The sequence below is a fragment of the Podarcis raffonei genome, chromosome 8, assembly GCF_027172205.1.
Source record: "Podarcis raffonei isolate rPodRaf1 chromosome 8, rPodRaf1.pri, whole genome shotgun sequence".
Taxonomy (NCBI): domain Eukaryota; kingdom Metazoa; phylum Chordata; class Lepidosauria; order Squamata; family Lacertidae; genus Podarcis; species Podarcis raffonei.
The window spans coordinates 836,004-974,817 of NC_070609.1; the positions used below are offsets into that span (position 1 = coordinate 836,004).

The following is a 138,814-nucleotide window of genomic DNA, read 5'->3' on the forward strand; positions in this document are numbered from 1 at the left end:
TCCGGCTTCTTCCCGGCCAGGCGCCCCCCTCCCAGGCCCCCCTCTTGCTGGGACACGGCTCTCTGCCCCCCCAGACCCGCCCAGGAGCCCCCAAGAGAGACACCCCCGGGCCCCCCACCTGGCCCCCCCAAGACCCCCCTGGAAGGCTCCCCCGCCCAGACGCCCCAGGCCGAGAGAGGGGCTCCTCCTCCGGGACACGGGTTCCCCCTTCCCACGCACACGCGCCCAGTCCGGCTTCTTCCCGGCCAGGCGCCCCCCTCCCAGGCCCCCCTCTTGCTGGGACACGGCTCTCTGCCCCCCAGGAGCCCCCTAGAGAGACACCCCCGGGCCCCCCACCTGGCCCCCCCAAGACCCCCCTGGAAGGCTCTCCGCTCCCCCGCCCAGACGCCCCAGGCCGAGAGAGGGGCTCCTCCTCCGGGACACGGGTTCCCCCTTCCCACGCACACGCGCCCAGTCCGGCTTCTTCCCGGCCAGGCGCCCCCCTCCCAGGCCCCCCTCTTGCTGGGACACGGCTCTCTGCCCCCCAGGAGCCCCCAAGAGAGACACCCCCGGGCCCCCCACCTGGCCCCCCCAAGACCCCCCTGGAAGGCTCCCCCGCTCCAGGCCGAGAGAGGGGCTCCTCCTCCGGGACACGGGTTCCCCCTTCCCACGCACACGCGCCCAGTCCGGCTTCTTCCCGGCCAGGCGCCCCCCTCCCAGGCCCCCCTCTTGCTGGGACACGGCTCTCTGCCCCCCCAGACCCGCCCAGGAGCCCCCAAAAGAGACACCCCGGGCCCCCCACCTGGCCCCCCAAGACCCCCCTGGAAGGCTCCCCCGCCCAGACGCCCCAGGCAGAGAGAGGGGCTCCTCCTCCGGGACACGGGTTCCCCCTTCCCACGCACCCGCGCCCAGTCCGGCTTCTTCCCGGCCAGGCGCCCCCTCCCAGGCCCCCCTCTTGCTGGGACACGGCTCTCTGCCCCCCCAGACCCGCCCAGGAGCCCCCAAGAGAGACACCCCCGGAACCCCCAAGACCCCCCTGGAAGGCTCCTCGCTCCCCCGCCCAGACGCCCCAGGCCGAGAGAGGGGCTCCTCCTCCGGGACACGGGTTCCCCCTTCCCACGCACACGCGCCCAGTCCGGCTTCTTCCCGGCCAGGCGCCCCCCTCCCAGGCCCCCCTCTTGCTGGGACACGGCTCTCTGCCCCCCCAGACCCGCCCAGGAGCCCCCCAGAGAGACACCCCCGGGCCCCCCACCTGGCCCCTGGGCCCCCCCTGGAAGGCTCCCCCGCCCAGACGCCCCAGGCCGAGAGAGGGGCTCCTCCTCCGGGACACGGGTTCCCCCTTCCCACGCACACGCGCCCACTCCGGCTTCTTCCCGGCCAGGCGCCCCCCGGGCAGGCCCCCCTCTTGTTGGGACACGGCTCTCTGCCCCCCAGGAGCCCCCTAGAGAGACACCCCCGGGCCCCCCACCTGGCACCCCCAAGACCCCCCTGGAAGGCTCTCCGCTCCCCCGCCCAGACGCCCCAGGCCGAGAGAGGGGCTCCTCCTCCGGGACACGGGTTCCCCCTTCCCACGCACACGCGCCCAGTCCGGCTTCTTCCCGGCCAGGCACCCCCCTCCCAGGCCCCCCTCTTGCTGGGACACGGCTCTCTGCCCCCCCAGACCCGCCCAGGAGCCCCCAAGAGAGACACCCCGGGCCCCCCACCTGCCCCCCCAAGACCCCCCTGGAAGGCTCCCCCGCCCAGACGCCCCAGGCAGAGAGAGGGGCTCCTCCTCCGGGACACGGGTTCCCCCTTCCCACGCACACGCGCCCAGTCCGGCTTCTTCCCGGCCAGGCGCCCCCCGGGCAGGCCCCCCTCTTGCTGGGACACGGCTCTCTGCCCCCCCAGACCCGCCCAGGAGCCCCCAAGAGAGACACCCCGGGCCCCCCACCTGGCCCCCCCAAGACCCCCCTGGAAGGCTCCCCCGCCCAGACGCCCCAGGCCGAGAGAGGGGCTCCTCCTCCGGGACACGGGTTCCCCCTTCCCACGCACACGCGCCCAGTCCGGCTTCTTCCCGGCCAGGCGCCCCCTCCCAGGCCCCCCTCTTGCTGGGACACGGCTCTCTGCCCCCCCCAGACCCGCCCAGGAGCCCCCAAGAGAGACACCCCCGGGCCCCCCACCTGGCCCCCCCAAGACCCCCCTGGAAGGCTCCCCCGCCCAGACGCCCCAGGCCGAGAGAGGGGCTCCTCCTCCGGGACACGGGTTCCCCCTTCCCACGCACACGCGCCCAGTCTGGCTTCTTCCCGGCCAGGCGCCCCCCTCCCAGGTCCCCCTCTTGCTGGGACACGGCTCTCTGCCCCGCAGCCCCCCAGGAGCCCCCAAGGGAGACACCCCCGGGCCCCCCATAGACCCCCCTGGAAGGCTCCCCCGCCCAGACGCCCCTTGGCAGCCCCAGGCCGAGAGAGGGGCTCCTCCTCCGGGACACGGGTTCCCCCTTCCCACGCACACGCGCCCAGTCCGGCTTCTTCCCGGCCAGGCGACCCCCTCCCAGGCCCCCCTCTTGCTGGGACACGGCTCTCTGCCCCCCCAGACCCGCCCAGGAGCCCCCAAGAGAGACACCGCCGGGCCCCCCACCTGGCACCCCCAAGACCCCCCTGGAAGGCTCCCCCGCCCAGACGCCCCTTGGCAGCCCCAGGCCGAGAGAGGGGCTCCTCCTCCGGGACACGGGTTCCCCCTTCCCACGCACACGCGCCCAGTCCGGCTTCTTCCCGGCCAGGCGCCCCCCTCCCAGGCCCCCCTCTTGCTGGGACACGGCTCTCTGCCCCCCCAGACCCGCCCAGGACACACCCGGGCCCCCCACCTGGCCCCCCCAAGACCCCCCTGGAAGGCTCCCCCGCCCAGACGCCCCAGGCCGAGAGAGGGGCTCCTCCTCCGGGACACGGGTTCCCCCTTCCCACGCACACGCGCCCAGTCCGGCTTCTTCCCGGCCAGGCGCCCCCCTCCCAGGCCCCCCTCTTGCTGGGACACGGCTCTCTGCCCCCCAGACCCGCCCAGGAGCCCCCAAGAGAGACACCCCGGGCCCCCCACCTGGCCCCTGGGCCCCCCCTGGAAGGCTCCCCCGCCCAGACGCCCCAGGCCGAGAGAGGGGCTCCTCCTCCGGGACACGGGTTCCCCCTTCCCACGCACACGCGCCCACTCCGGCTTCTTCCCGGCCAGGCGCCCCCCGGGCAGGCCCCCCTCTTGCTGGGACACGGCTCTCTGCCCCCCAGGAGCCCCCTAGAGAGACACCCCCGGGCCCCCCACCTGGCACCCCCAAGACCCCCCTGGAAGGCTCTCCGCTCCCCCGCCCAGACGCCCCAGGCCGAGAGAGGGGCTCCTCCTCCGGGACACGGGTTCCCCCTTCCCACGCACACGCGCCCAGTCCGGCTTCTTCCCGGCCAGGCACCCCCCTCCCAGGCCCCCCTCTTGCTGGGACACGGCTCTCTGCCCCCCCAGACCCGCCCAGGAGCCCCCAAGAGAGACACCCCGGGCCCCCCACCTGCCCCCCCAAGACCCCCCTGGAAGGCTCCCCCGCCCAGACGCCCCAGGCAGAGAGAGGGGCTCCTCCTCCGGGACACGGGTTCCCCCTTCCCACGCACACGCGCCCAGTCCGGCTTCTTCCCGGCCAGGCGCCCCCCGGGCAGGCCCCCCTCTTGCTGGGACACGGCTCTCTGCCCCCCCAGACCCGCCCAGGAGCCCCCAAGAGAGACACCCCGGGCCCCCCACCTGGCCCCCCCAAGACCCCCCTGGAAGGCTCCCCCGCCCAGACGCCCCAGGCCGAGAGAGGGGCTCCTCCTCCGGGACACGGGTTCCCCCTTCCCACGCACACGCGCCCAGTCCGGCTTCTTCCCGGCCAGGCGCCCCCTCCCAGGCCCCCCTCTTGCTGGGACACGGCTCTCTGCCCCCCCCCAGACCCGCCCAGGAGCCCCCAAGAGAGACACCCCCGGGCCCCCCACCTGGCCCCCCCAAGACCCCCCTGGAAGGCTCCCCCGCCCAGACGCCCCAGGCCGAGAGAGGGGCTCCTCCTCCGGGACACGGGTTCCCCCTTCCCACGCACACGCGCCCAGTCTGGCTTCTTCCCGGCCAGGCGCCCCCCTCCCAGGTCCCCCTCTTGCTGGGACACGGCTCTCTGCCCCGCAGCCCCCCAGGAGCCCCCAAGGGAGACACCCCCGGGCCCCCCATAGACCCCCCTGGAAGGCTCCCCCGCCCAGACGCCCCTTGGCAGCCCCAGGCCGAGAGAGGGGCTCCTCCTCCGGGACACGGGTTCCCCCTTCCCACGCACACGCGCCCAGTCCGGCTTCTTCCCGGCCAGGCGACCCCCTCCCAGGCCCCCCTCTTGCTGGGACACGGCTCTCTGCCCCCCCAGACCCGCCCAGGAGCCCCCAAGAGAGACACCGCCGGGCCCCCCACCTGGCACCCCCAAGACCCCCCTGGAAGGCTCCCCCGCCCAGACGCCCCTTGGCAGCCCCAGGCCGAGAGAGGGGCTCCTCCTCCGGGACACGGGTTCCCCCTTCCCACGCACACGCGCCCAGTCCGGCTTCTTCCCGGCCAGGCGCCCCCCTCCCAGGCCCCCCTCTTGCTGGGACACGGCTCTCTGCCCCCCCAGACCCGCCCAGGACACACCCGGGCCCCCCACCTGGCCCCCCCAAGACCCCCCTGGAAGGCTCCCCCGCCCAGACGCCCCAGGCCGAGAGAGGGGCTCCTCCTCCGGGACACGGGTTCCCCCTTCCCACGCACACGCGCCCAGTCCGGCTTCTTCCCGGCCAGGCGCCCCCCTCCCAGGCCCCCCTCTTGCTGGGACACGGCTCTCTGCCCCCCAGACCCGCCCAGGAGCCCCCAAGAGAGACACCCCGGGCCCCCCACCTGGCCCCTGGGCCCCCCCTGGAAGGCTCCCCCGCCCAGACGCCCCAGGCCGAGAGAGGGGCTCCTCCTCCGGGACACGGGTTCCCCCTTCCCACGCACACGCGCCCACTCCGGCTTCTTCCCGGCCAGGCGCCCCCCGGGCAGGCCCCCCTCTTGCTGGGACACGGCTCTCTGCCCCCCAGGAGCCCCCTAGAGAGACACCCCCGGGCCCCCCACCTGGCACCCCCAAGACCCCCCTGGAAGGCTCTCCGCTCCCCCGCCCAGACGCCCCAGGCCGAGAGAGGGGCTCCTCCTCCGGGACACGGGTTCCCCCTTCCCACGCACACGCGCCCAGTCCGGCTTCTTCCCGGCCAGGCACCCCCCTCCCAGGCCCCCCTCTTGCTGGGACACGGCTCTCTGCCCCCCCAGACCCGCCCAGGAGCCCCCAAGAGAGACACCCCGGGCCCCCCACCTGCCCCCCCAAGACCCCCCTGGAAGGCTCCCCCGCCCAGACGCCCCAGGCAGAGAGAGGGGCTCCTCCTCCGGGACACGGGTTCCCCCTTCCCACGCACACGCGCCCAGTCCGGCTTCTTCCCGGCCAGGCGCCCCCCGGGCAGGCCCCCCTCTTGCTGGGACACGGCTCTCTGCCCCCCCAGACCCGCCCAGGAGCCCCCAAGAGAGACACCCCGGGCCCCCCACCTGGCCCCCCCAAGACCCCCCTGGAAGGCTCCCCCGCCCAGACGCCCCAGGCCGAGAGAGGGGCTCCTCCTCCGGGACACGGGTTCCCCCTTCCCACGCACACGCGCCCAGTCTGGCTTCTTCCCGGCCAGGCGCCCCCTCCCAGGCCCCCCTCTTGCTGGGACACGGCTCTCTGCCCCCCCCAGACCCGCCCAGGAGCCCCCAAGAGAGACACCCCGGGCCCCCCACCTGCCCCCCCAAGACCCCCCTGGAAGGCTCCCCCGCCCAGACGCCCCAGGCCGAGAGAGGGGCTCCTCCTCCGGGACACGGGTTCCCCCTTCCCACGCACACGCGCCCAGTCCGGCTTCTTCCCGGCCAGGCGCCCCCCGGGCAGGCCCCCCTCTTGCTGGGACACGGCTCTCTGCCCCCCCAGACCCGCCCAGGAGCCCCCAAGAGAGACACCCCGGGCCCCCCACCTGGCCCCCCAAGACCCCCCTGGAAGGCTCCCCCGCCCAGACGCCCCAGGCCGAGAGAGGGGCTCCTCCTCCGGGACACGGGTTCCCCCTTCCCACGCACACGCGCCCAGTCCGGCTTCTTCCCGGCCAGGCACCCCCCTCCCAGGCCCCCCTCTTGCTGGGACACGGCTCTCTGCCCCCCAGGAGCCCCCAAGAGAGACACCCCCGGGCCCCCCACCTGGCCCCCCCAAGACCCCCCTGGAAGGCTCTCCGCTCCCCCGCCCAGACGCCCCAGGCCGAGAGAGGGGCTCCTCCTCCGGGACACGGGTTCCCCCTTCCCACGCACACGCGCCCAGTCCGGCTTCTTCCCGGCCAGGCGCCCCCCTCCCAGGCCCCCCTCTTGCTGGGACACGGCTCTCTGCCCCCCAGGAGCCCCCTAGAGAGACACCCCCGGGCCCCCCACCTGGCCCCCCAAGACCCCCCTGGAAGGCTCCCCCGCCCAGACGCCCCTTGGCAGCCCCAGGCAGAGAGAGGGGCTCCTCCTCCGGGACACGGGTTCCCCCTTCCCACGCGCACGCGCCCAGTCCGGCTTCTTCCCGGCCAGGCACCCCCCTCCCAGGCCCCCCTCTTGCTGGGACACGGCTCTCTGCCCCCCCAGGAGCCCCCAAGAGAGACACCCCCGGGCCCCCCACCTGGCCCCTGGGCCCCCCCTGGAAGGCTCCCCGCTCCCCCGCCCCAGGCCGAGAGAGGGGCTCCTCCTCCGGGACACGGGTTCCCCCTTCCCACGCACACGCGCCCAGTCCGGCTTCTTCCCGGCCAGGCGCCCCCCGGGCAGGCCCCCCTCTTGCTGGGACACGGCTCTCTGCCCCCCCAGACCCACCCAGGAGCCCCCAAGAGAGACACCCCCGGGCCCCCCACCTGGCCCCTGGGCCCCCCCTGGAAGGCTCCCCGCTCCCCCGCCCCAGGCCGAGAGAGGGGCTCCTCCTCCGGGACACGGGTTCCCCCTTCCCACGCACACGCGCCCAGTCCGGCTTCTTCCCGGCCAGGCGCCCCCCTCCCAGGCCCCCCTCTTGCTGGGACACGGCTCTCTGCCCCCCAGGAGCCCCCTAGAGAGACACCCCCGGGCCCCCCACCTGGCCCCCCAAGACCCCCCTGGAAGGCTCCCCCGCCCAGACGCCCCTTGGCAGCCCCAGGCAGAGAGAGGGGCTCCTCCTCCGGGACACGGGTTCCCCCTTCCCACGCGCACGCGCCCAGTCCGGCTTCTTCCCGGCCAGGCACCCCCCTCCCAGGCCCCCCTCTTGCTGGGACACGGCTCTCTGCCCCCCCAGGAGCCCCCAAGAGAGACACCCCCGGGCCCCCCACCTGGCCCCTGGGCCCCCCCTGGAAGGCTCCCCGCTCCCCCGCCCCAGGCCGAGAGAGGGGCTCCTCCTCCGGGACACGGGTTCCCCCTTCCCACGCCCCTCCTCTCCCCCCTGGCGGGCCCAAGGGCGGCCTCTTCCCCTCCGAGGGAGCAGCTCTGCGCCTGCGCGACGCCCCGGACGGCTCCGCGGGAGAGAGAAGGGTTAAGGGGCGCCGAGCTGGCTTCCTAGAGAGGACAGGAAAGGAAGGAAGGAAGGCAGGCGGGCCGCTGCTCCCCCCTCCCCCTCTGACGTCCCTTCCGGCCTGGCCCTCGCCTGCCGGGCTCTGGTGGGTCTCCTCTGGGGAAGCCTGCGGAACTCCCTGCCCCGCGGCGCTGAGGTAAACTCCTGGCTCTCGGCGAGAGAGAGAGGCGGGGCGGAGCCTGCCAGGGGACCCGGGCAGGGCGGAGGGAGGGAGGGAGGGAGGGAGGGAGGGAGGGAGGGGGTGGGGGGCCCCCCTGCCGCCCAAGCTTCCCCGGGGGTCTCCGAGGGACTCTCGGCATCCTTCACAAACGACGCTTCTTTTCTCCCCCCTCATTTTCCTTCCTGGCAATAGATGTGGTTCATGTTTGAAAGGAGGTGGGCGAAAGTGGCGTCCAGTGCCCCGTATCTTTTGATCAAAGATAAAGCCAAGTAATCTAAATCAGCGCACAAACAGAAAGGAGGGTTATTCCTGCTTCTCTTTCCTTGGCATCTTGCAAGAACCTTAATTTTAACTTGACATTTTCCCTGCCATGAAAAATGAGATAAATATTTCGGCATCTCCCACCTTGACATATGCTTTAATTTCAGCACATAATTATTTTGAAACAACATAAACTGGTATTTGTCACAGTAACACACAAATATTTCCTTTTCTGTTTGAAACCCTGTTTCCGCCACCAAAACCTTCTGGTCTTCTCCTATCATATTCTTTGATAACCTTTTCCTTTTCTGGTGATTAATTTAAAGCCTGCGAACATATCAGATGCAACACAGATGGAGCCTGTGTGTGTGTGTGTTGTTTCCTCTTGTTTTTTGAATAACTTTTTATTGGGTTTTATAAAGAAGGATCATAGGTATAATAAAGAATAGAATTAAATAAAGCAAGTCTTCTCATGCCATTTGTATATCACAAAAGCAGCATAATAACTTTGCCACATCAGGTTCATTATCAGTGGTCAGCATATGACTTTTGGGTTAATGCATTGGTTTGAACGCGACCAAAAATAAAGGGGAAACAGAACAGAGCGAACAGAGAGCATTCCACATGGCAAAGCCCTTGTGGTTGTGCTTCGATTAAGGGTGAGTCATGGGCCTTTCTCCTCTTCCATTGCCAACTAAACAATATAAAGTCTTGCTCTGTTGATGAACTTAGGCCCAGAAATGAACTGGCAACCAATGCAGGTCTTTAAAACAGGAACTACATGTATTCCAAAGGATTTTCGTGGCTCTTCAGTGAGGAGGGGTAGATGCCACCTGTCAGGCTTCCGGGAATCCCATCCCTCCCCCAGTGGCCAGCCAAGAAGTAGACAACAAGAAGAGTTCCGGCCGAGTCCTTTATTCAATATTTACAGAGAGAGACTTTGAACAGTGCCTCTCCATCGCAGTAATGGCGATGTTCTGAGTAAAGTCCCACACCTCTCTCTCTCCTACGTCATCCCTGCGTCGGCTGATCTGTGCTTTCTGCCTCTGAGCTTCCTGTTCTCCTACTCTCAATGCACGCTGGATCCTGGGAGAAGGAGGGTCAGGAATGCTTTCTGAAGACACAGAGTCTGTCAGCTGTCTCTCCCCTGGTGCTGCTGCTTCTTCCTCCTGCTGCTCTCACAATATTTCCCAGCTTCTCCCCTCTGCAGCCTCTGAACTATGACCTTCTGCAAACCACTGTTGTAAATCTATACTGTCCTCCTCGGGAAGGTTCAGGAGGAGGGAAGGGGGTCTCCAGCATTCCTCTTGGGTCCAGTCCCGGACACCACCTGGAGCCTGTTGGAGAAAAGGTGGGATAGAAATGCCATTAGTAAAAGAGGGAACCCAGTTGAGAACCCAACCGCTGCATTTGAGTCCAGTTTCTGAGGCGTCGTCCAGGGCAGTTCCACCCAGAGGGCATTGCAACCTTCCCGTCGGATCCAGAGCAGGAAGTCCCATGGCCACATCCTGTCTGTGCCAAAGGGACGGTGGCTGGAGCTAGACATGAGCCCTGCTGCTCACCAAGCCACCCAAGCAGATATGGCTGGGTTGGGGTGAAGCTCTGGACTATGAAGTGGGGTTGGGAGGGACCCCCACTATTGCTCTGGCTCCAAATTACACGTCATACAAATGACTCACTTGTCATTCACAGTTATGACTTCATACACCTTGCATTAGTACCCACAGAACTTGGCAGAGGACCAAGGGGCTCCTTCCGATCTCTTGGAGACTTCTGGAGAGCCCAGATGGATGAGCAATTCTCAGCTGGCCCTGAAACAGGAAGAGGCCACGCCCTGGAAACTGGGAGCAGTGGGGGATTGTGTGAAAACTCCATGCAGAAGATCCTGGATGAGGAGGACACCCTTTGCTCAGCTGTGCAGAGCCAGCAGCTCAGGCAGTTCTGCTACCAGGAGGCCAAAGGACCCCGAGAGGTTTGCAGCCAATTCTACCACCTTGACCATCAGTGGCTGAAGCCAGAAAGGCACACAAAAGCTGAGATGCTGGACCTGGTGATCTTGGAGCAGTTCCTGGCTGTCCTTCCAGAAGAGATGGAGATCTGGGTGAGGGAATGCGGAGCGGAGACCACTTCCCAGGCGGTGGCCCTGGCCGAAGGTTTCCTCCTGAGTCAGGCAGAGGAGAGGAAGCAGGCAGAGCAGCAGGTGAGAGAGACTTTCCTCTGGATATTCCCAAGGGGCTCCAAAGAGGAAGGAGAATATTCCCAAATCATTTCCTAATGGCCCATCCTTTTTTGGAAAGCATCTAGGAACAGATATTATTATTATTTATGACACCCATGTGGCTGGGTGCCTTCCAGCACATATAAAAGCATAAGAAGACATCAGATGTCTTTTAAAAGTTATGCATTTTCTTATCTCCTTCTCACCTGATGGGAGGGCATTCCCCAGGGTGGGTGCCACTGTGGAGAAGGTCTTCTGCCTGGTTCCCTGTAACTTCACTTACCACAGTGAGGGAATCAGCAGAAGACCCTCCGAACTGGACCTCAGTTCATGGAGACGCTCCTTTGGGTATAGTGGGCCTTTGAGGCCGTTTAGGGCTTTAAGGTTCAGCACCAACACTTTGAATTGTGCTGGGAAACGTTCTGGGAGCCAGTGAAGATCCTTGAGGACCAATGTTTCATGGTCCTGGCAGCCAACCCCAGACACCAGTCTAGCAGAAGCAGGAAGCAGCTTTCACCTCTGTCCCCCGAAAGCGCTTGCCTCTGCCATTCCTTTTCTAACCCTTCTCCCCATTCTCTGTTTTGAATCCTTGTTGCTCTTTCAGAGGAAGGATCTTTTGGCAGAAATGGGTCTTGATTCTTCTGAGGCAGAGAAGACTCCGCTGGACGCCAGAGTGAGGCCTCTGGGTAAGGAGGAAAGAGTGTTTTCTCCCCCGTTTTGTCACATTCTCTTGGTTTTGAAACTAATCTCTGAGTTCTTTGCATCTTTTGGGGGAAGACACCTGGAGCCCAGAGCTCGGGGGGGGGGGAGATGTATTTTTGCACAACTATTATATGAAATGGGTTGTTGTTGTTGTTTAGTCGTTTAGTCGTGTCCGACTCTTCGTGACCCCATGGACCAGAGAACACTAGTGACCTCTGTCCTCCACTGCCTCCTGCAGTTTGGTCAAACTCATGCTGGTAACCTCGAAAACACTATCCAACCATCTCGTCCTCTGTCGTCCCCTTCTCCTTGTACCCTCCATCTTTCCCAACATCAGTGTCTTCTCCAGGGAGTCTTCTCTTCTCATGAGGTGGCCAAAGTACTGGAGCCTCAGCTTCAGGATCTGTCCTTCCAGTGAGCACTCAGGGCTGATTTCCTTAAGAATGGATGCGTTTGATCTTCTTGCAGTCCATGGGACTCTCAAGAGTCTTCTCCAGCACCAGAATTCAAAAGCATCAATTCTTCGGCGATCAGCCTTCTTTATGGTCCAGCTCTCACTTCCATACATCACTACTGGGAAAACCATGGCTTTAACTATACGGACCTTTGTTGTCAAGGTGACGTCTCTACTTCTCAAGATGCTATCTAGGCCTGTCATTGCCCTTCTCCCAAGAAGCAGGCGTCTTTTAATTTCGTGGCTGCTGTCACCATCTGCAGTGATCATGGAGCCCAAGAAAGTAAAATCTCTCACTGCCTCCATTTCTTCCCCTTCTATTTGCCAGGAGGTGATGGGACCAGTGGCCATGATCTTCGTTTTTTTGATGTTGAGCCTCAGACCATATTTTGCGCTCTCCTCTTTCACCCTCATTAAAAGGTTCTTTAATTCCTCCTCACTTTCTGCCATCAAGGTTGTGTCATCTGCATATCTGAGGTTGTTGATATTTCTTCTGGCAATCTTAATTCCAGCTTGGGATTCATCCAGCCCAGCCTTTCGCATGATGTATTCTGCATATAAATTAAATAAGCAGGGAGATAAAATACAGCCTTGCCGTACTCCTTTCCCAATTTTGAACCAAATGAAATGGGTACAAATGTCCAAATGTACTCAGCAGGGGAGACGTTTACGATAGTAATTTGATTAGTTTAAAATTACAGTTCATTAATGGCCTCATTATAACAATGCGAAATTACAATACAATTAGTAATACCAATCTTTAAGATATCAAATTATATAATATAGGTGCCCTCCCCCGCATGCTAAAACTGATGGTTTGATGATTTTCTTGATTTCTGCATTCCAAAATCTTATTATTTTCAATTACGCTCTGTAATGGTTCTAGGGGTTGCTCGTGCGTAAGTCGTCGCCACACCTGGCTAGGTTACCTGGGTGAACCTTTTCTTTTCTTTCTTTCTTTCTTTTTTTTTTTTTGCTTTCAACTCTTTATTGGCATTTCAGCAATTCAAAATCTCAAGCTTTGAACAATGGTTTAGAGGCAGTTCTTGCTTCAACCCATTCGCCCTCTGCTTTGCTATAAAATGCAGATCAAGCTCAACAGGTAGAAACCCCAAAGCCGGGTGGGTGGGAGAGAGAATCGCGCTATGTATAGCTTCATACCTTTGCAGAAAGATGGAAATTGCAAACACAGTATTTTACGGATGCAAATGAAACCCACCTTCTCCAACAATAATGAATGAGGATAGGAAGAAAGAGTAAAGAAACAGCCTTGCCATGTAAAACTCTAAACGAAGGAAGGATTCTGTTTTGCGGCACAGTCCTGAGGAGCGGGGCAAGGGGGAGCCTCCCACCACAAGCCTCAAACACCCTGACAGCACCTCAGCAGATGGCGTAACGGACCAGGCGCAAGCCACGGATCTCTCACAGTCTCTGGCAATGTCGCAAAATGGTCAGGATGCTGTGGAAACGCTTGTCTGCCTTGAGCTGTGTAAATTCTTCCACATCGGCCTCCACGATGAAGAAGTGGCCTTTTGTATTCTTTGTTTCCTCTTCCTTGAATCTGAAGAAGAGGTTCCTCACAGCGCCGGACATTGTCTTAGGGGACTGGTGCATGATCTTGTACTTGCTAACCACAGCCTTGTTGATTTCCTGAAGGACTGCATTGACTTGGTTGTACGTCAGGCGGCCTCGCATGTACGCAGGAATGCTTTCAAACTCCTCTTCCGTTAACAAGGCTGCTTGTTTGATGCATCTGGGCTCTTTCACTGGCTTCTTCCCACCGGCAACCTCAGCATCTTTGCACTGTGCTTCATCCTTCACCGTGATGCCCTGGGTGCTGCTTGGGATTCCTCTGGGCAGGTGAATAGGCATGTTTTCCTCAAGATGCTGAGCTTCATTGTAGTACCTCTCAATCGTTTCCTGGAGCTCCTTGAGTTGACTCTGCTGGTTCTCCTGATGGTTGACTTCTGTCTCCAGTTTATTGAGGATGTTGTTTAAAAGCGATACCTCATGAATTATCTTGCTAAGCACTGTCTTCAAAGATGGTTCCTGGTCTATTTTTCTCAGCTGAAGTGACTTTTTGATATTTGAAATCTTTGTGTTCATGTGAGAACATAAGTCGTTAAAATCTGAAGTCAAATTATATTTTTCGTCACTGAGCTCCAGAGGTGCCCCCTCCTTGCCCTCCATATCCAGGCCCGCAGCAGAGGTGAAGACCCTCCTTCCCGCAGCGCCGCTAGAGGCTCTCTCTGGGTGAACCTTTTCTGTCTGGACAGCCCTTCACTTCGTGGCTGTCTCAGTCGCTGGCAGAATCCGTCAGTGGGCGTTTCTTGAACTTCTTCCAGCAAAGAAGTTCTTTGACGCCTAGTCTCCTCCTACTCTCCCTGCGCGGAAGTCTTCTGCGCAGGGAGGGTGTGGGCAGCGGAGGACCCGTGCTCTCCCCGCTGGTCTCCGGCGAGGAGTCATGGAGCCTCCTCTCCGATTCCCCCATCTGCCCCCCTTCTCCACTGGTGCTATGCTGATTTCCTTCCCCAGCAGATGGGCTGCCTCTCTCCCTACTGGGACCCTCTCCGGCATCCCTCTGGAGCCTTCCCTCCGCCTCTGGCTCCGATGGCAGTTCCCTGACACCCTCCTGTCAAGATAAGAATCCTTTATACAAATAATATATAAAACTACAAGTGAGGCACTCCAGCGATATCCTTACTCTTCCCATGTGTGGCAATCTTCCTGTTCGTGATGTTTTTTTCCTGTCCTTGGAAAATATTTTATCTTTTCCTGGTTGTTGCTGTTCTCCACCATTCCTTGGGCGGAGCTAATATCCCCTTGTGGTTTCAGAAATTCTCCATTGCTCTGTCCTGTGCTTCGTTGTTTGGCAACTTTAACAGCAGCTGCAAAAATCACACTGTCCCAATAAATAATTAGTTTTCGCCATTTTTATTCTCTGCCTGGGAAAGAGAGGGATCGGTCAAACTGCAATTGACTCAGTAATTAGCCTTATCAGCTCCTACACAACTTTCAGATTCCTTACATCCCTCTGTCTGGCCTAAGATAAATGTGCATTTATCCAATTAGATTAAATTCCAAGTCCTTTTAGCATTAATCAGTTCAGTCTGTATATAATAAAGGACGGGGAAGAGTCAGCTCTAATTTTCCATCGTAAATATTTTGCAAAATAGAGCTTCCCTCCCTTTTTCCTTTTTGTTTTTACACACACAGTTCCATTTGATGTTATATTCCATATCTGCAATCCAGTTTCATCCCTGCTCACCTGTACATATATATTTTGAACTAGTATTCAATCGCAGGCTGCCAATTCATTAGTGTAGAGAATAAAGCTTTATATAAAGAATCTGTAGGCTCCCCTCCCCCACACCGTCTTTTGCACCAAATGAAGTCTTCTGTCAGATTCAAATCTTAAAGACCTTGCAGCTGGTTCAGTTCCGCAGTTTATGATCTCATCTCTTCCAGCAACGCCTGTACATTAGTCCAAATTGAGCTCTAATTGACAGGAGAACCTCTGCTTCTTAATGGCAGCGAAGGTGGGTTTTCGGCAGGCGAAGGGCTTTTGCACTCAGCGCCTCCCTGCCTCCCGCAATCCATGCCGGAGCCGGAACCTGGTACCAAGATGAACTGGGAGTGAAGCCCATTCCCCCCTGTCCCTGGGGGCAACTTGCAAGGAGAATTACCCTCAATCATCCTTGTTTTTCCTTTGCCAACGATCCTCCATTAAAGCAGAGCGGAACCGGAAGCTAGCAGGGGAGACTTGGACGAAGCCCCATCTGCACTTAGAGATGCACTGTTTCACCTCTGAGAGAAGCAGGCGCTCACGGTTTCCACTTACCTTTGTCTCTCCCAGCTGACGGAATGATGCCACCAAGACCTGCTCCTTCATCTTTTCATGGTGGTGGAGGGGCTGCAGCAGCTGTGGACCCAGATCAGGTAGGGAGAAGGAGCCTTGTGGGGAAGGAGCGCTGGGATGCAGACTGGCTGGACACAGTTGGATGCAGAGGAATGGTGGGAGGAGCCAGAGAAGAGGGAGCCGACTGGGAGGAGGAGGAGGAAGAGGAGGTGTCTGAAGCTGGAGAGGGAAGAGGGCTCAGGGAGCAGAGGGAGTCTGTGGCAGAGAGCAGCCCAGACTCCGAGGCAGAAGCTGCAGCAGGAGAGAGGGATGAGGAAGGCAGAGAGGGGTCTGGCCGCTGTAGAAAACAACAGAGACAAGTGAATGTTCTCTAAGAGGACAGCCTTTTTCCTTTTCTGTTAGGGTCCAGTGTGCTTTGAAGATGTGGCTGTCCATTTCACAGATGACGAGTGGGCGTTGCTGGATCCTGACCAGAGAGCTCTCCATAAGGAAGTCATGGAGGAGAATCGTGGGATCTTGGACTCTCTCGGTAAGGCTCCCTATTGGATCATCCTATCTGTTTTGTAATTCAAGACATCTCTCTATGTGACGAACCTCTGATATTTTGATGGGGCTCAACAGCGCCACCCACAGCACCTGGGATGTTAACACTCCCACAGCAAACCTTGCAGGGATGGCTATTGATTGTTTTCCCTGTGAATATTCTTCCTCCAGTTCTGTCATTTAAAACCATGATCAGGCTGTCTGAACTGCCCAGGCCTTCTTAAATGTAGGATTCAGAGTGATTTTTGACCAAAGAGTTGCTTGACAGATTCCACGACTGAACCTAACAAACTCCATCCCAAAACAGAGCCAGGCTTTTTGAATCTCAGGCAGTGAACCCTGTAGTAACAATAATGATAATTTTATTATTTTTACCCAACATCAAACATTAAAAACTTCCCAATACAGAGGTGCCTTCAGAAGTCCTCTAAAAGTTGCATCGTTATTTCCTTGACATCTGATGGGAGGGCGTTCCACAGGGTGACTTCCCCTATCGAGAAGGCCCCCCGCCTCGTCCTCTGTAACTTCTCACAAAAATGTAACATTTAAGTAAGGAAACTTTAATAATAATAATAATATTAATGCTGATATGACAAGTTTCTGCTGCATTCTGTGATGTCAAGAATTTATGAAAATTGGTTTAAGGTGATGCACATCATCATTAAATTATTAGCCACTAAAGAAATTGGCCATGTTTTAGATAATAATGAAAGCACATTTTATTTATGAAGATAGTACAGATGCATATTTAAATCTGAACAAAATGACGTTACCAGGTTAAGATGTACTTTTAAAAACTTGAGAGAGAAAACATCTAGTATTCAACTTGATTTGTATATAAAACTATACATAACAAAAGGAATAGTATAACATCTACATCCCTTCAGTTCTTTCTCTGTCACAAGCATTAATTAGCATTGTTTCATAATTTGGGGCTGCACTTCTTCCCGAGACTCTAATCCGTTTGCCTCTTAGTTTCAGGTGGTGATGAATTGGAAATGAAGAACAAGGGAGACCACAACGAAATCCACACAGTGGAGGAGCCATATCAGGATTCAGACTGTGGAGAGGGCTTCAGTCAGAGCTCCCATTCCACTTCCCATCAAAGAAATCCCCTTGAGAAGAAACCCTATCAGTGCTTGGAATGTGGAAAAAGCTTCACTTGGAAACAGAGTTTCGCTACCCATCAAAGAATTCATACAAAAGAGAAACCCTATCACTGCTTGGAGTGTGGAAAGAGCTTCAGTCAAAGCCACAACCTCACTTCCCATCGTAGAATTCATACAGGGGAGAAACCATATCACTGCGTGGAATGTGGAAAGAGCTTCAGTCAGAGGGCCAAGCTCACTTCCCATCGTAGAATTCATACAGGGGAGAAACCATATCACTGCGTGGAATGTGGAAAGAGCTTCACTTGGAAAAAGTGTTTCACTTCCCATCAAAGAATTCATACAGGGGAAAACCCCTATCAGTGCCTGGAATGTGGAAAGAGCTTCACCAGGAAAGAAAGTCTCACTGTCCATCAAAGAATTCATACAGGGGAGAAACCGTATCAGTGCTTGGAATGTGGAAAGAGCTTCACCTGGAAAATAAGTTTCACTTCCCATCAAAGAATTCATACAGGGGAAAACCCCTATCGGTGCCTGGAATGTGGAAAGAGCTTCGTTAACAGCGCCACACTCACTTACCATCAAAGAATTCATACAGGGGAGAAACCGTTTAAGTGCTTGGAATGTGGAAAGAGCTTCACCTGGAAAATAAGTTTGACTTCCCATCAAAGAATTCATACAGGGGAAAACCCCTATCGGTGCCTGGAATGTGGAAAGAGCTTCATTAACAGCGCCACACTCACTTACCATCAAAGAATTCATACAGGGGAAAACCGCTATCAGTGCTTGGAATGTGGAAAGAGCTTCAATCAGAGTGCCCATCTCGCTTCTCATCGTAGACTTCATACAGGGGAGAAACCATATCAGTGTGCGGAATGTGGAAAGAGCTTCATTAGAAAGCACAGTTTCACTTCCCATCAAAGAATTCATACAGGGGAGAAACCATATCAGTGCATGGAATGTGGAAAGAGCTTCAGTCAGAGGGCCAAGCTCACTTCCCATCAAAGGATTCATACAGGGGAGAAACCATATCAGTGTGCAGAATGTGGAAAGAGCTTCAAACAGAGTGCCCATCTCACTTCTCATCATAGACTTCATACAGGGGAGAAACCCTATCAGTGTGCGGAATGTGGAAAGAGCATCATTCCAAAGCACAGTTTCACTTCTCATCGTAGACTTCATACAGGGAAGAAAGCCTATCAGTGCATGGAGTGTGGAAAGAGCTTCATGAGAAAGAACAGTTTCATTTCTCATCAAAGAATTCATACAGGGGAGAAACCCTATCAGTGCTTGGAATGTGGAAAGAGCTTCAATCAGAGGGCCCATCTCACTTCTCATTGTAGACTTCATACAGGGGAGAAACCATATCAGTGTGCGGAATGTGGAAAGAGCTTCACCAGGAAAGAGAGTCTCACTGTCCATCAAAGAATTCATACAGGGGAGAAACCCTATCAGTGCTTGGAGTGTGGAAAGAGCTTCACCTGGAAAGAAAGTCTCATTGCCCATCAAAGAATTCATACAGGGGAGAAACCATATCAGTGCTTGGAATGTCGAAAGAGCTTCACCAGGAAAGTGTTACGATAATGAAGCAATGCTGCTGCAAAGTCCTAGCTTGAAAAGTAAACATGATGGGAATGTTGGGACTGCTGTGGGAACAGAGGGACTGTCATTTCACAGTGCGCAGCACCAGAATTACTTCAGAGTGTATTATGAGCTGTACAGGATGTACAGGAAGTTTTTGTTACAACACTGCTGGAGTTTGAAGAGAGCAGTCATGTTTTTTGTAACGCTCCAAAGACAGAAATAAAAGCATGTAAATACGTTTCTGTCTATCTCTTTCCCCTGCCTGGGGGAGGCAGGAAAGAGGGGTGTGTTCTTCTCATGTTTGAGAAGAATCGCCGATCGAGACCTTGCCTGCGCTTGCTGGGGAATGCAGCCAGGGAGGTCAACAGGGAATCAAGCCGGGTGCCTGGGACTGCTGCCAGCTTCTCATGAGAAGGGCTTGAATTTCCCAACAGAAAGAAAGTCTCACTTCCCATCAGAGAAATCTTACAGGGGAGAAGCCCTATCAGTGCCAAGAGTGTGATCGGAGGGATTTATGAAAGTCTGGTCTCATTTTTCAAGTTCTCTAAAAAAATACAGTTGGAGCTCTTAAAAGGACTTAGAACTGGCTGAAAAAGCTAAAATCAAGACAGACTTCGACAAGTTCGTTTCTCTTTGAAGGAAAAGGAGAATGTTAGCCGCTTTGAGACTCCTTAAAGGGAGTGAAAGGCCGGATATCAAATCCAAACTACTCCTCTTCTTCTTCTTGCAGGACCCCCTTTTCCTTCCTCTTTGCTCAGAGAGTCGGAAACAACTCTCTCTCAAGAGACCCTGGAGCCAAACGCTTGCAGAGTTTTCCTCTAGCTTCTGAAGCAAAGGGTGTACAGAAATCTGTTCCCCACGGAGGGAGAAGCTCGCCAGGCCCCCAAGGTCCCTGGATGAAGCAGCTCTGTGCCCTCACCACGCCCGGGGTGTTGGAAAAACGCCTGGGAAGGCCGCCACCTTCCCAAGACACCGAGACATCTCTCCGGTGGTCACCCTCTGGCTGTAAATCTTCCTCAGTCCCGAGAGACTGGTAATAAGCAACCCCTTCCTCCTGAGAGGAGCACACTCGTCTTCTGGCATCTCATTGCAGAAGAAAGAGACAATCAGTAGCTATAAACTACTTTATTCATTGTCTATACACAGAGAATCCACCAGCATGTCTGCTCTCTCTGAGCAGCAGAACAGAAGAGCGCACTTCACACAGAAGCGAAAGTAACTTTTCACAGTACTGAGACTGTGCTGAGACTTCCTGTCTCACACTCTCAGACACTCACATGATGTAAACAACCATTGAGCTGCTCTCTGAGCAGCTGGTGAGATAAAAATCCGCAGGGAAAGAGGACCAGCAAAAGGGTTAAGTGGCACCGAGCTGGCTTCCTAGAGAGGAATAAAGGGAGGAGGCTCCCCAGAGCACAAGCTCCGCCCCCATCTGGGCTTTTGTCTCTCTGCTCCGCAAGTGCTGCCTGGGGGCGCCTTCTGGGATCCGGTGAGTGGCCTTGGGGAGATGGGGGGTCCCAGGGCTGCAGGGGAGGGTCCCCCCCAAGAAGACCCCTCTGGGGCCCTGGCTCCTGAGAGAGAGAGAGAGATAGAAGGGAGCAGGGCGAGCTCCGCTTTGCAAGGGCTCAGGAGAACAGCCACGAGGGCCAGGGAGTCATGATGAGGGACCCCCAAAGTCATCTAGCCCACTCCCAGCCAGCCAGGAATCTTCTGCCCAGCCTGGGGCTTGAACCCAGGGCCCTGAGATCAAAGAGACTCGTGCTCTACCCACTGAGCTCTCCTGCCTTGTTCGGGTTCATTTCTGGAAGAGTCTGACAGAGAGAATGTGAGCTTGGTTTGTTCCACCTTACAAGGGTTAAAAGGAACTGAGCTACATTCCTAGAGAGGACAGGGAATAAGGGGGGGGGACGAGGTCCTCCCAAGCAAATGCCCCTTCCTCCTTCCCAGGATCCTCCCTGCAAGAGGGGTAGGGGGCTTTCATTTCCTCTGCAGGAGCTGCCTCAGTTTCCCTTCTGGCATCTGGTGAGTTTCCTCTCTTTTCTGCCCTAGGGTGCATTGGGGAGAAGTGGGGTGGGGGTGTCCCAGGGCTAAGAGGGAGGCTGCAAGTAACAAGAGGTCTGAAAGTCTTCCTTCGCATTCAAGAGACCGCTTGCTACAGTCACAGAAAATTGCTGATGTGTTAACCAAACTAAACCTGATGGATGCTAACCCTGTAGACACACCGATGACAACAGGTTATCAGGTAGATGATACTGAAGAAGCATTTTCTGACACTACACTGTACAGAAGTGTGCTAGGCAAACTAAACCTCATTGCTAGATGTTCAAGACCTGACACTGCAGTAAGCACAAATTTGCTAAGCAGACACATCAACAATCCTACTGTTAAGGACTGGAAAGCTCTGAAACGCATAGCACACTATTTGAATGGCACTATGCACTACAGACTGAGATTTAACAATCAAAAGTCAGGCGGTCTTGAGATATTTGCTGAAGCAAAACAGCAAGCTGGCTGGCAATCGCTTCCCAACTTGAACCCAAAGAATGTAGAATCATGAAGGCATACACAGCCTCTGGAAAGGTGATTCCACGCTGTTGCAACTCATGCCTTAGATTCTGCATTTCCATGAGGTGAGCACGTACATCTGCTCCATCAGCAAGTGCCATATCATGCAACTTGGCATAAAAGAACAAAGAAACGCCCACCTCTCTTCTTAAATGTGACTGTTGGAGACTGTCCCACATCTCTCTGGCTGAGGCCTTGTCACACAAAAGACACAACTCTTCAGGGGACACAATAAGCATCAGAGTTCCCCTTGCTTTGGAATCCTTAGCCTCCCATTCTCCGGTTACTGGAGCTGGGGGGGGGGGGCGTCTCATATCACATGAAACAGACCCGCTTTTCTTAGCAAAGCTTCTGCATACTGCACCCAGTCCTAATAATTCCCTTTTGAGAGCTTTGGAATTCCCATCGCAAATTGAAGAGCCTCTGTCACTCTTGCACTGGCCATCTGTATTCCAAAAGCACACTGCATGAGCCTTTTGCTTTCTGAGCTTCTGCTGCAGCCGATCAGAGCTTTTGGCTAAAAGTTCAAAGTCCACCCTTATTGCCATTAATTAGGGACTGGCAGGCTTCCTGGGGCTGGAGCACACACCTCTCATCAATCTTCTTGACACGCAGAGAAGATAACCTGCATTCTGTTCTTCTGCCGTTCTTCTAGGCCCAAAGCCAAAAATGTCGGGGAGACTTCCGGGTTAGCGCCATCGGCTAATGGCGGATTCCCTCCGAGCTCCGGAGGGAATCAGCTCCGCAGGATTGGGTCTTGACCGCTGCGGCGACGCGGGGATCCTCAAAAATCACAGGTGGTGAAGCCTGTGAACCTGGTGACTCGGCAGGCACCATTTGCGCCCCCCCGACCTGTGAAGGAGCCTTTTTAAAGGCTTCGGAGCGGGGGACGGAGTGAGCGGTGCGGTGCTGAGAGTCGACTGCTTCTCCTGTGGAGTGCAGCCGCATTGCCATGGTCGGAGAGCGCTGACTTCTTTTTGTGAACAATTGGACTTTAAAGCAACAACCCGTGAGTAGTACGGAAATCGGAAAGATTTTTTTTTTTTTAATTAGGCACGATCGGGGAAGGCGCAAACAGGAAGTCCGTCTCCCCGTCTTGTAAATAATTTAAAGCAAGGACCTGCTAACTAAGGTCGAGAGAACCCTTTCTTTTTTACTTGGTAAAAGACATTAATTTCACGATTTGGCAATATAAGTAATCTTACTGGAGGATAAAGAGCTAATCTTGGGAGCTGAAGTGCCACCCCCCCGGACCCGGGAGTGCTCCGTGAGAGAGCCTGCTGATGAGGTATTGAAGAGTTTGACAGCTGTCAAATTTAGCTGTCAAGACGGGAAAAGAGAACTTTGTTTCTGTTGTTTCTGCTGGCTATATTTGTTACAATTTGGTTACAATTTGTTGAAAACAAGGAAGAACTGTTACAAACTAACTTGATTTTTGGATTTGAATTGGAAGGAATATTAAGTTACCAAAATCCCTCTAGAGGGGGATTTGGGACATTACAAGAATGGCTGGAGGAGGGAAGATTCAGGCTGGGTTGGACAAAGTTTTTGTTCTCTTGGGAAAGTTACAAGGCCAAATTGATGTTTTGGCTACAAATGTTGCAACTCTGAACTTAACAGTAAATAACATCACTGAATTTGATAAGGATTTGACTCAGGAAGCCCACGCAGCTGGACAAAAAGAGAAACTTGAGAGCTTTGAGAGTATGGAGAAGGAGATATGTGTTGTTCCTGAGGAAAAGGAAGGAGGAGCTGTAACTTTGCAGATGATAAAGGTGAGCCAGAGGCCTGACATGATGGCTACAAAGGAAAATAAGAACTTGATGTCGAAAATCTGGCTTGAATTGGAGATTGAAGAATGGAGAGATCTCCTCATGTTGAGATCTGAAGACCCAAGGATTACAAATTTGCTTAAGGTGGAAGTTGGAGCTTTGGGGACATTTGGACTTGAAAGGAATAAGAAACATGATTCGGGCTCCACTTTTAAGTATGGAGGTCTGGCTGAAAGAAACATGGATTCCGTTGGGCCAGAGCTTCTCCGAGATCTGGTGTTTAATATTAAGGACTATAAAAAAAACCGGCAGAGAGGAATTGAGAGAGAATTAAGAGCCTCGGACGTGAGATCTCCAGGCTGATAGTAGACTAAGACTGATGGACATTTGTTGGGGATTGAAACCGGGAAGGGGGGGGTGGAGTTTGGGAATCCAAAGGGTGTATAATTACAATCTGTTTTATTTTTATTTTATTTTGTTATTTGTATGAAAATTGGGGAATTCGTGGAAGGGAAATTGGGTCGACGTTAGAAAAATGTTTTAAGAACGAGTATTGATGCATAAGTATTGTGTTTAAGTTTGGATAAGGCAAAATTGCTTTTTTAAAATGAACTAAATAGAAAAAGGTTAAAATTAGGGATAAGAACTTGCTGAACTAACATTTTGAATTGGAATATAAGAAGGGGAGGTGTGGGGAAGTCAGGGAAATATGTTATAGAAAAATAAGGATTGTGAACTTTATGTGTTTTTAAACCTTTTTGTTTTTCCTTTTTTGATTCTTTTTTAATGTATTAAAGTTGAAAATTTCAATAAATATCTTTTTTTTAAAAAAGCCAAAAATGTCGGAACCTGTGTTCGGCCAAGGTGATAAAGCTCATCCTCCTCCGGCCGAGTCCTCCGGAATCGCCTCCGACGTGATTGATGACCTGAGCCTCTGATAAGGCTCCAGGCACATCCCCCATTCAGCAGAGAACCAAAGCAGCACGCAGAAGTGATGAGATTTATCATAGCTACACCGCTATGCTTCAGTTCTTACTACGCAGACAGAAAAAAACATCCTCTCTCTGTGAAAGCAGAGAGCAACTGAACAACAAAGGAACAAGAAACCAGTACGTCACACTTTGGGGAAGGGTCACTGAGTCAGGAAGAAAAGGGCCTGCAAAGGAACCCTGATGGGATTGAGGAATCAGCCACATTCCTTAGCCCAGGTGGCAGCCAGATGGAAACATCTGGAGGCAGAAATAAAAACTTGGCCTCTGTGATAAACAAAGTCCTTCCATCTCGCAGTGCGCAGTTTGTGTTATGTACTGAAGTTCTCACCCTGGGCCAGCAGGGGGATACTGTAGATAGTTTTCACTCAGGTCCACATATGCAAATAAGGGATTGAAAGTGATGTTCAGTGATTGGATAGTTACAGAAAGTGGTTACCGTTGCATTGTAGTGGAGCTCTATATAAGCAGGCTGGCTGAACCCTTCAGCTCAGTTCTGTTCTGGCCTGTGAATAAACAAGAGCTGTTTGACGAATTACTGTGTCGTCTGATGTGTTCACCCACAACTTAACAGACCCATGGAACTCCCTCCCACAGGAGGAAGAGATGGCTTGAGAAGAGGATGAGGCCCATTCAGGGAGGAGCAGAGGGCTAGCGATGGCTCCAGGCCCCCCAGTTGGAGGCAGCCATGCTTCTGAAGGGGGAGAGAGTTGCCCTCAGAACAAAGACAGAAGTCTGCCTTAAGAATATGGGAATATAGTGCTTGAACTCCGAGTCTGGGCTGTGATTCAGACTCATCCATGCTGGCCCAGGTGAAATATACTCAGAGTCACAAAGTGATTTCATGCTCTTTATTCAGCTCATAGTGGTGAGGAGGAATGAATGAATGTCCCCTCAAAGTATCTGCTTTATATATATTATTTACACAATGGGCTGCACATGATTGGCTAATTCCAGAATTCTACTGTAAGCCAATCAGGTTGTGCATTCACTTCTATCTGGAGCATGATTGGGTAGTTCCTGCCAACCAATCATACTGCTGCATTGTTCTAGGACCAATCAGACTGCTGCATTCTGAATCCTATTGTTCTAGGACCAATCAGACTGCTGCCTTTTGGATCCTATTCCCCAGGCAAGCCCCTGGGGAAACCATAACTGAGTTTGTGACCTCTCTCCGCCAAGCCGCCCGGTTCTGCAACTTCTCAGAGCTGGAGAACATGCTTCGGGACCGCCTCGTCGGTGGCCTGAAGGATGAGAAGCTGCAACGACGCCTCTACGCTAAGAAGAACCTAACGTTCCAGGTCGCTCTGGAGGAGGCCCTGGCAACGGAAGCTGCCGAGAGGTCAACCAAGAGGCACGGCCGAGCCAGCCGTCCCAACTGAGGGTCCACCACGAAGACCTCACCAACGACTCAGGATCCAACAGGGAGGAGGTGCACTGAGTACAGCAGCGCACTCAAGCAGCCCACATACCACAGCTGCCTCGGCGAGAAGCAGGGAACTGCGCAAGCTGTGGAGAAAGTCACGAGAGGAGGACCTGCCGTTTCCACAACGCAGAGTGCAGGCAGTGCAGAAAATCGGGACACATCGCCCGGGTGTGTCGGGCTCAGCCCACCGGACGCCAGGCATCAGATGACCAATCCAAGAGCCCCAGGTTCCGGGGCCCAACGCACCAAGGCAACTCGACGGAGCTCACGGACTTCCAGGTATACCAGTTGCCCCACCCCAACGTAGAGAAAATTTATGTAGAGGTACAGATAGAGGGGGCCCCATGCCGCATGGAGCTTGACACGGGTTCAACTCTATCCATAATCTCGGCAAGGACCTTAAGGAAACTGTGTCCTACTGGGGGTCCCAAACTCAGGCCGGCTCCATTCACCCTCCGGGACTTCCAGAAACGTAAGGTCCCCACAATGGGTATGGGGACCTTCAGGGTGCAATACCGAGGGCGGACGCGGCAACTGGACTTGCTTGTGGTCAAGGGCCCCTACATTAGTTTACTGGGATTGCCATGGTTTGGACCACTGGGGCTAGCCGTCACCGGGGTGAACCACACTAACTTACAAGTGGACGTGGATGCCATATGCAAGGAATTTCCGGGGGTTTTCGATGGGAAATTGGGACAGTATACGGGCCCCCCCATTGCTCTACAGCTTGACCTCGCAGTACGACCGGTCAGGCTGTAGGCCCGCCGGGTCCCGTTCGCCCTGAAACCACGTATAGACGAGGAATTGGACCGGCTCGTGGAGCAAGGAGTGCTGGAACCGGTGCCTAATGCCCCCTGGGAAACCCCAATCGTCACACCCATCAAGCCTAATGGTTCGGTCCGCATCTGCGCAGACTACAAATGTACCATAAACAAGGCCCTCACGGCCCATGCATACCCAGTGCCAGTGGTCAGCCATGTCCTTGCCAACCTGGCTGGGTCGAAAATTTGTGGCAAGCTGGACTTGGCCCAAGCATATCAACAGCTGCCAGCAGATGAGGCCACAGCAGAGGCACAGACGATTGTGACGCACAGAGGAGCATTCAGGGTAAAGCGGCTGCAATTCGGTGTCAGCGTGGCACCAGGCATATTCCAGAATCTAATGGACTCTCTACTTAAAGGGATTCCTGGCGTCACCCCCTTCTTCGATGATGTGTTGATTGCCGGGCCCACACCAGAGGAGTTTGAGGACCGCCTCCGCACCGTTCTGCACCGTTTCCAGACGGCGGGTCTCAAGGTGAAGCGGGAAAAATGTCTACTAGGAGTGCCTCAGGTGGACTTTCTGGGATTTATGGTGGACGCAGAACGGGTCCACCCGACTGGGGACAAGGTACGGGCCATTTGTGATGCCCCAGCGCCCAAGAACAAGACTGAACTTCAGGCCTTCTTGGGACTATTGAACTTTTACCATTCCTTCCTTCCCCACAAGGCGGCGGTAGCGGAGCCCCTACACAGACTCCTGGACAAGTGGGCCCCTTGGGTGTGGGGCCAGCGCCAGGAGGCCGCATTCCAGGCAGTCAAGGACTTGCTTGTCTCAAACTCGGTCTTGGCACACTTCGACGAGAGGCTGCCGGTGGTGCTAGCATGCGATGCCTCGCCCTATGGAATTGGCGCTGTCCTGGGACACCAACTCCCGGATGGAAGAGAGGTACCGGTAGCATACTTTTCCCAGACACTCAACGCAACCAAGCGGAACTACTCGCAAATCGACAAGGAGGGTCTGGCAATCGTGGAGTAAAAAAATTCCATGATTTCTTGTACGGGCGGCCCTTCACCGTGGTGACTGACCACAAGCCGTTGCTTGGCTTGTTTGCCCCCGAAAAGCAGACCCCCCAAGTGCTGTCTCCTCGCGTCCTCAGGTGGTCAATTTTCCTTGCCAGCTACCAGTATGCACTGATTCACCGCCCTGGGAAGGCGATGGGCCATGCGGACGCCCTCAGCAGACTACCACTACCAGAAACAGGCCCCGACCCAGCACCTGCACAAGAGGTTATGAGCCTGGAGCTGTGTCCCAACCGCCCCATTCACAAGAAGTTGCACACCATTTGAAGAAAGATAGGGTCATCTCCCGGGTCCTGGACTGGGTGTGGAGGGGATGGCCCAGCAGCAGCCCCGGGCCAGAATTCGCCGGCTACACAACCCGCAAACATGAACTGTCGGCCCACAAGGGGTGCCTGTTATGGGGAAGCAGGGTCGTTGTTCCCCAGCCCCTCCGCAAAAGGGTCCTCACAGCCCTACACGAGACACACCCAGGGGTAGTAAGAATGAAGGCCCTTGCCAGGAGTTATGTGTGGTGGCCTGGCCGGGGATCGACGGAGAGATAGAGGCCTGGGTCAAACACTGCCAGACCTGCCAAGAATCCTGCCCAGATCCCCCAAGGGCCCCAGTCCAGTCCTGGGAGTCCGCCCGAGTACCATGGTCACGCCTGCATGTGGACTTCGCTGGCCCCTTTCAGGGGAAAACATTCTTCATAGTGGTGGACTCCTACACCAAATGGCTGGAAGTCGCACTGGTACCGTCCACTTCTACGTCCGCAGCCATCCGGGTACTACGCAGGCTGTTTGCAACCCATGGGCTCCCTGACACTCTCGTCTCAGACAATGGGACTGCATTCACGTCAGGAGAATTCCAAACCTTCACAGCGCAGAACGCCATCCGCCACATCCGTTCGGCGCCATTCCACCCTGCCACCAATGGCCAAGCAGAACGCATGGTGCGGACCACCAAGGACACCCTTCGCCGCATGACGCAAGGGGATTGGGAGTACCGCCTTGCCACATTCCTTCTAGCACAGCACAGCACCCCCAGCTCAACGACTGGCCGGAGCCCCGCTGAACTACTAATGGGTCGGCGCCTTGCAATCAGATTGGACCGCATTCACCCCGATAGAGCTCAGGATGAGGTAGTGGTGGGGGAAGGCAGGAACCCCCGGACCTTCGAGGCCCAGGACCCAGTGTACACAAAGAATTTTGGGGCAGGCCCTGCATGGGTACGCGCCACAGTCACCAGGGTCACTGGCCCTGTGTCGTACGAGGTGCTAACAGATGGGGGGCAATGCTGGCGCCGCCACTGCGACCAGATACGGCGACGATTCCCTGGAAAAAACCAGGAGGAGGAGGACAGATCAGAGGAGTCCCAAGGGAACAGTGGGGCAGTGAGGCCCATAGAGCAGCAGGGGCCAGCAGGAGAGGCAGAATCAGTAAATACAGAGAGGACCCGTGAAGCCGAAAGGACACCGGAACCAGAACCACGACTGAGTGAGCCGGTTGCGCCAGACCAAACAGCCCCATCACAGCCAGCATCCTTGGAACACGAGCCAGAACCTGAACCCCGGACCAGGGAACACCCCAGGCCGCAACGCACACGTAGGCCGCCGGCGTACCTTGAGGACTATGAATGCGACCTCCCGGGCAGGACTGGAACTTAGAGGGGAGGGGTGTTATGTACTGAGTTGAATAGGCTCCAAACTGCAGCAGTCTGATTGGTCCTAGAACAATAGGATTCAGAATGCAGCAGTCTGATTGGTCCTAGAACAATGCAGCAGTATGATTGGTTGGCAGGAACCACCCAATCATGCTCCAGATAGAAGTGAATCCACAACCTGATTGGCTTACAGTAGAATTCTGGAATTAGCCAATCATGTGCAGCCCATTGTGTAAATAATGTATATAAAGCAGATACTTTGAGGGGACTTTCATTCATTCCTCCTCACCACTATGAGCTGAATAAAGAGCATGAAATCACTTTGCGACTCTGAGTATATTTCCGACAGCCAATCAACTGACAGCATTCTGACCCTGCACTTGCATAGAAAGAATTGCAGGCTGATTGCATCAGCCAGTTGCATCAGCTAGCAGACTCAAGCCTGCAGACTTACTATCTCACACAGCATTCTGGGATCCCAACACTCCCCACCCGGCAACAACAGCACAGAGGGACAGAAGAAGGCATCCTTCCATGTGGCAAACGGGAATGTTTGTGCACAGGATTAGAAGAATGATTTGAAGAACAGCAGTTTCTTAATGCCCCTCATTAAAATACACAACGAACAATTCCATTAACACATCAAAATATGCATCCATAAAATGTGCAGGAAAAAAATCCAGTGAATACAGAACATCAATTAAGAGGCAGAAAACAACAAAGTGTAACAGTTCACCTTTTTCTTTTAGGGTCCAGTGTGCTTTGAAGATGTAGCTGTCCATTTCACAGACGTGGAATGGGCATTGCTGGATCCTGACCAGAGAGCCCTCCATAAGGAAGTCATGGAGGAGAATTGGGGGATCTCGGACGCTCTCAGTAAGGCTTAATATTATGCCTACCCCCCTCCAAGATGGCCCCCTTTTGCTCTTGAAGGGCTGGTCTGTCTGCAGCCCCCACCGCCTCCCATCAGGGCCCCTTCATGGGGGCAGAAGCAGAGGAAAGGCCTCAGGAAAGCAGCCATGGCTCTGGCCAGATGCACAGGAGGAGGAGGGGCGCTGACCGCTCTCCTTCCCCCTCAGACTCCATCCATCAGCAGCCCTCATCCCCTAATAGGGGCAGGGCCACCAGAGGTGCAAGGTGCTGAGCAGGGGGGAAGATCCTCCAGGGCAGATAAGACCCCCCCCCCAATATTTATTTCAGGCTCCTCTAAACTGCCCAGGCCTTCTTAAATGTATCTTCAAAGTGATTCAGGAAGTTGAAGTGGCTTCTGTCATCATCAGGGGAGAAACCCTATCAGTGCTTGAAATGTGGAAAGAGGTTCATTGAGAAGGCCAAACCCACAATCAATGAAAGAGTTCCCAGTGGGGGGCAATGATTTCAGTGCCAAGAGTGTGGAAAGAGCTTCAGTCACAGGGCCTGTCTTGCTTCCCATAAACAAGCAGGACACACACGCCTGTTTGTTGGCATCAGGCTGCAAGAAGCTCAGGGCGGCACCCGGACAACGTCCTTGCCGTGCGTCTTGATCTATCAGAAAAGAACATGGAGAAGTGGCAGGTTTGGGCAGCTAGGAGAATATCCTACACCCAAAGACACCCCATGTGGTTTAGCGGACGGACTAAGAGCCCTGGAGTGGGGAGACCTGGGCCCATTTGACCCCATGGCTAGGAGCTTTGGAGGGAGGTGGGGAAGATGGGGAGTGAGAGGAGCTGGTTCTGGGTGGAAAGATCCACTCTGAGGAAAAGATCACCAGCTAGAGAAAGGAGTCTCTGAGCCTAGTGGGAAGGACAGTGTGTGGAGTCCTGGGAGAGTAAATCAGGCCAGGAATGAACTGGGAGGCTGAGCCAGGAGAAGGAGGAGCTGGAAAGAGACCGGCTGCTGAGCTCTCATCCCAGTCAGGAGGGGAGAGATCCTTCTAGAAAGAGAAGACTCCCAAACCAGAGATCCCTTGGGTCTTTGGCTTGGAGTACCTCGGGAGTAGGGTAACTGGCAGAAAGTGCCACCTTGTTAAGAGCCAAAGTCTTAAGTGTGAAACAACTGAGAAAACCTTGAAGGGAAATAACATTGTAAACTGAGGTATCCTAAGTTTTATCCACTTGTGTCATAAACTTCCTTGTTAAATAAAATCGTTAATGTTTATTTGAAGAAATCCTGCCTGACACTCCCAATTAGTAAATTTTACCTCACGCAAATCCCCCACAAGATAATCTGAGGTAATTGGAGGGAATTTGTGGAAATTGTGTTTTGTGAGGTGGGTGCACTATATTTAAGAGAGAGAACGGGCCCAAGGCTGCCGGGGGGGGGGGGGAAGAGCCCTTGCGTCATCGCATATTAATTGGGGGCAGAGGTGGGATAGGAAGTTAAAACCCACACAGAAACGTACCCAGAGACACAGAACAACCAGTTTAATAAAGGAGTGAAGTTATTTGATTAAGAAGAGAAAAAAATCCTGTCAGAAAATGACCAGCAAGCGCCAAGCCAAGGAGACTCAGGATGACCCAGCTGCTGCGCCTGAGGAGAATCCTAATATATTGCGTTAGAGATGATGAGGCTAAGATTGGAATTGTCTAAGGTGGAAGCAGAGAAAGAAAGAGAAGAGGCCAGAATGGCAGCTGCCCTTCATCTAGCAGAGAGAGAGAGAGAGAGAGAGAGAGAGAGAGAGGGAGGGAGAGAGAGATGAGCCCAAGAAGAAAGAGACAGGCAGGCCAAGATGGCCCATGAGAAAGAGATGTTTCCTTTAAAAATGGAGGAGATTAAGGCGAGGGCAGAACTGCCGCAAGCAATGTTGGGGGTGGAGATTTTACCTCAGCAAATGTAAAGTATGTTGTAAGGGACTCAGGAGCAGAAGCACAGGGGAGAGAGGAAATGGAGAGCGAAGGGGAAGAATCTGAGGGGAGCGTAGGGGAGTATGACAGTGACCCGAGAGATTCCATGAGCTTCTCCAGCGAATCAGAAGATTCCCAGAAGGGGGCGCCGATGGTCAGGGCAAGGGGGGTCCCAGGGGGGACGCACCAGAAGCAGGGGGCCAGCGGGGACTCCCAAGGGAGCAGCGGAGGATCAGGACCAGCTCCCCCACCAGAGCGCAGTGGGGGGGAAGAGTCACATGAGTCAGGACCAGCCTTTCCTCCAGCGGGGAGAGAAGATGAGTCAGGGCTGACCACGCCCCCATCGGAAAGTGGGGAAACGGAGGGGAGGTCAGTTCCAGCTAGCCTCCCCGAAGGGGGGAGCAGTGACAGCAGCAGTGCAAAGGTCAGGAGGAAGGTTGCAGGCTGGGCGCGCACGCCAAGTTCAAATGTACAGGCACGCAGGACAACAGGAAACCCGGATTGGGAACCAGGTCCTAAAGCCCGCCGGAGGGAGGGGGAAGATTCAGGGGACTCAGCGTCAGAAGAGTCTAGGAAGGGCGAGACCCCGACGGACAGGCGGAACCAGAGGAGGAAAGAGCAGAGGAAGAGGTGGAGCAAGGCTAGAGTCTTAAACTGGTGTCTGGGGGGAGGAGATTCAGACGGAGCTTCAGCAGTCTAGAGTTTGAGACGTAGGGCTGCACGCTGCGGCTGTGGAAGTGAAACTGAACTTCAATAAAGACTTTTATACTTAACAACGAAGCGGCGTTGGTCCTTTGTGAGCTGGGACCTCGGGCAGCTCTGACATATGTACAGTGGTACCTCGGGTAACAGACGCTTCAGGTTACAGACTCCGCTAACCCAGAAATAGTACCTCGGGTTAAGAACTTTGCTTCAGGATGAGAACAGAAATCATGTTCCGGCGGCACATGAACAGTTTCAGGAGGCCCCAGAACAGTTTCAGGTTATAAATGGACCTCCAGAGCGAATTAAGTACTTAACCCGAGGTACCACTGTAAAAGGTGATGGTGTGCAGGCCTAATGGTCAAAGCTTCAAAATGCCAGTTTTCAAAATGAGGCAAGTCAAATATTTCGGTCCCGTCCCAAGGGGTGGAAATCTACAACCTGATTGGAGCAAGGCAAAGGTCCTTCAAGAGGGGCCTGGACCCTCCACAGAAAGAGAAAGAAGAGCTTTTCTGGGGGGACAGGGATATTGTCCTCCATTTATTCCTCCTTTTAGCCCCCATGCTGCTCCTTGACATGACTGGGAGAAGAAAGACCAGCCAGACAAGAGCATTTGGAGGGACCAGTGCCAGGCAGCGTTGGGACATTTAAAAACAGCCCTAGATCCGGGGTCAGCAAGCTTTTCCAGCCGGGGGCCAGGTCACCGTCCCTCAGACCTTGTGGGGGCCGGACTATATTTTTTTGGGGAAATGAATGAATTCCTATGCCCCACAAATAACCCAGAGATGCATTTTAAGTAAAAGGACACATTCTACTCATGTAAAAACACGCTGATCCCATTTATGAAATTGAGGTTTTGCTGAAATATAGACACAAAACAACATATGCTAAAACATAAGAAGTGTTGTGGTCAGATCACTTCCTGGTGCAACTAGACTAGAGGGCATTGCGTAGAAGCCCCCAAAGATGCGCCTGAATTTTGGGGTGTTTGGCACCTGCAAACCTATAACAATGTCACCAGAGGGGGAATAAAAGGCTTCCTAGGAAAACCCCCTTGGCTGCTCCTGTGTTGCTTCCAAGGCGACTTCGCTAACAGAGAAGAACATAGGATCTTGATGGCTGAAATACAGACACAAAGCAGCAGATGGGACAACACAGAATGGCCCCCCCAGCCATGTCTGGCAATGTCTCCCCCCTCCAGCCCCCCCGGGACCCCCTCTTGCTGGGACAGGGCTCTCTGCCCCGCAGGCCCCCCAGAGGCCCCCAAGAGAGACTCGCCCCCCCCCCGGAGAAGAGACACCCCGGGTCCCCCATCTGGCCCCCCCAAAGACCCCCCTCTCCCCCGCCCAGACGCCCCTTCGCAGCCCCAGGCAGAGAGACGGGCTCCTCCTCCCGGACACGGGTTCCCCCTTCACACGCACACGCGCCCAGTCCCGGGTTCTGGGTCCGGCTTCCTCCCTGCCCCCCCCCGAAGGGGAAGCTCTGCGCCTGCGCGACGCCCCGGGCTCCTCCGCAGGGAGAGAGAAGGGTTAAGGGGAGCCGAGCTGGCTTCCTAGAGAGGACAGGAAAGGAAGGCGGGCCGCTCCTCCTCCTCCTCCTCCCCTCTGACGTCCCTTCCGGGCAGAGCGGCCTCGCCTTCGCCTGCCGGGCTCTGGTGGGTCTCCTCTCGGGGGAAGCCTGGGGAACTCCCTGCCCCGGGAGGCGGGAAGGGGAGGGAAGAGAGGCTGGGGGTCCGGGAGGGAGCAGAGGGACCTCAGGCCCTGGCCAGGGAGGTGGGACTGGAAGACAGTGAGGAGGGAGAAGGACATTAGGAGGGACATAATTATGAGGGAGAAGGATATTAAGAGGGACATAATTATGAGGGAGAAGGACATTAAGAGGGACATAATTATGAGGGAGAAGGACATTAGGGGGGACATTATTATGAGGGAGAAGTGTATTAAGAGGGACATTATTATGAGGGAGAAGTGTATTAAGAGGGACATAATTATGAGGGAGAAGTATATTAAGAGGGACATTATTATGAGGGAGAAGTATATTAAGAGGGACATTATTATGAGGGAGAAGTATATTAAGAGGGACATTATTATGAGGGAGAAGTATATTAGGAGGGAAAGACCATGAAGGAGAAGTACAGTAATAACCCGGGAGGCGGGAAGAGAGGCTGGGGGTCCGGGAGGGAGCCAGAGGGACCTCAGGCCTTGGCCAGGGAGGTGGGCTGGAAGACAGTTAGGAGGGAGAAGGACATTAGGAGGGACATAATTGTGAGGGAGAAGGATATTAAGAGGGACATTATTATGAGGGAGAAGTATATTAAAAGGGACATGAGGGAGAAGTATATGAAGAGGGACATAATTATGAGGGAGAAGTATATTAAGAGGGACATAATTGTGAGGGAGAAGGATATTAAGAGGGACATGAGGGAGAAGTATATTAAGAGGGACATTATTATGAGGGAGAAGTATATTAAGAGGGACATAATTGTGAGGGAGACGTATATTAGGAGGGACATGAGGGAGAAGGACATTAGGAGGGACATGAGAGAGAATTATATTAAGAGGGACATAATTGTGAGGGAGAAGTATATTAAGAGGGACATGAGGGAGAAGTATATTAAGAGGGACATAATTATGAGGGAGAAGTGTATTAAGAGGGACATTATTATGAGGGAGAAGTATATTAAGAGGGACATAATTGTGAGGGAGAAGTATATTAAGAGGGACATAATTATGAGGGAGAAGTATATTAGGAGGGACATTATTATGAGGGAGAAGTACATTAGGAGGGACATAATTATGAAGGAAAAGTATATTAAGAGGGACATTATTATGAGGGAGAAGTATATTAAGAGGGAAATACCATGTAGCTTCCCTTCTCTCTCTATTACTAAATCTCCTTATGTCGGCCATTTTCCCTCCCTAATTCTTTATTTGATGGAAAGTCCAGTTTCTGAGGCGTCTTCCAGGGCAGTTCCACCCAGAGGGCCTTGCCACCGTCCCCTCGGATCCAGAGCAGGAAGTCCCCAAGGGATGGTGGCTGGAGCTAGACATGAGCCCTGCTGCTCCCCAAGCAGATATGGCTGGCTTGGGGCGAAGCTCTGGACTATGAAGTGGGGTTGGGAGGGACCCCCACTATTGCCCTGGCTCCAAATTACACTTCATACAAATGACTCACTTGTCATTCACAGTTATGACTTCTCCCTCCCCCTTTTCCCCCCATACAGCTTGGAGTCTGAGCTGTGGTGCAATCCAGCCCTGGTTCCTAGCAAGACTCAGCCACGCTTCCTCAGGAAACATTCTTCTCCTCTTCATCTTACAATAGAATAGTGTGTTTGATTCAGACGATTTTCTGCACCTCGCATTAGTACCCACAGAACTTGGCAGAGGACCAAGCGGCTCCTTCCAATCTCTTGGAGACTTCCGAAGAGCCCAGATGGAGGAGCAAGACTCAGCTGGCCCTGAAGCAGGAAGAGGTCATGCCAAGGAAACGGGGAGCAGTGGGGGATTCTGGGAAAACTCTGTGAAGAAGGAACTGGGTGAGGAGGACACCCTCTGCTCAGAGGTGCAGAGCCAGCAGTTGAGGCAGTTCTGCTGCCAGGAGGCCAAAGGACCCCGAGAGGTTTGCAGCCAACTCTACCACCTTGACCATCAGTGGCTGAAGCCAGAAAGGCACACGAAAGCTGAGATGTTGGACCTGGTGATCTTGGAGCAGTTCCTGGCTGTCCTTCCTCTGGAGATGGAGAACTGGGTGAGGGAATGCGGAGCGGAGACCACTTCCCAGGCGGTGGCCCTGGCCGAAGGTTTCCTCCTGAGTCAGGCAGAGGAGAGGAAGCAGGCAGAGCAGCAGGTGAGAGAGACTTTCCTCTGGATACTCCCAAGGGGCTCCAAAGAGGAAGGAGAGTATTCCCAAATCATTTCCTAATGGCCCATCCTTTTTTGGAAAGCATCTAGGAACAGATATTATTATTATTTATGACACCCATGTGGCTGGGTGCCTTCAAGCACATATAAAAGCATAAGAAGGCATCAGATGTCTTCTAAAAGTTATGCAGTTTTTTATCTCCTTCTCACCTGATGGGAGGGCATTCCCCAGGGTGGGTGCCACTGTGGAGAAGGTCTTCTGCCTGGTTCCCTGTAACTTCACTTACCACAGTGAGGGAATCAGCAGAAGACCCTCGGAACTGGACCTCAGTTCATGGGTATAGTGGACCTTTGAGGCCAACACTTTGAATTGTGCTGGGAAACGTTCTGGGAGCCAGTGAAGATCCTTGAGGACCAATGTTTCATGGTCCTGGCAGCCAACCCCAGACACCAGTCTAGCAGAAGCAGGAAGCAGCTTTCACCTCTGTCCCCCGAAAGCGCTTGCCTCTGCCATTCCTTCTCTAACCCTTCTCTCCATTCTCTGTTTTGAATCCTTGTTGCTCTTTCAGAGGAAGGATCTTTTGGCAGAAATGGGTCTTGATTCTTCTGAGGCAGAGAAGACTCCGCTGGACGCCAGAGTGAGGCCTCTGGGTAAGGAGGAAGGAGTGTTTTCTCCCCCGTTTTGTCACATTCTCTTGGTTTTGAAACTAATCTCTGAGTTCTTTGCATCTTTTGGGGGAAGACACCTGGAGCCCAGAGCTCGGGGTGGGGGGAGATGTATTTTTGCACAACTATTATATGAAATGGGTACAAATGTCCACATGTACTCAGCAGGGGAGACATTTACGATACTAATTTGATTAGTTTACAATCACAGTCCAATAATAGCCTACTTATAACAATGTGAAATTACAATACAATTACTAATACCAATCTTATACAAAATTATATAATATAGGCGGCCCCCTCATGCTAAAACCGATGGTTTGATGATTTTCTTGATTTCTCCATTCCAAAATCTTATTAATTTCAATTACACTCCTGTCAAGATAACAATCCTTTATACAACAACTGCAGTATTAATGACTTCCATTCGTATGGAAACATCAAATAATATATAAAACTACAAGTGAGGCACTCCAGTGATATCCTTACTCTTCCTGTGTGTGGCAATCTTTCTGTTCGTGATATTTCTTCCTGTCCTTGTAAAATGTTCTGTCTATCTTTTCCTGGTTGTTGCTGTTCTCCACCATTCCTTGGGCGGAGCAAATATCCCCTTGTGGTTTCAGAAATTCTCCATCACTCTGTCCTGTCCTTCGTTGTTTGGCAACTTTAACAGCAGCTGCAAAAATCACAGTCCAAATAAATAACCTCTTTTTGCCATTTTTCTTCTCCGCCTGGGAAAGAGAGGGATCTGTCAGAACTGCAAATGACTCAGTAATGAACCTTATCAGCTCCCTCACAACTTTCAGATTCCTTACATCCCTCTGTCTGGCCTAAGATAAATGCGCATTTATCCAATTAGATTAAATTCCAAGTCCCTTTAGCATTATTCAGTTCAGTCTGTATATAATAAAGGATGGGGAAGAGTCAGCTCTAATTTTCCATCATAAACATTTTGCAAAATAGAGCTTCCCTCCCTTTTTCCTTTTTGTTTTTACACACACAGTTCCATTTGATGTTATATTCCATATAGGCAATCCAGTTTCATCCCTGCTCACCTGTACATATATATTTTGAACTATTATTCAGTGGCGGACTGCCAATTCATTAGTGTAGAGAAGAAAACTTGATATAAAGAAGCCATAGGCTCCCCTCCCCCCACTCACTGTCTTTGGCAGCAAATGAAGTTTATTCTCAAATTCAAACCTTAAAGATCTTGCAGCTGGTTCAGTTCCGCAGTTTATGAGCTCATCTCTTCCAGCAACGCCTGTACATTAGTCCAAATTGAGCTCTGATTGACAGGAGAACCTCTGCTTCTTAATGGCAGCGAAGGAGGGTTTTCTCTTGTTGCCTCCATTAAGGCAGAGCGGAACCGGAAGCTAGCAGGGGAGACTTGGACAAGCCCCATCTGTACTGAGAGATGCACTGTTTCACCTCTGAGAGAAGCAGGCGCTCACGGTTTCCACTTACCTTTGTCTCTCCCAGGTGACGGAATGATGCCACCAAGACCTGCTCCTTCATCTTTTCATGGTGGTGGAGGGGAGGCAGCAGCTGTGGACCCAGATCAGGTAGGGGGAAGGAGCCTTGTGGGGAAGGAGCGCTGGGATGCAGACTGGCTGGACACAGTTGGATGCAGAGGAATGGTGGGAGGAGCCAGAGAAGAGGGAGCTGACTGGGAGGAGGAGGAGGAGGAGGAGGAGGTGTCTGAAGCTGGAGAGGGAAGAGGGCTGAGGGAGCAGAGGGAGTCTGTGGCAGAGAGCAGCCCAGACTCCGAGGCAGAAGCTGCAGCAGGAGAGAGGGATGAGGAAGGCAGAGAGGGGTCCGGCCGCTGTAGAAAACAACAGAGCCAAGTGAATGTTCTCTAAGAGGACAGCCTTTTCCCTGTTCTGTTAGGGTCCAGTGTGCTTTGAAGATGTGGCTGTCCATTTCACAGACGAGGAGTGGGCGTTGCTGGATCCTGACCAGAGAGCTCTCCATAAGGAAGTCATGGAGGAGAATCGTGGGATCTTGGACTCTCTCGGTAAGGCTCCCTATTGGATCATCCTATCTGTTTTGTAATTCAAGACATCTCTCTAGATGATGAACCTCTGATATTTCGATGGGGCTCAACAGCGCCACCCACAGCACCTGGGATGTTAACACTCCCACAGCAAACCTTGGATGGATGGCTATTGATTGTTTTCCCTGTGAAAACAATCTTCCTCCAGTTCTGTCGTTTAAAACCATGATCAGGCTGTCTGAACTGCCCATGCCTTCTTAAATGTAGGCTTCAGAGTGATTTGGGATGTTGAAGTAGCTTCAGTCAAGTTTCCTGCTTTTGTTCTTGCTTCTGTCTCTCTCTGGTTGACCAAAGAGTTGCTTGACAGATTCCACGACTGAACCGAACAAACTCCATCCCAGAAAAGAGTCAGGCCTTTTGAATCTCAGGCAGTGAACCCTGTAGTAACAATAATGATAATTTTATTATTTTTACCCAACATCAAACATTAAAAACTTCCCAATACAGAGGTTCCTTCAGAAGTCCTCTAAAAGTTGCATGGTTATTTCCTTGACATCTGATGGGAGGGCGTTCCACAGGGTGGCTTCCCCTACCGAGAAGGCCCCCCGCCTCGTCCCCTGTAACTTCTCACAAAAATGTAACATTTAAGTACAGTGGTACTTCGGGTTAAGAACTTAATTCGTTCCGGAGGTCTGTTCTTAACCTGAAACTGTTCTTCACCTGAAGCACCACTTTAGCTAATGGGGCCTACTGCTGCCGCTGCGCTGCCAGAGCACGATTTCTGTTCTCATCCTGAAGCAAAGTTCTTAATCTGAGGTACTATTTCTAGGTTAGCGGAGTCTGTAACCTGACGCGTATGTAACCTGCGGTACAACTGTAAGGAAACTTGAATAATAATAATAATACCGATATGACAAGTTTCTGCTGCATTCTGTGATGTTGAGAATTTAAGAAAACATCCAAATTGGTTTAAGGTGATGCACATCATAATTAAATGTTTAGCCACTAAAGAAATTTTAATTTGACAGCTGCTACACACATTTGTTCAATATATGAAAAGTGTTTTTCAGCACATAGAAGTGACGCGCAGCGTAAATTAATAATGCAGAGTTTTAAAGAATAAGAGCTTTACTGAGTTAAAATAAACTTCTTGATAAACAACATGGTTCCAAACAGGTTGACTGAGATTCCATACTGACTCTGCTCACAACTGAGGCAGACTGACTCTGACTGAAATCTTTCAGAGAACACACAGAGAAAATGGCTGCTAAGTCACATGTCAGAGTGACACAACAGTTAGCAGTTAGGCCTGAATAACTTTAGTAGGCCCAAATGATTGTGCAGTCCCAGCACTTCCCAGCCTGCTTTGCTGCTTCTGCTCTCATGTGTCTTTGTCACATGACAAGAAGTTCACGTTTGCCATTTTATTCCCCTACTCTTACATCGCCCACCACAAGGCAGCTGACTATGACCAAGTCAGTCCAGAGTCAATGTTCCCAAATATTTCTCCAGCTCTTAAAATTTGTTTAGATTTTTTACTGCATACTGAACAACTTAGCATATTGAATATATCTTAATTTTATTTTTTTATTTATTAAATATTTATTGGGATTTTCAAAAAACACAGAACAAACAAGAACAAAAAATAGACAAAACAAAAAAAAACACAAAAATACATAATATTCAAAACTAAACAACAATAAAAAATAGAAAAAACACATAAAGTTTCTGATACTTATTATTCTTAACCTTATTTCTCAGACCTCCTCACACCTCCCCTTCTTGTATTCCAATTTAAATTGTCAGTTCAGCAAGTCCTTAACTTATTTCTTTACCTTAACTTATACATTTGTTCTAACATACTATTGTTTTACTTTCCTTCTTTTTTCCCTTTCCTCAATTTATTTTTAACAATCTTATTTTCAATTAATTTAAAAAGAAAAAGCCAATTTTACCTTATTAAAAACACACATCAATACTTATACCCCATTAATTATTCTTAAACCTTTTTCCTAAAGTCAACCGACATTTCCCTTCCACGATTTACCCAATTTCCTTACCATTAACTAAATATAAAAAGCAAATTATCCTTATGTACCCTTTGGATTCCCAACCTCCACCCACCCTTTTCCCGGTTCCAGTCCCCAACCAATATCCATCAGTCTTTATGTTATTTATTTAGCCTGGAGATCTCACGTCTGAGGCCCTTATATCTCTCTCAGTTCCTTTCTGCCGGTCTCTTTGATGGTCCTTGATGTTAAGCCCCAAGTCTCGGAGGGGCTCCGGCCCAACAGAATCCATGTTGCTTCCAGCCAGTCCTCCATACTTAAAAGCAAAGCCTATGGGGTGCTCCAACTCTTGTTTCAAATTTCTTACAGATCCAAATGTCCCCAAAGCTCCAGCTTTCACCTTCAACCAATTTGTAATCCTCAGGTCTTCAGATCTCCTCCAGAGGAGATCTCTCCATTTTCCAGACTCCCATTCAGACCAGGCTTTCCACATCCAATTTTTATTGTCCTTTTTTATCATCATGTCAGGCCTCATGTTGTAACTCTCCTTTAACTCCTGCAAATCTCCTGCTCCTCCTTCATTTTCTTCAAAGACAACACATTGCTCCATCGTTTCTACACTTTCAGTTTCATTTATTTGTTCAGTTGAATAGGCTTCCTGTTTCAAGTCCTTATCAGGCTCAAAACTGTTGTTTACTGTCCAGTGTAGTAGTGATACCTTTGTAGACAAAGCATTGTATTCATCTTTCAAGTTTCCCAAGAGAACGAGTGCTCTGTCCAATTCTGCTTGGAATTTACATACTCCAGTCATTTTTGTAATGTAGTGTCCCTATTACCCCTCTAGGGGGATTTTAGTTCCTTAATGTTCCTTACAGCTCAAAACCAAAAGTCCAGTTATTTTGTATCAGCCCTCCTTGTTTTCAACAAAGTTGTATCAAATAAACCAGCAGAAACAGCAGAAACAATGTTCTCTTTTTCCAGCTGACAACTAGCTGACTAACAGCTCACTTGACAGCTGTCAAAATCTTCCATACAACAGGCTTTCTCATAGGACGTTCCCGGGTCTCGGGGGGGGGTGAAATTTCAGTCCCCAAAATTCTTTTTATCCTCCAGTAAATCTTCTTATAGTGTCAAAACCGTGAAGTCAAAATCTTTTCATTAAAAAACAAGAAGCAGATTCTTTCGACCTTAGCTGCCCGGTCCTTTGCTTTAAATTGTTTACAAAGAGGGGGGGGTGACTTCCTTTTTAGCCCCTTCCCGCTCGTTCCAAATCCAGAATTAAATTTTTTTAAAGTCCCAATCTCCGTATTACTCACAGGTTTATGTTTTGGAGTCCAATCGGTCTTGGAAGAAGTTGGCGCTCTCTGTTAATGGCTTGCGGCTTCACTCCGTAGGCGAGGGAGTACTCTCAGCACCACGCCTCACCCTGCCTCCGTTCCGAAGCTTTTAAAAGAGCTCCGTCGCGGATTGGGGGGGCGCAAATGGTGCCCGCCGAGTCTCTGTGTTCACAGGCATCCGCGCCTGTGATTTTAAGGGTCTCCGCTTCGCCACAGCGGGCAGACCCAGACGCTACGGAGCCGATTCCCTCCGGAGCTCGGAGGGAATCCGCCATTAAACAATGGCGCCAACCCGGAAGTCGAATATATCTTAATTTTAACAGGGAACTTTCCCGCATTGTAAACCAGACATTTTTACAGAACAAAAGGAACATTATAACATCTAAGTCCCTTCAGTTCTTCTCCTCTCCCAAGCATTAATGAGCATTGTTCCATAATTTGGGAGTGCACTTCTTCCTGAGACTCTAATCCATTTGCCTCTTAGTTTCAGGTGGTGATGAATTGGAAATGAAGAACAAGGGAGACCACAACGAAATCCACACAGTGGAGGAGCCATATCAGGATTCAGACTGTGGAGAGGGCTTCAGTCAGAGCTCCCATTCCACTTCCCATCAAAGAAATCCCCTTGAGAAGAAACCCTATCAGTGCTTGGAATGTGGAAAGAGCTTCACCTGGAAACAGAGTTTGGCTGCCCATCAAAGAATTCATACAAAAGAGAAACCCTATCACTGCTTGGAGTGTGGAAAGAGCTTCAGTCACAGCCACAATCTCACTTCCCATCGTAGAATTCATACAGGGGAGAAACCATATCACTGCGTGGAATGTGGAAAGAGCTTCAGTCAGGGCTCCCATCTCACTGCACATCAAAGGATTCATACAGGGGAGAAACCCTATCAGTGCTTGGAATGCGGAAAGAGCTTCAATCAGAGGGCTAAGCTCACTTCCCATCAAAGGATTCATACAGGGGAGAAACCCTATCAGTGCTTGGAATGTGGAAAGAGCTTCAATCAGAGGGCCAAGCTCACTTCCCATCAAAGGATTCATACAGGGGAGAAACCCTATCAGTGCTTGGAATGTGGAAAGAGCTTCACTCGGAGTGCCCATTTCACTTCCCATCAAAGGATTCATACAGGCGAGAAACCCTATCAGTGCTTGGAATGTGGAAAGAGCTTCAATCAGAGGGCCCATCTCACTTCCCATCATAGAATTCATACAGGGGAGAAACCCTATCAGTGCGTGGAATGTGGAAAGAGCTTCAGTCAAAAAAGCAGTTTCACTTCCCATCAAAGAATTCATACAGGGGAGAAACCGTATCACTGCTTAGAGTGTGGAAAGAGCTTCACCAGGAAAGAAAGTCTAACTGTCCATCAAAGAAATCATAAAGGGGAGAAACCGTATCAGTGCGCGGAATGTGGAAAGAGATTTACCTGGAAATTAGGTTTCACTTCCCATCAAAGAATTCATACAAAAGAGAAACCCTATCACTGCTTTGCGTGTGGAAAGAGCTTCAGTCACAGCTATACTCTCATTTCCCATTGTAGAATTCATACAAGGAATAAACCCTATCAGTGTGTGGAATGTGGAAAGAGCTTCAGCAAAAAAAGCAGTTTCACTTCCCATCGTAGAATTCATACAGGGGAAAAACCCTATCAGTGTGTGGAATGTGGAAAGAGCTTCAGCAAAAAAAGCAGTTTCACTTCCCATCGTAGAATTCATACAGGGGAAAAACCCTATCAGTGTGTGGAATGTGGAAAGAGCTTCTATCTGAGGGCCCATCTCACTTCCCATCAAAGGATCCATACAGGGGGGAAACCCTATCAGTGCTTGGAATGTGGAAAGAGCTTCAGTCAAAAAAGCAGTTTCACTTCCCATCAAAGAATTCATACAGGGGAAAAACCCTATCAGTGTGTGGAATGTGGAAAGAGCTTCAATCAGAGGGCCAAGCTCACTTCCCATCAAAGGATTCATACAGGGGAGAAACCCTATCAGTGCTTGGAATGTGGAAAGTGCTTCACCAGGAAAGAAAGTCTCACTGTCCATGAAAGAATTCATAAAGGGGAGAAACCATATCACTGCTTTGCGTGTGGAAAGAGCTTCAGTCACAGCTATAGTCTGACTTCCCATCGTAGAATTCATACAGGGGAGAAACCCTATCAGTGCATGGAATGTGGAAGGAGCTTCAGTCAGAGGGCCAAGCTCATTTCCCATCAAAGGATTCATACAGGGGAGAAACCGTATCAGTGCGTGGAATGTGGAAAGAGTTTCAGTCACAGCTACGATCTCACTTCCCATCAAAGAATTCATACAGGGGAGAAACCCTATCAGTGTGTGGAATGTGGAAAGAGCTTCAGTCAGAGGGCCAAGCTCATTTCCCATCAAAGAATTCATACAGGGGATAACCCTTATCAGTGCATGGAATGTGGAAAGAGTTTCCATCACAGCTACGATCTCACTTCCCATCAAAGAATTCATACAGGGGAGAAACCCTATCAGTGCTTGGAGTGTGGAAAGAGCTTCAGCTGGAAACAGAGTTTTGCTTTCCATAAAAAAGTCCATACAGGAGAGAAACCATATCAGTGCTTGGAATGTGGAAAGAGATTCATTAACAGCTCCACACTCACTTCCCATCAAAGAATTCATACAGGGGAGAAACCTTTCAAGTGCTTGGAATGTGGAAAGAGCTTCACCTGGAAAATAAGTTTCACTTCCCATCAAAGAATTCATACAGGAGAAAACCCCTTTCAGTGCCTGGAATGTGGAAAGAGCTTCACCAGGAAGGTAGGTCTCAATGCCCATCAAAAATTACACACAGCAGAGGAGTCAGATCAGTGTTAGGAATGTGGAAAGAGCTTCAGAGAAAAAGGAAATCTCATTTCATAAAAGAATACATACAGGATAGGAATCATATCAGTGCCAAGTGTGTGATTGGAAGGAGTTTTGAAAGTCTGGTCTCATTTTTAAAGCTCTTTAAAAAAAATGGACCTTTTAGAAAGACTGAGAGCTGGCTGAAAAAGCCAAAGTCAGGACACTTTTGGACAAGTTTGTTTCTTTTTGAAGGAAAATATTTCTTCTACTCTGAGCCCCTTAAGAGAATTGGATTCCTGCCAGTCAACCACTCTTACCTGGACATCTGATTTGCTATGTCTTCTTGGACACTTTCTTTCTTTTTTATGGTTCATCTCTTAAAGTAATTATTTGGTTTATTTGTTTAATTCGAATCTTAGTTTGAGAAATTGGATTTTATGTAAGACAGCTTATGTGTGTTGGGTATCAGGCTAGAAGGAAAAGGGAGAACAGGAAAAATGCAGGAAACAGAATCTGACTAAAGAGAATTTGGAGAAGCTATTAGCCGGAATTGATAGAAATAGTGAAATGGTGACAAATTTGACCACTAAAGCAGAGACACTGACAAAGAAAATAGAAGCACTAGATATCTCCATGAAACGAAGGGAGAAGTCTGAAAAGCTGGAAAAGAGGACAAAAAATGGAAATCAGAACAGGAGACGCTTAGGATTGATGTGAACGGTTTGGGTGGGAGATAAGAGGCAATTGCGGGCGCTTTGGCGGTTCTTGAGATGAGACAGAAAGCCCAGCCTCTGAGACAGAGAGGAGGGAGGAGAGGAGGATTTTAGCAAAGGTTTGAGCGGAGTGGCTGGGAGTGGAAGAGGAATTCATGGAGGAGGCGCCACCCTCCTCACAGCCGGGGGTGGTGGGGTTTTTGGCAGATAACCAATGTGAATAAATCCCCCCAGTGCCACGCCCTGGCTGGTCTTCCTGTCTTCAGAGGCTTCTCTCTCTGTGCCCCCACCCCGCCCCAATCAAAGTCCCAGCCAGCAGCTGCCCTCCAGGCCTTCCTTCGCCCATCTTGGGGCCTCAAGGCATGCGGGCAGAATTTGGTGGGGGGCCAGGCTGGGCTCAGAGGTCTGCTTTCCTCTCCTTCCACTGGGAAGCTTGTCTACTAACTAATGGATAAAGAGTTGTTTGGAAGACTAAGCCCTCTCTATCCCCCACCCTGTTTTGAAATAAAGCCTATTTAAGAACTGGGGACAAGGAGGAAGGAGAAGGTTATGTTCTAAGCTTGGATCCTAGAACAACAGGCAAGTAGGTTCCTAGAATGCAACAATTGATTGACTTGCAAGAAAAGACCAAGCAGGCTCCAGGAGGGAAGCAGAATCAGCCAGTCAGACTGGACTCGTTGTGTAAATAATGTATATAAAAGCCTGAGGTTTGGGGGGAAATTAAATCACTGTTTTACAAGCTTCAAAGAGCATGAAATCACTACAGGACTCTGAATATATTTCACTGGCGAGGAAGATGGGATCCTGCTGAGCTGTCTACCGCTCACCGCACACAGCTGCCACAGGCAGCACAGAATTGCACTGCGCATCCAGGCTACAGCTCCAGGACCCAAGGACCCAGAATGGCGACAGACAACCGCTTCATGCCGTTCAGCCCAGCCTCAGGAGACTGGGAAGAATACGCCACCCACTTCCAGTTCCTCCTGGAGGCAAAGGACGTCATGAGACACAGCCAAGAAGAGGGCAACCTTCTTCAGCATCTGTGGAGAAGAAACGTTTAAGATCGCCCGAGCCCTCCTCGCTCCCACAAATATTGTGACCATTCCCTATGACACGATAATAGAACGGCTGAAGGGGCACTTCTCGCAACAACCCTCAGGGGTAGCGTGTCGAAATGCCTTCTAGGCAAAGCTGCAGGTCTCGGGAGAAACCATAACCAGGAATGTGACCTCCCTCCGCCAGGCTGCCCAGCTCTGCAACTTCACAGAGCTGGAGAACATGCTCCATGACTGGCTCATGGGTGGCCTGAGGGACGAGAAGCTGCAGTGGTGCCTCTACGCCAAGAAGGACCTGACGCTCCAGGCTGCCCTAGAGGAGGCTGTAGCAACTGAAGCTGCTGAGAGGTCAGCGCAAGGATTCCAGTCAAACATGTCGTCCCAACCGAGGATCCACCTCGAGGACCTCACCGACGACTCAGAATCCGACCAGGAGGACGTGCACTGAGTGCAGCAGCGCACATAATCTGCACGCCCACCACGACAGCCTCGTCCGGAAGACGGGAAGTGCGCAACTTGCAGGGAGAGCCACGAGCAGAGGACTTGCCATTTCCGCAACGCAGAATGCCAACAATGCAGAAAAGTGGGACACATCGCCCGGGTGTGCCGTGCCTGCCCTGCCCGACACCTCGAACCAGATGGCCGACCCAAGAGTCCCAGGCCCCGTGGTCTGACACACCAAGGCAACTCGACGGAGATCACAGACTGTCGTGTATACCAGTTGCCTCATTCGAATGCGGACAAAATTTACATCGAGGCACAGATAGAGGCAGCCGCGTGCCGCCTGGAGCTTGATACAGGCTCAACCCTGTCCATAATCTTGGCATGGACATTAAGGAATTGTGTCCCAGTGGTGGCTCCAAGTTTGGCCAGCCCCATTCACCCTCCGGGAGACTTCCACAAACGCAAGGTCCCCACGATGGGGGTGGGCACCTTCAATGTACAATGTCGAGGGCGGAAGTGGCGGTTGGACTTGATCGTGGTCAAGGGGTGCTACGTTAGCTTACTGGGGTTGGCGTGATTTGGGCCACTGGGGCTAGCCATCACTGGGGTAAACTGCACCAGCTCCCACGTGGAAGTGGACGCCATGTGCAAAGAGTTTCCAGAGGTTTTCGATGGGGCATTGGGATGATATACTGCCCCCCCATTGGCCTACAACTAGACCCCGCCATACGACCCATCAGGTTCAAGGCCCACCAGGTCCCGTTCACCCTCAAATCCCCGCATTGACGAGGAATTAGACTGGCTTGTGGAGCAAGGAGTGCTCTAGCCCGTGCCTAATGCCCCCTGAGAAACCCCAATCATCACACCCGTCAAGCCCAATGGATCAGTCCACATCTGTGCAGACTACAAATGTACCATAAAGAAGGCCCTTACGGCTCATGCATACCTGGTGCCAATGGTCAGCCATGTCCTCGCCACCCTGGCAGGGTCTAAGAATTTTGGCAAGCTGGCCCTGGCCCAGGCCTATCAGCAGTTGTCACTGGACGAGGCCACTGCGGAGGCACAGACGATTGTAACGCACGGGGGTGCGTTCCGTGTCAAGTGACTGAAATTTAGTGTCCGCGTGGCCCCAGGCATATTCCAAAATCTAATGGACTCTCTCCTCAAAGGAATTCCCAGCGTCACCACCTTCTTCGATGATGTGTTGATCACCGGGGCCACGCTGGGGGTGTTTGGGGACACACTCTGCACCGTCCTGCACTGTTTCCAGATGGCCAACCTTAAGGTGAAGCAAGAAAAGTGTCTGCTAGGAGTTCAGCAGGTGGTTTTTCTAGGATTTACAGTAGATGTAGACAGAGTCCACCTGACCGGGGACAAGATGAGGGCTATTTGCAACGCCCCTGCACCTAAGGGTAAGGCGGAACTCCAAGCCTTCTTGGGACTATTGAACTTTTACCATGCCTTCTTACCCCACAAGGCAGCAGTAGCAGAGCCCCTAGACAGACTGTTAGATAAGCGGGCCCCGTGGGTGTGGGGGCAGTGCCATGAGGCTGCGTTCCAAGCAGTCAAAGATCTGCTCGTCTTGAAATCAGTCCTGGCACACTTTGACGAGAGGTTGCCGGTGGTGCTGGCATGCGACACCTCGCCCTATGGTGTCGGTGCAGTACTAAGGCACCAACTTCCAGATGGAAGAGAGGTGCCGGTGGCTTACTTTTCCCAGACCCTCTCCACAGCCGAGAGGAGCTATCCGCAAATAGACAAAGAGGGCCTGGCAATTGTGAACGGAGTAAAGAAATTTCACGATTTCTTGTATGGGCCCCCCTTTACCGTTGTGACCGACCACAAGTCGCTGCTTGGCCTATTCACACCCGAGAAGCAGACCCCTCAAATACTGTCACCCTGCGTTCTCAGGTGGTTGATTTTCCTCACCGGCTACCAGTATACACGGTCCACCAGCCTGGGAAGGTAATGGGCCACGCAGACACCCTCAGCAGACTGCCACTACTTGAGACCATCCCTGACACCACACCCGCACATGAGGTCATGAGCCTGGAACAGCTTCCTAACCGCCCCATTCAGGTGCTGGAAGTAGCACGCCACTCCATGAAGGACAGGGTCATCTCCCGGGTCCTGGACTGGGTGTGGTGGAGATGGCCCAGTAGCAACCCTGGGTCGGAATTTGCGGGCTATACAACCCGCAAACACAAGTGGTCAGCCCACAAGGGGTGCCTGTTACAGAGAAGCAGGGTGGTTGTTCCCCAGCCTCTGTGCCAAAAGGTCCTCACAGCCCTACATGAAAGAGCAGGAGGAGCGGGTAAGGGAGGCAGAACTAGGAAGTCCCGAAGTGACCAAGGCTGAGCAGCCACAGGAACCAGAACCACGACTGAGTGGACCAGCGGCGTCCAACCCAACGACCCCGTCACAGCCGGCAGCCCTGGAACAAGAGCCAGAACCAGGAACCCCTACTGAGAGACACCCAAGACCACAAGGCATACGTAGGTGAATGGCATACCTTAAACACTACGAATGCTAACCTCCTGGGCGCAACAGGAACGTAGAGGGGAGGGGGATTATGTACTAAGCTTGGATCCTAGAAGAAAAGGCTAGTAGGATCCTAGAATGCAACAACTGATTGGCCTGCAAGAAAAGACCAATCAGGCTCCAGGAGGGAAGCAGAATCAGCCAATCAGACGGGACTCATTGTGTAAATAATGTATATAAAAGCCTGAGGTTTGGGGGGCAATTAAATCACTGTTTTACAAGCTGCAATAAAGAGCATGAAATCACTACAGGACTCCTGAGTAGATTTCAGAGAATCTAATGCATCTTTGGTTGGGATTGTCCAGCAAGGAGATTGGAGATGGTTGCCAGTCAAAGGGTAGTTTAAGACGCAGGGGGGGAAAGACCTCCTTGTGAAAGGGGGGGCAGTTTTGGGAGACATTCCAGCTGTGGCATTGGCAGCCAGATGAGGAATCCTGGAAGAGGACACTCCAGGCTCATCTAGTCCAACCCCTGCAATTCAGGAACCCCGGTTCTTAGTCCCGCCAGCTCCCTTGAACTGGGCAACGCAGATGCCTGGAGCAGCGCCCGTTGGAGAGCAGCCTTGGGTCGCCTCTGGAGCTGGCTGGACCTTTTGGACGGCTGTTTCCATCCCCCCTGCCTTCTGCTGGCAGGCCCAGTTGGGAGTTGTAGTGCAAAGCCCATTGAGGGTGCCTGGTCCTGGAGGTGGTTTTCAAGTTGGAACTATGTTTTGACCCTTTGCCAAAAGGAGATGCCACAAAGTGTGTGTGTGTCGGGAGGGTGTCTTTTCAGTGCCAGGATACAAGGTGCTCTCTTGACCTGGGAGCCCAATCCCTCTCCCCCACCCCTAGAAAAGGGGGTCTTCCCCTCATCCTCTCCTTGCAGGACCCCCTTTTCCTTCCTCTTTGCAACTCTCTCTCAAGGGACCCTGGAGCCAAACACTTGCAGAGTTTTACTTCTCAAGCAAAGGGTGGGAAGGAATACATTCTTGTTGCTCTTGAGATGTACAGAAATCTCTTCTCCTGATTTTTAACACCGCAGGCCTGCTGTGATGGGTTTCCTTGTCCCCCTTGCCACTGAAAAATTCCATTTCACTGCCTCTTTGCCGATTGTTACGTTTAATTACTTCTTCTAAGGTAAAGATGTTATGCTGCATCTTTGAGACACTGCACTTACTGCTGCTTTTTTCTGTTCTGGGTCTGAATAAATCTTAATCTTATTGCTTTTTGTGTGGTCCTTTCCTGCTGCTTGATATACAAGGGACGCTTCTTTCCAGGTGCCAGAGACCTGGTTCTCCCCCTTGGCAGCCCCAGGCAGAGAGAGGGGCTCCTCCTCCGGGACACGGGTTCCCCCTTCCCACGCACACGCGCCCAGTCCGGCTTCTTCCCGGCCAGGCGCCCCCCTCCCAGGCCCCCCTCTTGCTGGGACACGGCTCTCTGCCCCCCCAGACCCGCCCAGGAGCCCCCAAGAGAGACACCCCCGGGCCCCCCACCTGGCACCCCCAAGACCCCCCTGGAAGGCTCCCCCGCCCAGACGCCCCAGGCCGAGAGAGGGGCTCCTCCTCCGGGACACGGGTTCCCCCTTCCCACGCACACGCGCCCAGTCCGGCTTCCTCCCGGCCAGGCGCCCCCCTCCCAGGCCCCCCTCTTGCTGGGACACGGCTCTCTGCCCCGCAGCCCCCCAGGAGCCCCCAAGAGAGACACCCCGGGCCCCCCACCTGGCCCCCCCAAGACCCCCCTGGAAGGCTCCCCCGCCCAGACGCCCCAGGCCGAGAGAGGGGCTCCTCCTCCGGGACACGGGTTCCCCCTTCCCACGCGCACGCGCCCAGTCCGGCTTCTTCCCGGCCAGGCGCCCCCCTCCCAGGCCCCCCTCTTGCTGGGACACGGCTCTCTGCCCCCCCAGACCCGCCCAGGAGCCCCCAAGAGAGACACCCCCGGGCTCCCCCAATACCCCCCTGAAAGGCTCCCGCCCAGACGCCCCTTGGCAGCCCCAGGCCGAGAGAGGGGCTCCTCCTCCGGGACACGGGTTCCCCCTTCCCACGCACACGCGCCCAGTCCGGCTTCCTCCCGGCCAGGCGCCCCCCTCCCAGGCCCCCCTCTTGCTGGGACACGGCTCTCTGCCCCCCCAGACCCGCCCAGGAGCCCCCAAGAGAGACACCCCCGGGCCCCCCACCTGGCCCCCCCAAGACCCCCCAGGAAGGCTCCCCGCTCCCCCGCCCAGACGCCCCAGGCCGAGAGAGGGGCTCCTCCTCCGGGACACGGGTTCCCCCTTCCCACGCACACGCGCCCAGTCCGGCTTCTTCCCGGCCAGGCGACCCCCTCCCAGGCCCCCCTCTTGCTGGGACACGGCTCTCTGCCCCCCCAGACCCGCCCAGGAGCCCCCAAGAGAGACACCGCCGGGCCCCCCACCTGGCACCCCCAAGACCCCCCTGGAAGGCTCCCCCGCCCAGACGCCCCTTGGCAGCCCCAGGCAGAGAGAGGGGCTCCTCCTCCGGGACAAGGGTTCCCCCTTCCCACGCACACGCGCCCAGTCCGGCTTCTTCCCGGCCAGGCGACCCCCTCCCAGGCCCCCCTCTTGCTGGGACACGGCTCTCTGCCCCCCCAGACCCGCCCAGGAGCCCCCAAGAGAGACACCCCCGGGCCCCCCACCTGGCACCCCCAAGACCCCCCTGGAAGGCTCCCCCGCCCAGACGCCCCTTGGCAGCCCCAGGCAGAGAGAGGGGCTCCTCCTCCGGGACACGGGTTCCCCCTTCCCACGCACACGCGCCCAGTCCGGCTTCTTCCCGGCCAGGCGACCCCCTCCCAGGCCCCCCTCTTGCTGGGACACGGCTCTCTGCCCCCCCAGACCCGCCCAGGAGCCCCCAAGAGAGACACCCCCGGGCCCCCCACCTGGCCCCTGGGCCCCCCCTGGAAGGCTCCCCGCTCCCCCGCCCAGACGCCCCAGGCCGAGAGAGGGGCTCCTCCTCCGGGACACGGGTTCCCCCTTCCCACGCACACGCGCCCACTCCGGCTTCTTCCCGGCCAGGCGCCCCCCTCCCAGGCCCCCCTCTTGCTGGGACACGGCTCTCTGCCCCCCCAGACCCGCCCAGGAGCCCCCAAGAGAGACACCGCCGGGCCCCCCACCTGGCACCCCCAAGACCCCCCTGGAAGGCTCCCCCGCCCAGACGCCCCTTGGCAGCCCCAGGCAGAGAGAGGGGCTCCTCCTCCGGGACACGGGTTCCCCCTTCCCACGCACACGCGCCCAGTCCGGCTTCTTCCCGGCCAGGCGACCCCCTCCCAGGCCCCCCTCTTGCTGGGACACGGCTCTCTGCCCCCCCAGACCCGCCCAGGAGCCCCCAAGAGAGACACCGCCGGGCCCCCCACCTGGCACCCCCAAGACCCCCCTGGAAGGCTCCCCCGCCCAGACGCCCCTTGGCAGCCCCAGGCAGAGAGAGGGGCTCCTCCTCCGGGACACGGGTTCCCCCTTCCCACGCACACGCGCCCAGTCCGGCTTCTTCCCGGCCAGGCGACCCCCTCCCAGGCCCCCCTCTTGCTGGGACACGGCTCTCTGCCCCCCCAGACCCGCCCAGGAGCCCCCAAGAGAGACACCGCCGGGCCCCCCACCTGGCACCCCCAAGACCCCCCTGGAAGGCTCCCCCGCCCAGACGCCCCTTGGCAGCCCCAGGCAGAGAGAGGGGCTCCTCCTCCGGGACACGGGTTCCCCCTTCCCACGCACACGCGCCCAGTCCGGCTTCTTCCCGGCCAGGCGACCCCCTCCCAGGCCCCCCTCTTGCTGGGACACGGCTCTCTGCCCCCCCAGACCCGCCCAGGAGCCCCCAAGAGAGACACCCCCGGGCCCCCCACCTGGCCCCTGGGCCCCCCCTGGAAGGCTCCCCGCTCCCCCGCCCAGACGCCCCAGGCCGAGAGAGGGGCTCCTCCTCCGGGACACGGGTTCCCCCTTCCCACGCACACGCGCCCACTCCGGCTTCTTCCCGGCCAGGCGCCCCCCTCCCAGGCCCCCCTCTTGCTGGGACACGGCTCTCTGCCCCCCCAGACCCGCCCAGGAGCCCCCAAGAGAGACACCGCCGGGCCCCCCACCTGGCACCCCCAAGACCCCCCTGGAAGGCTCCCCCGCCCAGACGCCCCTTGGCAGCCCCAGGCAGAGAGAGGGGCTCCTCCTCCGGGACACGGGTTCCCCCTTCCCACGCACACGCGCCCAGTCCGGCTTCTTCCCGGCCAGGCGACCCCCTCCCAGGCCCCCCTCTTGCTGGGACACGGCTCTCTGCCCCCCCAGACCCGCCCAGGAGCCCCCAAGAGAGACACCGCCGGGCCCCCCACCTGGCACCCCCAAGACCCCCCTGGAAGGCTCCCCCGCCCAGACGCCCCTTGGCAGCCCCAGGCAGAGAGAGGGGCTCCTCCTCCGGGACACGGGTTCCCCCTTCCCACGCACACGCGCCCAGTCCGGCTTCTTCCCGGCCAGGCGCCCCCCTCCCAGGCCCCCCTCTTGCTGGGACACGGCTCTCTGCCCCCCCAGACCCGCCCAGGAGCCCCCAAGAGAGACACCCCCGGGCCCCCCCAATACCCCCCTGAAAGGCTCCCGCCCAGACGCCCCTTGGCAGCCCCAGGCCGAGAGAGGGGCTCCTCCTCCGGGACACGGGTTCCCCCTTCCCACGCACACGCGCCCAGTCCGGCTTCTTCCCGGCCAGGCGACCCCCTCCCAGGCCCCCCTCTTGCTGGGACACGGCTCTCTGCCCCCCCAGACCCGCCCAGGAGCCCCCAAGAGAGACACCCCCGGGCCCCCCACCTGGCCCCCCCAAGACCCCCCTGGAAGGCTCTCCGCTCCCCCGCCCAGACGCCCCAGGCCGAGAGAGGGGCTCCTCCTCCGGGACACGGGTTCCCCCTTCCCACGCACACGCGCCCAGTCCGGCTTCTTCCCGGCCAGGCGCCCCCCTCCCAGGCCCCCCTCTTGCTGGGACACGGCTCTCTGCCCCCCAGGAGCCCCCTAGAGAGACACCCCCGGGCCCCCCACCTGGCCCCCCCAAGACCCCCCTGGAAGGCTCTCCGCTCCCCCGCCCAGACGCCCCAGGCCGAGAGAGGGGCTCCTCCTCCGGGACACGGGTTCCCCCTTCCCACGCACACGCGCCCAGTCCGGCTTCTTCCCGGCCAGGCGCCCCCCTCCCAGGCCCCCCTCTTGCTGGGACACGGCTCTCTGCCCCCCCAGACCCGCCCAGGAGCCCCCAAGAGAGACACCCCGGGCCCCCCACCTGGCCCCCCAAGACCCCCCTGGAAGGCTCCCCCGCCCAGACGCCCCAGGCCGAGAGAGGGGCTCCTCCTCCGGGACACGGGTTCCCCCTTCCCACGCACACGCGCCCAGTCCGGCTTCTTCCCGGCCAGGCGCCCCCCTCCCAGGCCCCCCTCTTGCTGGGACACGGCTCTCTGCCCCCCCAGGAGCCCCCAAGAGAGACACCCCCGGGCCCCCCACCTGGCCCCTGGGCCCCCCCTGGAAGGCTCCCCCGCCCAGACGCCCCTTGGCAGCCCCAGGCAGAGAGAGGGGCTCCTCCTCCGGGACACGGGTTCCCCCTTCCCACGCGCACGCGCCCAGTCCGGCTTCTTCCCGGCCAGGCACCCCCCTCCCAGGCCCCCCTCTTGCTGGGACACGGCTCTCTGCCCCCCCAGGAGCCCCCAAGAGAGACACCCCCGGGCCCCCCACCTGGCCCCTGGGCCCCCCCTGGAAGGCTCCCCGCTCCCCCGCCCCAGGCCGAGAGAGGGGCTCCTCCTCCGGGACACGGGTTCCCCCTTCCCACGCCCCTCCTCTCCCCCCTGGCGGGCCCAAGGGCGGCCTCTTCCCCTCCGAGGGAGCAGCTCTGCGCCTGCGCGACGCCCCGGACGGCTCCGCGGGAGAGAGAAGGGTTAAGGGGCGCCGAGCTGGCTTCCTAGAGAGGACAGGAAAGGAAGGAAGGAAGGCAGGCGGGCCGCTGCTCCCCCCTCCCCCTCTGACGTCCCTTCCGGCCTGGCCCTCGCCTGCCGGGCTCTGGTGGGTCTCCTCTGGGGAAGCCTGCGGAACTCCCTGCCCCGCGGCGCTGAGGTAAACTCCTGGCTCTCGGCGAGAGAGAGAGGCGGGGCGGAGCCTGCCAGGGGACCCGGGCAGGGCGGAGGGAGGGAGGGAGGGAGGGAGGGAGGGAGGGGGTGGGGGGCCCCCCTGCCGCCCAAGCTTCCCCGGGGGTCTCCGAGGGACTCTCGGCATCCTTCACAAACGACGCTTCTTTTCTCCCCCCTCATTTTCCTTCCTGGCAATAGATGTGGTTCATGTTTGAAAGGAGGTGGGCGAAAGTGGCGTCCAGTGCCCCGTATCTTTTGATCAAAGATAAAGCCAAGTAATCTAAATCAGCGCACAAACAGAAAGGAGGGTTATTCCTGCTTCTCTTTCCTTGGCATCTTGCAAGAACCTTAATTTTAACTTGACATTTTCCCTGCCATGAAAAATGAGATAAATATTTCGGCATCTCCCACCTTGACATATGCTTTAATTTCAGCACATAATTATTTTGAAACAACATAAACTGGTATTTGTCACAGTAACACACAAATATTTCCTTTTCTGTTTGAAACCCTGTTTCCGCCACCAAAACCTTCTGGTCTTCTCCTATCATATTCTTTGCTAACCTTTTCCTTTTCTGGTGATTAATTTAAAGCCTGCGAACATATCAGATGCAACACAGATGGAGCCTGTGTGTGTGTGTGTGTTGTTTCCTCTTGTTTTTTGAATAACTTTTTATTGGGTTTTATAAAGAAGGATCATAGGTATAATAAAGAATAGAATTAAATAAAGCAAGTCTTCTCATGCCATTTGTATATCACAAAAGCAGCATAATTAATTTGCCACATCAGGTTCATTATCAGTGGTCAGCGTATGACTTTTGGGTTAATGCATTGGTTTGAACGCGACCAAAAATAAAGGGGAAACAGAACAGAGCGAACAGAGAGCATTCCACATGGCAAAGCCCTTGTGGTTGTGCTTCGATTAAGGGTGAGTCATGGGCCTTTCTCCTCTTCCATTGCCAACTAAACAATATAAAGTCTTGCTCTGTTGATGAACTTAGGCCCAGAAATGAACTGGCAACCAATGCAGGTCTTTAAAACAGGAACTACATGTATTCCAAAGGATTTTCGTGGGTCTTCAGTGAGGAGGGGTAGATGCCACCTGTCAGGCTTCCGGGAATCCCATCCCTCCCCCAGTGGCCAGCCAAGAAGTAGACAACAAGAAGAGTTCCGGCCGAGTCCTTTATTCAATATTTACAGAGAGAGACTTTGAACAGCGCCTCTCCATTGCAGTAATGGCGTTGTTCTGAGTAAAGTCCCACCCCTCTCTCTCTCCTACGTCATCCCTGCGTCGGCTGATCTGTGCTTTCTGCCTCTGAGCTTCCTGTTCTCCTACTCTCAATGCACGCTGGATCCTGGGAGAAGGAGGGTCAGGAATGCTTTCTGAAGACACAGAGTCTGTCAGCTGTCTCTCCCCTGGTGCTGCTGCTTCCTCCTCCTGCTGTTCTCCCAATATTTCCCAGCTTCTCCCCTCTGCAGCCTCTGAACTATGACCTTCTGCAAACCACTGTTGTAAATCTATACTGTCCTCCTCGGGAAGGTTCAGGAGGAGGGAAGGGGGTCTCCAGCATTCCTCTTGGGTCCAGTCCCGGACACCACCTGGAGCCTGTTGGAGAAAAAGATGGGATAGAAATGCCATTAGTAAAACAAGGAATCCAGTTGAGAACCCAACCGCTGCATTTGGGTCCAGTTTCTGAGGCGTCTTCCAGGGCAGTTCCACCCAGAGGGCATTGCAACCTTCCCATCGGATCCAGAGCAGGAAGTCCCATGGCCACATCCTGTCTGTGCCAAAGGGACGGTGGCTGGAGCTAGACATGAGCCCTGCTGCTCACCAAGCCACCCAAGCAGATATGGCTGGGTTGGGGTGAAGCTCTGGACTATGAAGTGGGGTTGGGAGGGACCCCCACTATTGCCCTGGCTCCAAATTACACTTCATACAAATGACTCACTTGTCATTCACAGTTATGACTTCTTCCTCCTCCTCCTCTCCCTACACTTGCTCAGGGAACATTCTTCTTCTCTTCGCTGTGCTTTGATATTATAATAGAAGAATGTGTTTGATTCATAGGATTTGCTGCAGCTTGCATTACGACACACAGAACTTGGCAGAGGACCAAGGGGCTCCTTCCGATCTCTTGGAGACTTCCTGGGAGCCCAGATGGAGGAGCAAGACTCAGCTGGCCCTGAAGCAGGAAGAGGCCATGCCATGGAAACTGGGAACAGTGGGGAATTCTGGGAAAACTCTGTGAAGAAGGAACTGGGTGAGGAGGACACCCCTTGCTCAGAGGTGCAGAGCCAGCAGCTCAGTGAGTTCTTCTACCAGGAGGCCAAAGGACCCCGAGAGGTTTGCAGCCAACTCTACCACCTTTGCCGTCAATGGCTGAAGCCAGAAAGGCACACGAAAGCTGAGATGCTGGACCTGGTGATCTTGGAGCAGTTCCTGGCTGTCCTTCCTCTGGAGGTGGAGAGCTGGGTGAGGGAATGCGGAGCGGAGACCAGTTCCCAGGCAGTGGCCCTGGCCGAAGGTTTCCTCCTGAGTCAGGCAGAGGAGAGGAAGCAGGCAGAGCAGCAGGTGAGAGAGACTTTCCTCTGGATACTCCCAAGGGGCTCCAAAGAGGAAGGAGAGTATTCCCAAATCATTTCCTAATGGCCCATCCTTTTTTGGAAAGCATCTAGGAACAGATATTATTATTATTTATGACACCCATGTGGCTGGGTGCCTTCCAGCACATATAAAAGCATAAGAAGACATCAGATGTCTTCTAAAAGTTATGCAGTTTTTTATCTCCTTACCATCTGATGGGAGGGCATTCCCCAGGGTGGGTGCCACTGTGGAGAAGGTCTTCTGCCTGGTTCCCTGTAACTTCACTTACCACAGTGAGGGAATCAGCAGAAGACCCTCCGAACTGGACCTCAGTTCATGGAGATGCTCCTTTGGGTACAGTGGGCCTTTCAGGCCGTTTAGGGCTTTAAGGTTCAGCACCAACACTTTGAATTGTGCTGGGAAACGTTCTGGGAGCCAGTGAAGATCCTTGAGGACCAATGTTTCATGGTCCTGGCAGCCAACCCCAGACACCAGTCTAGCAGAAGCAGGAAGCAGCTTTCACCTCTGTCCCCCGAAAGCGCTTGCCTCTGCCATTCCTTCTCTAACCCTTCTCTCCATTCTCTGTTTTGAATCCTTGTTGCTCTTTCAGAGGAAGGATCTTTTGGCAGAAATGGGTCTTGATTCTTCTGAGGCAGAGAAGACTCCGCTGGACGCCAGAGTGAGGCCTCTGGGTAAGGAGGAAGGAGTGTTTTCTCCCCCGTTTTGTCACATTCTCTTGGTTTTGAAACTAATCTCTGAGTTCTTTACATCTTATGGGGGAAGACACCTGGAGCCCAGAGGGGGGGGGAGATGTATTTTTGCACAACTATTATATGAAATTGGTACAAATGTCCAAATGTACTCAGCTGGGAAGACTTTTACTGAAGCTGGTTCAATTCCACAGTTTATTATCTCTTCCAGCAATGCCTGTACATTAGTCCAAATTGAGCTCTGATTGACAGGAGAACCTCTGCTTCTTAATGGCTGCAAAGGAGGGTTTTCGGCAGGAGAAGGGCTTTTGCACTCAGTGCCTCCCTGCCTCCCGCAATCCATGCCGGAGCCGGAACCTGGTACCGAGACGAACTGGGAGTGAAGCCCGTTCCCCCCTGTCCCTGGGGGAAACTTGCAAGGAGAATTACCCTCAGTCATCCTTGTTTTTCCTTTGCCAACGATCTCCCGCTGCCTCCATTAAAGCAGAGCGGAACCGGAAGCTAGCAGGGGAGACTTTGACAAGCCCCATCTGTACTTGGAGATGCACTTACAGTTTCCCACTTACATTTTCTCTCCCAGGAGACGGAATGATGCCACCAAGACCTGCTCCCTCATCTTTTCATGGTGGTGGAGGGGAGGCAGCAGCTGTGGACCCAGATCAGGTAGGGGGAAGGAGCCTTGTGGGGAAGGAGCGCTGGGATGCAGACTGGCTGGACACAGTTGGATGCAGAGGAATGGTGGGAGGAGCCAGAGAAGAGGGAGCCGACTGGGAGGAGGAGGAGGAGGAGGTGTCTGAAGCTGGAGAGGGAAGAGGGCTCAGGGAGCAGAGGGAGTCTGTGGCAGAGAGCAGCCCAGACTCCGAGGCAGAAGCTGCAGCAGGAGAGAGGGATGAGGAAGGCAGAGAGGGGTCTGGCCGCTGTAGAAAACAACAGAGCCAAGTGAATGTTCTCTAAGAGGACAGCCTTTTTCCTGTTCTGTTAGGGTCCAGTGTGCTTTGAAGATGTGGCTGTCCATTTCACAGACGAGCAGTGGGCGTTGCTGGATCCTGACCAGAGAGCTCTGCATCAGGAGGTCATGGAGGAGAATCGTGGGATCTTGGACTCTCTTGGTAAGGCTCCCTATTGGATCATCCTATCTGTTTTGTAATTCAAGACATCTCTCTAGATGATGAACCTCTGATATTTCGATGGGGCTCAACAGCGCCACCCACAGCACCTGGGATGTTAACACTCCCACAGCAAACCTTGGATGGATGGCTATTGATTGTTTTCCCTGTGAATATTCTTCCTCCAGTTCTGTCATTTAAAACCATGATCAGGCTGTCTGAACTGCCCAGGCCTTCTTAAATGTAGGCTTCAGAGTGATTTGGGATGTTGAAGTAGCTTCAGTCAAGTTTCCTGCTTTTGTTCTTCCTTCTGGCTCTCTCTGGTTGACCAAAGAGTCGCTTGACATTGGAGATGGCACAGATTCCATGACTGAACCAAACAAACTCCATCCCAAAACAGAGCCAGGCTTTTTGAATCTCAGGCAGTGAACCCTGTAGTAACAATAATGATAATTTTATTATTTTTACCCTGCCCATCTGACTGGGTGGCCCCAGCCACTCTGGGCAACTTCCAACAAATATAAAAGCATAGTAAAACATCAAACATTAAAAACTTCCCAATACTGAGGTGCCTTCAGAAGTCCTCTAACAGTTGCATCGTTATTTCCTTGACATCTGATGAGAGGGCGTTCCACAGGGTGGGTGCCCCTACCGAGAAGGCCCCCTGCCTTGTCCCCTGTAATTTCTCCATGTTATGTAACATTTAAGTAAGGAAACTTGAATAATAATACTAATGCTGATATGACAAGTTTCTGCTGCAATCTGTGATGTCGATAATTTAAGAAAACATCCAAATTGGGGACCGGAGGTGGGCAGGTGTGGAGGACTCCCTGGTCCTGAATAGGGTAACTGTGCCCCTGAAGGACCAGGTGTGCAGCCTGGGAGTCATTTTGGATTTGCAGCTGTCCATGGAGGTACAGTTCAATTTGGTGTCCAGGGCAGCTCTCTCCCAGCTCCATCTGGTACGCAGGATGAGACCCTCCCTGCCTGCAGACTGTCTCGCCAGAGTGGTACATGTTCTAGTTATCTCCCGCTTGGACTATTGCAATGTGCTCTACGTGGGGCTTACTTTGAAGGTGACCTGGAAACTACCAACTAATCCAGAATGCAGCAGCTAAACTGGTGACTGGGGGTGGCCACTGACACCACATAACACTGGTCCTGAAAGACCTACATTGGCTCCCAGTACGTTTCCGAGCACAATTCAAAGTGTTGGTGCTGACTTTTAAAGCCCTAAACGGCCTTGGTCCAGTATCCCTGAAGGAGCATCTCCACCTCCATCGTTCTACCCAGACACTGAGGTCCAGCTCCGAGGGTCTTCTGGCAGTTCCCTCCCTGCAAGAAGTGAGGTTAGAGGGAACCAGGCAGAGGGCCTTCTCGGTGGTGGCACCTGCCCTGTGGAACACCCTCCCAGCAGATGTCAAAGAGAACAACTACCAGACTTTTAGACGACATCTGAAGGCAGCCCTCTTTAGGGAAGCTTTTAATATGTGAAGGCCTATTATATTTTAATATTTTGTTGGAAGCCGCCCAGAGTGACTGGGAAAACCCAACCAGATGGGTGGGGTATAAATAATAATTTTTTATTATTTATTAGCATATCGAATATATTTTAATTTTGAACAGGGAACTTTCCTTCATTGGCTACCATTTAAATAATAATAAAAGCACACTTTATTTATGAATATAGTACAGGTCCATATTTAAGTTTGAACAAAATGATGTTACCAAGTCAAGCTGTGCAGTTATCTTTTAAAAACTTAAGAGAGAAAACATCTAACATCTAACATCTTCCGGTTAGCGCCAGCGCTTAATGGCAGATTTCTCCCGGAGCTCCGGGAGAGATCTGCTTCGTGGGTTCGGGTCCTGCAGCCACGGCGGAGCGGGGACCCTCAAAAATCACAGGCGCGTAGCCTGTGAACTGGAGACTCGGCGGGCACCTTTGCGCCCCCCCGACGTTGTGAAATAGCCTTTTTAAAGGCTACGGAACAGCGGAGGGTGTGTGGAGCGGTGCTGAGAGTCGCTTTCACCCAGCCTGCGAAGCGAAGCCGCGTCGCCATTAGCGGAGAGCGCTGATTTCTTCCGGTGAATTTGGACTAAAAAGAACAACTTTCCGTGAGTAGGATTGAACTTTAAAATATAATTGGACGTTAAAATTAAAGAAATTGGGCACCGAGACGGATAAGCACTAAAAAGGAAGTCTGCTTTCCGTTCTGTAGCAAGATCAAAGCGAAAGGCACTCAAGCTGTAACTTTTTGACAGGAGAGTTGTGCGAACTAAGAAATCCACCACCAAGCAAAGAACTCCCTCCCCCGAAGGCAGGAGGGGGGGGGGAAGAAGATTTTAAAGTGTTTTCCTGCCTGTTTAAAAGAAATTGAACTGTTTACCGCTGCTCCTTTACCTGGGGATCGGACTGCCGGAGAAAAGGAACCGGCTAAGGACTGTCGCTACAAGAAGGTTAAAAAGTAACTGTAATATTGACTTTGGCTACTCTCAACTTGAAATACTTTACTTTGTTGCACAGTAAAGTTATTTGCAGGACACTATTGATCTGGATCTTTTAAAAAGAAAAAAGAATAATTGAAAGGGACTAGGAGGGCTTTTGTTTGTTTTTGGAAAGTGTGGGACCAACTTGAAGGCAAAGAATTGACTTTATGCCCTCTAGAGGACTTGTGAATAGTTTCAGCAACAAGTGGAGCTTAAAACTTGAGAATTTTTTTCTGACAGCTTAAGAGTGTGGGAATGACCTTGAGTGAAAGACTTCGTTATGGCAGATGGTAAAGAGAAAGAGGACTCACAAGAAACAACCTTGAGATCTGGTAGACAATACAAAGTCGATCTTTCTATGCAAAGAAGGGCTTCTGTATCAGGAGCCTCTGGAACTGCAGCTGTCTCAAAGGCAAAAGTGAAAATAATGTCTTCAGAAGAAGCATTTGCTAAGGTATTGGGGAAAATAAATGACTCTTTGGAGGAACTAAAAAAGCAAGGCGCAGAAACTAGAGTACAAGTTGCTGAAACAAATAAGAAAATTGAAGAAATCTCTGGGAAAATTGATTTAAATACAAAAAGTATAACTGACCTTGGGAACAAAGTGAACTCTAATGCAGAAGCAATTGGGAAACTACTGGAAGATTCATCTACAACACGAAAGATAGCTGAGGAAGCTAAAGAAATTGCAACTGCTGCCGAGGAAAAGTTTCCACCGGTGTACAGGAAACTAGATGAGTACGAGCTGGCACTCTCTATGCAGGATATGCAACGCAAGGAGAGGAACCTAAGGATCAGACTTGTGCCGGAAAAGGAAGGAGATAACTTGGTGGATTACTTGACAAAAGAATTCTCTGACTTTTGGAAGCAGGAGCTGGATAAGGAAGAATTTAAGATAGAGAGTGCATTTAGACTGGGAACAAGGCAGAGGAAGAACAGACCCAGAGATTGTTTAATAACTTTAAGGTCAAAGGAGGAGAGAGACAAAATACTGAACCTGCACTACCAAACAACCCTTCAAATTGAAGATTTTCATATTGAGATTTTTAAAGATATTCCCAAAAGTATTTTGGATGCAAGAGGTTTTTACAAGGACTTGGTGACACTGCTGAAAAGGAACTACATACCATTCAGGTGGGAGTTTCCCCAAGGCTTGTCTTTTAAATACAAGGGGAAGAATAAAGAAGAATAAAGACAGTGAGTGATAAAGACAAGTTCTTAGGAGAACACGAAGAAGACCTACAGAAAGAGACGTTTCCAGGACAAGGGCATCCTTCAAGCAAGGGACCATTAGACACGGATACGGAACCACCGACAAAAGAGGAACAACAACTGGGAGCTGTAGGAGGAAAGAGTAAATAACCCCATCATGGCTCTGCAACTTTTAACCTGGAATTGTAACGGTTTAAATATTCCCAGAAAAAGAAAAAATATATTTCATGCTTTAAAGAAAGACCAATTGGACTTGATTTGTTTACAAGAGACTCATGTGACAAGAGCACATAGAAAATTATTAATAAATAAAAGATTGGGACAAGAATTTATATCTTCAGACAGAGTAAAAAAGAGAGGAGTGGTGATCTATGCAAAGGAAAATTTGCAACCGAAACAAATTTTTAAAGATGACCAAGGAAGATATTTGGCAATAGAAATTCAATCTCAAGGAGAAAAGTTTTTGATAGTGGGAATCTATGCACCAAATGAAGGGAAAGCTGAATTCTTTAAGAAGTTGCATGAGACTTTGATGGACTACATGGATTACAATTTAATTATGATGGGTGACATGAATGGAGTAGTTTCAACAAATATGGACAAAGCACAAAGACAGGTAGTTACAAAAGACGGAAGACTACCAAAAACTTTCTTTGAAATGACTGACAATATGGACTTGATCGACATTTGGAGAACAAAACACCCATTAGAAAGAGAGGGAACCTTCTTTTCTGAAGCCAAAATGACATGGACACGGATTGACCAAATTTGGGTGACTAGCAGTATGGCGCCGAACATAAAGAAAGTGGAAATCTGCCCAAAAACCTTCTCCGACCATAACGCAGTAAAGATGGTGATGAAGCAAACAACAACTGGCTCCTTCAGATGGAGAATGAATGACACCTTATTTAGAGACGAGGAGATTTGTAAGAAGGCCCAAAAAACTTTGAAAGATTATTTTGAAATTAACTTAAGGACTAAAGTAGAAAAAAGAATAGTATGGGACGCAAGTAAAGCCGTGATGAGAGGGTTTTTGATACAACAAAATACATTAAAGAAAAGAAAGCAAAATGAGAGGAAAGAGAAAATCTTGGAAAAGATAAAAGAAGGGGAAAGGAAACTAAGATTGAAGCCAAAATCGCAAGAGATTTTAAGAGAAATTAAATTATATCAAACACAATACATGGAACTGATGAATCAAGAAATAGAATGGAAAATTAAACAAATGAGACAAAAGACTTTTGAATCTGCAGATAAATGTGGCAAGTTATTGGCTTGGCAAATAAAGAAGAGACAAAAACTCAACACGGTAACAAACATAGAAGTGGAAGGAAAGAACATATGTAACCCAGTGGAAATTAGGAACTGTTTTCAGAGCTACTTTAGACAACTGTACACACAAGGGCCGCAGAAAGAAATGGATATACAACAATTCCTCGAGAAAAATGGGCTGAAAAAGATTCCGCAGGAAAGTAAGACAATTTTGAACCAGGAGATATCAGCACAAGAAATAGAAGATGCCATTCAAAGTATGACGTTGGGCAAATCTCCTGGACCGGATGGACTGACTTCCAAATATTACAAAGTTTTGAAGGAAGGGTTGATACAACCTTTGAAGGAAGTCTGCAACGAGATTATGGAGGGGAGAAGGGCACCCGACACGTGGAGAGAGGCCTACATCACACTTATACCAAAGACAGAGACTGAAAAGACTCAACTTAAGAACTACCGACCCATCTCGTTACTAAATGTGGATTACAAAATCTTTGCTGATATTTTAGCAAAGAGATTGAAAAGAGTTTTGATGGAGGAGATTCATGGGGACCAAGCGGGCTTTCTCCCGAAAAGGCATTTGTCGGATAACGTAAGGAATATAATTGACATTTTGGAGAAGTTGGAAGTGAATATAAACACTAAGGCTGTTTTGATATTTGTGGACGCCGAGAAAGCCTTTGACAATATATCTTGGAGTTTTATGTTGAAGAACCTCCGGGGGATGGGGGTAGGCCAAGGGTTTGAAAACGGTATAGGTGCAATATACTCTGAACAGAAAGCAAAATTAATTGTAAATAATGTGGTTACAGAAGAGTTCAAGATTGAAAAAGGGACACGTCAGGGGTGCCCTATCTCCCCACTACTTTTTATATCGGTCTTGGAGGTTTTGCTTAATATGATTAGGAGGGACCAGTTGGTTAAAGGGATTCAGGTCGGAGCTAAACAATATAAACTGAGAGCATTTGCAGATGACCTAGTACTTACATTACAAGAGCCAGAAGCTAGTACGAAAAGAGTTTTGGAAATAATTCAAGAGTTTGGTCAAATGGCAGGATTTAAATTGAATAAGTTAAAGACTAAGGTATTGGAGAAAAACTTAACACAGGTTGAAAAAGAAAGGTTTCAGAACGAGACAGGGTTGACTGTGGTTAAAAAAGTGAAATATTTGGGTATAAATATGACAGCTAAGAATGTGAACCTATTTAAAGATAATTATGAAAAAACTTGGACAGAAGTGAAAAAAGATTTGGAGATTTGGTCAAACTTGAAGCTTTCCTTGTTAGGTCGAATTGCAGTTATAAAAATGAATGTATTGCCAAGAATGTTGTTTTTGTTCCAAGCATTACAAATAATGGATAAAATGGACTGTTTCAAGAAGTGGCAAAAAGATATATCTAAATTTGTCTGGCAGGGCAAGAAGCCCAGAATTAAATTTAAGATATTAACGGATTCAAAGGAAAGAGGGGGGTTTGCCCTGCCAGACTTTAAACTGTACTATGAAGCGGCAGCTTTCTGCTGGCTAAAAGATTGGCTGCTTCTTGAAAATACAGACATTTTGGATTTGGAAGGTTTTAACAATATTTTTGGGTGGCATGCATATTTGTGGTATGACAAGGTTAAAGCACATAAAAGTTTTAAAAACCATATTGTCAGAAAAGCACTATTAAATGTCTGGGTCAGATATAAAGATTTGTTGGAAAATAAAACTCCAAGGTGGCTATCGCCAATGGAAGCCAAGGCAGTTAAAAAGTTAAATATGGAGTCGAAGTGGCCAAGATATTGGGAAATTCTGGAAAAGGAAGGGGACAAACTGAGATTGCAGAGTTTTGAGAAATTAAAAGGGAAGGTGAGAGATTGGTTGCACTATCACCAAATAAATGAAGTGTTTAAATTGGACAGTAAAATTGGCTTCCAGGTGGAAAAATCAAAATTGGAGACTGAATTGTTAGAATCCAGTACTAAGAATTTGTCAAAAATGTACAATTTGCTGCTGAAATGGAATACACAAGATGAAACGGTGAAATCAACTATGATTAAATGGGCTCAGGACATTGGTCATAATATTTTGTTTGCTGATTGGGAAAAGTTGTGGACCACCGGGATGAAATTCACGGCATGTAATGCCTTAAGAGAAAATATTATGAAAATGATCTATAGGTGGTACATAACCCCAGTCAAGCTTGCAAAGATTTACCATTTGCCTGATAATAAATGTTGGAAATGTAAAGAAAAGGAAGGTACATTTTTTCACCTTTGGTGGACGTGCCCGAAGATTAAGGCATTCTGGGAAATGATCTATAATGAACTTAAAAAGGTATTTAAATATACCTTCCCTAAGAAACCAGAGGCCTTTCTCTTGGGTATTGTCGGCCAAGGGGTGTTAAAGACGGATATAACTTTCTTTATGTATGCTACAACAGCAGCTAGAATACTCATTGCAAAGTACTGGAAGACACAAGATCTACCCACACTGGAAGAATGGCAGATGAAGGTGATTGACTACATAGGCTTGGCAGAAATGACGAGCAGAATCCGAAACCAGGGAAGAGAAGCAGCGGAAGAAGAATGGAAAAAGTTCAAGGACTATCTAAAGAAATATTACAAAATGAATGATAGTTAGAATGATGTTGGACTGGAAAGTAAATGGTTACTATTAGCAATGGTTAAGACAAGGAGAATAAGGAAGATTAGCTTAAATTTAAAGTAAAATAAGGGAAGATTTGCTGAGTAATTGATTAGAATCTGGAATACAGAAAAGGGAGGCATGAGGAAGTCGGGGAAGAAAGGTATAAGAAATTAAGATATGAAATGGTACTTGTTTTTTGTTTTGTTTTTGTTTGTTTATGTATTTGTTGTATTTATGTTATGTTTGTGTGGTTATAAAAACTGTTTAATAAAAAATATTTAAAAAAAAAAAAAAGAGAGAGAAAACATCCAATATTCAACTTGATTTGTATATGAAACTACACATTTTTACAGAACAAAGGAACATTATAACATCTAACTCCCTTCAGTTTTTCCTGTTCAAAACATTAATGAGCATTGCTGCATAATTTGGGACTGCACTTCTTCCCAAGGCTCTAATATAATTCTTGTTTGTTTCAGGTGGTGATGAATTGGAAATGAAGAACAAGGGAGACCACAACAAAATCCACACAGTGGAGGAGCCATATCAGGTTTCAGACTGTGGAAAGAGCTTCAGTCAGAGCCCCCATTCCACTTCCCATCAAAGAAATCCCCTTGAGAAGAAACACTATCAGTGCTTGGAGTGTGGAAAGAGCTTCACCAGGAAAGAAAGTTTCACTTCCCATCAAAGAATTCATACAGGGGAGAAACCTTATCAGTGCTTGGAATGTGGAAAGAGCTTTAGTCAGTGCTCCCATCTCATTGCCCATCAAAGAATTCATACAGGGGAGAAACCCTATCAATGCTTAGAATGTGGAAAGAGCTTCAGTCGAAAGGACAGTTTCACTTGCCACCAAAGAATTCATACAGGGGAGAAACCCTATCAGTGCTTGGAATGTGGAAAAAGCTTCACCTGGAAAATAAGCTTCATTTCCCATAAAAGAATTCATACAGGAGAAAAACCCTATCAATGCTTGGAATGTGAGAAGAGCTTCAGTCGAAAGGACAATTTCACTTCCCATCAAAAAATCCATACAGGGGAGAAACCCTATCAGTGCTTGGAATGTGGAAAGAGCTTCACCAGGAAAGAAAGTTTCACGGTCCATCAAAGAATCCATACAGGGGAGAAACCTTATCAGTGCACGGAATGTGGAAAGAGCTTCAGTCACAGCTACCATCTCACTTCTCATCGTAGACTTCATACAGGGGAGAAACCATATCACTGTGCAGAATGTGGAAAGAGCTTCGTTCGAAAGGACAGTTTCACTTCCCATCAAAGAATTCATACAGGGGAGAAACCTTATCATTGCTTGGAATGTGGAAAGAGCTTCAGTGAAAGCTCCAGTCTCACTGCCCATCAAAAAATTCATACAGGGGAAAAACCCTATCAGTGCTTGGAATGTGGAAAGAGCTTCACTTGGAAAAAGTGTTTCACTTCCCATCAAAGAATTCATACAGGGGAGAAACCATATCAGTGCTTGGAGTGTGGAAAGAGCTTCAGGAATTGCTCAGATTGCAATTCTCATCGAAGAATTCATACAAGGGGGAAACCTTATCAGTGCTTGGAGTGTGGAAAGAGCTTCAGCTGGAAACAAAGTTTCGCTTCGCATAAAAAAATCCATACAGGGGAGAAACCATATCAGTGTGTGGAATGTGGAAAGGGATTCATTAATAATGCGAAACTCACTTCCCATCAAAGAATTCATACAGGGGAGAAACCCTATCAGTGCATGGAATGTGGAAAGAGCTTCACCTGGAAAATAAGCTTCACTTCCCATCAAAGAATTCATACAGGGGAAAACCCCTATCATTGTCTGGAATGTGGAAAGAGCTTTACCAGGAAAGAAAGTCTCACAGCCCATCACAAAATCCATACAGGGGAGAAACCATATCAGTGTGTGGAATGTGGAAAGAGCTTCAGTCAAAGCAACAATCTCATTTCCCATCAGAGAATTCACACAGGGTAGAAACCATTTTAGTGCCAAGAGTGTGATCGGAGAGATTTATGAAAGTCTGGTCTCATTTTTAAAGAAGAAGAGAAGAGAAGAGTTTGGATTTGATATCCCGCTTTATCACATCCCTAAGGAGTCTCAAAGCGGCTCACAATTTCCTTTCCCTTCCTCCCCCACAACAAACACTCTGTGAGGTGAGTGGGGCTGAGAGACTTCAGAGAAGTGTGACTGGCCCAAGGTCACCCAGCAGCTGCATGTGGAGGAGCGGAGACGCGAACCCGGTTCACCATATTATGAGTCTACCACTCTTAACCACACTGGCTTTTAAAGTTCTTCATAAAACAATTGGAGCTCTTAAAAGGACTTAGAGCTCACTGAAAAAGCCAAAATGGGAAAGGTTTGGACAAGTTTGTTTCTCTTTGAAGGAAAATATTTCTTCTACTCTGAGCCACTTAAAGAGAATTGGATTCCTGCAAGACAACCACTCTTATCTGGACACCTAAACTGCTATGTCCTCTTGAACACATTCTTTCTTTTTTCTGTTTTATGGTTCATCTCTTAAAGTAATTATTTGGTTTATTTGTTTAATTTGAATCTTAATTTGAGAAATTGGATTTTATGTTAAACAGCTGGTGTGTGTTGGATATCAGGCTGGAAGGAAGAGGGAGGGCTGGAAAAATGCAGGAAACAGGATTTCTTGGGAAAGAGTTATTCTGTGGCCTTGACAAACTGATAAGGTGCTGCTGGAAAATAGGCTGCTTTGAGAACAAGGGAGAGGGAGATTTTGAATATGGCAGTTCAAAAACAGTTTACACCAGGCCTGTGTTAAATTTGGAGAAGCTATTAGCCCGAATTGATAGAAATAGTGAAATAGTGACAAATTTGACCACTAAAGTAGAGACACTCACAAAGAAAACAGAAGCACTAGATGTCTCCATGAAAGGAAGGGAAGAGAAGTCTGAAAAGCTGGAAAAGGAGACCAAAAAATCAGAACAGGAGACGCTTAGGATTGCTGTGGACGGTTTGGGTGGGAGATAAGAGGCAATTGCGGGCGCTTTGGCGGTTCTTGAGATGAGACAGAAAGCCCAGCCTCTGAGACGGAGAGGAGGGAGGAGAGCAGGATTTTTTTAAAAATTATTTTTTATTAACCGGCCAATCATATCAAATTAAATCACATCACATAAATTCCGAATTACAAAGCCGAATTTTAAATTTTGTTGGGGGGACCCATATTTCAAGATCCGAAGGGGGATTCTGATCATCTTCTTGCTACTGCGTTAATGTCCAAATCAATCCAAATCAGTCCAAACAGAGTTCATAATTCTATCCAGTCTTATCTTGCTGTTTCCACATCACATCTTGTTCATATATTTTCTCTTTTTTCTTTATGATCTCTTCTGATAGTCTCCTTAAGCTGATAAACACCAATAATAATCCTGTGTGAATTTTTCCGTTCTTCCAATCCTCAAATCGAGATGGTTTCCATATATCATCACCTTCATAGATAACATTGCTCTTTCCATCATTAATCTCGCAAAACTGTCGCTCTTAAGACCCTCTGAGGAGTTTCACCCACAATATATAAACAGCTCTATTTCTCTCTTTCTCCTCCCAGACTCAAGACCTCCGACAGAACTTCCCAATATGGCGACGGCATTTTTAACTGCGTCATTCCTAAGCTCTTATACATTCCACGCTCTTCTTAAAACACGCTTTGGTTCGAAAGTTTATCTCCACACAGCCTTAAATCCACAGCTTAAGTCCTTAAAACGACATTTCTGACTCGTGAGGGGAGGGGATTCTTGTTTAATCACATAAGGAAAGAAAGGAAAGTTTTTTCCCCCTCCCCCATCAGTCATTTGCCATACCGTATCTTGGCGTATCTTCTCATGTTTTATTCTTGTCTTGTTTTATCAGAGATCTCTTCTGTTAGCAGTCTTTACTCCCCCTCCTTCTTTGAAATATGTGCATTCCTTCATCCAAATTGTTTCTTTTGAAGTTCTTGCAGCTAGTGGCGTGGATCAGGGACGGCGTCCAGGAGCGCCGGAATCCCACAGGAGGGCTTTGTGCCTAGTGCCCCCATCCCCACAAATTCGGGGGTGGTATAGGGCACAGCAGGCAAGGGCAGTCCCCCCCACCATCCGGGGGGGGTAGGGAGGCTAATTACTCCCATCATAGCCTCCAAATTACCTCGTGTGGGTCGGAGAGATGTTATTGTCAGCCATCTTCTGATGCGCCCCCTAGTGGCCCCCCGAGGAGAGCAGGATTTTAGCAAAGGTTTGAGCGGAGTGGCTGGGAGTGGAAGAGGAATTCATGGAGGAGGCGCCACTCTCCTCACAGCTGGGGGGGTGGCTTTTGGGTAGAAAACCAATGTGAATAAATCCCCCCAGTGCCACCCCCTGGCTGGTCTTCCTGTCTCCCTCTCCCTGTGCCCCCACCCTGCCCCAATCAAAGTCCCAGCCAGCAGCTGCCCCCCAGGCCTTCCTCCGCCCATCTTGGGGTCTCAAGGCATGCGGGCAGAATTTAGTGGGGGGCCAGGCTGGGCTCAGGGGTCTGCTTTCCTCTCCTTACACTGGGAAGCTTGTCTACGAACTAATGAAGGAGCGTCTCCACCTCCATCATTCTACCTGGATGCTGAGGTCCAGCACCGAGGTTCCCTCTGGAGGTTCCCACACTGCAAGAAGCCAAGTTACAGGGAACCAGGCAGAGGGCTTCTCAGTAGTGGCACCCGCCCTGTGGAACGCCCTCCCATCAGATGTCAAAGAAATAAACAACTACCAGACTTTTAGAAGACATCTGAAGGCAGCCCTGTTTAGGGAAACTTTTAATGTTAGATGCATTACTGTTATTTTAATATTTTGTTGGAAGCCGCCCAGAGTGTCTGGGGAAGCCCAGCCAGATGGGCAGGGTATAAATAATTTATTATTGTTATTATTATAATGGATAAAGGGTTGTTTGGAAGACTAAGCCATCTCTACCTCCCCCCCCCCCCGCCAATTTTAAAATAAAGCCTATTTAAGAATTGGGCACATGGAGGAAGCAGAATGCAATGCATTTTCAGTTGGGAGTGTCGAGCAAGGAGATTGGAGATGGTTGCCAGTCCAAGTGTCGCAGTCCAGTTCATGCGCGATCAAAGTCCCGGCTGGGGACGTCGGGACCGGGGGCAAGATGGCAGGGTGGGAGCAGGAACGGGAGTCTAGGAATCAGGAAGCCAAGGTTCCGAGGATCAAGAAGCAAGTAGTCAAGGAACCAAACGCAGCAAGGCAGGGAACGTGTTGCTGTGGCAAAGAGCCGAAGGGAAAATGCTGACCTTCTATCCCTTCCTGGCTCTTGCCACCAGGTGCAGCGAGTTACCAAGTGGTCTCACCTGTGAGGCCGCACCTTGCCTCTCCAGAACAAACTTAGGAAGGCCCCAGTCCTGCAGAGTCCTATTGGTCACAGGGCCTGGCTCCTGCATGCACACCTGACAAAGGGTAGTTTAAGACGCGGGGGGGGGGGGGAAGACCTTGTGAAAGGGGGGGCAGTTTTGGGAGAGATTCCAGCCGTGGCATTGGCAGATGAGGAATCCTGGAAGAGGACACTCCAGGCTCATCTAGTCCAACCCCTGCAATTCAGGAACCCCGGTTCTTAGTCCCACCAGCTCCCTTGAACTGGGCAACTCAGATGCCTGGAGCAGCGCCCGTTGGAGAGCAGCCTTGGGTCGCCTCTGGAGCTGGCCGGACCTTTTGGACGGCTGTTTCCACCCCCCCTGCCTTCTGCTGGCAGGCCCGGTTGGGAGTTGTAGTGCAAAGCCCATTGAGGGGAGGTGGTTTTCAAGTTGGAACTATGTTTTGACCCTTTGCCAAAAGGAGATGCCACAAAGTGTGTGTCGGGAGGGTGTCTTTTCAGTGCCAGGATACAAGGTGCTCTCTTGACCTGGAGCCCAATCCCTCTCCTCCACCCCTAGAAAAGGGGGTCATGCAGAACCCCCTTTTCCTTCCTCTTTGCTCAGAGAGTCGGAACCAACTCTCTCTCAAGGGACCCTGGAGCCAAACACTTGCAGAGTTTTACTTCTCAAGCAAAGGGTGGGAAGGAATACATTCTTGTTGCACTTGAGATGTACAGAAATCTCTTGTCCAGATTTTTAACACCGCAGGCCTGCTGTGATGGGTTTCCTTGTCCCCCTTGCCACTAAAAAAATCCAGTTAATAGACTCTTTGCCAATTGTTATGTTTAATTACTTTTTTTTTTTAAGGTAAAGATGTTACGCTACATCTTTGAGACACTGTACTTACTGCTGCTTTTTTCTATTCTGGATTTGAATAAAAATTAATCTGTGGACTAACGTTCTTGCTTTTTGTGTGGTCTTTTCCTGCTGCTTGATATACAACGGACTCTTATTTATTTAGTTGTTCATGGCTTATATGCTCATGGAACATTTGATATTTATTGCTGAAATATAGACACAAAACAACATATGCTAAAACATAAGAAGTGTTGTGGTCAGATCACTTCCTGGTGCAACTAGACTAGAGGGCATTGCGTAGAAGCCCCCAAAGATGCGCCTGAATTTTGGGGTGTTTGGCACCTGCAAACCTATAACAATGTCACCAGAGGGGGAATAAAAGGCTTCCTAGGAAAACCCCCTTGGCTGCTCCTGTGTTGCTTCCAAGGCGACTTCACCAAGAACATACATTTATTGCTGAAATACAGACACAAAGCAGCAGATGGGACAACACAGAATGGCCCCCCCAGCCATGTCTGGCAATGTCTCCCCCCTCCAGCCCCCCCGGGACCCCCTCTTGCTGGGACAGGGCTCTCTGCCCCGCAGGCCCCCCAGAGGCCCCCAAGAGAGACTCGCCCCCCCCCCGGAGAAGAGACACCCCGGGTCCCCCATGTGGCCCCCCCAAAGACCCCCCTCTCCCCCGCCCAGACGCCCCTTCGCAGCCCCAGGCAGAGAATCATAGAATCATAGAATCATAGAATCATAGAGTTGGAAGAGACCACAAGGGCCATCGAGTCCAACCCCCTGCCAAGCAGGAAACACCATCAGAGCACTCCTGACATATGGTTGTCAAGCCTCTGCTTAAAGACCTCCAAAGAAGGAGACTCCACCACACTCCTTGGCAGCAAATTCCACTGTCGAACAGCTCTTACTGTCAGGAAGTTCTTCCTAATGTTTAGGTGGAATCTTCTTTCTTGTAGTTTGGATCCATTGCTCCGTGTCCGCTTCTCTGGAGCAGCAGAAAACAACCTTTCTCCCTCCTCTATGTGACATCCTTTTATATATTTGAACATGGCTATCATATCACCCCTTAACCTCCTCTTCTCCAGGCTAAACATGCCCAGCTCCCTTAGCCGTTCCTCATAAGGCATCGTTTCCAGGCCTTTGACCATTTTGGTTGCCCTCCTCTGGACACGTTCCAGTTTGTCAATGTCCTTCTTGAACTGTGGTGCCCAGAACTGGACACAGTACTCCAGGTGAGGTCTGACCAGAGCAGAATACAGTGGCACTATTACTTCCCTTGATCTAGATGCTATACTCCTATTGATGCAGCCCAGAATTGCATTGGCTTTTTTAGCTGCCGCGTCACACTGTTGGCTCATGTCAAGTTTGTGGTCAACCAAGACTCCTAGATCCTTTTCACATGTAGTGCTCTCAAGCCAGGTGTCACCCATCTTGTATTTGTGCCTCTCATTTTTTTTGCCCAAGTGCAATACTTTACATTTCTCCCTGTTAAAATTCATCTTGTTTGTTTTGGCCCAGTTCTCTAATCTGTCAAGGTCGTTTTGAAGTGTGTTCCTGTCCTCTGGGGTGTTAGCCACCCCTCCCAGTTTGGTGTCATCTGCAAATTTGATCAGGATGCCCTTGAGTCCATCATCCAAGTCGTTGATAAAGATGTTGAATAAGACCGGGCCCAAGACAGAACCCTGTGGCACCCCACTAGTCACTCTTCTCCAGGATGAAGAGGAACCATTGATGAGCACCCTTTGGGTTCGGTCAGTCAGCCAGTTACAAATCCACTGAGTGGTAGCATAGTCAAGACCGCATTTTACCAGCTTCTTTACAAGAATATCATGGGGCACCTTGTCAAATGCCTTGCTGAAATCAAGATAGGCTACATCCACTGCGTTCCCTTCATCTACCAGGCTTGTAATTCTGTCAAAAAACGAGATCAGGTTAGTCTGACATGACTTATTTTTCAGAAATCCATGCTGACTATTGGTGATCACAGCATTCCTTTCCAGGTGCTCACAGACTGTTTGCTTAATGATCTGCTCCAGAATCTTCCCTGGTATTGATGTCAGACTGACTGGGCGGTAATTATTTGGGTCCTCTCTTTTCCCCTTTTTGAAAATAGGGACAACATTTGCCCTCCTCCAGTCTGCCGGGACTTCGCCTGTTCTCCAGGAATTCTCAAAGATGACTGCCAGTGGTTCTGAAATCACATCTGCCAGTTCTTTTAATACTCTTGGATGCAGTTCATCTGGCCCTGGAGACTTGAATACATCTAGACTAGCCAAGTATTCTTGTACTATCTCCTTAGTTATTCTGGGCTGTGTTTCCTCTGCTGAATCATTTGCTCCAAATTCTTCAGGTCGGGCATTGTTTTCTTTATCGGAGAAGACTGAGGCAAAGAAGAGAGACGGGCTCCTCCTCCCGGACACGGGTTCCCCCTTCACACGCACACGCGCCCAGTCCCGGGTTCTGCGTCCGGCTTCCTCCCTGCCCTCCCCCCCCCGAAGGGGAAGCTCTGCGCCTGCGCGACGCCCCGGGCTCCTCCGCAGGGAGAGAGAAGGGTTAAGGGGAGCCGAGCTGGCTTCCTAGAGAGGACAGGAAAGGAAGGCGAGCCGCTCCTCCCCCCTCTGACGTCCCTTCCGGGCAGAGCGGCCTCGCCTTCGCCTGCCGGGCTCTGGTGGGTCTCCTCTCAGGGGAAGCCTGGGGAACTCCCTGCCCCGGGAGGCGGGAAAAGAGGCTGGGGGTCCGGGAGGGAGCAGAGGGACCTCAGGCCCTGGCCAGGGAGGTGGGACTGGAAGACAGTGAGGAGGGAGAAGGACGTTAGGAGGGACATAATTATGAGGGAGAAGGACATTAGGAGGGACATAATTGTGAGGGAGAAGGACATTAACAGGGACATGAGGGAGAAGTGTATTAAGAGGGACATAATTATGAGGGAGAAGTGTATTAAGAGGGACATTATTATGAGGGAGAAGTATATTAAGAGGGACATAATTGTGAGGGAGAAGTATATTAAGAGGGACATAATTATGAGGGAGAAGTATATTAGGAGGGACATAATTATGAGGGAGAAGGACATTAGGAGGGACATAATTATGAGGGAGAAGGACATTAGGAGGGACATGAGGGAGAAGTGTATTAAGAGGGACATAATTGTGAGGGAGAAGTGTATTAGGATGGACATAATTGTGAGGGAGAAGTGTGTTAAGAGGGACATGAGGGAGAAGGACGTTCGGAGGGACATTATTGTGAGGGAGAAGTATATTAAGAGGGACATTATTATGAGGGAGAAGTATATTAAGAGGGACATTATTATGAGGGAGAAGTGTATTAAGAGGGACATTATTATGAGGGAGAAGTGTATTAAGAGGGACATTATTATGAGGGAGAAGTGTATTAAGAGGGACATTATTATGAGGGAGAAGTGTATTAAGAGGGACATTATTATGAGGGAGAAGTATATTAAGAGGGACATAATTGTGAGGGAGAAGTGTATTAAGAGGGACATAATTGTGAGGGAGAAGTATATTAGGAGGGAAATAGCATGAAGCTTCCCTTCTCTATTCATAAATCTCTGTATGTCGGCCATTTTCCCTCCCTAATTCTTTATTTGACTGAAAGTCCAGTTTCTGAGGCGTCTTCCAGGGCAGTTCCACCCAGAGGGCCTTGCCACCGTCCCCTCGGATCCAGAGCAGGAAGTCCCGAAGGGACGGTGGCTGGAGCTAGACATGGGCCCTGATGCTCACCAAGCCACCCAAGCAGATATGGCTGGCTTGGGGCGAAGCTCTGGACTATGAAGTGGGGTGGGGAGGGACCCCCACTGTTTCCTTGGCTTCAGATTACACTCACTTGTCATTCACAGTTATGACTTCTCCCTCCCCCTTTTCCCCCCATACAGCTTGGAGTCTGAGCTGTGGTGCAATCCAGCCCTGGTTCCTAGCAAGACTCAGCCACGCTTCCTCAGGAAACATTCTTCTCCTCTTCATCTTACAATAGAATAGTGTGTTTGATTCAGACGATTTTCTGCACCTCGCATTAGTACCCACAGAACTTGGCAGAGGACCAAGGGGCTCCTTCCAATCTCTTGGAGACTTCCGAAGAGCCCAGATGGAGGAGCAAGACTCAGCTGGCCCTGAAGCAGGAAGAGGCCATGCCATGGAAACTGGGAACAGTGGGGAATTCTGGGAAAACTCTGTGAAGAAGGAACTGGGTGAGGAGGACACCCTTTGCTCAGAGGTGCAGAGCCAGGAGCTCAGTCAGTTCTGCTACCAGGAGGCCAAAGGACCCCGAGAGGTTTGCAGCCAACTCTACCACCTTGACCATCAGTGGCTGAAGCCAGAAAGGCACACGAAAGCTCAGATGTTGGACCTGGTGATCTTGGAGCAGTTCCTGGCTGTCCTTCCTCTGGAGATGGAGAACTGGGTGAGGGAATGCGGAGCGGAGACCACTTCCCAGGCGGTGGCCCTGGCCGAAGGTTTCCTCCTGAGTCAAGCAGAGGAGAGGAAGCAGGCAGAGCAGCAGGTGAGAGAGACTTTCCTCTGGATACTCCCCAGGGGCTCCAAAGAGGAGGGAGAGTATTCCCAAATCAATTCCTAATGGCCCATCCTTTTTTGGAAAGCTGCTGCTGCTGCTGCTTCTTCTTCTTCTTCTTCTTCTTCTTCTTCTTCTTCTTCTTCTTCTTCTTCTTCTTCTTATTATTATTATTATTATTTATTATTATTTATGACACTCATGTGGCTGGGTGCCTTCCAGCACATATAAAAGCATAAGAAGACATCAGGTGTCTTCTAAAAGTTATGCAGTTTTTTATCTCCTTCTCACCTGATGGGAGGACATTCCCCAGGGTGGGGCCACTGTGGAGAAGGTCTTCTGCCTGGTTCCCTGTAACTTCACTTACCACAGTGAGGGAATCAGCAGAAGACCCTCCGAACTGGACCTCAGTTCATGGAGACGCTCCTTTGGCTATACTGGGCCTTTCAGGCCGTTTAGGGCTTTAAGGTTCAGCACCAACACTTTGAATTGTGCTGGGAAACGTTCTGGGAGCCAGTGAAGATCCTTGAGAACCAATGTTTCATGGTCCTGGCAGCCAACCCCAGACACCAGTCTAGCAGAAGCAGGAAGCAGCTTTCACCTCTGTCCCCCGAAAGCGCTTGCCTCTGCCATTCCTTCTCTAACCCTTCTCCCCATTCTCTGTTTTGAATCCTTGTTGCTCTTTCAGAGGAAGGATCTTTTGGCAGAAATGGGTCTTGATTCTTCTGAGGCAGAGAAGACTCCGCTGGACGCCAGAGTGAGGCCTCTGGGTAAGGAGGAAGGAGTGTTTTCTCCCCCGTTCTGTCACATTCTCTTGGTTTCAAAACTAATCTGTGATTTCTTTGCATCTTTTGGGGGAAGACACCTGGAGCCCAGAGGGGGAGAGATGTATTTTTGCACAACTAATATATGAAATGGGTACAAATGTCCAAATGTACTCAGCAGGGGAGACATTTACTGCAGCTGGTTCAATTCCACAGTTTATTATCTCTTCCAGCAACGCCTGTACATTAGTCCAAATTGAGCTCTAATTGACAGGAGAACCTCTGCTTCTTAATGGCGGCGAAGGAGAGTTTTCGGCAGGCGAAGGGCTTTTGCACTCAGCGCCTCCCTGCCTCCCGCAATCCATGCCGGAGCCGGAACCTGGTACCAAGATGAACTGGGAGTGAAGCCCATTCCCCCCTGTCCCTGGGGGCAACTTGCAAGGAGAATTACCCTCAGTCATCCTTGTTTTTCCTTTGCCAACAATCTCCCGCTGCCTCCATTAAGGCAGAGTGGAACCGGAAGCTAGCAGGGGAGACTTGGACAAGCCCCATCTGCACTTAGAGATGCACTGTTTCACCTCTGAGAGAAGCAGGCGCTCACGGTTTCCACTTACCTTTGTCTCTCCCAGGAGACGGAATGATGCCACCAAGACCTGCTCCTTCATCTTTTCATGGTGGTGGAGGGGAGGCAGCAGCTGTGGACCCAGATCAGGTAGGGGGAAGGAGCCTTGTGGGGAAGGAGCGCTGGGATGCAGACTGGCTGGACACAGTTGGATGCAGAGGAATGGTGGGAGGAGCCAGAGAAGAGGGAGCCGACTGGGAGGAGGAGGAGGAGGAGGAGGTGTCTGAAGCTGGAGAGGGAAGAGGGCTCAGGGAGCAGAGGGAGTCTGTGGCAGAGAGCAGCCCAGACTCCGAGGCAGAAGCTGCAGCAGGAGAGAGGGATGAGGAAGGCAGAGAGGGGTCTGGCCGCTGTAGAAAACAACAGAGCCAAGTGAATGTTCTCTAAGAGGACAGCCTTTTCCCTGTTCTGTTAGGGTCCAGTGTGCTTTGAAGATGTGGCTGTCCATTTCACAGACGAGGAGTGGGCGTTGCTGGATCCTGACCAGAGAGCTCTCCATAAGGAAGTCATGGAGGAGAATCGTGGGATCTTGGACTCTCTCGGTAAGGCTCCCTATTGGATCATCCTATCTGTTTTGTAATTCAAGACATCTCTCTATATGATGAACCTCTGATATTTCGATGGGGCTCAACAGCGCCACCCACAGCACCTGGGATGTTAACACTCCCACAGCAAACCTTGGAGGGATGGCTATTGATTGTTTTCCCTGTGAATATTCTTCTTTCAGTTCTGCCGTTTAAAACCATGATCAGGCTGTCTGAACTGCCCAGGCCTTCTTAAATGTAGGATTCAGAGTGATTTTTGACCAAAGAGTTGCTTGACAGATTCCACGACTGAACCAAACAAACTCCATCCCAGAAAAGAGCCAGGCTTTTTGAATCTCAGGCAGTGAACCCTGTAGTAACAATAATGATAATTTTATTATTTTCACCCTGCCCATCTGACTGGGTGGCCCCAGCCACTCTGGGCAACTTCCAACAAATAGAAAAACATAATAAAACATCAAACATTAAAAACTTCCCAATACAGAGGTGCCTTCAGAAGTCCTCTAAAAGTTGCATAGTTATTTCCTTGACATCTGATGGGAGGGCGTTCCACAGGGTGGGTGCCCCTACCGAGAAGGCCCCCTGCCTCGTCCCCTGTAACTTCTCACAATAATGTAACATTTAAGTACAGTGGTACTTCGGGTTAAGAACTTAATTCGTTCTGGATGTCCGCTCTTAAAATTTGTTTAGATTTATTACTGCATATTGTACAACTTAGCATATTGAATACAATGGTTCCTCGGGTTAAGTACTTAATTCATTCCTGAGGTCCGTTCTTAACCTGAAATTGTTTTGAACCTGAAGCACCACTTTGGCTAATGGGGTCTCCTGCTGCCGCTGCGCCGCCGGGGCATGATTTCTGTTCTTATCCTGAAGCAAAGTTCTTAAACTGAAGCATTCTTTCTGAGTTAGCAGAGTCTGTAACCTGAAGTGTATGTAACCTGAAGCGCATGTAACCCAAGGTACCAGTGTATATCTTCATTTTGGACAGGGAACTTTCCCGCTTTGGCCACCTTTTAAATAATAATAAAAGCACATTTTATTTATAAAGATAGTACAGATCCATATTTAAATTTAAACAAAATGATGTTACCAGTACAGTAAGCTGTACTTTTAAAAACTAGAGAGAGAAAACATCTAATATTCAACTTGATTTGTATACGAAACTAGACAATTTTACAGAACAAAAGGAACATTATAACATCTAAATCACTTCAGTTCTTCCTCTGTCCCAAACATTAATTAGCATTGTTCCGTAATTTGGGACTGCACTTCTTCCTGAGACTCTAATCCGTTTGCCTCTTAGTTTCAGGTGGTGATGAATTGGAAATGAAGAACAAGGGAGACCACAACGAAATCCACACAGTAGAGGATCCATATCAGGATTCAGACTGTGGAGAGAGCTTCAGGCAGAGCTCCCATTCCACTTCCCATCAAATAAATCCCCTTGAGAAGAAACACTATCAGTGCTTGGAGTGTGGAAAGAGCTTCACTCGGAGTGCACATCTCACATCCCATCGTAGAATTCATACAGGGGAGAAACCATATCACTGCTTGGAGTGTGGAAAGAGCTTCAGTCACAGCCACGATCTTACTTCCCATCGTAGAATTCATACAGGAGAGAAACCCTATCAGTGCTTTGAATGTGGAAAAAGCTTCAGTCAGAGGGCCCATCTCACGACCCATCAAAGGATTCATACAGGGGAGAAACCCTTTCAGTGCGTGGAATGTGGGAAAAGCTTCAGTCAGGGCTCCAATCTCACTGCCCACCATAGAATTCATACAGGGGAGAAACCATATCACTGCTGGGAGTGTGGAAAGAGCTTCAGTCAAAGCCACAATCTCACTTGCCATCGTAAAATTCATACAGGGGAGAAACCATATCACTGCTTCAGTCACAGCCATGATCTCACTTCCCATCGTAGAATTCATACAGGGGAAAAACGCTATCAGTGCGTGGAATGTGGAAAGAGATTCAGAAATTGCTCAGATCTCACTTCCCATCAAAGAATTCATACAGGGGAGAAACCCTATCAGTGCTTGGAGTGTGGAAAGAGATTCAGCTGGAAACAGAGCTTTGTTTTCCATAAAAAAATACATACAGGGAAGAAACCCTATCAGTGCTTGGAATGTGGAAAGAGCTTCAGTCAAAACCGCAGTTTCACTTCCCATCTAAGAATTCATACAGGGGAGAAACCCTATCAGTGTCTGGAATGTGGAAAGAGCTTCACCAGGAAAGAAAGTCTCACAGCCCATCACAAAATCCATACAGGGGAGAAACCCTATCAGTGCCTGGAATGTGGAAAGAGCTTCAGTCAAAGCAACAATCTCATTTCCCATCAGAGAATTCACACAGGGTAGAAACTATTTCAGTGCCAAGAGTGTGATCGGAGGGATTTACGAAAGTCTGGTCTCATTTTTAAAGTTCTTAACACAATTGGAGCTCTTAAAAGGACTTTGAGCTCCCTGAAAAAGCTAAAATCAAGACAGGTTTGGACAAGTTTGTTTCTCTTTGAAGGAAAATATTTCTTCTACTCTGAGCCACTTAAAGAGAATTGGATTCCTGCAAGACAACCACTCTTATCTGGACACCTCAATTGCTATGTCCTCTTGGGCACATTCTTTTTTTCTTTTTTATGATTCCTCTTTTAAAGTAATTATTTGGTTTATTTGTTTAATTCGAATCTTAATTTGAGAAATTGGATTTTATGTTAAACAGCTGGTGTGTGTTGGGGATCAGGCTGGAAGGAAGAGGGAGGGCTGGAAAAATGCAGGAAACAGGATCTCTTGGGAAAGAGTTATTCTGTGACCTTGACAAACTGATAAGGTGCTGCTGGAAAATAGGCTGCTTTGAGAACAAGGGAGAGGGAGATTTTGAATATGGCAGTTCTAAAACAGTTTACACCAGGCCTGAGTAGATGATCTTCACAGCAAGACCCAGGGGACAGGTCCCCATCTGAATTGGTGGAACTTTTGCTGACTTAAAAAAGACCTGACTGAAGAGATGAAGGACAATTTGGAGAAGCTATTAGCCCGAATCGATAGAAATAGTGAAATAGTGACAAATTTGACCACTAAAGTAGAGACACTGACAAAGAAAACAGAAGCACTAGATGTCTCCATGAAAGGAAGGGAAGGGAAGTCTGAAAAGCTGGAAAAGGAGACCAAAAAATCAGAACAGGAGACGCTTAGGATTGCTGTGGACGGTTTGGGTGGGAGATAAGAGGCAATTGCGGGCGCTTTGGCGGTTCTTGAGATGAGACAGAAAGCCCAGCCTCTGAGACGGAGAGGAGGGAGGAGAGCAGGATTTTTTTTAAAAAAATATTTTTTATTAACCGGCCAATCATATCAAATTAAATCACATCACATAAATTCCAAATTACAAAGCCGAATTTTAAATTTTGTTGGGGGGACCCATATTTCAAGATCCGAAGGGGGATTCTGATCATCTTCTTGCTACTGCGTTAATGTCCAAATCAGTCCAAACAGAGTTCATAATTCTATCCAGTCTTATCTTGCTGTTTCCACATCACATCTTGTTCATATTTTTTCTCTTTTTTTATGATCTCTTCTGATAGTCTCCTTAGGCTGATAAACACCAATAATAATCCTGTGTGAATTTTTCCGTTCTTCCAATCCTCAAATCGAGATGGTTTCCATATATCATCACCTGACAAAGGGAAACAGTTATTCTGTGACCTTGACAAACTGATAAGGTGCTGCTGGAAAATAGGGAGAGGGAGATTTTGAATATGGCAGTTCAGAAACAGTTTACACCATGCCTGTGTTAAATTTGGAGACCCTATTAGCCCGAATTGATGAAAATAATGAAATGGAGACAAATTTGACCACTAAAGCAGAGACACTGACAAAACAGAAGCACTAGATGTCTCCATGAAAGGAAGGAAGGTGAAGTCTGAAAAGCTGGAAAAGAAGACAAAAAATGGAAATCAGAACAGGAGACGCTTAGGATTGATGTGGACGGTTTGGGTGGGAGATAAGAGGCAATTGCGGGCGCTTTGGCGGTTCTTGAGATGAGACAGAAAGCCCAGCCTCTGAGACGGAGAGGAGAGCAGGATATTAGCAAAGGTTTGAGCGGAGTGGCTGGGAGTGGAAGAGGAATTCATGGAGGAGGCGCCACTCTCCTCACAGCCGGGGGTGGTGGCTTTTGGGTAGAAAACCAATGTGAATAAATCCCCCCAGTGAAACCCCCTGGCCGGTCTTCCTATATTCAGAGTCTTCTTTCCCTGTGCCCCCACCCCACCCCAATCAAAGTCCCAGCTAGCAGCTGCCCTCCAGGCCTTCCTTCGCCCATCTTGGATGCAAGCAGTCATGTTTTTCCTTTGTTCTGACCAACGTTGAATAAAGCTGTAAATATGCTCTCCTGGGTGAATCTTCTGTTGTGGAAACTCTGCGAGAAGGGCGTGCATGAGTCTTGGAATGCGTCTGAGGCTCGTGTCGCTAATTGACTGATGCTGTTCCAACGGGAGACCGGAGATCGTCTGGAGACGACATGGAGGCCTGGTGCCTCTGTCTCCCTGGCAGGATCCCAACAGAATCAGCCAATCAGACGGGACTTGTCGTGTATATAATGTATATAAAAGCCTGAGGCAATTTATATACATATATATATATATATATATATATATATATATACGGGGGGGCAATTAAATCACTGTTTTACAAACTGCAATAAAGAGCATCAAATCACTACAGGACTCTGAATATATTTCACTGGCGACGAAGGTGGGATCCTGCTGAGCTGTCTGCCGCGAACCGCACACAGCCGCCACAGGCAGCACAGCATTGCACTGTTGCACATCCAGGCTACAGCTCCAGGACCCAAGGACCCAGAATGGTGACAGGCAACCGCTTCATGCCGTTCAGCCCAGCCTCAGGAGACTGGGAAGGATACGCCACCCGCTTCTAGTTCCTCCTGGAGGCAAAGGACGTCATGAGACACAGCCAAGAAGAGGGCAACCTTCTTCAGCATCTGTGGAGAAGAAACTTTCAAGATCGCCCGAGCCCTCCTCGCTCCCACAAATATTGCGACCGTTCCCTATGACACGATAATAGAACGGCTGAAGGGGCACTTCTCGCAACAACCCTCGGGGGTAGCGTAAGCGGCAGGTCTCCAGAGAAACCATAACCAGGAATGTGACCTCCCTCCGCCAGGCTGCCTGGCTCTGCAACTTCACAGAGCTGGAGAACATGCTCCATGACTGGCTCATGGGCGGCCTGAGGGACAAGAAGCTGCAGTGGCACCTCTACGCCAAGAAGGACCTGACGTTCCAGGCTGCCCTAGAGGAGGCTGTAGCAACTGAAGCTGCTGAGAGGTCAGCGCAAGGATTCCAGTCAAACATGTCGTCCCAACCGAGGATCCACCTCGAGGACCTCACCGACGACTCAGAATCCGACCAGGAGGACGTGCACTGAGTGCAGCAGCGCACATAATCTGCACGCCCACCACGACAGCCTCGTCCGGAAGACGGGAAGTGCGCAAGTTGCGGGGAGAGCCACGAGCAGAGGACTTGCCATTTCCGCAACGCAGAATGCTGACAATGCAGAAAAGTGGGACACATCGCCCGGGTGTGCCGTGCCTGCCCTGCCCGACGCCTTGAACCAGATGGCCGACCCAAGAGTCCCAGGCCCCGTGGTCTGACACACCAAGGCAACTCGACGAAGACCACAGACTGTCAGGTATACCAGTTGCCTCATTCGAATGCGGAAAAAATTTACATCCAGGCACAGATAGAGGCAGCCCTGTACCGCCTTGAGCTTGATACAGGCTCAACCCTGTCCATAATTTTGGCATGGACATTAAGGAAATTGTGTCCCAGTGGCGGCTCCAAGTTAGGCCAGCTCCATTCACCCTCCGGGAGACTTCCACAAATGCAAGGTCCCCACGATGGGGGTGGGAACCTTCAATGTACAATATCGAGGGTGGAAGTGGCCTTTGGACTTGATCGTGGTCGAGTGGCGCTACATTAGCTTACTGGGGTTGGTGTGGTTTGGGCCACTGGGGCTAACCATCACCGGGGTGAACTGCACCAGCTCCCACGTGGACGTGGACGCCATGTGCAAAGGGTTTCCTGAGGTTTTCGATGCCCCCCCCCCGTTGGCCTACAACTAGAACCCGCCATACAACCCATCAGGTTCAAGGCCCACCAGGTCCTGTTCGCCCTCAAAACCCTGTGTTGATGAGGAATTAGACTGCCTCGTGGAGCAAGGAGTGCTCTAGCTGGTGCCTAATGCCCCCGATAAACCCCAATCATCACACCTGTCAAGCCCAATGGCTCAGTCTGCATCTGTGTAGACTACAAATGTACCATAAAGAAGGTCCTTACAGCTCATGCATACCCGGTGCCAATGGTCAGCCATGTCCTCAATGTCAGTATATGGAAACATCACCGCTGCAGACAGCCAGATTGTTGACATCACATGATGTGCCTATCTGTGGGAAAGAAGAATTTCCCAGGACGTTCACAGGCTGGATAAGTCTCTGTGAAGAGTGTAATTTGAAACCTTCCGTTTGCGCATGCTCAGGAAGTTTGTCAGATGTGCTGGAAGAACTGAACTGAAAGGACGTGTTTTTCTCTAGTGCTGTAATGTCAGAAATAAACACCATGTAAATAGATTTCTGACTTATTTTCTTTCCCCTGCGGAAGCAGGAGGGAGGGGGTTGTGCATTTTACCCACGCTTGGGAAAATGTCGCCTATCAAAATCTCCCTGGTCTGTCTGGATGTCAGCCAGAGGAGGTTACCGGTATGCAAGCTCCGAGGACAGTGAGAGGGGCCAGCCTCTCTGGAGGGGGCTTGCAAACCAACACTCGCTACCCTGGCGGGATCTAAGAGTCCACCTGAGCGGGGACAAGGTGAGGACTATTTGCGACGCCCCTGCACCTAAGGGTAAGGCAGAACTCCAAGCCTTCTTGGGACTATTGAACTTCCGGATGATTCCTGGGGGGGGACTGCAAGGAGGGCTGGACAGAGGAATGCCAAGGGGATAGCAGAAGGGTGAGGCCCATAGAGCAGGAGGAGCGGGTAAGGGAGGCAGAACTAGGAAGTCCAGAAGTGACCGAGGCCGAGCAGCCACAGGAACCAGAACCACAACCGAGTGGACCAGCGGCGTCCAACCCAACGACCCCGTCACAGCCGGCAGCCCTGGAACAAGAGCCAGAACCAGGAACCCCTACTGAGAGACACCCAAGACCACAAGGCATACGTAGGTGACTGGCGTACCTTAAACACTACGAATGCTAACCTCCTGGGCGCAACGTGAACCCCAATCTGACGGGACTCATTGTGTAAATAATGTATATAAAAGCCTGAGGTTTGGGGGGCAATTAAATCACTGTTTTACAAGCTGCAATAAAGAGTATGAAGTCACTACAGGACTCCTGAGTAGATTTCAGAGAATCTAATGCACCTTTGGTTGGGATTGTCCAGCAAGGAGATTGGAGATGGTTGCCAGTCAAAGGGTAGTTTAAGACGCAGGGGGGGAAAGACCTCCTTGTGAAAGGGGGGGCAGTTTTGGGAGACATTCCAGCCGTGGCATTGGGAGCCAGAAGAGGAATCCTGGAAGAGGACACTCCAGGCTCATCTAGTCCAACCCCTGCAATTCAGGAACCCCGGTTCTTAGTCCCGCCAGCTCCCTTGAGCTGGGCAACTCAGATGCCTGGAGCAGCGCCCGTTGGAGAGCAGCCTTGGGTCGCCTCTGGAGCTGGCTGGACCTTTTGGGCGGCTGTTTCCATCCCCCCTGCCTTCTGCTGGCAGGCCCAGTTGGGAGTTGTAGTGCAAAGCCCATTGAGGGTGCCTGGTCCTGGAGGTGGTTTTCAAGTTGGAACTATGTTTTGACCCTTTGCCAAAAGGAGATGCCACAAAGTGTGTGTGTGTCGGGAGGGTGTCTTTTCAGTGCCAGGATACAAGGTGCTCTCTTGACCTGGGAGCCCAATCCCTCTCCCCCACCCCTAGAAAAGGGGGTCATGCAGGACCCCCTTTTCCTTCCTCTTTGCTCAGAGAGTCGGAACCAACTCTCTCTCAAGGGACCCTGGAGCCAAACACTTGCAGAGTTTTACTTCTCAAGCAAAGGGTGGGAAGGAATACATTCTTCTTGCTCTTGAGATGTACAGAAATCTCTTCTCCTGATTTTTAACACCGCAGGCCTGCTGTGATGGGTTTCCTTGTCCCCCTTGCCACTGAAAAATTCCATTTCACTGCCTCTTTGCCGATTGTTACGTTTAATTACTTCTTCTAAGGTAAAGATGTTACGCTGCATCTTTGAGACACTGCACTTACTGCTGCTTTTTTCTGTTCTGGGTCTGAATAAAAATTAATCTTATTGCTTTTTGTGTGGTCTTTTCCTGTTGCTTGATATACAAGGGACGCTTCTTTCTTTAGTTGTCCGTGGCATTTCCATCCAGGTGCCAGAGACCTGGTTCTCCCCCTTGGCAGCCCCAGGCCGAGAGAGGGGCTCCTCCTCCGGGACACGGGTTCCCCCTTCCCACGCACACGCGCCCAGTCCGGCTTCTTCCCGGCCAGGCGCCCCCCTCCCAGGCCCCCCTCTTGCTGGGACACGGCTCTCTGCCCCCCCAGACCCGCCCAGGAGCCCCCAAGAGAGACACCGCCGGGCCCCCCACCTGGCCCCCCCAAGACCCCCCTGGAAGGCTCCCCGCCCAGACGCCCCTTGGCAGCCCCAGGCCGAGAGAGGGGCTCCTCCTCCGGGACACGGGTTCCCCCTTCCCACGCACACGCGCCCAGTCCGGCTTCTTCCCGGCCAGGCGCCCCCCTCCCAGGCCCCCCTCTTGCTGGGACACGGCTCTCTGCCCCCCAGGAGCCCCCTAGAGAGACACCCCCGGGCCCCCCACCTGGCCCCCCCAAGACCCCCCTGGAAGGCTCTCCGCTCCCCCGCCCAGACGCCCCAGGCCGAGAGAGGGGCTCCTCCTCCGGGACACGGGTTCCCCCTTCCCACGCACACGCGCCCAGTCCGGCTTCTTCCCGGCCAGGCGCCCCCCTCCCAGGCCCCCCTCTTGCTGGGACACGGCTCTCTGCCCCCCCAGACCCGCCCAGGAGCCCCCAAGAGAGACACCCCCGGGCCCCCCATAGACCCCCCTGGAAGGCTCCCCCGCCCAGACGCCCCTTGGCAGCCCCAGGCCGAGAGAGGGGCTCCTCCTCCGGGACACGGGTTCCCCCTTCCCACGCACACGCGCCCACTCCGGCTTCTTCCCGGCCAGGCGCCCCCCGGGCAGGCCCCCCTCTTGCTGGGACACGGCTCTCTGCCCCCCCAGACCCGCCCAGGAGCCCCCAAGAGAGACACCCCCGGGCCCCCCACCTGGCCCCTGGGCCCCCCCTGGAAGGCTCCCCGCTCCCCCGCCCCAGGCCGAGAGAGGGGCTCCTCCTCCGGGACACGGGTTCCCCCTTCCCACGCACACGCGCCCAGTCCGGCTTCTTCCCGGCCAGGCGCCCCCCGGGCAGGCCCCCCTCTTGCTGGGACACGGCTCTCTGCCCCCCCAGACCCGCCCAGGAGCCCCCAAGAGAGACACCCCCGGGCCCCCCACCTGGCCCCTGGGCCCCCCCTGGAAGGCTCCCCGCTCCCCCGCCCCAGGCCGAGAGAGGGGCTCCTCCTCCGGGACACGGGTTCCCCCTTCCCACGCACACGCGCCCAGTCCGGCTTCTTCCCGGCCAGGCGCCCCCCGGGCAGGCCCCCCTCTTGCTGGGACACGGCTCTCTGCCCCCCCAGACCCGCCCAGGAGCCCCCAAGAGAGACACCCCCGGGCCCCCCACCTGCCCCCCCAAGACCCCCCTGGAAGGCTCCCCGCTCCCCCGCCCCAGGCCGAGAGAGGGGCTCCTCCTCCGGGACACGGGTTCCCCCTTCCCACGCACACGCGCCCAGTCCGGCTTCTTCCCGGCCAGGCGCCCCCCGGGCAGGCCCCCCTCTTGCTGGGACACGGCTCTCTGCCCCCCCAGACCCACCCAGGAGCCCCCAAGAGAGACACCCCCGGGCCCCCCACCTGGCCCCTGGGCCCCCCCTGGAAGGCTCCCCGCTCCCCCGCCCCAGGCCGAGAGAGGGGCTCCTCCTCCGGGACACGGGTTCCCCCTTCCCACGCGCACGCGCCCAGTCCGGCTTCTTCCCGGCCAGGCACCCCCCTCCCAGGCCCCCCTCTTGCTGGGACACGGCTCTCTGCCCCCCCAGGAGCCCCCAAGAGAGACACCCCCGGGCCCCCCACCTGGCCCCTGGGCCCCCCCTGGAAGGCTCCCCGCTCCCCCGCCCCAGGCCGAGAGAGGGGCTCCTCCTCCGGGACACGGGTTCCCCCTTCCCACGCACACGCGCCCAGTCCGGCTTCTTCCCGGCCAGGCACCCCCCTCCCAGGCCCCCCTCTTGCTGGGACACGGCTCTCTGCCCCCCCAGGAGCCCCCAAGAGAGACACCCCCGGGCCCCCCACCTGGCCCCCCCAAGACCCCCCTGGAAGGCTCTCCGCTCCCCCGCCCAGACGCCCCAGGCCGAGAGAGGGGCTCCTCCTCCGGGACACGGGTTCCCCCTTCCCACGCACACGCGCCCAGTCCGGCTTCTTCCCGGCCAGGCGCCCCCCTCCCAGGCCCCCCTCTTGCTGGGACACGGCTCTCTGCCCCCCAGGAGCCCCCTAGAGAGACACCCCCGGGCCCCCCACCTGGCCCCCCAAGACCCCCCTGGAAGGCTCCCCCGCCCAGACGCCCCTTGGCAGCCCCAGGCAGAGAGAGGGGCTCCTCCTCCGGGACACGGGTTCCCCCTTCCCACGCGCACGCGCCCAGTCCGGCTTCTTCCCGGCCAGGCACCCCCCTCCCAGGCCCCCCTCTTGCTGGGACACGGCTCTCTGCCCCCCCAGGAGCCCCCAAGAGAGACACCCCCGGGCCCCCCACCTGGCCCCTGGGCCCCCCCTGGAAGGCTCCCCGCTCCCCCGCCCCAGGCCGAGAGAGGGGCTCCTCCTCCGGGACACGGGTTCCCCCTTCCCACGCCCCTCCTCTCCCCCCTGGCGGGCCCAAGGGCGGCCTCTTCCCCTCCGAGGGAGCAGCTCTGCGCCTGCGCGACGCCCCGGACGGCTCCGCGGGAGAGAGAAGGGTTAAGGGGCGCCGAGCTGGCTTCCTAGAGAGGACAGGAAAGGAAGGAAGGAAGGCAGGCGGGCCGCTGCTCCCCCCTCCCCCTCTGACGTCCCTTCCGGCCTGGCCCTCGCCTGCCGGGCTCTGGTGGGTCTCCTCTGGGGAAGCCTGCGGAACTCCCTGCCCCGCGGCGCTGAGGTAAACTCCTGGCTCTCGGCGAGAGAGAGAGGCGGGGCGGAGCCTGCCAGGGGACCCGGGCAGGGCGGAGGGAGGGAGGGAGGGAGGGAGGGAGGGAGGGGGTGGGGGGCCCCCCTGCCGCCCAAGCTTCCCCGGGGGTCTCCGAGGGACTCTCGGCATCCTTCACAAACGACGCTTCTTTTCTCCCCCCTCATTTTCCTTCCTGGCAATAGATGTGGTTCATGTTTGAAAGGAGGTGGGCGAAAGTGGCGTCCAGTGCCCCGTATCTTTTGATCAAAGATAAAGCCAAGTAATCTAAATCAGCGCACAAACAGAAAGGAGGGTTATTCCTGCTTCTCTTTCCTTGGCATCTTGCAAGAACCTTAATTTTAACTTGACATTTTCCCTGCCATGAAAAATGAGATAAATATTTCGGCATCTCCCACCTTGACATATGCTTTAATTTCAGCACATAATTATTTTGAAACAACATAAACTGGTATTTGTCACAGTAACACACAAATATTTCCTTTTCTGTTTGAAACCCTGTTTCCGCCACCAAAACCTTCTGGTCTTCTCCTATCATATTCTTTGATAACCTTTTCCTTTTCTGGTGATTAATTTAAAGCCTGCGAACATATCAGATGCAACACAGATGGAGCCTGTGTGTGTGTGTGTTGTTTCCTCTTGTTTTTTGAATAACTTTTTATTGGGTTTTATAAAGAAGGATCATAGGTATAATAAAGAATAGAATTAAATAAAGCAAGTCTTCTCATGCCATTTGTATATCACAAAAGCAGCATAATTAATTTGCCACATCAGGTTCATTATCAGTGGTCAGCGTATGACTTTTGGGTTAATGCATTGGTTTGAACGCGACCAAAAATAAAGGGGAAACAGAACAGAGCGAACAGAGAGCATTCCACATGGCAAAGCCCTTGTGGTTGTGCTTCGATTAAGGGTGAGTCATGGGCCTTTCTCCTCTTCCATTGCCAACTAAACAATATAAAGTCTTGCTCTGTTGATGAACTTAGGCCCAGAAATGAACTGGCAACCAATGCAGGTCTTTAAAACAGGAACTACATGTATTCCAAAGGATTTTCGTGGGTCTTCAGTGAGGAGGGGTAGATGCCACCTGTCAGGCTTCAGGGAATCCCATCCCTCCCCCAGTGGCCAGCCAAGAAGTAGACAACAAGAAGAGTTCCGGCCGAGTCCTTTATTCAATATTTACAGAGAGAGACTTTGAACAGTGCCTCTCCATTGCAGTAATGGCGTTGTTCTGAGTAAAGTCCCACCCCTCTCTCTCTCCTACGTCATCCCTGCGTCGGCTGATCTGTGCTTTCTGCCTCTGAGCTTCCTGTTCTCCTACTCTCAATGCACGCTGGATCCTGGGAGAAGGAGGGTCAGGAATGCTTTCTGAAGACACAGAGTCTGTCAGCTGTCTCTCCCCTGGTGCTGCTGCTTCTTCCTCCTGCTGTTCTCCCAATATCTCCCAGCTTCTCCCCTCTGCAGCCTCTGAACTATGACCTTCTGGAGCCTGTTGGAGAAAAAGATGGGATAGAAATGCCGTTAGTAAAACAAGGAATCCAGTTGAGAACCCAACCGCTGCATTTGGGTCCAGTTTCTGAGGCGTCTTCCAGGGCAGTTCCACCCAGATGGCATTGCAACCTTCCCATCGGATCCAGAGCAGGAAGTCCCATGGCCACATCCTGTCTGTGCCAAAGGGACGGTGGCTGGAGCTAGACATGAGCCCTGCTACTCACCAAGCCACCCAAGCAGATATGGCTGGCTTGGGGTGAAGCTCTGGACTATGAAGTGGGGTTGGGAGGGACCCCCACTATTGCCCTGGCTCCAAATTACACTTCATACAAATGACTCACTTGTCATTCACAGTTATGACTTCTTCCTCCTCCTCCTCTCCCTACACTTGCTCAGGGAACATTCTTCTTCTCTTCGCTGTGCTTTGATATTATAATAGAAGAATGTGTTTGATTCATAGGATTTGCTGCAGCTTGCATTACGACACACAGAACTTGGCAGAGGACCAAGGGGCTCCTTCCGATCTCTTGGAGACTTCCTGGGAGCCCAGATGGAGGAGCAAGACTCAGCTGGCCCTGAAGCAGGAAGAGGCCACGCCCAGGAAACGGGGAGTAGTGGGGGATTCTGGGAAAACTCCGTGCAGAAGATCCTGGATGAGGAGGACACCCCTTGCTCAGAGGTGCAGAGCCAGCAGCTCAGTCAGTTCTGCTACCAGGAGGCCAAAGGACCCCAAGAGGTTTGCAGCCAGTTCTACCATCTTGACCATCAGTGGCTGAAGCCAGAAAGGCACACGAAATCTCAGATGCTGGACCTGGTGATCTTGGAGCAGTTCCTGGCTGTCCTTCCTCTGGAGATGGAGAACTGGGTGAGGGAATGCGGAGCGGAGACCACTTCCCAGGCGGTGGCTGTGGCCGAAGGTTTCCTCCTGAGTCAGGCAGAGGAGAGGAAGCAGGCAGAGCAGCAGGTGAGAGAGACTTTCCTCTGGATATTCCCAAGGGGCTCCAAAGAGGAGGGAGAGTATTCCCAAATCATTTCCTAATGGCCCATCCTTTTTTGGAAAGCATCTAGGAACAGATCTTCTTCTTCTCCTTCTTGCTCTTCTTCCTCTTCTTCTTCTTATTAATACCACACCCATGTGGCTGGGTGCCTTCCAGCACATATAAAAGCATAAGAAGACATCAGATGTCTTCTAAAGGTTATGCAGTTTTTTATCTCCTTCTCACCTGATGGGAGGGCATTCCCCAGGGTGGGGCCACTGTGGAGAAGGTCTTCTGCCTGGTTCCCTGTAACTTCACTTACCACAGTGAGGGAATCAGCAGAAGACCCTCGGAACTGGACCTCAGTTCATGGAGACGCTCCTTTGGGTATAGTGGGCCTTTCAGGCCGTTTAGGGCTTTAAGGTTCAGCACCAACACTTTGAATTGTGCTGGGAAACGTTCTGGGAGCAGTGAAGATCCTTGAGGACCAACGTTTCATGGTCCTGGCAGCCAACCCCAGACACCAGTCTAGCAGAAGCAGGAAGCAGCTTTCACCTCTGTCCCCCGAAAGCGCTTGCCTCTGCCATTCCTTCTCTAACCCTTCTCCCCATTCTCTGTTTTGAATCCTTGTTGCTCTTTCAGAGGAAGGATCTTTTGGCAGAAATGGGTCTTGATTCTTCTGAGGCAGAGAAGACTCCGCTGGACGCCAGAGTGAGGCCTCTGGGTAAGGAGGAAGGAGTGTTTTCTCCCCCGTTTTGTCACGTTCTCTTGGTTTTGAAACTAATCTGTGATTTCTTTACATCTTATGGGGGAAGACACCTGGAGCTCAGGGGGGGGGGAGATGTATTTTTGCACAACTATTATATGAAATTGGTACAAATGTCCAAATGTACTCAGCTGGGAAGACTTTTACTGCAGCTGGTTCAATTCCACAGCTTATTATCTCTTCCAGCAATGCCTGTACATTAGTCCAAATTGAGCTCTAATTGACAGGAGAACCTCTGCTTCTTAATGGCTGCAAAGGAGGGTTTTTGGCAGGCGAAGGGCTTTTGCACTCAGCGCCTCCCTGCCTCCCGCAATCCATGCCGGAGCCGGAGCCAGAGCCTGGTACTGAGACGAACTGGGAGTGAAGCCCATTCCCCCCTGTCCCTGGGGGCAACTTGCAAGGAGAATTACCCTCAATCATCCTTGTTTTTCCTTTGCCAACGATCTCCCGCTGCCTCCATTAAGGCAGAGTGGAACCGGAAGCTAGCAGGGGAGACTTGGACAAGCCCCATCTGCACTTAGAGATGCACTGTTTCACCTCTGAGAGAAGCAGGCGCTCACGGTTTCCACTTACCTTTGTCTCTCCCAGGTGACGGAATGATGCCACCAAGACCTGCTCCTTCATCTTTTCATGGTGGTGGAGGGGAGGCAGCAGCTGTGGACCCAGATCAGGTAGGGGGAAGGAGCCTTGTGGGGAAGGAGCGCTGGGATGCAGACTGGCTGGACACAGTTGGATGCAGAGGAATGGTGGGAGGAGCCAGAGAAGAGGGAGCCGACTGGGAGGAGGAGGAGGAGGAGGAGGAGGTGTCTGAAGCTGGAGAGGGAAGAGGGCTGAGGGAGCAGAGGGAGTCTGTGGCAGAGAGCAGCCCAGACTCCGAGGCAGAAGCTGCAGCAGGAGAGAGGGATGAGGAAGGCAGAGAGGGGTCCGGCCGCTGTAGAAAACAACAGAGCCAAGTGAATGTTCTCTAAGAGGACAGCCTTTTCCCTGTTCTGTTAGGGTCCAGTGTGCTTTGAAGATGTAGCTGTCCATTTCACTGATGAGGAGTGGGCGTTGCTGGATCCTGACCAGAGAGCTCTCCATAAGGAAGTCATGGAGGAGAATCGTGGGATCTTGGACTCTCTTGGTAAGGCTCCCTATTGGATCATCCTATCTGTTTTGTAATTCAAGACATCTCTCTAGATCATGGGTGTCAAACACAAGGCCCGCGGGCCAAATCCGGCCCACCAGACCTCGTCATGTGGCCCGTGTAGCCGCCGCCAGCCTTCACCTTTTATTCTCGCTTTTTTTTCCCTACAGTGTGTCGCTCTCTTTCCCCCCTTCTCCTCATTCCTATTGGCTTGGCTCCTGGAAGCCGGGCGACCAATGGCTGCGCTCAGAGGAGTCTCGCGGGGAAGCGGAGGTGTGGGGGCCCACGTGACTCGCATGCCGGCAGCCGGCTGAGCGAGCGCGTTAGGTACGGAAGCTGGGAGCCAAGATGGAGGAGTACGCGCGCGAGCCTTGGTGAGGAGCCGCATTTCCGCCTCCCGCTTCTCCCGGAAGAGACCAAAAGCGGAACAGAGGGGCAGCGGGTTTGGTTCTTAGGAGGCAGGGCTGGCAGACCCGCTTAGCTTTCCTTTTTTCGGGACCGGCGGCGGGCAAGTGACCTTGGGGAGCCGCGAGTGGGTCAGCCACTGCCGCCGCCTGACCGGTTGCAAGGGCTGGGGAAGCCTCTCTTGGCCGGGGCGGCGGGGAGCGCCTTGCTTCTGCCTTGGCCAGCTCCCTTGCGGGTGGATGAAGTACCCGATCCCAATGGATCCGAGAGACGCGGGGTGGGCTGAAGTTCCCTGTGCCCGGCAAAATGGGCAGGTTCATTTTGTCCTTTGGCGGAACGCAATTGCAGAAAGGAGGGTGTCTTTTTGCTAAATTGGAAGCTCCTCGGAGTGCCCTTTTAATCTCCCATTTAGCAACTCGGATTTACATGGCCATAACTGGCTATAAGTGAAGGTGCTCTGCAGGTCCATGGGGGCAATACTGGCCAGTTTCTCGTTCGTCCTTCACCTATGTTTCCAATTTGCTGAGGCTTTGTAGGAAATTGCTGGACTGATACCACCTGTGCATTATGTGTATTCTTCAGCAACATGGTGCATGCTCAGGTTACAATTAAAAGCGGGTTGGTTTAAGAGATGCTGAGTGTACACTTTTGCTTTATAAGATTAAAAACACATTGTAGGACTATGCAAACAAAAAATATAATACTGCAGAACAGTGGTATCACCTTGCTAGCACTTTATGGATGAGGTTGCTAGATCCACTGTACATGGGTTGGGGTGGGGAGATAATAAAGAGTGGACACATAGTCCTACAGATACAACCGGCCCTTTGAGGGTGACCAAACTGCTGATGCGGCCCCCGATGAATTTGAGTTTGACACCCCTGCTCTAGATGATGAACCTCTGATATTTTGATGGGGTTCAACAGCGCCACCCACAGCACCTGGGATGTTAACACTCCCACAGCAAACCTTGGATGGATGGCTATTGATTGTTTTCCCTGTGAATATTCTTCTTTCAGTTTTGCCGTTTAAAACCACAATCAGGCTGTCTGAACTGCCCAGGCCTTCTTAAATGTAGGATTCAGAGTGATGTGGGATGTTGAAGTAGCTTCAGTCAAGTTTCCTGCTTTTGTTCTTCCTTCTGGCTCTCTCTGGTTGACCAAAGAGTCGCTTGACATTGGAGATGGCACAGATTCCATGACTGAACCAAACAAACTTCATCCCAGAAAAGAGCCAGGCTTTTTGAATCTCAGGCAGTGAACCTTGTAGTAACAATAATGATAATTTTATTATTTTTACCCTGCCCATCTGACTGGGTGGCCCCAGCCAACAAATAGAAAAAACATAATAAAGCATCAAACATTAAAAACTTCCCTATACAGAGGTGCCTTCAGAAGTCCTCTAAAAGTTGCATGGTTATTTCCTTGACATCTGATGGGAGGGCGTTCCACAGGGTGGGTGCCCCTATCAAGAAGGCCCACTGCCTCGTCCCCTGTAACTTCTCACAGTAATGTAACGTTTAAGTACGGTGGTACTTCGGGTTAAGAACTTAATTCGTTCCGTAGGTCCGTTCTTAACCTGAAACTGTTCTTAACGTGAAGCACCACTTTAGCTCATGGGGCCGCCTGCTGCCGCTGCGCTGCCAGAGCACGATTTCTGTTCTCATCCTGAAGCAAAGTTCTTAATCTGAGGTACTATTTCTAGGTTAGCGGAGTCTGTAACCTGAAGCGTATGTAACCTGCGGTACAACTGTAAGGAAACTTGAATAATGATACTAATGCTGATATGAGAAGTTTCTGCTGCATTCTGTGATGTCGAGAATTTTAGAAAACATCCAAATTGGTTTAAGGTGATGCACATCATCATTAAATTTTTAGCCACTAAAGAAATTTAAATTTGGCAGCTGCTACACACATTTGTTCAATATATGAAAAGTGTTTTTCAGCACATAGAAGTGACGCGCAGCCTAAATTAATAATGCGGAGTTTTAAAGAATAAGAGCTTTACTGAGTTAAAATAAACTTCTTGATAAACAACATGGTTCCAAACAGTTTGACTGAGATTCCATACTGACTCTGCTCACAACTGAGGCAGACTGACTCTGACTGAAATCTTTCAGAGAACACACAGAGAAAATGGCTGCTAAGTCACATGTCAGAGTGACTCAACAGTTAGCAGTTAGGCCTGAATAACTTTAGTAGGCCCAAATGATTGTGCAGTCCCAGCACTTCCCAGCCTGCTTTGCTGCTTCTGCTCACATGTGTCTTTGTCACATGACACTCCCCCAAAGACCTAGAGAGCAGAAGTATAAACATGAAAAAGTAACTTTTCACCTGGTGGCAATTTGGCTAGTTTGTAAACCTTATTTTCTTTGAATGATCCCAACTCTTCTTTCTGTCGGAAATCAAGCCTATCTAGGGAGCAACTGGCAACACTCCCAGGCACCCGGCTTGGTCTCCTGTTGACCTCCCTGGCTGCATTCCCAGCAAGATCCAGGCTAGGTCGCGATAGGCGATTCTTCTCAGCGTGAGAAGAACACACCCCCTCCCTCCTGCTCTCCTGGCAGGGAAAAGGAGATAGACAGAAACGTTTTTACATGCTTTTATTTCTGTCTTTGAAGCATAACAGAAAACATGACTGCTCTCTTCAAGCTCCAGCAGTCCAGAGACAAAAACCTCCTGTACTTCCTGTACAAGAGCAAGAGAAAGAGCTCATATTACACTCTGAGCTAATTCCGGTGCATTGCCCTGTGAACTGACTGTCCCTCTGTTTCCCACGGAACAGTCCCAACATTCCATCATGTTTTGTTTTCAAGCTACCAGTTTGCAGCTGCATTGCTTCTATATCGTAACACTTTCATGGCATCAAACCACTGCGTTTGTTCCTTAGAAGGTAGTTTCAGAACTTGAGCAAAGTCCTGTGACTGTGTACAATTAACATGACACACTTTTGTTGTGCCAAAAGTCAATTTATCGGGGGAATACCCTTTGTAAAGGGAATTGGGGTTGCTCGTGCGTAAAGGGTGCTACAGCTCTAGGCAACGTTGCCTGGCTAAACCTTTCCCTGGCTGGACAGCCCTTTCTCCATGGCTGTGTCAGTCGCTGGCAGAATCCATCAGTGGGCGTTTTCTGAACTTCTTCCAACATAAAAACTCCTTGACCCCAAGTCTCCTCCTAGCCTCCCTGCGCGGAAGTCTCCTGCGCAGAGTGGGCGTGCCCAACGGAGGTCCTGGGCTCTCCCCGCTGGTCTCTGTGGAAGAGTCTTGGAGCCCTCTCTCCGCAGTCCCCCCTTGCTTCCTGGTGTCCCTCCTATTTCCTTCCTCAAAGGAAGCTTGCTCTCTCTCCCTGCTGGTCCCTTCTCCTGCATCGTTAGGGAGCCTTACCTCCACTCTAGGCTCCGATGGCAGTTCCCTGACATCCACCTCCCCTCCAGGACCCCCCTCACCTCCGTTCCGTTCCTTTGGCCTAAATTCCTCCCTTTCCCCTGACGGTGATGCGGGGAATCCCCGGAAGGAGCTATCTCCCTCCTCCGAAGATTCAAACATTGCTCTCCACCTGCTGCTATCTCTTCGCACAGGGTACTCTTCCCAGTCCGATTCCTCTCCCCCGGATACCTCTCCTCCCTCCTCTTCGGAGGCCGGAAACCCCATAAAATCTTCTTCCTCATCTGTGGTGCCAAATTGCTCCTCCTAGAACCTCGATGTGGGTTTGGGCTTCCTTGGGAACCTGCCGTGAAACTCCCCCCGGAGATACTCATCCCTGATGTTTTCCGCAGGAACCCACATGTTTTCCGATTCTGGTTCCCCCTCCCAAGCCACCAAATACTCCACTTGTCCCCCTCGCCATCTTGAATCGAGTATTTCCATGGCTTGACTACTGAATTCCCTCTCCTCTACGTGTGGGTGAGTGGGGACCTCTCTCTCTCGCCCCGGCAGTTCCAGTCCCTCCCTGTACGGAGAGAGTAGGGATCTATGGAACACCGGGTATAGTTTCATGCTGGTCGGCAACTTGAGTCTAAAGGCCACGGGATTAACCTGCTGTGTCACCTCGAAAGGTCCCAGCCGCCTTGGCCACAACTTCTTGCAATCCCCCTTGAACGGTAACCCTTGGGTTGACAACCACACCCGGTCCCCTACCCGTATGGTTTCTCCTTCCCTACGGTGTTTGTCGGCTTGCCTCTTATACACTTCCTTGGCCCGTTCCAAGTTCATCTTAAGTTGTTGGTGTAAGGCCTCCATTTCTTGCACAAACTGCTCCACTGCCGGTACACTCCACCTCTCCTCCCCTCCCCCTGGGAAGGCCCTGGGGTGACACCCATGATTGGCCATGAACGGGCTCATTCCCATGGACACATGTTCCGCATTATTGTACGCAAATTCGGCCAACGCTAGTTTCTCCACCCAATCGTTCTGTCTCTCGCTGACATAGCAGCGTAGGTATTGTTGGAGTATACTGTTCACTCTTTCCGCTTGCCCGTTGGTCTCCGGGTGTCTGGCCGTTGAGAAGCTTACCTCGACTTGCAGCAAGCTCATGAGCTTCCTCCAGAACCTGGAAGTAAATTGCTTCCCTTGGCCGGACAAAACCCTCAAGGGGGCGCCATGCAGCCTGAAGATGTGCTCCACAAACAGCCTGGCAGTTTCCTCTGCTGTCACCGCATGTGAGCAAGCGATAAAGTGGCACATTTTTGTTAACAGGTCGACAACCACCATGACGGCTGTTTTACCCCTTGACTTGGGCAAATCGGTCATAAAATCTATGGATACCACCTCCCATGGTCTTCCCGGTGTGGGTAAGGGTTCTAGTAACCCCGCGGGCGCCGCCCTCTCCCCCTTTGCTCGCTGGCAGCAGTCGCACCCTCGTACGTACTCCCGTACATCTTCCCTCACCCTTGGCCACCAGAACTGCCTGGTGACCAGCAACATGGTTTTGTGTTGACCAAACTGCCCCACCGTCGGGTTATCATGGAGCCGTTTGAGCACCCTTCTCCTCAAGTCATCCCCTGGTACGTACAGTGCTCCCCTGTAATACAGTACCCCTTCTTTCTCCTCAAAACCCCCATGGTTTTCCCCCTTGCTCCTGAGTTCCCTGATCTTGGTTTGGGCGAACTCGTCGTCCTTCGTCAGCCCGGCTAGTTCTCGTCTCTCTACTAATACTCCCACACACACCCATCGGTTCTCGGGGATCACATGTCGGGCTTCTGGTGGTCCTTCTCCTTCCATATACTCCGGCTTCCGGGAGAGGGTGTCTGCTCTGACGTTTTTCTCTCCCGGCACGTACCGAATCTCAAAGAAAAACTTGGAGAACTCCTGAGCCCATCGCACCTGTCGCTGGTTGAGTACTCGTGCAGTCCTCCAGTATTCGAGGTTCTTATGGTCCATGCACACCTGGATCTTGTGCTGCGCCCCTATTAACAAATGTCTCCCGCGTCGAAAGGCTTCATAAATTGCAAGCAGTTCCCGGTCATAGACCGTGTAGTTTTGCTCCGACTTGCTCAGCTTCCTCGAAAAGAACGCGCACGGTCTCCAGCTGGACTGGTCTCCCAGCTGGAGTAGCACCGCCCCTACGGCTCGGTCTGACGCGTCTGTCTCCAGCCTCATTGGCTTCTGCAGATCCACGTGCAAGAGCTGCTCTTCCGAAGCGAAGGCCTTCTTCAGCCTTTCAAAGGCCTGCTGTGCATCTTCCGTCCAGACGAATTTCTTTTTGCTACTGAGGCAATCTGTGATGGGCGCTGTCAAGTGGGCGAAGTTCTTGATGAACTTCCGGTAGAAGTTCCCAAACCCCAGGAACCTCTGTACGTCCTTCCGGGTCTTGGGGGTCTTCCATTTCAGCACCGCCTGCACCTTGCCTGGGTCCATAGCTAGGCCCTTGTCCGACAACCTGTATCCCAGGAACTCGACCTCTCGGGCGTGGAACTGGCACTTCTCCAGTTTGACCCACAACTGATGTTCCTGTAGCCTCTTTAGCACTTCCTGGACGTCTCTGACATGCTGCTCCTCGTTGTCCGAATAGATTAACACGTCATCTAAAAAGGCCACGCAATTCTTGTACAGCAGGGATCCCAACACGTGGTGCATGAAAGATTGAAAACAGGCGGAGCCTGATTGTAATCCAAAAGGCATAACGAGGTATTCAAAGGCCCCCAGAGGGGTGAACATGGTGGTTTTCCATTCATCCCCCTCCCTCATCCTAATCAAATTGTACGCACCCCGAAGGTCCAGCTTAGTAAAAATTTTCCCCTTCCTCACCCTGGTTAAAATATCGTCAATCCCGGGCATTGGGAAGGTCACTGGTTCCGATACAAGGTTCAAGGCCCTAAAATCTACGACCAATCTGGGCTGTTTGGTGTCTTTTTTGTCCACAAAGAACACCGGACTGCCTCCCACCGCCCTTGATTCTCTTATGAAACCTCTTTTCAGGTTCTTGTCAATAAACTCCCGCAACTCCTGCATCTCCCTGTCCGACATGGCATACAGTTTACCCACTGGTAGCTGAGCCCCTGGGAGTAGGTTGATTTGACAGTCGAAGGGTCTATGGGGGGGTAGTTTATCCGCTTCCTTCTCGCTGAAGACATCCTGCAGGTCAGCGTATTGTGGCGGTACCTTCCCCTTTTCCCCCACCGCCATCCCTGCCACCCTGGCTACAGCCATCCTCGGGGTTTCCCCACCGTGACAGTGTTCCAAGCAGTGAGCTGACCCAAAAGAAACTGTCCGCTGGTGCCATGCCACTACTGGATCATGTAGTGCCAACCAGCTCATTCCCAGTATGATGGGTGGTCCTGCCAGTGTGGCTACGTGAAAGGCAATGGTCTCTGTGTGTCTGGAAACCCTCATTCTCATGGGGGGAGTCTGGTGCGTCACTTCCCCTCCCAAGAGTTCTCTGCCATCAATGGTCGTTACTTGTAAGGGACAGTCTAGAGGCAGGAGGTACAGCTGGTGCTCCAGGGCGAAATCCTTGCTGAAAAAATTACAGGAACTACCTGAATCCAGCAGTGCTTTAACCTTGATTGGGTGCCCATTGGGGAGTTCTAGCACCACCTCTAAGGCTATGGCTGCTTGGGGGGGGTCTGGCTTGGGCACTTTTACTGGTTGCTGGCCTGGCTGCTGTGCCCGCTGATCGGCAGCCAAGCGTTGGCTTTTCACTGCTCCTCCTCTCCCCCCTCCTCACAGCCAGCAGCCCCCACCATTCCTTGCCATGCTTTCCTTTGAGGGCAGACCCTGGCAAAATGTCCTGGCTGTTGGCAGAGGAAACACTTCTTGGCTGTTTTCCCCTCCTTTCCCTCCTTCTTTCGAACTTCGCTGGAGTTTGAAACCCGCGCGCGCGCGCGCGCGCTCCCCCAATCTCCATTGGTTCCACTGGCTGGGAAGGTTGGTCCGGTATTTCAGGAATGCGGTTGTCATGCCAACGCTCTCCTCTCCCCTCCCGCTTCTCTAAAGCGCGCGCTTCTTGGCGCGCTCCAATCGCAAGTACAGCCTTAGTCAGCTGATCCATCGATTGAGGGCGGGGCGCACGGGAGAGTTCGTCCTTCACTGAGGGGGATAAGCCTTCCTCAAACAACATTTGCACTGGTTCCGAGCCCAGTTCCCACCCAAGTCTATGGCAAAACGCGACCAGTACTCTCTAACTGACTGGCCCCCTTGCTTGCACGCCATCAGTTCCCTGCGAACCACACTCTGCTCCACTCCACTTGAGAACATGGCGTCCATGGCGCCAAAAAATTTCCTAAGGTCCTTTAGGGCAGCATTCTGCGTTGCCATTAATGGCCGGATCCATTCCCTGGCAGCGTCTTGAAGATGCCCGATAACATAAGCGACCCTCACCCCATCCTCCGCAAAGTCATCATACTGCAGTTCCAGCGCGTACTGTACCTCAGTCCTGAATGCATTATAATCCCTGGGGTCTCCCCCAAACTTGTGCACCAGTCCTGGTACCTTCCTTGCGATGGGGGTGGGCTTCCCCTGGGCATCCTGAGTCCTCCTTTCATCTAGCCGCGCCGCTAACAGAGCCACCTGCTGTTCCAAATCTCGGTTTCTCTCCTCCAGATTTGGCGCTGCCGCTGCTCCCTCTCCGGCGCCTGCTCCTCCGGTTTGACTCATGATGCTGCCTGTCTTGTCTTTGTGCACAAGCAACGTCAAGGACTGATGGATTGCTGTAAAGGGAATTGGGGTTGCTCGTGCGTAAAGGGTGCTACAGCTCTAGGCAACGTTGCCTGGCTAAACCTTTCCCTGGCTGGACAGCCCTTTCTCCATGGCTGTGTCAGTCGCTGGCAGAATCCGTCAGTGGGCATTTTCTGAACTTCTTCCAACATAAAAACTCCTTGACCCCAAGTCTCCTCCTAGCCTCCCTGCGCGGAAGTCTCCTGCGCAGAGTGGGCGTGCCCAACGGAGGTCCTGGGCTCTCCCCGCTGGTCTCTGTGGAAGAGTCTTGGAGCCCTCTCTCTGCAGTCCCACCTTGCTTCCTGGTGTCCCTCCTATTTCCTTCCTCAAAGGAAGTTTGCTCTCTCTCCCTGCTGGTCCCTTCTCCTGCATCGTTAGGGAGCCTTACCTCCACTCTAGGCTCCGATGGCAGTTCCCTGACACCCTTGGTAGTCCATGTGGACCTTCTAGGAATAACCACTGGGCTTTCCTTCTCTTGTTGCTCCTCCAACTCATCATTTTGTTGTTCCTCTGATTCACTGCTTGTGGCACTTTGCAAAGTGTCAGTGCCTGAGGGCAAATTTTCCCCACTTCCTATCCTTTCCTCAGCAGCTGGCTGCCTGAGAGGCTCCTGTGGCTGTCCTGAGAGAGGAATTAAAATACTAGGATTGGCATGAACCTGTTCTCACCTATCCTGTTCAGCAAATTCAGCATTTTGTGAAATGACTACTTGGCCACATCCCAAAGCAAAACGATAAGACCTGCTAGAATAGCCCTGATAGCCAATGAAACGTAGCACTCTGGTTTTAGGCTAACCTTTGCGTCTCAGAGACTTGGGGATATGAACAGAAGCCCAAGTCCCCCACACATGTAAACCTGTGTAATCCGGTTCCTTCCCAAAAAGCATTCTGTAGGGAATATCACCCGTGGCAGTAGTGCAAGTACGGTTCACTAAAAAATTGGCAGTCAGGAGAGCTTTTCCCCAGAGCTTTGCATCATTTTGCAATCCAGCATCAGTTAACAAGCTGTCCTTTACAATTTGCATGACACCCACACGTCTCTCTGCAATTCCATTTTTCCAGGGACTATTTGGACATGTGAGACGATGCGTTATTCCATGGCGTTTAAGCCATGCCTGGAAATGATTACTTAAATATTCGCCTCCTCGGTCGGTTTGGAGTTGAATAACTGGCCTTTGAAAACATCTTTCTGCCCATACCTTCCAGGACTTAAAAGCATCTGCACATTCTGATTTGTTTCTCAATAGATATAGCCATGAATACCTTGTTTTATCATCCACAATAATTGAGAGCCAGTGTGGTGTAGTGGTTAAGAGCAATAGACTCGTAATCTGGGGAATCGGGTTCGTGTCTCTGCTCCTCCACATGCAGCTGCTGGGTGACCTTGGGCCAGTCACACTTTTCTGAAGTCTCTCAGCCCCACTCACCTCACAGAGTGTATGTTGTGGGGGAGGAAGGGAAAGGAGAATGTGAGCCGCTCTGAGACTCCTTCGGGTAGTGATAAAGCGGGATATCAAATCCAAACTCTTCTTCTTCTAGGCCATATCTAGATCCTCCCTCACTCTTTGGAAAAGGACCAATTAAGTCAGAATGAACAAGTTGCAAAGCAAGTGTAGAAATTCTATCACTTCTACCTGGTATTGGTTGCAACTTTGATTTTGCTTGCTTGCAAATAGCACAATCAAGGTATGTGCTACACTGGTTAACATTTAAATCTTGACATATTTTTTGCATGTTCTCCAGATATTTGAAACTTGCATGCCCCATTTTTCTATGCAAAGCATGGATGCAGTTTTTATGCGGGCAATTAGAGTTTTGCTGACATAGTTCAGTTATCAATACATCATTTTTTCCAGCTTTAGGTCTCTCTGTGACCCCATCACTTGGCGGAGAGTGCTGTAAAGGGTACAAACCATCCACCATTTTTGTAGAAGCAATTTCCTTGCCCTGCTTCTTAATAAAACACTCATCACCCACAAATATAAATTCAAAACCAACATTTGTAAGGCATGAAATTGACAATAAAGAAAATTCTAGTTCTTCAACAAACAATACATCCCTCAGTTCTGCATCTAGGCATGGCAAATAACACGTACCTATACCTGAGATTGGGCAATGCCGCCCATCAGCAAGACAAATGCTTTCCTTGCCTTTTGGCAAATTGCTGAGTGTTGTAAAGCAGTCAGGGCTGCTCATTATGATTCTGGCAGAGCCAGAGTCCAAAATGTAGCTGTCTGGAGAATTTTTCTTTTCTTTTCTTGCGGCAGATGAGACAAAATGCATCCGATTTTCTGTCTCACAGGGATCGCTCGCTTTTCCTGGGTTTTTTCACGTGGCAATCTTTCTTCATGTGCCCGAGTTTGCCACACTGATAGCATTTCTTTGCCAACATGGCACGATCCGTGGAGCATTCTTCGGTCCCATCTCCTCCTGAGAATCTGGGTTTCTGGATAGCAGGGCGACGCAAACTCCTCTGGTCTGCCTTCTCACTCAGCTTTTCCACGCGCTTTTCAGATTCCTCCTGTAGACGGGCTGTTACATACGCCATCGATAAATCTTCTTGCCTCATGCTTTCAAGAGAGGCTATCACAATATTAAAGCTTGGTGGGAGACTGGATAGCAGGATATAGACTTGATCCAGGTCTGGAAATCTTTTACCACTCCTTTGCAACTGGACGAATAACATGCGCAAAGTCTGGAGGTGTGTAGTTAAACATCTGCCTTCAGGCAGCACTGTTCTATACAGTCTCCTAGTTAGTCCAATTATTGAACCAGCACTGTCAGACAGGTGTATCTGACGTAGACGATCCAAATATTGTTTGGCAGAGTCCAGTTCTGCAATGTGCAGGACCTGTGGTTCGTCTAGAGCCAACAAAATGTGCGCTCAGGCTCTATCATCCTCTTCACGTTCCTGCTCAGAGGGTTGTGGATTCAAACCAGTTTCCACACAGTACCAAAGTCTATCACATTTTAGAACCAGTTCAAGCTTGAGAGCCCAAGTCAGGTAGTTCTTACCATTCAGATGTTCCATCTGGGCAGTGTTGCCAAGATTAATAAACTGCGCAGGTTTCTGAGCTGACGTGGCTTCTGCTCCTTGCTGCACCGGGTCTGCTTCTTTGGTACACGGCCTCACCACTGGACCTTCAGTCCCTTTGAGGTCCTCACCAACATCACCCTGATTCTCCAGCTTTAGCAATTGGCCATCCATAAAACACTGGGCCCCATGACCTGACACGAAACATAAATTAATAACGCAGAGTTTTAAAGAATAAGAGCTTTACTGAGTTAAAATAAACTTCTTGATAAACAACATGGTTCCAAACAGGTTGACTGAGATTCCATACTGACTCTGCTCACAACTGAGGCAGACTGACTCTGACTGAAATCTTTCAGAGAACACACAGAGAAAATGGCTGCTAAGTCACATGTCAGAGTGACTCAACAGTTAGCAGTTAGGCCTGAATAACTTTAGTAGACCAAAATGATTGTGCAGTCCCAGCACTTCCCAGCCTGCTTTGATGCTTATACTCTCATGTGTCTTCGTCACATGACAAGAAGTTCACGTTTGCCATTTTTATTCCCCTACTCTTACATCGCCCACCACAAGGCAGCTGACTATGACCAAGTCAGTCCAGAGTCAATGTTCCCAAATATTTCTCCAGCTCTTAAAATTTGTTTAGATTTTTTACTGCATACTGAACAACTTAGCATATTGAATATATCTTAATTTTAACAGGGAACTTTCCCGCATTGGCCACCTTTTTCAATAAAAGCACATTTTATTTATGAATATAGTACAGATCCATATTTAAATTTGAACAAAATGAAAGTACCAGGTTAAGCTGTACTTTTAAAAACTTGAGAGAGAAAACATCTAATATTCAACTTGATTTGTATACGAAACCAGACATTTTTACAAAACAAAAGGAACATTATAACATCTAACTCCCTTCAGTTCTTCCCCTGTCCCAAGCATTAATGAGCATTGTTCCATAATTTGGGAGTGCACTTCTTCCGAGACTCTAATCCATTGGCCTCTTAGTTTCAGGTGGTGATGAATTGGAAATGAAGAACAAGGGAGACCGCAACGAAATCCACACAGTGGAGGAGCCATATCAGGATTCAGACGGTGGAGAGAGCTTCAGTCAGAGCTCCCATTCCACTTCCCATCAAAGAAATCCGCTTGAGAAGAAACCCTATCAGTGCTTGGAATGTGGAAAAAGCTTCACCTGGAAACAGAGTTTGGCTGCCCATCAAAGAATTCATACAAAAGAGAAACCCTATCGCTGCTTGGAGTGTGGAAAGAGCTTCAGTCACAGTCACAATCTCACTACCCATCGTAGGATTCATACAGGAGAGAAACCTTATCACTGTGTGGAATGTGGAAAGAGCTTCAGTCACAGCTCCCATCTCACTGCACATCAAAGAATTCATACAGGGGAGAAACCATATCACTGCTTAGAGTGTGGAAAGAGCTTCAGTCAGAGGGCTAAGCTCACTTCCCATCAAAGGATTCATACAGGGGAGAAACCCTATCAGTGCTTGGAATGTGGAAAGAGCTTCAATCACAGGGCCAAGCTCACTTCCCATCAAAGGATTCATACAGGGGAGAAACCCTATCAGTGCTTGGAATGTGGAAAGAGCTTAACTCGGAGTGCCCATCTCACTTCTCATCAAAGGATCCATACAGGGGAGAAACCCTATCAGTGCTTGGAATGTGGAAAGAGCTTCAGGCAAAAAAGCAGTTTTACTTCCCATCAAAGAATTCATACAGGGGAGAAACCCTATCAGTGCTTGGAATGTGGAAAGAGCTTCCGTCAAAAAAGCAGTTTCACTTCCCATCAAAGAATTCATACAGGGGAGAAACCCTATCAGTGCTTGGAATGTGGAAAGAGCTTCAATCAGAGGGCCAAGCTCACTTCTCATCAAAGGATTCATACAGGGGAGAAACCCTATCAGTGCTTGGATTGTGGAAAGAGCTTCACTCGGAGTGCCCATCTCACTTCTCATCAAAGGATCCATACAGGGGAGAAACCCTATCAGTGCGTGGAATGTGGAAAGAGCTTCAGTCAAAAAACCAGTTTCACTTCCCATCAAAGAATTCATACAGGGGAGAAACCCTGTCAGTGTGTGGAATGTGGAAATAGTTTCAGCCAGAGCTCCCATCTCACTGCACATCAAAGAATTCATACAGGGGAGAAACCATATCACTGCTTGGAGTGTGGAAAGAGCTTCAGTCACAGCCACAATCTTACTTCCCATCGTAGAATTCATACAGGAGAAAACCCCTTTCAGTGCCTGGAATGTGGAAAGAGCTTCACTCGGAGTACCCATTTCACTTCCCATCAAAGAATTCATACAGGGGACGAACCCTATCAGTGTGTGCAATGTGGAAAGAGCTTCACCAGGAAAGAATATCTAACTGTTCATCAAAGAATTCATACAGGGGAGAAACCGTATCAGTGCTTGGAATGTGGAAAAAGCTTCACCTGGAAAGAAAGTCTAACTGTCCATCAGAGAAATCATACAGGCGAGAAACCGTATCAGTGCTTGGAATGTGGAAAGAGCTTCAGTCACAGCTATACTCTCACTTCCCATTGTAGAATTCATACAAGGGAGAAACCCTATCAGTGCGTGGAATGTGGAAAGAGCTTCAATCTGAGGGCCCATCTCACTTCCCATCAAAGGATTCATACAGGGGAGAAACCCTATCAGTGCATGGAATGTGGAAAGAGCTTCAGTCACAGCTACAGTCTGACTTCCCATCGTAGAATTCATACAGGGGAGAAACCCTATCAGTGCATGGAATGTGGAAGGAGCTTCACCAGGAAAGAAAGTCTTACTTCCCATCAAAGAATTCATACAGGAGAAAACCCCTTTCAGTGCCTGGAATGTGGAAAGAGATTCATTAACAGCTCCACACTCACTTCCCATCAAAGAATTCATACAGGGGAGAAACCCTTTAAGTGCTTGGAATGTGGAAAGAGCTTCACCTGGAAAGAAAATCTCACTTCCCATCAAAGGATTCATACAGGGAAGAAACCCTTTAAGTGCTTGGAATGTGGAAAGAGCTTCACCTGGAAAATAAGTTTCACTTCCCATCAAAGAATTCATACAGGAGAAAACCCCTTTCAGTGCCTGGAATGTGGAAAGAGCTTCACCAGGAAAGTAGGTCTCACTGCCCATCAAAAATTACACACAGTCGAGGAATCATATCAGTGTTAGGAATGTGGAAAGAGCTTTAGTCAAAAAGGAAATCTCATTTCATCAAAGAATACATACAGGGGAGGAATCATATCAATGCCAAGAGTGTGATCGGAGGGATTTATGAAAGTCTCATTTTTCAAGTTCTCTAAAAAAATACAGTTGTAGCTCTTAAAAGGACTTAGAGCTAGCTGAAAACGCTAAAATCAAGACAGGCTTCGACAAGTTTGTTTCTCTTTGAAGGAAAATATTTCTTCTACTCTGAGCCACTTAAAGAGAATTGGATTCCTGCAAGACAACCACTCTTATCTGGACACCTAAATTGCTAGGTCCTCTTGGACACATTCTTTCTTTTTTCTGTTTTATGGTTCCTCTCTTAAAGTAATTATTTGGTTTATTTGTTTAATTCGAATCTTAATTTGAGAAATTGGATTTTATGTTAAACATCTTATGTGTGTTGGGTATCAGGCTGGAAGGAAGAGGGAGGGCTGGAAAAATGCAGGAAACAGGATCTCTTGGGAAAGAGTTATTCTGTGACCTTGACAAACTGATAAGGTGCTGTTGGAAAATAGGTTGCTTTGAGAACAAGGGAGAGGGAGATTTTGAATATGGCAGTTCAAAAACAGTTTACACCAGGCCTGTGTTAAATTTGGAGAAGCTATTAGCCCGAATTGATAAAAATAATGAAATGGAGACAAATTTGACCACTAAAGTAGAGACACTGACAAAGGAAACAGAAGCACTAGATGTCTCCATGAAAGGAAGGGAGGTGAAGTCTGAAAAGCTGGAAAAGAAGACAAAAAATGGAAAACAGAACAGGAGACGCTTAGGATTGATGTGGACGGTTTGGGTGGGAGATAAGAGGCAATTGCGGGCGCTTTGGCGGTTCTTGAGATGAGACAGAAAGCCCAGCCTCTGAGACGGAGAGGAGGGAGGAGAGCAGGATTTTAGCAAAGGTTTGAGCGGAGTGGCTGGGAGTGGAAGAGGAATTCATGGAGGAGGCGCCACTCTCCTCACAGCCGGGGGTGGTGGCTTTTGGGTAGAAAACCAATGTGAATAAATTCCCCCAGTGAAACCCCCTGGCCGGTCTTCCTATATTCAGAGTCTTCTTTCCCTGTGCCCCCACCCCGCCCCAATCAAAGTCCCAGCCAGCAGCTGCCCCCCAGGCCTTCCTCCGCCCATCTTGGGGCCTCAAGGCATGCAGGCAGAATTTGGTGGGGGGCCAGGCTGGGCTCAGAGGTCTGCTTTCCTCTCCTTCCACTGGGAAGCTTGTCTACTAACTAATGGATAAAGGGTTGTTTGGAAGACTAAGCCATCTCTACCCCCCACCCTGTTTTGAAATAAAGCCAATTTAAGAATTGGGGGCACAGAGGAAGGAGAATGTTATGTTCTAAGCTTGGATCCTAGAACAACAGGCAAGTAGGTTCCTAGAATGCAACAACTGATTGACTTGCAGGAAAAGACCAATCAGGCTCCAGGAGGGAAGCAGAATCAGCCAGTCAGACAGGACTAATTGTGTAATTAATGTATACAAAAGCCTGAGGTTTGGGGGGCAATTAAATCACTGTTTTACAAGCTTCAATAAAGAGCATGAAATCACTACAGGACTCCGAATATATTTCACTGGCGATGAAGGTGGGATCCTGCTGAGCTGTCTGCCAAGCACCGCATACAGCCGCCCCAGGCAGCACAGCATTGCACTGCGCATCCAGGCTACAGCTCCAGGACCCAAGGACCCAGAATGGCGACAGACAACCGCTTCATGCCGTTCAGCCCAGCCTCAGGAGACTGGGAAGAATACGCCACCCGCTTCCCGTTCCTCCTGGAGGCAAAGGACGTCATGAGACACAGCCAAGAAGAGGGCAACCTTCTTCAGCATCTGTGGAGAAGAAACGTTTAAGATCGCCCGAGCCCTCCTCATTCCCACAAATATTGCGACCGTTCCCTATGACACGATAATAGAACGGCTGAAGGGGCACTTCTCGCAACAACCCTCGGGGGTAGCGTGTCGAAATGCCTTCTAGGCAAAGCGGCAGGTCTCTGGAGAAACCATAACCGGGTATGTGACCTCCCTCTGCTAGGCTGCCAGGCTCTGCAACGTCACAAAGCTGGAGAACATGCTCGGCGACAGCCTTGTGGGCGGCCTGAGGGACGAGAAGCTGCAGTGGCGCCTCTACGCCAAGAAGGACCTGACGTTCCAGGCTGCCCTAGAGGAGGCTTTAGCAACTGAAGCTGCCGAGAGGTCAGCGCAAGGATTCCAGTCAAACATGTCGTCCCAACCAACGACCGGGAGGACGTGCACTGAGTGCAGCAGCGCACATAAGCTGCACGCCCACCATGACAGCCTCGTCCGGAAAACGGGAACTGCGCAACTTGCAGGGAGAGCCACGAGCAGAGGACTTGCCATTTCCGCAACGCAGAATGCCAACAATGCAGAAAAGTGGGACACATCGCCCGGGTGTGCCGTGCCTGCCCTGCCCGACACCTCGAACCAGATGGCCGACCCAAGAGTCCCAGGCCCCGTGGTCTGACACACCAAGGCAACTCGACGAAGACCACAGACTGTCAGGTATACCAGTTGCCTCATTCGAATGCGGACAAAATTTGCATCGAGGCACAGATAGAGGCAGCCCTGTGCCGTCTGGAGCTTGATACAGGCTCAACCCTGTCCATAATTTTGGCATGGACATTAAGGAAATTGTGTCCCAGTGGCGGCTCCAAGTTTGGCCAGCCCCATTCACCCTCCGGGAGACTTCCACAAATGCAAGGTCCCCACGATGGGGGTGGGAACCTTCAATGTACAATGTCGAGGGCGGAAGTGGCGGTTGGACTTGATCGTGGTCAAGGGGTGCTACGTTAGCTTACTGGGGTTGGCGTGGTTTGGGCCACTGGGGCTAGCCATCACTGGGGTAAACTGCACCAGCTCCCATGTGGAAGTGGACGCCATGTGCAAAGAGTTTCCAGAGGTTTTCGATGGGGCATTGGGATGATATACTGCCCCCCCGCTGGCCTACAACTAGACCCCGCCATACGACCCATCAGGTTCAAGGCCCACCAGGTCCCGTTCACCCTCAAAGCCCCGCATTGACGAGGAATTAGACTGGCTTGTGGAGCAAGGAGTGCTCTAGCCCGTGCCTAATGCCCCCTGAGAAACCCCAATCATCACACCCGTCAAGCCCAATGGATCAGTCCACATCTCTGCAGACTACAAATGTACCATAAAGAAGGCCCTTACGGCTCATGCATACCTGGTGTCAATGGTCAGCCATGTCCTCGCCACCCTGGCAGGGTCTAAGAATTTTGGCAAGCTGGCCCTGGCCCAGGCCTATCAGCAGTCGTCACTGGACGAGGCCACTGCGGAGGCACAGACGATTGTAACGCACGGGGGTGCGTTCCGTGTCAAGTGACTGAAATTTAGTGTCTGCGTAGCCCCAGGCATATTCCAAAATCTAATGGACTCTCTCCTCAAAGGAATTCCCAGCGTCACACTCTTCTTCGATAATGTGTTGCTCACCGCGGCCACGCTGGGGGTGTTTGGGGACACACTCTGCACCGTCCTGCACTGTTTCCAGATGGCCAGCCTCAAGGTGAAGCAGGAAAAGTGTCTGCTAGGAGTTCAACAGGTGGTTTTTCTAGGATTTACAGTAGATGTAGACAGAGTCCACCTGACCGGGGACAAGATGAGGGCTATTTGCAACGCCCCTGCACCTAAGGGTAAGGCGGAACTCCAAGCCTTCTTGGGACTATTGAACTTTTACCATGCCTTCTTACCCCACAAGGCAGCAGTAGCAGAGCCCCTAGACAGACTGTTAGATAAGCGGGCCCCGTGGGTGTGGGGGCAGTGCCATGAGGCTGCGTTCCAAGCAGTCAAAGATCTGCTCGTCTTGAACTCAGTCCTGGCGCACTTTGACGAGAGGTTGCCGGTGGTGCTGGAATGCCACACCTCACCCTATGGTGTCGGTGCTGTACTAGGGCACCAACTTCCGGATGGAAGAGAGGTGCCGGTGTCTTCCTTTTCCCAGACCCTCTCCACAGCCGAGAGGAACTATTCGCAAATAGACAAAGAGGGCCTGGCAATTGTGAACGGAGTAAAGAAATTTCACGATTTCTTGTTTGGGCTCCCCTTTACCGTCATGACCGACCATAATTCGCTGCTTGGCCTATTCACACCCGAGAAGCAGACCCCTCAAATACTGTCACCCTGCGTTCTCAGGTGGTTGATTTTCCTCACCGGCTACCAGTATACACGGTCCACCAGCCTTGGAAGGCAATGGGCCACGCAGACACCCTCAGCAGACTGCCACTACCTGGACCTGACCCAGCACCCACGCATGAGGTCATGAGCCTGGAACAGCTTCCTGACTGCCCCATTCAGGTGCTGGAAGTAGCACGCCACTCCATGAAGGACAGGGTCATCTCCCGGGTCCTGGACTGGGTGTGGTGGAGATGGCCCAGTAGCAACCCTGGGCCGGAATCTGCGGGCTATACAACCCGCAAACACAAGTGGTCAGCCCACAAGGGGTGCCTGTTACGGGGAAGCAGAGTGGTCGTTCCCCAGCATCTGTGCCGAAAGGTCCTCACAGCCCTACATGAAACACACCCAGGGGTAGTGAGGCCCTTAAGCTATGTGTGGTGGCCAGGAATTGGCGGGGAGATAGAGGCCTGGCTTAAATACTGCCAGACCTGAAAGGAGTCCTGCCCAGATCCCCCAAGGGCCCCCATCCAACCCCCGAGCACTGTGGTCCCACCTGCATGTGGACTTCGCTGGCCCCTTCCAGGGAAGGACATTCTTCGTAGTGGTGGACTCCTACTCCAAATGGCTGGAGGTCGTCCAGGTACCGTCCACTTCCACGGCTGCGGTCATCCAAGTACTATGCAGGCTGTTCACAACCCACGGACTCCCTGACACCCTCGTCTCCGACAACGGAACAGCATTCACGTCACACGAGTTCCAGACCTTTGCAACAGAAAATGCCATCCGCCATGCACGATCAGTGCCGTTCCACCCCACCACCACTGGCCAAGCAGAGTGCATTGTGTGGACCACCAAGGACACCCTCCGCCGCATGACACAAGGGGACTGGGAGTATCGCCCAGCTGTATTTGTCCTAGCCCAGCATAGCACCCCCAGCACAATGATGGCCGGAGCCCAGCGGAACTCCTCATGGGCTGGCGCCTCACAACAAGACTGGACTGCCTTCACCCCAACAGGGCCCATGAGGAGGCAGCAGTGGGGGAAGGTAGGAACCCCCGGACCTTCCAGCTCCGCGACACAGTGTACGCAAAGAACTTCGGGGAGGGACTGGCATGGGTACCCGCCACAGTCACCAGGGCGACTGGCCCCGTGTCATACGAGGTGCTAATGAAGGGGGGGAAGCTTGGCGCCGCCACTGCGATCAACTGCTGTGATGATTCCTGGGGGGGGGACTGCAAGGAGGGCTGGACAGAGGAATCCCAAGGGGATAGCAGAAGGGTGAGGCCCATAGAGCAGGAGGAGCGGGTAAGGGAGGCATAACTAGGAAGTCCCGAAGTGGCCGAGGCCGAGCAGCCACAGGAACCAGAACCACAACCGAGTGGACCAGCGGCGTCCAACCCAACGACCCCGTCACAGCCAGCAGCCCTGGAACAAGAGCCAGAACCAGGAACCAGGAACTACGAATGCTAACCTGGGCGCAACGGGAACATAGAGGGGAGGGGGCTTATGTACTAAGCTTTAATCCTAGAACAAAAGGCAAGTAGGATCCTAGAATGCAACAACTGATTGGCTTGCAGGAAAAGAGCAATCAGGCTCCAGGAGGGAAGCAGAATCAGCCAATCAGACGGGACTAATTGTGTAAATAATGTATATAAAAGCCTGAGGTTTGGGGGGCAATTAAATCACTGTTTTACAAGCTGCAATAAAGAGCATGAAGTCACTACAGGACTCCTGAGTAGATTTCAGAGAATCTAATGCATCTTTGGTTGGGATTGTCCAGCAAGGAGATTGGAGATGGTTGCCAGTCAAAGGGTAGTTTAAGACGCAGGGGGGGAAAGACCTCCTTGTGAAAGGGGGGGCAGTTTTGGGAGACATTCCAGACGTGGCATTGGCAGCCAGATGAGGAACCCTGGAAGAGGACACTCCAGGCTCATCTAGTCCAACCCCTGCAATTCAGGAAGCCCGGTTCTTAGTCCCGCCAGCTCCCTTGAACTGGGCAACTCAGATGCCTGGAGCAGCGCCCGTTGGAGAGCAGCCTTGGGTCGCCTCTGGAGCTGGCTGGACCTTTTGGACGGCTGTTTCCATCCCCCCTGCCTTCTGCTGGCAGGCCCGGTTGGGAGTTGTAGTGCAAAGCCCATTGAGGGTGCCTGGTCCTGGAGGTGGTTTTCAAGTTGGAACTATGTTTTGACCCTTTGCCAAATTCCACTGTCGAACAGCTCTTACTGTCAGGAAGTTCTTCCTAATGTTTAGGTGGAATCTTCTTTCTTGTAGTTTGGATCCATTGCTCCGTGTCTGCTTCTCTGGAGCAGCAGAAAACAACCTTTCTCCCTCCTCTATGTGACATCCTTTTATATATTTGAACATGGCTATCATATCACCCCTTAACCTCCTCTTCTCCAGGCTAAACATGTCCAGCTCCCTTAGCCGTTCCTCATAAGGCATCGTTTCCAGGCCTTTGACCATTTTGGTTGCCCTCCTCTGGACACGTTCCAGTTTGTCAGTGTCCTTCTTGAACTGTGGTGCCCAGAACTGGACACAGTACTCCAGGTGAGGTCTGACCAGAGCAGAATACAGTGGCACTATTACCTCACTTGAAGTAATCGGGAGGGTGTCTTTTCAGTGCCAGGATACAAGGTGCTCTCTTGACCTGGGAACCCAATCCCTCTCCCCCACCCCTAGAAAAGGGGGTCTTCCCCTCATCCTCCCCTTGCAGGACCCTCTTTTCCTTCCTCTTTGCTCAGAGAGTCGGAACCAACTCTCTCTCAAGGGACCCTGGAGCCAAACACTTGCAGAGTTTTACTTCTCAAGCAAAGGGTGGGAAGGAATACATTCTTGTTGCTCTTGAGATGTACAGAAATCTCTTCTCCTGATTTTTAACACCGCAGGCCTGCTGTGATGGGTTTCCTTGTCCCCCTTGCCACTGAAAAATTCCATTTCACTGCCTCTTTGCCAATTGTTACGTTTAATTACTTCTTTTAAGGTAAAGATGTTACGCTGCATCTTTGAGACACTGCACTTACTGCTTTTTTCTGTTCTGGGTCTGAATAAAACTTAATCTTATTGCTTTTTGTGGGGTCTTTTCCTGTTGCTTGATATACAACGGACGCTTCTTTCTTTAGTTGTCTGTGGCATTTCCATCCAGGTGCCAGAGACCTGGTTCTCCCCCTTGGCAGCCCCAGGCCGAGAGAGGGGCTCCTCCTCCGGGACACGGGTTCCCCCTTCCCACGCACACGCGCCCAGTCCGGCTTCTTCCCGGCCAGGCGCCCCCTCCCAGGCCCCCCTCTTGCTGGGACACGGCTCTCTGCCCCCCCAGACCCGCCCAGGAGCCCCCAAGAGAGACACCCCCGGGACCCCCATGTTAGGATATTTCCGTTCCACCTTAAAAGGGAGCAGGATGTTTGTATAACAGCCTGCGTAAGTTCCTGTCTCACAGGATGTTTATGTTGTAAGTTCGTTTCGTTTTTGCCTGTTTTGCCTGAGCAGTCGGAGGAGACGGTCATGATTTCTTTGTTCTGACCAATGCCTAATAAACTGTAAATATGCATGTTCTGCTCTCTGCTTGTGCAACTTCCTGCTGTGTGAATTCTGCTGATATAGTGTGCACTAAGCCTGAGGCTTAGTGTCGCTGAATTGCTGATATTGCCTGACTACGGGAGGTCGATGGATCGTCCGGCACCGAGCTTGGGGGCTCAAATGGACTCTTATCTCCCTGGCAGTATCCCAACAACAGGTTTCGGGCCCAGATTCACGGCACTTGCAGAAGAGTAAGACAGCGACAGACTGCTGAAAGGTATGTGCTGGGAAAGTGAAAGCAGAGGCTTTTCTGCCGCGGAAGAAGTCTTTGATGTCCGGCACAATTAATTGGCCTGGGAGCCGAGCCAGAGGCATCGTGATTAATGAGCTGCCGAGATAAGAAGTCTTAGAAGGCAATAAAGGCTCACGGCTAAAGCAAAAAGCTGGAATGGAGATTTTCCAAGCTTCTGAAGCTGCTGAGTGTCCTAAATTAAATCGGGACAATTATGAGACCTGGGCAAGATGGTGTGAGAGTTTGCTGCGTCAGTTTGGAGTCTGGCATACTGTATTTGAGGCCACTCCAGTTCCTCGGACAGAGAAATGGCAGGGCCAGGATTCGAAGGCCATGGATATTATTGTCTTATCCGTCTCTCTGGAGGAAATAAAGACGCTTGCTGGAAATCTCACGGCACGTGACATGTGGGATGCTTTGAAAAAAGCCCATCTGCCAGCCATCCCAGCCCAGAGTTTGACTGCATCGGAGGTCCTGGCTGTTTCCCAGAATGCGAGTGAATGCACGGATGCCGAGGGCACCGGTTGCAAGCTGCAGGGGGAGCTGACTGTGATGTCATCCCAGGCAGCATTCCAGCCTCCAGGGGGAGCCAAGGAGTCGGCAGCTGAGAGCTCTGTTTCCCGTGAGAACCAAGGTCAGAGCCTTTGCAGAGGCCGGAAGACCAGATGTAAACAGAGCAAGATGCTTGCAGGTGGCCAGGAGCAGGGGGGCAAGTTGCAACAGCCCACGCCAGTGGAAAACAAGGCTATGTTTGCTGGCACAGCTCCACCAAAGGCTAAAGGCACGTCTGATGGCCAGGAGCGGGGGGGCAAGTTGCAAAAGCCCACGCCAGTGGAAAACAAGGCTATGTTAGCTGGCACAGCTCCACCAAAGGCTAAAGGCACGTCTGATGGCCAGGAGCAGGGGGGCAGGTTGCAAAAGCCCTCGCCAGTGGAAAACAAGGCTATGTTTGCTGGCACAGCTTCACCAAAGGCTAAAGGCAAGCTGCAAAAGCCCACGCTGGTGGAAAACAAGGTTTTGTTTGCCAGCAAATCTGCTTCGAAGGGGAAGGCCAGGTTTATTGTTGACTCTGCGGCCATGCGCCATCTCACCAAAGACCGCCATCTGTTCATCTCCTTCACACCTCAAGATGGAGAGGTCCAGCTGGCTGATGGAAGGACTTTGCAAGCTACAGGAGTTGGGACTGTGAAACTTGAAAGTCTGCATACTACGATTAGTAATGTTCTTTTTGTTCCAGGAGCTGTGGACAATTTGATAAGTGTACCACAGCTGACTGGGCGTGGTTTTGAGGTATCCTTCAAGAAGACTATCTGTGTCATCAGAAAAGGCAAAGAGGACATGTGGCATGCAAAGTTGATGGATGGTTTGTTCTGTCTAACTTATGATGACAATGCTGTTATATCTAATGCTGATTCTTGTTGTGTTGCACAAACTAACAAGGTTCTTCATGCAGGATGCATTCACGATGCACATCGCAGATTTTGTCACCTCTCTTGGCAAGCGCTAGCCAAGATGCCTGAGTTGGTTGAAGGTTTGGACATCAAACCTTGTAAGTTTCACATGAAATGTGTATCTTGTGCAGAGAACAAGGTGAAGGTTGCTCCAAAAGGCAAGGAGTCTAGCAGGCAGGCTTCCAAACCCTACCAGCTAGTTCACGCAGACCTGGTAGGTCCTCTAGCGCCCTCTTTGGGAAGAGCAAGGTACTTCATGGTTCTAATTGATTCTTTTTCCAGGTACATTCATGTGTTTATGCTCGAGCAGAAATCGCAAGCATTTCCTAAGTTCAAGGCATTCTGTGCTTGGTTGGAGAATGCTCATGGTAAACGTATTGGTTGTCTGTTTACTGATCGAGGCGGGGAATTCACTTCTCAGCAGTTTGAAGCTTTCCTGACTGAGAAGGGAATCCAGCATGATTTGTCAACGCCTAGATCGCCATGGATGAATGGGCTTGCGGAGAGAGCAAATCAAACGTTGCTGCAAGGGATAAAAACCTTGTTGCATGATGCCAACCTCCCTGAGAAGTTTTGGGGGGAGGCTCTCTCGAATTTTGTTTACAGTTTTAATCGCAGACTGTCATCACCTATTGGCTGCACTCCCTATGAGAAAATGTTTGGTAAGAAACCTAATGTCAAACACATGAGAATCTTTGGTTCTGACATGTGGGTACACACCCCACAAAGCAACAAGCTTGGGAAGCGTGGGGCACATGGTTTGTTCATGGGGTACGAAAAAGGTGCATACAGGGTATGGATGACTAACTCTAAATCCATAAAGTTCACAAGGAGTGTTGAGTACAATCCTAAGTGGGGGGAAAATGTGGGAATTTTCCAGAGTTACCCAGAGGAGGATGAAGGTGATGTGAAGAAAGCAGATCATGCTGAGAAAGCTGAGGAAACTGAGGATGAGGATGAGGATGATGATGATCAGAGTTCGGATTCCAGTTCAGTGGGCGGCGCTGCTGCTGCTGTCAGCGACAGTGATGACACAGCAGACTACAAGAGCGCAAAGGCCTCAGTCAGACCATCTGATGCGTCTGACAATGAACTGGAAGAACCACTGTTCACCATTGGTCACTTTTCTCCTAAGAAGGAGGAGATGAGTCCAGAAGACTTGCGTCTGGTTCGCAGGTCTGAAAGGGCGACCAAAGGCAAACCTCCTAAGAGATTTGCTGATGAGTTTGCTAAGATGGCAACTGCTGTTCTTAGTAGCTCGGAGAAGGTGTGGGAACCTTCTAGCTTCAAAGAGGTCCAGGAGTTAACCTCTAAAGATGCTGAGCCTTGGCTTAATGCCATGAAGGCTGAAGTTGATTCCTTAAACAGGAACCAGACTTGGGAATTGGTACCGGTAGTCCCAGGGATGAGACTGGTTGGCAGCAAATGGGTCTTCAAGGCCAAGACAGACCAGAATGGCAAGGTTGTCAGACACAAAGCCAGATTGGTTGCCAGAGGTTTTTCACAGGTACCAGGGCAGGATTACCACGAGACCTACTCACCCACGGTCAAATATGAGAGCATTCGGCTGATGCTCAAGATCGCTGCGGAGGAGAAACTGCATGTTTCCCATCATGACATTAATACAGCTTTTTTGTACGGGATTTTGAACGAGCAGCTGTACATGCTTCCACCTGACGGGATGCAGATACAGAAGGGAATGGTCTGTAAACTGCGGAAATCCTTATATGGTCTCAAGCAGAGTGCCAGGTGTTGGAACACAAAACTCACTGAAACGTTGCTTTCTCTAGGTTTTCACCAGGGCAAAGCTGATCCGTGTGTGTTTGTCAAGGAGGAGGGGCAAAACAAACTGTATTGTTTATGTTTTGTTGATGATCTTCTGATGTTTTGGAAGAATCAGGCTTTTTACCAAAGCACCCTAGCTCAGCTGAAGGAGCACTTTGACATGAAGGATCTTGGTGAGGTATCCAACTATCTTTCTCTGCAGGTGGAGAGGGACCAAGCAGGTAATTTTCTGGTACACCAAACACAGAAAATTGCTGATGTATTAACCAGGTTGAATTTGGTTGATGCAAACCCAGCAGACACACCGATGGTGACAGGTTACCAGGTAGACAGTACTGCTGAAGCGTTTTCTGACACAACGCTATACAGATGCATTCTAGGCAAGTTGAATTTCATTGCTAGATGTTCGAGACCTGACATTGCTGTAAGCACTAACCTGCTTAGCAGACATGCTAACAATCCTACTGTTCAGGATTGGAAAGCTCTGAAGCGCATAGCCCGGTATTTGAAAGGGACTTTGCACTACAGGCTGAGGTTTACCAGTCAGAAGACTGGAGGTCTTGAAATCTTTGCAGATGCAAGTTTTGGAAGTGACACCACGGATGGTACAAGCACTTCTGGAGTATGCTACATGTACAACCACTGCCTGTTTGACTGGTTGTGCAAAAAGCAGACGACAGTTAGCCTAAGTTCCTGTGAAGCAGAACTCAATGCTCTGTCATTTTCACTCATGGATTGTGAATGGTTGATGCAACTGTTTAAGGACATTGGGGTTTCTGTGAAATGTCCTATACAAGTGTATCAAGACAATAGATCTTGTTTGGCTTTGCTAAACTCAGAGAGTTGCAAGCAAAGAACCAAGTACTTGCAGATTAAGCTACATCGTGCAAGAGAGTGTATTCAGAAAGGACTCATTCAGGTGTCCTATATGCCAGGAAATGAAATTCCTGCTGATCTGTTGTCTAAGGTTGTTAACAGAGAACAACTGAAGGTTTACGCACAAAGGTTGCAATTGGGTTGAACCACAGGTACTACTGGTTACACGGAAAGGGGGAGGATGTTAGGATATTTCCGTTCCACCTTAAAAGGGAGCAGGATGTTTGTATAACAGCCTGCGTAAGTTCCTGTCTCACAGGATGTTTATGTTGTAAGTTCGTTTCGTTTTTGCCTGTTTTGCCTGAGCAGTCGGAGGAGACGGTCATGATTTCTTTGTTCTGACCAATGCCTAATAAACTGTAAATATGCATGTTCTGCTCTCTGCTTGTGCAACTTCCTGCTGTGTGAATTCTGCTGATATAGTGTGCACTAAGCCTGAGGCTTAGTGTCGCTGAATTGCTGATATTGCCTGACTACGGGAGGTCGATGGATCGTCCGGCACCGAGCTTGGGGGCTCAAATGGACTCTTATCTCCCTGGCAGTATCCCAACACCCCATAGACCCCCCTGGAAGGCTCCCCCGCCCAGACGCCCCAGGCAGAGAGAGGGGCTCCTCCTCCGGGACACGGGTTCCCCCTTCCCACGCACACGCGCCCAGTCCGGCTTCTTCCCGGCCAGGCGCCCCCCTCCCAGGCCCCCCTCTTGCTGGGACACGGCTCTCTGCCCCCCAGGAGCCCCCAAGAGAGACACCCCCGGGCCCCCCACCTGGCCCCCCCAAGACCCCCCTGGAAGGCTCCCCCGCTCCAGGCCGAGAGAGGGGCTCCTCCTCCGGGACACGGGTTCCCCCTTCCCACGCACACGCGCCCAGTCCGGCTTCTTCCCGGCCAGGCGCCCCCCTCCCAGGCCCCCCTCTTGCTGGGACACGGCTCTCTGCCCCCCCAGACCCGCCCAGGAGCCCCCAAAAGAGACACCCCCGGGCCCCCCACCTGGCCCCCCAAGACCCCCCTGGAAGGCTCCCCCGCCCAGACGCCCCAGGCAGAGAGAGGGGCTCCTCCTCCGGGACACGAGTTCCCCCTTCCCACGCACCCGCGCCCAGTCCGGCTTCTTCCCGGCCAGGCGCCCCCTCCCAGGCCCCCCTCTTGCTGGGACACGGCTCTCTGCCCCCCCAGACCCGCCCAGGAGCCCCCAAGAGAGACACCCCCGGAACCCCCAAGACCCCCCTGGAAGGCTCCTCGCTCCCCCGCCCAGACGCCCCAGGCCAAGAGAGGGGCTCCTCCTCCGGGACACGGGTTCCCCCTTCCCACGCACACGCGCCCAGTCCGGCTTCTTCCCGGCCAGGCGCCCCCCTCCCAGGCCCCCCTCTTGCTGGGACACGGCTCTCTGCCCCCCCAGACCCGCCCAGGAGCCCCCCAGAGAGACACCCCCGGGCCCCCCACCTGGCCCCCCAAGACCCCCCTGGAAGGCTCCCCCGCCCAGACGCCCCTTGGCAGCCCCAGGCCGAGAGAGGGGCTCCTCCTCCGGGACACGGGTTCCCCCTTCCCACGCACACGCGCCCAGTCCGGCTTCTTCCCGGCCAGGCGCCCCCCTCCCAGGCCCCCCTCTTGCTGGGACACGGCTCTCTGCCCCGCCAGACCCGCCCAGGAGCCCCCAAGAGAGACACCCCCGGGACCCCCATAGACCCCCCTGGAAGGCTCCCCCGCCCAGACGCCCCAGGCAGAGAGAGGGGCTCCTCCTCCGGGACACGGGTTCCCCCTTCCCACGCACACGCGCCCAGTCCGGCTTCTTCCCGGCCAGGCGCCCCCCTCCCAGGCCCCCCTCTTGCTGGGACACGGCTCTCTGCCCCCCCAGACCCGCCCAGGAGCCCCCAAGAGAGACACCCCCGGGCCCCCCCAGGAAGGCTCCCCGCTCCCCCGCCCAGACGCCCCAGGCAGAGAGAGGGGCTCCTCCTCCGGGACACGGGTTCCCCCTTCCCACGCACACGCGCCCAGTCCGACTTCTTCCCGGCCAGGCGCCCCCCTCCCAGGCCCCCCTCTTGCTGGGACACGGCTCTCTGCCCCCCCAGACCCGCCCAGGAGCCCCCAAGAGAGACACCCCCGGGCCCCCCCAGGAAGGCTCCCCGCTCCCCCGCCCAGACGCCCCAGGCCGAGAGAGGGGCTCCTCCTCCGGGACACGGGTTCCCCCTTCCCACGCACACGCGCCCAGTCCGGCTTCTTCCCGGCCAGGCGCCCCCCTCCCAGGCCCCCCTCTTGCTGGGACACGGCTCTCTGCCCCCCCAGACCCGCCCAGGAGCCCCCAAGAGAGACACCCCCGGGCCCCCCCAGGAAGGCTCCCCGCTCCCCCGCCCAGACGCCCCAGGCCGAGAGAGGGGCTCCTCCTCCGGGACACGGGTTGCCCCTTCCCACGCACACGCGCCCAGTCCGGCTTCTTCCCGGCCCCGCAGCCCCCCAGGAGCCCCCAAGAGAGACACCCCCGGGCCCCCCACCTGGCCCCCCAAGACCCCCCTGGAAGGCTCCCCCGCCCAGACGCCCCAGGCCGAGAGAGGGGCTCCTCCTCCGGGACACGGGTTCCCCCTTCCCACGCACACGCGCCCAGTCCGGCTTCTTCCCGGCCAGGCGCCCCCCTCCCAGGCCCCCCTCTTGCTGGGACACGGCTCTCTGCCCCCCCCAGACCCGCCCAGGAGCCCCCAAGAGAGACACCCCCGGGCCCCCCACCTGGCCCCCCCAAGACCCCCCTGGAAGGCTCCCCCGCCCAGACGCCCCAGGCAGAGAGAGGGGCTCCTCCTCCGGGACACGGGTTCCCCCTTCCCACGCACACGCGCCCAGTCCGGCTTCTTCCCGGCCAGGCGCCCCCCTCCCAGGCCCCCCTCTTGCTGGGACACGGCTCTCTGCCCCCCCAGACCCGCCCAGGACACACCCGGGCCCCCCACCTGGCCCCCCCAAGACCCCCCTGGAAGGCTCCCCGCTCCCCCGCCCAGACGCCCCAGGCCGAGAGAGGGGCTCCTCCTCCGGGACACGGGTTCCCCCTTCCCACGCACACGCGCCCACTCCGGCTTCTTCCCGGCCAGGCGCCCCCCTCCCAGGCCCCCCTCTTGCTGGGACACGGCTCTCTGCCCCCCCAGACCCGCCCAGGAGCCCCCAAGAGAGACACCCCCGGGCCCCCCACCTGGCCCCCCCAAGACCCCCCTGGAAGGCTCCCCCGCCCAGACGCCCCAGGCCGAGAGAGGGGCTCCTCCTCCGGGACACGGGTTCCCCCTTCCCACGCACACGCGCCCAGTCCGGCTTCTTCCCGGCCAGGCGCCCCCCTCCCAGGCCCCCCTCTTGCTGGGACACGGCTCTCTGCCCCCCAGGAGCCCCCAAGAGAGACACCCCCGGGCCCCCCACCTGGCCCCCCCAAGACCCCCCTGGAAGGCTCTCCGCTCCCCCGCCCAGACGCCCCAGGCCGAGAGAGGGGCTCCTCCTCCGGGACACGGGTTCCCCCTTCCCACGCACACGCGCCCAGTCCGGCTTCTTCCCGGCCAGGCGCCCCCCTCCCAGGCCCCCCTCTTGCTGGGACACGGCTCTCTGCCCCCCAGGAGCCCCCAAGAGAGACACCCCCGGGCCCCCCACCTGGCCCCCCCAAGACCCCCCTGGAAGGCTCCCCCGCTCCAGGCCGAGAGAGGGGCTCCTCCTCCGGGACACGGGTTCCCCCTTCCCACGCACACGCGCCCAGTCCGGCTTCTTCCCGGCCAGGCGCCCCCCTCCCAGGCCCCCCTCTTGCTGGGACACGGCTCTCTGCCCCCCCAGACCCGCCCAGGAGCCCCCAAAAGAGACACCCCGGGCCCCCCACCTGGCCCCCCAAGACCCCCCTGGAAGGCTCCCCCGCCCAGACGCCCCAGGCAGAGAGAGGGGCTCCTCCTCCGGGACACGGGTTCCCCCTTCCCACGCACCCGCGCCCAGTCCGGCTTCTTCCCGGCCAGGCGCCCCCTCCCAGGCCCCCCTCTTGCTGGGACACGGCTCTCTGCCCCCCCAGACCCGCCCAGGAGCCCCCAAGAGAGACACCCCCGGAACCCCCAAGACCCCCCTGGAAGGCTCCTCGCTCCCCCGCCCAGACGCCCCAGGCCGAGAGAGGGGCTCCTCCTCCGGGACACGGGTTCCCCCTTCCCACGCACACGCGCCCAGTCCGGCTTCTTCCCGGCCAGGCGCCCCCCTCCCAGGCCCCCCTCTTGCTGGGACACGGCTCTCTGCCCCCCCAGACCCGCCCAGGAGCCCCCCAGAGAGACACCCCCGGGCCCCCCACCTGGCCCCCCAAGACCCCCCTGGAAGGCTCCCCCGCCCAGACGCCCCTTGGCAGCCCCAGGCCGAGAGAGGGGCTCCTCCTCCGGGACACGGGTTCCCCCTTCCCACGCACACGCGCCCAGTCCGGCTTCTTCCCGGCCAGGCGCCCCCCTCCCAGGCCCCCCTCTTGCTGGGACACGGCTCTCTGCCCCCCCAGACCCGCCCAGGAGCCCCCAAGAGAGACACCCCCGGGCCCCCCATAGACCCCCCTGGAAGGCTCCCCCGCCCAGACGCCCCAGGCAGAGAGAGGGGCTCCTCCTCCGGGACACGGGTTCCCCCTTCCCACGCACACGCGCCCAGTCCGGCTTCCTCCCGGCCAGGCGCCCCCTCCCAGGCCCCCCTCTTGCTGGGACACGGCTCTCTGCCCCCCAGACCCGCCCAGGAGCCCCCAAGAGAGACACCCCGGGCCCCCCACCTGCCCCCCCAAGACCCCCCTGGAAGGCTCCCCCGCCCAGACGCCCCAGGCCGAGAGAGGGGCTCCTCCTCCGGGACACGGGTTCCCCCTTCCCACGCACACGCGCCCAGTCCGGCTTCTTCCCGGCCAGGCGCCCCCCTCCCAGGCCCCCCTCTTGCTGGGACACGGCTCTCTGCCCCCCCAGACCCGCCCAGGAGCCCCCAAGAGAGACACCCCGGGCCCCCCACCTGGCCCCCCCAAGACCCCCCAGGAAGGCTCCCCGCTCCCCCGCCCAGACGCCCCAGGCCGAGAGAGGGGCTCCTCCTCCGGGACACGGGTTCCCCCTTCCCACGCACACGCGCCCAGTCCGGCTTCTTCCCGGCCAGGCGCCCCCCTCCCAGGCCCCCCTCTTGCTGGGACACGGCTCTCTGCCCCCCCAGACCCGCCCAGGAGCCCCCAAGAGAGACACCCCCGGGCCCCCCCAGGAAGGCTCCCCGCTCCCCCGCCCAGACGCCCCAGGCCGAGAGAGGGGCTCCTCCTCCGGGACACGGGTTCCCCCTTCCCACGCACACGCGCCCAGTCCGGCTTCTTCCCGGCCAGGCGCCCCCCTCCCAGGCCCCCCTCTTGCTGGGACACGGCTCTCTACCCCCCCCAGACCCGCCCAGGAGCCCCCAAGAGAGACACCCCCGGGCCCCCCACCTGGCCCCCCCAAGACCCCCCTGGAAGGCTCCCCCGCCCAGACGCCCCAGGCCGAGAGAGGGGCTCCTCCTCCGGGACACGGGTTCCCCCTTCCCACGCACACGCGCCCAGTCCGGCTTCTTCCCGGCCAGGCGCCCCCCTCCCAGGCCCCCCTCTTGCTGGGACACGGCTCTCTGCCCCCCAGGAGCCCCCTAGAGAGACACCCCCGGGCCCCCCACCTGGCCCCCCCAAGACCCCCCTGGAAGGCTCTCCGCTCCCCCGCCCAGACGCCCCAGGCCGAGAGAGGGGCTCCTCCTCCGGGACACGGGTTCCCCCTTCCCACGCACACGCGCCCAGTCCGGCTTCTTCCCGGCCAGGCGCCCCCCTCCCAGGCCCCCCTCTTGCTGGGACACGGCTCTCTGCCCCCCAGGAGCCCCCTAGAGAGACACCCCCGGGGCCCCCACCTGGCCCCCCCAAGACCCCCCTGGAAGGCTCTCCGCTCCCCCGCCCAGACGCCCCAGGCCGAGAGAGGGGCTCCTCCTCCGGGACACGGGTTCCCCCTTCCCACGCACACGCGCCCAGTCCGGCTTCTTCCCGGCCAGGCGCCCCCTCCCAGGCCCCCCTCTTGCTGGGACACGGCTCTCTGCCCCCCCCAGACCCGCCCAGGAGCCCCCAAGAGAGACACCCCCGGGCCCCCCACCTGGCCCCCCCAAGACCCCCCTGGAAGGCTCCCCCGCCCAGACGCCCCAGGCCGAGAGAGGGGCTCCTCCTCCGGGACACGGGTTCCCCCTTCCCACGCACACGCGCCCAGTCCGGCTTCTTCCCGGCCAGGCGCCCCCCTCCCAGGCCCCCCTCTTGCTGGGACACGGCTCTCTGCCCCCCAGGAGCCCCCTAGAGAGACACCCCCGGGCCCCCCACCTGGCCCCCCCAAGACCCCCCTGGAAGGCTCTCCGCTCCCCCGCCCAGACGCCCCAGGCCGAGAGAGGGGCTCCTCCTCCGGGACACGGGTTCCCCCTTCCCACGCACACGCGCCCAGTCCGGCTTCTTCCCGGCCAGGCGCCCCCCTCCCAGGCCCCCCTCTTGCTGGGACACGGCTCTCTGCCCCCCAGGAGCCCCCAAGAGAGACACCCCCGGGCCCCCCACCTGGCCCCCCCAAGACCCCCCTGGAAGGCTCTCCGCTCCCCCGCCCAGACGCCCCAGGCCGAGAGAGGGGCTCCTCCTCCGGGACACGGGTTCCCCCTTCCCACGCACACGCGCCCAGTCCGGCTTCTTCCCGGCCAGGCGCCCCCCTCCCAGGCCCCCCTCTTGCTGGGACACGGCTCTCTGCCCCCCAGGAGCCCCCAAGAGAGACACCCCCGGGCCCCCCACCTGGCCCCCCCAAGACCCCCCTGGAAGGCTCCCCCGCTCCAGGCCGAGAGAGGGGCTCCTCCTCCGGGACACGGGTTCCCCCTTCCCACGCACACGCGCCCAGTCCGGCTTCTTCCCGGCCAGGCGCCCCCCTCCCAGGCCCCCCTCTTGCTGGGACACGGCTCTCTGCCCCCCCAGACCCGCCCAGGAGCCCCCAAAAGAGACACCCCGGGCCCCCCACCTGGCCCCCCAAGACCCCCCTGGAAGGCTCCCCCGCCCAGACGCCCCAGGCAGAGAGAGGGGCTCCTCCTCCGGGACACGGGTTCCCCCTTCCCACGCACCCGCGCCCAGTCCGGCTTCTTCCCGGCCAGGCGCCCCCTCCCAGGCCCCCCTCTTGCTGGGACACGGCTCTCTGCCCCCCCAGACCCGCCCAGGAGCCCCCAAGAGAGACACCCCCGGAACCCCCAAGACCCCCCTGGAAGGCTCCTCGCTCCCCCGCCCAGACGCCCCAGGCCGAGAGAGGGGCTCCTCCTCCGGGACACGGGTTCCCCCTTCCCACGCACACGCGCCCAGTCCGGCTTCTTCCCGGCCAGGCGCCCCCCTCCCAGGCCCCCCTCTTGCTGGGACACGGCTCTCTGCCCCCCCAGACCCGCCCAGGAGCCCCCCAGAGAGACACCCCCGGGCCCCCCACCTGGCCCCCCAAGACCCCCCTGGAAGGCTCCCCCGCCCAGACGCCCCTTGGCAGCCCCAGGCCGAGAGAGGGGCTCCTCCTCCGGGACACGGGTTCCCCCTTCCCACGCACACGCGCCCAGTCCGGCTTCTTCCCGGCCAGGCACCCCCCTCCCAGGCCCCCCTCTTGCTGGGACACGGCTCTCTGCCCCCCCAGACCCGCCCAGGAGCCCCCAAGAGAGACACCCCCGGGCCCCCCATAGACCCCCCTGGAAGGCTCCCCCGCCCAGACGCCCCAGGCAGAGAGAGGGGCTCCTCCTCCGGGACACGGGTTCCCCCTTCCCACGCACACGCGCCCAGTCCGGCTTCCTCCCGGCCAGGCGCCCCCTCCCAGGCCCCCCTCTTGCTGGGACACGGCTCTCTGCCCCCCCAGACCCGCCCAGGAGCCCCCAAGAGAGACACCCCCGGGCCCCCCACCTGGCCCCCCCAAGACCCCCCAGGAAGGCTCCCCGCTCCCCCGCCCAGACGCCCCAGGCCGAGAGAGGGGCTCCTCCTCCGGGACACGGGTTCCCCCTTCCCACGCACACGCGCCCAGTCCGGCTTCTTCCCGGCCAGGCGCCCCCCTCCCAGGCCCCCCTCTTGCTGGGACACGGCTCTCTGCCCCCCCAGACCCGCCCAGGAGCCCCCAAGAGAGACACCCCCGGGCCCCCCCAGGAAGGCTCCCCGCTCCCCCGCCCAGACGCCCCAGGCCGAGAGAGGGGCTCCTCCTCCGGGACACGGGTTCCCCCTTCCCACGCACACGCGCCCAGTCCGGCTTCTTCCCGGCCAGGCGCCCCCCTCCCAGGCCCCCCTCTTGCTGGGACACGGCTCTCTACCCCCCCCAGACCCGCCCAGGAGCCCCCAAGAGAGACACCCCCGGGCCCCCCACCTGGCCCCCCCAAGACCCCCCTGGAAGGCTCCCCCGCCCAGACGCCCCAGGCCGAGAGAGGGGCTCCTCCTCCGGGACACGGGTTCCCCCTTCCCACGCACACGCGCCCAGTCCGGCTTCTTCCCGGCCAGGCGCCCCCCTCCCAGGCCCCCCTCTTGCTGGGACACGGCTCTCTGCCCCCCAGGAGCCCCCTAGAGAGACACCCCCGGGCCCCCCACCTGGCCCCCCCAAGACCCCCCTGGAAGGCTCTCCGCTCCCCCGCCCAGACGCCCCAGGCCGAGAGAGGGGCTCCTCCTCCGGGACACGGGTTCCCCCTTCCCACGCACACGCGCCCAGTCCGGCTTCTTCCCGGCCAGGCGCCCCCCTCCCAGGCCCCCCTCTTGCTGGGACACGGCTCTCTGCCCCCCAGGAGCCCCCTAGAGAGACACCCCCGGGGCCCCCACCTGGCCCCCCCAAGACCCCCCTGGAAGGCTCTCCGCTCCCCCGCCCAGACGCCCCAGGCCGAGAGAGGGGCTCCTCCTCCGGGACACGGGTTCCCCCTTCCCACGCACACGCGCCCAGTCCGGCTTCTTCCCGGCCAGGCGCCCCCTCCCAGGCCCCCCTCTTGCTGGGACACGGCTCTCTGCCCCCCCCAGACCCGCCCAGGAGCCCCCAAGAGAGACACCCCCGGGCCCCCCACCTGGCCCCCCCAAGACCCCCCTGGAAGGCTCCCCCGCCCAGACGCCCCAGGCCGAGAGAGGGGCTCCTCCTCCGGGACACGGGTTCCCCCTTCCCACGCACACGCGCCCAGTCTGGCTTCTTCCCGGCCAGGCGCCCCCCTCCCAGGTCCCCCTCTTGCTGGGACACGGCTCTCTGCCCCGCAGCCCCCCAGGAGCCCCCAAGGAAGACACCCCCGGGCCCCCCATAGACCCCCCTGGAAGGCTCCCCCGCCCAGACGCCCCTTGGCAGCCCCAGGCCGAGAGAGGGGCTCCTCCTCCGGGACACGGGTTCCCCCTTCCCACGCACACGCGCCCACTCCGGCTTCTTCCCGGCCAGGCGCCCCCCTCCCAGGCCCCCCTCTTGCTGGGACACGGCTCTCTGCCCCCCCAGACCCGCCCAGGACACACCCGGGCCCCCCACCTGGCCCCCCCAAGACCCCCCTGGAAGGCTCCCCCGCCCAGACGCCCCAGGCCGAGAGAGGGGCTCCTCCTCCGGGACACGGGTTCCCCCTTCCCACGCACACGCGCCCAGTCCGGCTTCTTCCCGGCCAGGCGCCCCCCTCCCAGGCCCCCCTCTTGCTGGGACACGGCTCTCTGCCCCCCAGACCCGCCCAGGAGCCCCCAAGAGAGACACCCCGGGCCCCCCACCTGGCCCCTGGGCCCCCCCTGGAAGGCTCCCCCGCCCAGACGCCCCAGGCCGAGAGAGGGGCTCCTCCTCCGGGACACGGGTTCCCCCTTCCCACGCACACGCGCCCAGTCCGGCTTCTTCCCGGCCAGGCGCCCCCTCCCAGGCCCCCCTCTTGCTGGGACACGGCTCTCTGCCCCCCCCAGACCCGCCCAGGAGCCCCCAAGAGAGACACCCCCGGGCCCCCCACCTGGCCCCCCCAAGACCCCCCTGGAAGGCTCCCCCGCCCAGACGCCCCAGGCCGAGAGAGGGGCTCCTCCTCCGGGACACGGGTTCCCCCTTCCCACGCACACGCGCCCAGTCTGGCTTCTTCCCGGCCAGGCGCCCCCCTCCCAGGCCCCCCTCTTGCTGGGACACGGCTCTCTGCCCCCCAGACCCGCCCAGGAGCCCCCAAGAGAGACACCCCGGGCCCCCCACCTGGCCCCTGGGCCCCCCCTGGAAGGCTCCCCCGCCCAGACGCCCCAGGCCGAGAGAGGGGCTCCTCCTCCGGGACACGGGTTCCCCCTTCCCACGCACACGCGCCCAGTCCGGCTTCTTCCCGGCCAGGCGCCCCCTCCCAGGCCCCCCTCTTGCTGGGACACGGCTCTCTGCCCCCCCCAGACCCGCCCAGGAGCCCCCAAGAGAGACACCCCCGGGCCCCCCACCTGGCCCCCCCAAGACCCCCCTGGAAGGCTCCCCCGCCCAGACGCCCCAGGCCGAGAGAGGGGCTCCTCCTCCGGGACACGGGTTCCCCCTTCCCACGCACACGCGCCCAGTCTGGCTTCTTCCCGGCCAGGCGCCCCCCTCCCAGGTCCCCCTCTTGCTGGGACACGGCTCTCTGCCCCGCAGCCCCCCAGGAGCCCCCAAGGGAGACACCCCCGGGCCCCCCATAGACCCCCCTGGAAGGCTCCCCCGCCCAGACGCCCCTTGGCAGCCCCAGGCCGAGAGAGGGGCTCCTCCTCCGGGACACGGGTTCCCCCTTCCCACGCACACGCGCCCAGTCCGGCTTCTTCCCGGCCAGGCGACCCCCTCCCAGGCCCCCCTCTTGCTGGGACACGGCTCTCTGCCCCCCCAGACCCGCCCAGGAGCCCCCAAGAGAGACACCGCCGGGCCCCCCACCTGGCACCCCCAAGACCCCCCTGGAAGGCTCCCCCGCCCAGACGCCCCTTGGCAGCCCCAGGCCGAGAGAGGGGCTCCTCCTCCGGGACACGGGTTCCCCCTTCCCACGCACACGCGCCCAGTCCGGCTTCTTCCCGGCCAGGCGCCCCCCTCCCAGGCCCCCCTCTTGCTGGGACACGGCTCTCTGCCCCCCCAGACCCGCCCAGGACACACCCGGGCCCCCCACCTGGCCCCCCCAAGACCCCCCTGGAAGGCTCCCCCGCCCAGACGCCCCAGGCCGAGAGAGGGGCTCCTCCTCCGGGACACGGGTTCCCCCTTCCCACGCACACGCGCCCAGTCCGGCTTCTTCCCGGCCAGGCGCCCCCCTCCCAGGCCCCCCTCTTGCTGGGACACGGCTCTCTGCCCCCCAGACCCGCCCAGGAGCCCCCAAGAGAGACACCCCGGGCCCCCCACCTGGCCCCTGGGCCCCCCCTGGAAGGCTCCCCCTCCCAGACGCCCCAGGCCGAGAGAGGGGCTCCTCCTCCGGGACACGGGTTCCCCCTTCCCACGCACACGCGCCCACTCCGGCTTCTTCCCGGCCAGGCGCCCCCCGGGCAGGCCCCCCTCTTGCTGGGACACGGCTCTCTGCCCCCCAGGAGCCCCCTAGAGAGACACCCCCGGGCCCCCCACCTGGCACCCCCAAGACCCCCCTGGAAGGCTCTCCGCTCCCCCGCCCAGACGCCCCAGGCCGAGAGAGGGGCTCCTCCTCCGGGACACGGGTTCCCCCTTCCCACGCACACGCGCCCAGTCCGGCTTCTTCCCGGCCAGGCACCCCCCTCCCAGGCCCCCCTCTTGCTGGGACACGGCTCTCTGCCCCCCCAGACCCGCCCAGGAGCCCCCAAGAGAGACACCCCGGGCCCCCCACCTGCCCCCCCAAGACCCCCCTGGAAGGCTCCCCCGCCCAGACGCCCCAGGCAGAGAGAGGGGCTCCTCCTCCGGGACACGGGTTCCCCCTTCCCACGCACACGCGCCCAGTCCGGCTTCTTCCCGGCCAGGCGCCCCCCTCCCAGGCCCCCCTCTTGCTGGGACACGGCTCTCTGCCCCCCCAGACCCGCCCAGGAGCCCCCAAGAGAGACACCCCCGGGCCCCCCCAGGAAGGCTCCCCGCTCCCCCGCCCAGACGCCCCAGGCAGAGAGAGGGGCTCCTCCTCCGGGACACGGGTTCCCCCTTCCCACGCACACGCGCCCAGTCCGACTTCTTCCCGGCCAGGCGCCCCCCTCCCAGGCCCCCCTCTTTCTGGGACACGGCTCTCTGCCCCCCCAGACCCGCCCAGGAGCCCCCAAGAGAGACACCCCGGGCCCCCCACCTGCCCCCCCAAGACCCCCCTGGAAGGCTCCCCCGCCCAGACGCCCCAGGCAGAGAGAGGGGCTCCTCCTCCGGGACACGGGTTCCCCCTTCCCATGCACACGCGCCCAGTCCGGCTTCTTCCCGGCCAAGCGCCCCCCTCCCAGGCCCCCCTCTTGCTGGGACACGGCTCTCTGCCCCCCCAGACCCGCCCAGGAGCCCCCAAGAGAGACACCCCCGGGCCCCCCCAGGAAGGCTCCCCGCTCCCCCGCCCAGACGCCCCAGGCCGAGAGAGGGGCTCCTCCTCCGGGACACGGGTTGCCCCTTCCCACGCACACGCGCCCAGTCCGGCTTCTTCCCGGCCCCGCAGCCCCCCAGGAGCCCCCAAGAGAGACACCCCCGGGCCCCCCACCTGGCCCCCCAAGACCCCCCTGGAAGGCTCCCCCGCCCAGACGCCCCAGGCCGAGAGAGGGGCTCCTCCTCCGGGACACGGGTTCCCCCTTCCCACGCACACGCGCCCAGTCCGGCTTCTTCCCGGCCAGGCGCCCCCCTCCCAGGCCCCCCTCTTGCTGGGACACGGCTCTCTGCCCCCCCAGACCCGCCCAGGACACACCCGGGCCCCCCACCTGGCCCCCCCAAGACCCCCCTGGAAGGCTCCCCGCTCCCCCGCCCAGACGCCCCAGGCCGAGAGAGGGGCTCCTCCTCCGGGACACGGGTTCCCCCTTCCCACGCACACGCACACGCGCCCAGTCCGGCTTCTTCCCGGCCAGGCGCCCCCCTCCCAGGCCCCCCTCTTGCTGGGACACGGCTCTCTGCCCCCCCAGACCCGCCCAGGAGCCCCCAAGAGAGACACCCCCGGGCCCCCCACCTGGCCCCCCCAAGACCCCCCTGGAAGGCTCCCCCGCCCAGACGCCCCAGGCCGAGAGAGGGGCTCCTCCTCCGGGACACGGGTTCCCCCTTCCCACGCACACGCGCCCAGTCCGGCTTCTTCCCGGCCAGGCGCCCCCCTCCCAGGCCCCCCTCTTGCTGGGACACGGCTCTCTGCCCCCCAGGAGCCCCCTAGAGAGACACCCCCGGGCCCCCCACCTGGCCCCCCCAAGACCCCCCTGGAAGGCTCTCCGCTCCCCCGCCCAGACGCCCCAGGCCGAGAGAGGGGCTCCTCCTCCGGGACACGGGTTCCCCCTTCCCACGCACACGCGCCCAGTCCGGCTTCTTCCCGGCCAGGCGCCCCCCTCCCAGGCCCCCCTCTTGCTGGGACACGGCTCTCTGCCCCCCAGGAGCCCCCAAGAGAGACACCCCCGGGCCCCCCACCTGGCCCCCCCAAGACCCCCCTGGAAGGCTCCCCCGCTCCAGGCCGAGAGAGGGGCTCCTCCTCCGGGACACGGGTTCCCCCTTCCCACGCACACGCGCCCAGTCCGGCTTCTTCCCGGCCAGGCGCCCCCCTCCCAGGCCCCCCTCTTGCTGGGACACGGCTCTCTGCCCCCCCAGACCCGCCCAGGAGCCCCCAAAAGAGACACCCCGGGCCCCCCACCTGGCCCCCCAAGACCCCCCTGGAAGGCTCCCCCGCCCAGACGCCCCAGGCAGAGAGAGGGGCTCCTCCTCCGGGACACGGGTTCCCCCTTCCCACGCACCCGCGCCCAGTCCGGCTTCTTCCCGGCCAGGCGCCCCCTCCCAGGCCCCCCTCTTGCTGGGACACGGCTCTCTGCCCCCCCAGACCCGCCCAGGAGCCCCCAAGAGAGACACCCCCGGAACCCCCAAGACCCCCCTGGAAGGCTCCTCGCTCCCCCGCCCAGACGCCCCAGGCCGAGAGAGGGGCTCCTCCTCCGGGACACGGGTTCCCCCTTCCCACGCACACGCGCCCAGTCCGGCTTCTTCCCGGCCAGGCGCCCCCCTCCCAGGCCCCCCTCTTGCTGGGACACGGCTCTCTGCCCCCCCAGACCCGCCCAGGAGCCCCCCAGAGAGACACCCCCGGGCCCCCCACCTGGCCCCTGGGCCCCCCCTGGAAGGCTCCCCCGCCCAGACGCCCCAGGCCGAGAGAGGGGCTCCTCCTCCGGGACACGGGTTCCCCCTTCCCACGCACACGCGCCCACTCCGGCTTCTTCCCGGCCAGGCGCCCCCCGGGCAGGCCCCCCTCTTGTTGGGACACGGCTCTCTGCCCCCCAGGAGCCCCCTAGAGAGACACCCCCGGGCCCCCCACCTGGCACCCCCAAGACCCCCCTGGAAGGCTCTCCGCTCCCCCGCCCAGACGCCCCAGGCCGAGAGAGGGGCTCCTCCTCCGGGACACGGGTTCCCCCTTCCCACGCACACGCGCCCAGTCCGGCTTCTTCCCGGCCAGGCACCCCCCTCCCAGGCCCCCCTCTTGCTGGGACACGGCTCTCTGCCCCCCCAGACCCGCCCAGGAGCCCCCAAGAGAGACACCCCGGGCCCCCCACCTGCCCCCCCAAGACCCCCCTGGAAGGCTCCCCCGCCCAGACGCCCCAGGCAGAGAGAGGGGCTCCTCCTCCGGGACACGGGTTCCCCCTTCCCACGCACACGCGCCCAGTCCGGCTTCTTCCCGGCCAGGCGCCCCCCGGGCAGGCCCCCCTCTTGCTGGGACACGGCTCTCTGCCCCCCCAGACCCGCCCAGGAGCCCCCAAGAGAGACACCCCGGGCCCCCCACCTGGCCCCCCCAAGACCCCCCTGGAAGGCTCCCCCGCCCAGACGCCCCAGGCCGAGAGAGGGGCTCCTCCTCCGGGACACGGGTTCCCCCTTCCCACGCACACGCGCCCAGTCCGGCTTCTTCCCGGCCAGGCGCCCCCTCCCAGGCCCCCCTCTTGCTGGGACACGGCTCTCTGCCCCCCCCAGACCCGCCCAGGAGCCCCCAAGAGAGACACCCCCGGGCCCCCCACCTGGCCCCCCCAAGACCCCCCTGGAAGGCTCCCCCGCCCAGACGCCCCAGGCCGAGAGAGGGGCTCCTCCTCCGGGACACGGGTTCCCCCTTCCCACGCACACGCGCCCAGTCTGGCTTCTTCCCGGCCAGGCGCCCCCCTCCCAGGTCCCCCTCTTGCTGGGACACGGCTCTCTGCCCCGCAGCCCCCCAGGAGCCCCCAAGGGAGACACCCCCGGGCCCCCCATAGACCCCCCTGGAAGGCTCCCCCGCCCAGACGCCCCTTGGCAGCCCCAGGCCGAGAGAGGGGCTCCTCCTCCGGGACACGGGTTCCCCCTTCCCACGCACACGCGCCCAGTCCGGCTTCTTCCCGGCCAGGCGACCCCCTCCCAGGCCCCCCTCTTGCTGGGACACGGCTCTCTGCCCCCCCAGACCCGCCCAGGAGCCCCCAAGAGAGACACCGCCGGGCCCCCCACCTGGCACCCCCAAGACCCCCCTGGAAGGCTCCCCCGCCCAGACGCCCCTTGGCAGCCCCAGGCCGAGAGAGGGGCTCCTCCTCCGGGACACGGGTTCCCCCTTCCCACGCACACGCGCCCAGTCCGGCTTCTTCCCGGCCAGGCGCCCCCCTCCCAGGCCCCCCTCTTGCTGGGACACGGCTCTCTGCCCCCCCAGACCCGCCCAGGACACACCCGGGCCCCCCACCTGGCCCCCCCAAGACCCCCCTGGAAGGCTCCCCCGCCCAGACGCCCCAGGCCGAGAGAGGGGCTCCTCCTCCGGGACACGGGTTCCCCCTTCCCACGCACACGCGCCCAGTCCGGCTTCTTCCCGGCCAGGCGCCCCCCTCCCAGGCCCCCCTCTTGCTGGGACACGGCTCTCTGCCCCCCAGACCCGCCCAGGAGCCCCCAAGAGAGACACCCCGGGCCCCCCACCTGGCCCCTGGGCCCCCCCTGGAAGG

At 54.3% G+C, this 138,814-nt stretch overlaps 5 protein-coding genes, 1 long non-coding RNA gene and 1 pseudogene across 11 annotated transcripts; 5 read left to right on the forward strand and 2 right to left on the reverse strand.

Annotated features, from left to right (window-relative positions):
* Positions 1-9,739: 9,739 nt before the first annotated feature.
* Positions 9,740-20,005, forward strand: LOC128420153 (zinc finger protein 420-like). 3 transcript variants are annotated; one of them, XM_053401662.1, is made up of 7 exons: positions 9,746-10,194; positions 10,817-10,898; positions 15,225-15,307; positions 15,630-15,756; positions 16,746-17,581; positions 17,666-18,447; positions 18,897-20,005. In XM_053401662.1, the coding sequence occupies exons 1-7, from the start codon at positions 9,781-9,783 to the stop codon at positions 18,979-18,981; spliced, it is 2,409 nt and encodes an 802-aa protein (XP_053257637.1). In that variant the 5' UTR covers positions 9,746-9,780; the 3' UTR covers positions 18,982-20,005. The 3 variants fall into 3 exon arrangements, with proteins under 3 accessions (XP_053257636.1, XP_053257637.1, XP_053257635.1); XM_053401661.1 differs by having other exon boundaries at positions 9,740-10,194; positions 16,752-18,447; XM_053401660.1 differs by having other exon boundaries at positions 9,748-10,194; positions 16,746-18,447.
* LOC128420180 (spindle and kinetochore-associated protein 1-like) lies at positions 12,563-13,611 on the reverse strand. Its single transcript, XM_053401718.1, has one exon. The coding sequence runs from the start codon at positions 13,556-13,558 to the stop codon at positions 12,791-12,793; it is 768 nt and encodes a 255-aa protein (XP_053257693.1). The 5' UTR covers positions 13,559-13,611; the 3' UTR covers positions 12,563-12,790.
* Positions 20,006-24,988: 4,983 nt separating the features above from the next.
* On the forward strand, positions 24,989-30,072 carry LOC128418847 (uncharacterized protein K02A2.6-like; annotated as a pseudogene).
* Positions 30,073-33,544: 3,472 nt separating this feature from the next.
* Positions 33,545-69,971, forward strand: LOC128420160 (zinc finger protein 883-like). The gene is made up of 6 exons (XM_053401675.1): positions 33,545-33,875; positions 57,772-58,275; positions 58,898-58,979; positions 59,578-59,660; positions 59,980-60,106; positions 68,183-69,971. Exons 2-6 carry the CDS (start codon positions 57,862-57,864, stop codon positions 69,667-69,669), a joined length of 2,193 nt encoding a protein of 730 aa, XP_053257650.1. The 5' UTR covers positions 33,545-33,875; positions 57,772-57,861; the 3' UTR covers positions 69,670-69,971.
* LOC128420149 (zinc finger protein 420-like) lies at positions 35,462-70,231 on the forward strand. Of its 4 annotated transcripts, XR_008331990.1 has the most exons (7): positions 35,466-36,067; positions 36,651-36,732; positions 38,230-38,312; positions 38,638-38,764; positions 42,574-42,760; positions 43,181-45,108; positions 70,052-70,231. XR_008331990.1 is itself a non-coding variant. In XM_053401639.1 (5 exons), the coding sequence occupies exons 1-5, from the start codon at positions 35,654-35,656 to the stop codon at positions 44,922-44,924; spliced, it is 3,057 nt and encodes a 1,018-aa protein (XP_053257614.1). In that variant the 5' UTR covers positions 35,467-35,653; the 3' UTR covers positions 44,925-45,290. The 4 variants fall into 4 exon arrangements, 1 of the variants encoding a protein (XP_053257614.1); XR_008331989.1 differs by having other exon boundaries at positions 35,462-36,067; positions 42,580-45,108; XR_008331988.1 differs by having other exon boundaries at positions 35,467-36,067; positions 42,574-45,108.
* Positions 70,232-77,426: 7,195 nt separating this feature from the next.
* On the forward strand, positions 77,427-112,348 carry LOC128418850 (zinc finger protein 91-like). The gene is made up of 12 exons (XM_053398944.1): positions 77,427-78,394; positions 79,092-79,173; positions 79,797-79,879; positions 80,202-80,328; positions 81,638-82,689; positions 85,507-85,758; positions 91,501-91,551; positions 93,581-94,084; positions 94,740-94,821; positions 95,452-95,534; positions 95,860-95,986; positions 108,588-112,348. Exons 1-12 carry the CDS (start codon positions 77,981-77,983, stop codon positions 110,768-110,770), a joined length of 5,040 nt encoding a protein of 1,679 aa, XP_053254919.1. The 5' UTR covers positions 77,427-77,980; the 3' UTR covers positions 110,771-112,348.
* Positions 82,951-84,525, reverse strand: LOC128420194 (uncharacterized). The gene is made up of 2 exons (XR_008331995.1): positions 84,031-84,525; positions 82,951-83,141 (listed from the first exon to the last, which is right to left on the reverse strand). It is a non-coding gene; the product is annotated as an uncharacterized LOC128420194 (long non-coding RNA).
* Positions 112,349-138,814: the final 26,466 nt, after the last annotated feature.

What these genes read in the sequence shown, in the direction of transcription:
- LOC128420180 (XM_053401718.1), bottom strand. Translation starts at nt 13,558, where the DNA reads ATGGAGGGCAAGGAGGGGGCACCTCTGGAGCTCAGTGACGAAAAATAT.
- LOC128420153 (XM_053401660.1), top strand. Translation starts at nt 9,781, where the DNA reads ATGGATGAGCAATTCTCAGCTGGCCCTGAAACAGGAAGAGGCCACGCC. An exon ending in GGAAGCAGGCAGAGCAGCAG is followed by an intron (nt 10,195 to 10,816) that starts GTGAGAGAGACT and finishes TTGCTCTTTCAG; the next exon opens with AGGAAGGATCTTTTGGCAGA. An exon ending in CAGCTGTGGACCCAGATCAG is followed by an intron (nt 15,308 to 15,629) that starts GTAGGGAGAAGG and finishes CTTTTCTGTTAG; the next exon opens with GGTCCAGTGTGCTTTGAAGA.
- LOC128420160 (XM_053401675.1), top strand. Translation starts at nt 57,862, where the DNA reads ATGGAGGAGCAAGACTCAGCTGGCCCTGAAGCAGGAAGAGGCCATGCC. An exon ending in GGAAGCAGGCAGAGCAGCAG is followed by an intron (nt 58,276 to 58,897) that starts GTGAGAGAGACT and finishes TTGCTCTTTCAG; the next exon opens with AGGAAGGATCTTTTGGCAGA. An exon ending in CAGCTGTGGACCCAGATCAG is followed by an intron (nt 59,661 to 59,979) that starts GTAGGGGGAAGG and finishes CTGTTCTGTTAG; the next exon opens with GGTCCAGTGTGCTTTGAAGA.
- LOC128420149 (XM_053401639.1), top strand. Translation starts at nt 35,654, where the DNA reads ATGGAGGAGCAAGACTCAGCTGGCCCTGAAGCAGGAAGAGGTCATGCC. An exon ending in GGAAGCAGGCAGAGCAGCAG is followed by an intron (nt 36,068 to 36,650) that starts GTGAGAGAGACT and finishes TTGCTCTTTCAG; the next exon opens with AGGAAGGATCTTTTGGCAGA. An exon ending in TGGGATCTTGGACTCTCTCG is followed by an intron (nt 38,765 to 42,573) that starts GTAAGGCTCCCT and finishes TTTGCCTCTTAG; the next exon opens with TTTCAGGTGGTGATGAATTG.
- LOC128418850 (XM_053398944.1), top strand. Translation starts at nt 77,981, where the DNA reads ATGGAGGAGCAAGACTCAGCTGGCCCTGAAGCAGGAAGAGGCCATGCC. An exon ending in CAGAATCCGACCAGGAGGAC is followed by an intron (nt 85,759 to 91,500) that starts GTGCACTGAGTG and finishes GCCGCTGCTCCC; the next exon opens with CCCTCCCCCTCTGACGTCCC. An exon ending in CAGCTGTGGACCCAGATCAG is followed by an intron (nt 95,535 to 95,859) that starts GTAGGGGGAAGG and finishes CTGTTCTGTTAG; the next exon opens with GGTCCAGTGTGCTTTGAAGA.